Source organism: Lemur catta, chromosome 2, assembly GCF_020740605.2.
Source record: "Lemur catta isolate mLemCat1 chromosome 2, mLemCat1.pri, whole genome shotgun sequence".
Lineage (NCBI taxonomy): Eukaryota > Metazoa > Chordata > Mammalia > Primates > Lemuridae > Lemur > Lemur catta.
Window position 1 is genome coordinate 124,747,840 of NC_059129.1, and position 144,179 is coordinate 124,892,018.

Sequence of the window (144,179 nt, forward strand, 5' to 3'; positions counted from 1 at the left end):
CATGCTACCCTCCCCATTTGGAATGTCTTTCTTCTGCCAGCTGTCCCTGCTGGGTGAAATCCTCCTCACCCACAATGTCTTAGCTCAGGTCCACCACAGCCAATCCCTCCCATCTACCCACTCAGAAGCAACGGCATCTTCCTCTGAGAACATGTCACTTAACTGCAAAGCAAGTGAAAAATGACTTACTCAGTGGGTCTGGCGGTGGACAGCTCATGGCTGGTGCAGTAACTCTGGATGCTGTCAGCAGACCAAGCTCCTTTCTCCTCTGCCACTCATGGCACGTGCCTTTCATCCTCATTGGTGCCTCATAGGTTGTGGGATTATTGTTCCTCCTCCAGCCTCCCACCCATCATAGGGAGAAACAGGAGGAAGGAAGCCACAAGAGGAGGGGATGGCAAGCTTCCCAGAAATTCCAAGACTATGCCCATGTCTCATTGGCCAAAACTGCGTCCATGGCCCTGGTAACCACAAGGAAGCTGAGGGGTACAGTGTTTTGTCTGGTTGTGTTGCCAGCCTGAACAATTTCACCCCTTGGTAGTAGATGCTGAGTGAGGTTCCAACAGGGCTTGCCAGAGCCCAGAGTGCTTTTCCTTTGGGTCTAACCTGATGTTGATACACATTTTGCAGGATAATTGTGTGTCTTTTTCACTAGGTTTAAACCCTTTACTGATAGCTCATCCATGCTCTTCTGTCATAGGACCCCCTCACCCTTACCCAGTAAATACACACAAAGTATTTACTAAAGGACTTTTTTTTTTTTTCCATCACTGAACAATGACTACAGACTGCTCTAGCCCTTGTTGTGTGAATAAAGCTGGCCCCTGTGGAAGGCAGTGTAGAGCAGCTCATTGAGAAAAACTGTGATAGTCACCAAATACCTTATGAAGGAAAATGGACCTCAAGAGTCAGGTCCATGTTTTACTCAAAAGACCCTCCTCTCCCCCCAGCAGTCTCCTCATAGCCACCAAAGTACATGATCCCATTATGCTCTTTTATGATGCAATCTGAGTTATACAAACAATTATTCACGTGGAGGCTGAAAACACTAAGGCAGAACCAAGGAAGCCAATCCAGTGGTTTCCTGTCCTCTCCTCCTAGGACGCCCACAGAGTGGGGGCGCCATCTGCAGGTGGGGATGAGATTGGGACACAGAAATGCCTCCTTTCCTTGCCTTGTCATTGTGATTCTCCAAATGAATATGCTTTCATCCTCACACAAGAAGCAGCAGAATTCAATCAAGATTCTTCAGAAATAGTAGGAGGGCAGAAATCGGACTAAAGTTGAGGCTGTTTCCAACTGACAGCCAAACTGGTCACTTGTTTCTCTCCTAAGTCTTAGAAAAAATAAAGTGGATATAATTTAGTCCTGGGGCTTCTACGATTATCTGCAACTTAAAGTCTTGGGGAGAGCCATCAAGTATGCCCTCATGGAGCTTTTGAACAAGATATAGTCCACAAACAGAAGTGAGCCCCACAGAGGAATCGAGTAGCAAAGGTGAAGATGCAGTATGTTTCAGGGAAAAGTCTAGTTTCTTGTCTCCCTGTATGTCATCCATGCCTGACAAAAGTCCTCACATCTCTCCACACGTCACATCTGAATGGCCAGCCAATACATTATTTGTATTTTATTCTAAAGTCCATAGGACATTATTCAGTTGTCTTTCCATGGGTCCTTTTAAATGGCACCAACCAGTGTCTGTGATGTTCTCTCTCCTCTCTGTTGGGTGCCCACCTCCCACAGGGACCTTCTGGTCTCACTGCTGTTGTTCTGCTAGCATCAAGCAAAGCACTCAACAATTCTGCACAAGATGACCTATCTCATTAGCCAAAAAACACATGTACAAACAAAAAGAAATACGTTTCAAATATTTACTTTAAAATTGTTTTATTCAAAGCAAATTTAAAACCTAATAGTTTTCTTTAAGAATGGGAATTTTTAAATAGTTTTATAATTAGTTTTGATGTTGCTTATCTTACCTTCAAATAAAAGATTTTTATATTAAGTTAAAGACTTCTGATAGCCATGTCCATTCTAATCTTTTTTAGGTAGCTACGAGATTTCATAATCAAAAGCCAACACCACTTTCCTAAAATTTAGAAGAAACGATCCTTATGCCAATGTAGTAGACAATCACTCCAAATGTCAGGTCTTGATTTCCGGTTGTGTGAAAAGAAGTGTTTTGTTTTCTTCAGAGAAGGTAAAGAGTCTTAATTCTTTAGGTTTGTTTTTGCCTCAAAGACATGTCTAAAATAGGTACCTAAAGTTTTATTTTATAAGCCGCATGATGACTTGACCTGTGCAGTCCAACTGTTAGATGATATTTTCATACCGGAAAAAAATTGGCCATTTGGTAACTACACTGGATTTAAACCAAGAATCTCAGCATTGTCATCCTAGGTCCTTCCAATGAAGAAGACAAGACTCTGGCTTATTTAACTAACAAATAAGGGAGCCAAAGCACACAGAAGTTGGGAGGGAGCGAGGGAGGGAGGGAAGGAGGGAGGGTAGGGTCACAAGAATATTACATTAAAATAAAGACTTTACATACTTTTCTCCTACATCTAAGTTTTGAAATTCTGATTGGAGAAGATTAGAAGGTAATTAGCAACTCAATTATTTAAAAACAAATTTAAAAATGCACAAAACAACTGATGCAAAAAAAAAAAAAACCCTTTTTAATCTAAAAACTCATTTCCCAGGGCTAAGTAATAGCCAAGCCCTACCAATTTTTATCAGTTTATTTGACTAACAAGAGCTATTCGGCATTTTCTTCAAAGTAAGATAATATATATATCATAGATTTTGATAAACCTTTCTAAATTAGGACATGATACTGCAGGCAGTTCAAGGAAAGAAAAATAGCCGAAACTTTTTCTTTGGTATAACCAAAAGGATATCCAAAAGTTAGCAAATGTTGACATTTCAAGTGATAGGAAATTGCCAAATGGAAGTTTAAACTCTGATAAAAAACTGTTGTAAAAGGAAAAGCTCCACCCACAGTTCGGTAGTGCAAGTTTTCAAATTTAATTCTGCAAAATAGTTTTATTTATTAGGCAGGAAACCAATTCCAGCAGTGTATCACCTACCCCTCTCCCCCTCTCCTCTCTCTCCCTGTCTATATGTCCGCAGGTCACTTCAGTTCTCAAAGGCCTCAGCTGCTACTCAAGAAGGAAATGCATTTAAAAATTCCCCACACTTCTAAAAATCAGGCTAAAAGTTGTGTGTATGTGGCTGCACAGCAGCAGGCACCAAGTTACAGCGTTGACACTTTCACGTTTGTCATGTTTACAAAAAAAGAAACAAAGCCTATTTCCCCCAGAAAAAAAGTACCTAAACCAGTTAGTCACTTAGCCCTTTCCTAGCTTCTCTGCGCTCATCGGGACACGCCTCACCCCGCAGCACACATGTGCATACATCCACGCGTTCTGTGCATTAAGAACCAGCAAATCTACCGCCTCTTTCGTAGAAGCAACGTCTTCTCCCTTCTCATGGAACTCACAGGTTTCCATAAACAGAATGCTTTGAAAGCGGTTACCATCTAGTCCGGAAGACTCCCAGCTTACTCTACCGAGCCTAACTCTGGCTTGCTTTCTCCCATTTCTGTACATACTGCTTGTGTGTGTGTATTTTTTAAAAATAAAAAGTGTTCAAAATGCACACACACCCCCATACACCCTTGACACACCCCAAGTATTTAGGAAAAAAAAAAATCTTCCCCAGGAAGCACTTTCAGAAGTTTAAGCTTCTACTTGCTTTTAAGCCACAGGGCAAGTGCCAGGTGAGTTCTAAATAACCCTCCGCTCACACTGCAGGGCTGGCGACGCTGGGGCCACAGCACACACGGTGAGTGGGATCCCCGGGCAAGCCGGGCAAGGGCACCTAGCAGGCTTCCTAGAGCGATGCATTGCTCATCCCTCCCCCATCACCCGGGAGAGCCGCGTTCTTGTCCCTAACTCTCCTCCCTCGGAGAGCCTCCGCGCTGCTCTGACGGATCCCTGTCCTCTGCACTGGCTGCCCCATCTGCGGTGCCAGGGGCCTGTGGCCGCAGGGAGGCGGCAGGCTCCTCCGTGCAGAACGCACTGCCCTCGTCCATCTCACCCCCCGCCAGCCCGGCCAGGGAACACCCCTTGGCAGCGCCCAGGGCCCCGCGCGCTCTGCCGTCCACAGGCTCCGTGGCTTCCCCCTCGCCCTCCGAGATGACCGTCATGGGGCTGCTCTGGATCCGGTTCCGCATGCTGTACCTGCTGCTGGCTGCCGACGGCGGCGTCCGACTGCGGCCGTACCTGGGGCCGGAAAAGGACAGACTCCGAGGCATCAACCCTTCGTTCTTGGCCCACTCTTCCTGGGCCCTTCTGTTCTTGCTCGGGGAGCAGCTTGACGGGCTCTCGGGGGTGTCGGGCGACGGCTCCGACCTCGATCTCTGGAATCGAGGATCTGTGTTCTTGAGCATCTCCGCCGCCGACATGCGGGCGCTGGTGTCTGAACGACTCCCCTTTTTGAGCAGCAGAGCTTTGAAGTTGTCGCTGCTGGTGCTGCTCTTTCGGACACTTCTCTGAATGGATCCCACTTGCTTTGGCGAGGCCAGGCTCGGGGCAGCGCCGGTGGGTGTCACTGGCGGGGAGGGAGAATGGTTTCGGGAGTGCTCATCATCTGAATCTTTACGGCCAAGGACTTTCCTTTTGGATCTGAGATTTGGTAACATTAAGATAAAGGTTAATTCCCAGTAGGCCACAACCATCCTGCTTCCCTTATCACGTCCTCAGGTTACCACTGACTGAATATTGACTTTAAAAGACTTATTTTACGTGTGTTTTCTCTATGATCAATACAGTAAAAAGCACAAGTAAAAAAAAAACAAAAACAAAACAAACTTATTTTAACTACAGAAAACTTGAAACACCTATGCAAAAAAAGACAGTACATTCTTTGACCACATGAACCCATAACTCATCAACGATAATCATTAACTACGCCATCCTTCTTTTATATCCACCCTCACTGGATTATTTTGAAACAAATCTTAAACATCATATTAACTTACTTCAGATAGGACCCATTTCCAATGTTTTAAATAATTGCTAGTATTCATTTAACTCTCGTAGATGGGCAATCCTGAGTGAATCTCACTTGCTGACCATCCTTCTTTCTACTCTTCCCTTTTGTATTTGGTGCCAGTCCTTGAACAGACCTAATAGATAAGCAATGCCCAGAATATCCCCTATACTAAGATGTGCCCCAGCCCAGGTCCCAAAACAATGCTGCAACTTTATATTCTCAGTCATTCTAGAATGTGACGAAAAACCAGTCCTCCTCAGCTTTTATAGGACCCTATGCCAACTTCTAGAAGTTCAGTTTTCCAGAAAACAAGAGTGAAACTTCTCGCTGGATCTGTTTCATGATCAAGTTCAGAGAGCCTCATGCTGACCCAGAAACATGAGGGACGGGAGTGGAGAGGGGAAGAGGAGAGGCCAATCAGGGGAAGTAAATGTTTCCTGCAGGTACTTCTTGTCCTCAGTCTCTAATGACCTCACCATTCAGTGTTTTCTACTGCTAGTGACACGGAGATGGCACAGCTGATGAGCCAAGTGGTCCCTTGCCAGTCTCTTCATGACAACTCGGTGTGTGTGCGCCTCTCAGCTAAGTGCAGGTGGACTTGCTTTAAGAAACCTCGACACAGTTAATGAATTAAAGATGTGGATATCTCTCTTTTCCTGCTATATAATTCTAGGATATGCAGCAGGGAAAGGTTGAGAGTATGGTATCTGTACGTGCAGATGAAGAGCTGAAACCGAGTGCCACCCACTTCTAGCTGTGTAGCCCAGGACAAGTTGCCCGTTCATGCCGCACCTCAGTTTCCACACTTTTTATGAAATGGGGGTGTGATAATACCCACCTCACAGGTGTGTGAAGACTAAATCAGCTAAAGAACCTCTGGGGTTATATACATCCCACTGCTAAAATGTCCTTATTCTGTCACTTTGTGCAAGTTAAAATTTCTGATGGTGTTTCCTATCTGAAAAGGGGGGGTAACAGTGTATAGGCCACAGTTTGTCAATAAAGATAAATGCAGTAACAGCCATGAAGTATCAGGCATATAGCAGGTGTTTAAAAAAACTCTGAATATGATATAGGGAAGAGAATTCTTCCTTCTTACCACCAGGATAGGCTTTGGTTTTTACATAGCCCAGACAGCGAGGCAGGGGGGAGGATGGGTCTGTGTTGGCTGCCCTGGGCTTGGTGCTCCCGGGGTGATCTCCATGATTCTGGCCAAAAACAAGCCACTAAAGCATAGGGCAGAAAGTGGTAAAGACCCAATACAGAGTCTGAAGGGTGGCCAGAGCTGCTGGGGTACCAGCCCCTTTGGGACTATAGAATGTGGCCTGTGATATCTTGGTTCCATAGTCATGCTCGGTGGTCAATGAGAGCAGTGTCCTAATACAGGTAATGACTGACTGACAAAATCACAGAATAATAGCATCTCCAAACTGTACAACTGGAAAAGACTTTAGAAAATGGTCTAGTCCAACCACTTTGGGTTTCAGAGACGGTAACTGAAGACTGAGGAGTGAAGTCACACAACTTGTTAGTATGACAATTAGGACTTAATGGGATATCTTCCCACATACAGCACACAGCCTCACCCCTCATACTGGTCACTCCCCCAAAGCAGCTCTGCTCATCTCATTCTTTTAGGTATTGGCTTGTGGTGTGATTTTTTGTTTGGTTTTTAAATAGTGAGGGTGTGCTGAGATCCACAAAACAAGCCACAACTAAACATGATTAAAGCTTTAATCAAGTTAAAGTTAAATGGCCTTTAACTGTAGGTTTAGAATTAAGAAAGAAGATGGGATTTTATTGTTGTTTCTGAAGAGCAGCTGCCCCCTAAAATGAGAATTAAATCTAAACATATGAATTCTTTGCATATATATATACATATATATGTATGTATGTATGTATTTTTAAAGAAGATGGCTATAAAAAGTACTTAAATAGTTAATACTGGCTTAAAAACTAATTACTTCAATAAATATAAAAACTTCACACCTCAACTGGTGTTCTACATTTTCCATCTGGCTTTAAATCTGAAGTGAATTAATTTGCATTATAAAATTTGAAAGCTGTGTTTCAACTTAGATATTCTTTATTTTAAATTATGAGCTTAAGTGCTAAAGGATATAAAAACAAAGCCTTAAAAAACGCAGACATTAGATGGAGCTTTACTATGTCTGCTAATATATTCTCAACGCTACAGCAGAAATTGGCATGTGTCCTCGCTTTCTCTTTGCAATCCACTCCCGAGGCCTACTTGGCCTTATTTCTCTCATGCATGCACAGAATAATACAAACTGACCAATTTCTACATCTGCAGTAGGAAAAACCACAAACTTTTCAGTGCCTTAAGAAGGCTGCCAAAACAAAATATAGTGTAGACCTTTAGCATATTTTTAGGAAAGGGATGCAGTAATTTGGCCCCACAACAGTTGGGTTTTCTCATTGGAACCAAGTATGGAATACACAGAGCAACCAGGCAACACAAATCTCTAAGGATTGCTATTATAAATATGCATATGCCTGTATATTTAGCAACCCAATGCATTCCATATTAAATGAAATACTTTGAGTCTTGGAAGGATCTCCTCACAGTTAGATTCCAAATGGTTTTATTTAATTCAGAAAATATTTATTGAGTGCTTATTATGTGTCTAGTACGGTTAAAGTTAGAAACATCTGTGTAAACTTCTAGAAATGCCACTAAAATTTCTTTCAAAGGATGTATATTTTTCATTTCCCTGTTTTGAGAAATAATTGGGTAATTAGCTACCTTTTTATTTCTAAAGAGATCAAAGAAACCCATCAGTGCTAAAGGGGGCAGTCTTTTTCTCACGCCAGTAGATGGCACTAATAGTATACAGTAACAAGCAAATTTAATTCCTTTTGCTCCTGCTTAAAAAAAAAAGATGTACTCTTTTACAGAAACATTTAAGCAGCCAAAGAAATTGTACTATAAAATCCTGGATTTTGTGAAAAACGAAAAAAAAAAAAAAAAAAAAGAAAAGAAAAAAAAAAGACTAAAACAGCCTTAGGAAAGGAGTCCTGTAGAGCTAGTCTGTGCATCCTAAGTCCACAGAACATTCCTAGGCCTGCACTGAACCACAGCTGCTTTAACCCAAGTCTTCTTAATGCTCTTACGACTGACACATTGTATTCCTTGCCAGCAAGAGCAGCGCCTAGGCATCACGTTCATGTCATAAAAATCAGTGGTACAAAGTAAAACAGAAATTGGAGTCAGAGGAAATAAAACTATAGAAACCCACTAAAAAAAATCAATAAAGTTAATGAGTCATGACTGAGAGACAGAAGAACCCTTAAGAAAGAAAAAGAAATTGAGAAATCATTTGTAGAGAAGGAATTATAAAGTAGATTAAAGTAAGAGGAAGGCGTTTTGGATACCTGTGAATAGCTGCAAAAAGGTCTTCTGTGGTCCTGGGTCTACTGGGGGTCATCACCTCATCACTCCCGTCTTCCCTGGGGAAGTCACAGGCCTCCGAGGAGGACGCGGCCGTGTCGGTCTGCGGCACCCCGGCTATAGAGAAGCAAGCCAGCAGGCACAGAAGATGCACAGTGACTAGAATTTCAGTCCTCAGCCAAGCTTGCAAACACGCTGCTTCCCTGCTATTCCTGACAATGTGAGGGCCACGGAGAGATGCGGTGGGGTCTGTAGTTTGATAGTTTACAAAGATGGGGGAAATGACGCCAGCCCCACAGCCAGAGCTCATTCTTCTCTGTTAAGGTATAGAACTCCCGCTGAATCTCTCTCCAGTTTTGTTGCAGCATTTCTTTGCAGCTCTTCAGGAGGGTGATTACTCACTGCTATTTAACACCCAGCCTGCCACAGATCATCCCCATTCCCCTATTTTCTGCCATTCCTTTAGGTCTAGATTTTTTTTTTTTTTAAATTCATAACATGCAAAGTTGGTAACTTACCCCGTGCAGTAGCACAGGAAGCCCACACAGTGCTGGCTTTAACGTGAATCTAATCGGATCTACCTGGGTTCCACGTGGGAGCACTGGACAGCCCCACTTGGCTCAGCTGCATATGGTCAGAGGGCACAGGAGAGAGAAGCCAGACTCACCCCCTCCGTCCTGTCCAGACAGGCAGCTCTCCACGTCGCCCCCACCATCCGCGCTGTTCTCGGCTGGCTCTTCCTGCTGGGGGACAAGCGAGGTATCAGGCTGTACCATGAGGACATTGGCTTCCACTCTGCCGGGGGACACGGATCCTGCAGCTCCTCCCTCAACAACCAAGCTGCTGGGGTGCGTCGCATGAGAGCCAGCTCGGGCTGCGGAAGTCTCCCTCGTCTCTTTGCTGTGTGCAGAGCCCTCCTCTCCCCTCGTGGGGCTAGGCACAGCTCGGAGGGCTTCGCTCACGTTCTCTGCGGGCTCCGCTGCAAAATCTCTCTGCGGAGGTGGCACCACCAGGAACAGTTTGGGCTTCTTGGAAATAGGGGGTGGTGGCTTCCTGCTGGGTGAAGAGTCGGGGAGCAGGCCGGTCCTGGGGCCGGGCCGAGCCTCTGCCTCCCCGGCGTTCGGCGGGGCGCCGTGCTCGGCTGCACTGCCATGGTCACCCTGACTCGAGCTCTTGGCAGGCGTCAGGAGCGAGCCTGTCACGGAGACAGGCTGGCTTTCACTCTCCATTTCATGTGTGCTATTTCGGGATTTCAGGAAGGCAGATGGCTTTAAGTGGTACTGTGGAGCGACTGGAGTTCGTTTTTCCTGAGCTGTCGGTTCAGACGGCAGTGGCGCCCCGGCGCTCGAGTTCTTCCTCACCGGCCTCAGCTGCACCGTCTGCAGTGCCTCCGCGGTTATGAGGGGCATCGGGGGTCTGCTGCTCTCCTCCTTGGCGGAAGGCGGCCTGAAGGCCTCCCGGCAGGAGTCAGGCTGGCTGGAGTTGGGGAAAGAAGGCCTGGGGTCTCTCATGAACCTGGGGTCGAGGGGCGGGGCGGGCGGGGGCTCTGAGGAGGGTGGAAAAGGCGGAGGTGATGGCAAGGGCGCAGAAGAATCTGGAAGCAGGGGGCTCAGTGACGTGGGGGCAGGAGGAAGGCACCCATCAGCCGGGGGGCAGAAGGGAGTGAGAGCTTCTGGTGGCGGAGGTGGGAACCCGGGGGAGGGGGGCAGCGCAGAGCCCTCGGGACAGTCAGCCCGAGGCGGGGGAGGCGGGAGGACGGGAGCTGGCGGAGGAGGGGGGTGTCCCTGGGGACAGGCCGAGGCTGCTTCCAGCTTCTTCATAGTGCCGCTTCCTTCCGTGGAAGTGTTAGAGGACAGAGAAGTGGACGATGAGGAAATGGACACTGAGGATATCAGAGAGGACTTCCTTTCTGGTACCTTGGGCTTGGGCTTCCCCTTCCCATTTGCTGGTGACATTGATTTTAAAAACACAGGCACGGGGGTGAGTGCTGTGGGTGTATTCGACTGGCTGGAATACCCACTGGAGGGAGAAGTGACTCTGTGTGACTTCTCCGGCGACGTGATCTTTGGTTTGACGGAAGCGCCAGGCACTTGGGGCAAGGCGGCCCCGGGCCCTTCCCGGACCTGGCGGACTGGCCCGCTGCCAGGGGGTGCCCCGCTGCCGGCCGGGCAGGCGGCTCCCGGGGCGCCCGGGTCTCCCTGCAGGCCCGTGTAGTCGACGTAGTAGCCCCACGGGTCTGTGTACTCCGACCTGACGCTGCTGGTGTCGCTCTGCGCCGGCGTGACCCCGCAGAGGGAGTAGACGTTGGGGGCGGTGGCGGAGGTCATGCTGCTGCCGGCGCTGACCGTGCTCTGGCTCCGCGACCGGGGCAGCCAGGGCTCCTCCAGGTCGCTGCAGGGGCTCTGGGAGGGCGAGCTGCCCCCCTTGCCCGGGAGGCTCAGCTGCAGCGAGTGCTGGAGCGAGGCGATCAGGCTCTCGTTGAGCACCTGCCCGTTAGAGTGGCCGATCTTCTTGGGAAGCCTGCGGAGGGAGTCTGTCCGGGAGGGTGGCAGGGGAGGCTTCTTTGCTTTCTTCAGAGAGATGTTTCTCGAAAGCGATTTATCGTGGCAATTTGACCGGTCCCCTTGGTTTTTCTGAGCGCTTCCATCAAACACATTGACCACGCTGTGCCTGGGGTTCCCAAAGCCATCGCTGCTGTTGCACAGATTCCCAGATCCACGTCCAGAGTCGGTGTGCAGGGACGCGCAGCAGCCATCGTGGTCCTCGGAATACAGCGACCCCGCATCCTCTCTGTTGGACGTTTGGTCCAAACTGCAGCTGCTCATGTTACTTGCCGGAGTGGAGTACCCAGGAGTGGCCACATGTGGCTTCAGTGGGGACGCCCGCCCATTACCTGAGGCTTGGTATTCCCAGGGCTCCGAGCTGCCCTGCCCTCCGCCCCCTGAATAACTAGACTCGCTCTTGCCATCCACATCCTGTGTGTGGGCTGGTAAGCGCAGACTGTTTCTACAGTGATATGGCACAGCTTGGGACCCATTCTCCCTGTTTGCTGGGGCATTTAGACAGACTGCGGAATCACAGAGGGACAACAGTGTGGTCGCACCGGGGGAATGGGTGTCTAAGGCTTGAGAAAGAATGGAGGCTTGACCCTCATTCCAGTAACAGCCGGGAGGCTGACGGTCATCTTTCCCAGCGTGCCTGGGGATGAGGTGGTCTCTGGATTTTATCTTTGCATACGAGGATGAGCTGGTAATTTTACTGTCCAACAGCCCTAAATTCTGAGCAGGGTGAATAACAATGATCTCTGAAGAGGAAGACAGTGTAGCATTTGGGATGATGCTGGTGGAATACGTCGCATGAGGAGAAACCACACAGGCTGGGGTTGTTACATTTTCACTCTCAAAGTGCCTCAGCTCCTGGGATTTGGGCCTCAAAAGGGTTCCAGTCCTTGAGGCACCTCCTAAATGTCCTAAGTGTTCATCTACTTGTGGGTTACTCCCCTCGTAGGGGAAACTGACAACCATGTCTCCTGCAGGGCCCAGGGCACCCAGCCGTGGCTCAAGGGACTGAATGTTCGCCCTTGCTCCAGAACGTGGCAGACTATGGAAACCAGCATCGCTGTTGAGGCGAGAAGGGAACACGATGCCTGCAGAATCGCTCTGCACGGACATGTTGCCAGAGGAGCCTGAGAAGTGGCTCATTTGGGCAGCAATGCCTTGCCCCTTCTGTGCCCTGATTCTTCTCATTGATGGTGGCACGATTTTCATGTCCTCTGTCTGACAGCTGGAGTCCCTGGTTTCTGAGCGCTGCCCAGCAGACCGATAGCTATCAAGCCTTCCTAGTGTAGAGTAGTGGTCTGGGGTGAGCACGGAATGACCACCACCATCATCTTGACCGGTGCCGGATGCTGGAGATAAAGCAGAAAGAGGCTTGTTATCTGCAAATAAAAATCCATAATTCATTACTTGTTCCCTCACCCCCCCTGACTATTGTGATTTTTAAAAGAAATCTTTTCTATTTGATTTAGTTTCTTTTCTCCTATAGGTACCTAAGTGCATTTAAATAGTTACTGATAGCTCTAAAATAAAAATCCTTATCATGAATTTCATGTACTTCTCTTAATCTGTACTTTAGATCCCCCTATAGCTTGAGTGCTGCATATGGAATTCTCAGGTAATCCCTTAGAGATCAAGGCTGGTGAGTGCTCTATGGAGTATTTACTTTTCCAATAAGCATCTTTCAGTAAAATCTTCAAGGTAGCCTTTCCCCTACCAGGTAAGTGCACAGAGCATCTACCCGGCTATGATGCATCTTTCCAAAAGACAGATGCATGTAGTAACTGAACAACAGGGTCACAGAGAGACCATGTACGAGGTATACTAGTATAAAACAGTGTTAATTACATTAATCTTTATGTCACAAGGAAATCCTAAGAAAAAGAAAATTGATTTACAGGCCCATCTGCGTTTCAAACATTTCATTATCCATCTTAAGCCATTATCATCTGTCTGTTGGTGACATTCAAAACTCAACAGCAATCTGTTGTGTTCTGATGAGGGAAAACCAGCAGGAACTGATCCAGCGAACATTTCCTCAAATTAGGGTTATTCATTTGTTGGAGCTTTACAACCAAACAGAGAGTAGTATGTTAAAGAAAGAAACCCAAGGATGAGCAGAGAGGGTAGTGGATGGGGGAAAACCCTACTTGTAGATAAACAGATTTCAACCTCCCCACGAAAGGATGGAGCTTTAAAAGAAAAAAAAAAAAAAATCACAAAGCCAGGAAGTTACCCAAGTGTACTAAGAAAAAATAAGTCAATCCTTGGGGCAACTCAAATCTTTAAAAATAGTAGTAAAACCACAGTTCTTGCTATATTGTCTTCATCCAACAAGGACCTGAAAGTACCTCAAGGCTGGGCTTTGCTGAGCAATGCCAGTCCAGCACCAACACCTAGATGTGACACTGGTATGATGGGATTCCTGACTTCCCGCCACCCCCACGTAACTTAACCATTGCACAGATTGGATATGCAAAGCCTTTTGCTCATCTGGATAGCAAAGGCTATTACTAAAATGGCAGCAATGTGCTTGTTTCAACCTCAGAGATGTCACCCTGCAAGGAGGGCTCCCAAGCAGAAAGCCTTTTCCTTCACTGTGATGATGGAGAGACGTTTTTATACTTGTATCTTTAGCAAAGAGATCTATTTCCTGTCTTTATCCTCTGCCAAGTAAGCACTCACTGAACGCAGATAGACAGACACAGAGGAGGCTGTCTCTTAGAAAGAGGGGAAATAAGCAAAAGGGCAGAAACAGAAGAAAAATCCACCTTGAGGAAAGAAAAACAAGAGGTGCAAGTTTTTGCCATTTGGCAATTAAGAAGATGAGAGGTTGAATTGTATTGGTGTATCAGTTTATATGAGTTTAACTCCAAACATTCAAACTACTTCATTCCATTCAACAATGCGTTTTAATATCTTTTACTTTCAAAATTGTAGTAGTTCTTGCATAGGGTTAGTGGTAGATATTTAGCTATCTTTAAATGTCATAAACAAAATCCTGATACTTTTGGGCAATGATTTTGAATGTGAAACCATTCTATTCTTCTGAAATAGAAATGTAGCCAATTCTTCACCATCTACAGCTGAGTATAACATTCTTATTAAAATAACAATGTTTCATAAAGACTTTAAAGATATATGAGAAACTAATATATAATTTTTATCACAAGGACCACCAAAATTCTATTCCCAAAACAGACCTTCCAATATTTTCGCAGTTTAAAAAGTTTCATAATATTATAGGAGACAGATGAATGCTATACAGGCATACCTCATTTTATTGCACTTCACTTTATTGTACTTCGCAGATAATTGTTTTTTGTTTTTTTTTTTTACAAATTGATGGTTTGTGGCAACTCTGTGTGGGACAAGTCTATTGGCACCAATTCTCCAACAGCATGTGCTTACATGTCTTCATGTGACTCTATGTCACATTTTAGTAATTTGTGCAACATTTTAAACTTTTTCATTTATCTGTTATAGTCATTTGTGAGCACTGATTTTTTTTTTTTTTTTGACACAGAGTCTTGCTCTGTTGCTCTGGCTAGAGTGCAGTGGCATCACCACAGATCACTGCCACCTCAAACTCCTGGGTTTAAGCAATCCTCTTGCCTCAGCCTCCCGAGTAACTGGGAAGACAGGTGCATACCATCATGCCTGGCTAACTTTTCTATTTTTTGTAGAGACAGGATCTCACTCTTGCTCAGGCTGTTCTCACTCCTGAGCTCAAGCAATCCTCCTGCCTCAGCCTCCCAGAGTGCTAGGATTACAGGCGTGAGCCACCAGGCCCAGCCAGTGGTCTTTGAGGTTACCACTGTAATTGTTTTGGTGTGCCACAAGCCACATTCATGTAAGACGGCAAACTTAATGGATAAATGTTGTGTGTTCTGTCTGTTCCTCCTATCAGCTGTTCCCCCATCTCCCTCTCCTCAAGCTTCCCTATTCCCTGAGACACAACAATAAAATTAGGCCAATTAATAACCTTACAGTGGCCTCTAAGTGTTCAAGTGAAAGGGAGAGTCACATGTCTCTCACTTTAAATCAAAAGCTAGAAATGATTAAGCTTAGTGAAGAAGGCATGTCAAAAGCTAAGACCAGCTGAAAGCTAGACTTCTTGCACCAAATAGTTAGCCAAGTTGTGAATGCAAAGGAAAAGCTCTTAACGGAAATTAAAAGTGCTGCACTAGAGAACACATGAATGATAAGAAAGCAAACAGCCTTATTGCTGATATGGAGAAAGTTGTAGTCATCTGAATAGAAGATAAAACAGCCACATTCCCTAAAGCCTAATCTAGAACAAGGCTGTAACTCTCTTCAATTCTATGAAGTCTGAGAGAGGTGAGGAAGCAGCAGAAGGAAAGGTGGAAGCTAACAGAGGTTGGTTCATGAGGTTTAACGAAAGAAGCCTTCTCCAGAACATAAAAGTACAAGGTGAAGCAGCAAGTTATCCAGAAGATCTAGCTACAATAATTGATGATGGTGGCTACACTGAACAACAGATTTTCAATGTAGATGAAACAGCCTTCTATTAGAAGAAGATGGCATCTAGGACTTTCATAGCTAGAGAGGAGAAGCCAATACTTCAAAGCTTCAAAGGACAGACTGACACTTTTGTTAGGGGCTAATACAACTGGTGGCTTTAAGTTGAAGCCAATGCTCATTTACTATTTTGAAAATCCTGGGGCTCTTAAGAATTATGCTAATTCTACTCTGCCCGTGCTCTATAAAGGGAACAATAAAGCCTAGATGTTTACAGCATGACGTACTGAATATCTTAAACCCACTCTTGAGACTTACTGCTCAGAAAAAAAGATTCCTTTCATTGACAATGTGCTCTGTCACCCAAGAGTTCTGATGGAGATGTACAAAGAGAATAATGTTGTTTTCATGCCTGTTAACACAACATCCATTCTGCAGCCTTGGATCAAGGAATAATTTTGATTTTCAAGTCTTATTATTTAAGACATACATTTTGAAAGGCTTTAGCTGCCACAGATAGTGGTTCCTCTGATGAATCTGAACAAAGTAAATTGAAAACCTTCTGGAAAGGATTAACCATTCTGGATACCATTAAGAAAGAACATGTGTGATTCGTGGGAGGTCAAAATATCAACATTAACAGGAGTTTGGAAGAAGTTGATTCCAACCTTCATGGATGACTTTGAGCAATTTAAGACTTCAGTGGAGGAAGAAACTGCAGATGTGGTATAAAGAGCAAGAGAACTGGAATTAGAAGTGGAGCCTGCAGATGTGACCGAATTGCTGCAATCTCATTATCAAACTTGAACAGATGAACTGTTGCTTCTTATGGATGAGCAAAAAAAGCCGTTTCTTGAGATAGAATCTACTTCTGGTAAAGATGCTATGAATATTGTTGAAATGACAACAAAGGATTTAGAATATTATATAAACTTGCTTGATAAAGCAGTGGCAGGATTTGAGAGGACTGACTCCAATTTTGAAAGAAGTTCCCCTGTGGGTAAAATGCAATCAGACAGCATTGCATGCTACAGAGGAATCTCTCGGGAAAGGAAGAGTCCATTGTGTGGCAAACCTCGTTGTCCTATTTTAAGAAATTAGCACAGTCACCCCAACCTTTAGCAATCACCACCCTGATCAGTCAACAGCCATCAACATCAAGGCAAGACCCTCCGCCAGCAAAAACATTACAATCTCTGAAGGCTCAGATGATCGTTAGCATTTTTTTTTTAGCAATAAAGTATTTTTATAGTAAGGTATATGCATTGGTTTTTTTTTTAAGATAATGCTATTACATACTTAATAGACTACAGTATAGTATAAACATAACTTTTATATGCACTGGGAAGCCAAGTAATTCATGTGACTTGCTGTGTTGTGACAGCTGCATTATTGTAGTAGTCTGAAATCAAATCTGCAGTATCTCTGAGGTATGTCTGTATTGGTTAAGGAAGAAAACAAACTACAAACAAATGTAGACCACTTAGGTGTCGCTCAAAAGCTTGGTGGGATTTAACTGATTTTAAGACATAATCTAGAGGCCAAGACAGGCGGATCGTTTGAGCTCAGGAGTTTGAGACCAGCCTGAGCAAGAGCGAGACACCGGCTCTATTAAAAAAAAATAGAAAGAAATTAGCTGGACAACTAAAAATATATAGAAAAATTAGCCGGGCATGGTGGTGCATGCCTGTAGTCTCAGCTACTCGGGAGGCTGAGGCAGTAGGATCGCTTAAGCCCAGGAGTTTGAGGTTGCTGTGAGCTAGGCTGACGCCACGGCACTGTAGCCCGGGCAACAGAGTGAGACTCTGTCTCAAAAAAAAAAAAAAAAAAAGACATAATCTAAAGAAATAATTAAGTATAATTTGTCTGTTTCTTGTTAATAATACTATAAGAGATCTCCAATTTCTAAAAAGTAAATATAATTAAGGATAAGAATCTACAGGTTAATGTATTTAAGGTTTAGTACATGAAGTTTTAAAAAGTCTTGTCAGGTCTTCAGTAATGTTCCTAGTACAAACTATCAAAAATTATTTATAAAAGGATTCCTTTAAATGAGGGTTTTTCTCCTTAGGGAATCTACATGGGGAGAAGTTCAGTAGTCAAATATAATTATAAACCAATAAAATAATCCTACCTGCTGCTGAAAGATGAAATCTTATAACATGATGTTCAGATAAGTTTCTGTGTAGTTTTAAGATTCAAGAAAAAAACTGAAATGTCTAATTCATTTAAATGGAAGACAACAAATTATAAGTCATCAGATACACTTTGGAGGTAAACAGTAAATATCATACCTTGATTTTAAAGGGTTATATAGCTACAGGGTTAATATACTAGTATTGGCATACATACATATACAACAGTAAGAGTCCACTACTTACAGACTTTCAAGTAAAAACTGCATATAATTAAATATAACTTTCTAATTCATGGAAGCACCTCTGTATGGTTAGATATTTTTAAAATCCAAAGCCCCTGGCAACTTGGACAATCTCTAGTGGAGAGGGTGCATCTTTCCTAGCGTACGCCTTTCCTTCAGTAATCATTTTCTTTTTTGTCTAATTTGTTTGACTGTGCCATACACCCCCATACACCCCCTTATATTTTATAACTAGAGGAGGACTAATTTTAAAGAAAATAGGGGCCGGGCATGGTGGTTCACGCCTATAATCCTAGCACTCTGGGAGGCCAAGGTGGGTGGATTGTTAGAGGTCAGGAGTTCGAGGCCAGCCTCAGCAAGAGCGAAACCCCATCTCTACTTAAAAAATAGAAAGAAATTATCTGGACAACTAAAAAAAATATAGAAAAAAAAATTAGCTGGGCATGGTGGTGCATGCCTGTAGCACCAGCTACTCGGGAGGCTGAGGCTGCTACTTGGGAGGCTGAGGCAGGAGGATTGCTTGAGCCCAGGAGTTCAAGGTTGCTGTGAGCTAGGTTGATGCCACGGCACTATAGCCCAGGCAACAGAGTGAGACTCTGTCTCAAGAGAAAAAAAAAAAAGAACAAATAAATATATGATCTGATTTTTTTGCTAAATAAAACTGTATTCAAATGTTATCCCCTCATTTTATCCACCAATCCTTCAACTAGCCTACCTAGAAAACTGGAGTCCTTATCTAATTATCTTTTGTTTGTTTGTTTGTTTGTTTAAACTGGCTCTAACTTAGAAACAGTTGTCTCAGTTGACCTCCAGCTGTGATCCGGGTCATGTCACTGACTGCAATGTCATCGAAAGTCTCATGTCTGGCAACAGCCACAACACAGATGATGTGGGGAAAGCTATTTTCCTTCCTTCAGCATTTGTGTAGTTCCATGTACTCAATCATTGATTTTAAAAATACTAAATTTACAGAAGATATGATTTACCTCGCTGGCCAGATCATTCCAGTAAGGTAAAAGAAGTAACTGAGTTATTGGCTCCATACTGGTTGTTTCAGTAATAAAGGTGATAAAAATGTTTACCTTTCTCATTCTAGGTTTCATATTACATATGTATATAGACAATTCATATTGAATATTTATGTGTATGTGCATCTTTATCTGAGCCAAACTATCCTTACACTCTTTGCACAAGGTCATCCTATTTTGGTTGGAAAGCCACTTACAACATGGCTTACCTCAAGACATCAAGTTTCTAACCTTACAAGGGGCCTAACTATCTGTCCTTAAAGTCATTCCTTTGTGGCACATCTCCTAAAAAGACCAAAGTATAAATGTTACCAGAGTGCTTTAGGAAATTAGCCTGTTAAATAACTACAGAACATGTGAGTACAGACAACTTCTTAAATTAGTCAGCTGTCACCTCAAGAATTAAAAAAGAAAGAGTCTGAAAGAATAAGACACAGACAAGTTGAGAGGAGAGGGAGAAAGCACTATGCGTCAGTGAGGCGCAGGTTGAAGGACGGTGCCTGGAGGCCTTGGGTGGTACCTGGAAAACCGGCCCCCGAAAAGCAGCAGATTGTGGGCCATGAACCAGACAGACCTCACAAATCCCACGGGCAGTTGCAATCTTGCCTTTGCTTCTATTGAACCCTTCCATTACGCAATAAGACAAGCACCTGTATACCATCCGGGTCACTGGAGCTACCGGGAGCAGAGGCAGAGCCCTGCTCCTCTTTTCCGATGGCTGCTACAGTCTAGGCTACAGTCTAGAAGGCAGAGCACATATACTGTAGGATTGGACTGCAGTAAAAGAGAAAATGCCAGGGAAAGACGAGTGAGCCTGCCCTCCCTAATACAAGGCATTCAAGCAGGGCTGCTGGGGAAAAAAATACAGAAGCACAATGTCTGTAGCAGCCAGAAGCTGAAATACCACCTCAAGGTGCTGGAACAGATATATTATTATTGCTAAGATAAACTCATTTTTACTGAAAGACTAATGGGCAATTTCAGAAATAATGACTCTGAGTTTGTAGAGTATAACCTTTGATAGTAAATAAAACTAAATAAAAATGTCAGGTGAAAGTAACTATTAGGAAATAAGTCCATAGGATGGCCAAGGAGAAAGAAGCAAATTTCAACATAGGTGGTAGTAACTTCCCTATAATAATGACCATAGGAGCTATTAATATTATTAATACAATTATAGTACTGCCAGGTACTAAGTGCTTCACATGTATAAATTCATTTAGTCCCCAAACAACCCTATGAAGTAGGTTCTATTAACATCACCAACACCCATTTGTTGAGGGAGGAAGTAGACTCAGAGAGGCAAAGTAACCAAGGTCACCCAGGGGGAGTGGCAGGGTTAGGGTGCAGCTCCAAGCAGCCTGGCACCAGTGCTACTCCTGACCCAGGAGCTGTGCTACGCCTGCTCTGCAGACACTCCTGCTGGGACCCATAAAATAACAGGGAGAGGAAGTTAATAGAGAAAGAAGAAAACGAAAGGATTACCCCACACATATAAAGATAAGCAGAAACAAAGTGGATAGATGAATAATGAACTAAACAACCTTTTCCATCAGCCAAAATTTTCTTGTGTGTTTCCTGCTTTTATCATAGGTTGAAAATACTAAATAAAAAAAGCTATGAAATTGTTTCACTGAGAGCAATGAAGGCATTATCCAACAAAAATGACTATTTTCTATCATATTGACATTTACTAATAATCCCAGACTGCTGTTTCTGATGACAAAATACCACTGGTATTGTCAGGATAACCAGCGAAGTCCATATTCATCATTCGAAGTCCTAGAATGAGTTTTCAGTTTCACGAAAACTTAAGATCTAAATGAAAGGTAAATTTAATTGCAGAAATAACCCATGTTCAAGGTACACAGAGATGATGATGTAACGATCAATTTCTATCATCCTAGTTAATAGTTTTCATACAAGCTCTTCTCCCTGTACCTTCTCCTCCAAATCCAGTAAACCATGTCTGCATGGGATGTTAAGATTTGCACCTAATGCCTCATTCAGGAAAGCAGCTGGCCCTTTGGGCACCAAGGGCTATCAGAATGTATCGATTGTATAAGCATCACAAATGCTGAGCAGCACTCGGGGGCAAGAGAACACAGTTCTGCTGAGCCATACCTAGCTCCTTCTGTATGTTGTCAGGGACTCCTGTAATAGTCTTTCTCCTTTTGACTTTCTTCGGTCGTCTTACCAGAGTGTCTGTGTAAATTAGAGACCGCCGAAGGCTGGCCTGGCGGTCGAAATTCTCCCCTAATGCAGAGTAGTAGAACAAGCAAAGCAATGTTATTTTCAAGCAAGCTGACACCATGCACTTTCTTCCAGAAGCTTGTTGTAAAATGATAAGAAGGGATTAATAATGATGTTAGCTAGTCATATGATGATGAATGCTGAAAGGCAAAAAAGGAAGAAAAGCACATTATCATCATAAGGCTGTTTTCCAATTTGTGTGTCCTTCCAAAGCAAGCACCTTGCTCTCCTCATCAAATGAGATGGAGCAGCACATGCGAGTTTGTTAATAATGCACTGGAAAAGTGATTGTGTTATTTAAAAAATGGAGCATTTTGGAAGTGTTTCATATATATCCTCTGGTCACCAAAACCACTCTACATCAGCATGTATGTGGTGATGGCAATGAATGTATTTTATTTATCTGGTCATCCCCCGAGACAAACATAACATCTTGTCTTGGGTGATGAAACAAGTAACTTAATCAAGTTGAATGGAGAACTTTTTCTTCAATCAAAGAGTCTGACAACTCTAGCGAAAAATGAAACGCCTTATAATGATAAAGCACTTTCGCCACAATGACACCCAGTAGCACTGCTGTTGTTAAAGCTGAACTGCTTCTCTCTGTTTCATAATTACTTTTTAAAGTTGGTCTTAATTCAGACATTTCAGGTGATGTTGCAATCAAACCTGGAATGCCAAATCCACAGGACCCTTTTTCCTTCTAGAGTGTAAGCTTATGTGAGTAATATACCATGAGAAACGATAAAATAATAAAGTGTGTAACAGTATCGGTTATTGATGGGTCTCCTTTAAATTACTTGCCAGTTTAATTAAAGAAAGTTTTACAGCACTGACCTTTTTGTATGGTTATTCTCCTCAAAAAAGTGATTTTAAAAATACACAAACACAAATTACAAACTTCCATCATTTCATACATAAGAAGAATATAAAAACATTCACTCTTTCTAGCAATATTGACACAGATTCAAAGTGGGTGTGTTGTGGGCAATGTAACTTCTATTTTGATAATACTAAATTGTGAATTTTAACCAAAACAGGACAAAAATGTGAACTATCAAAACACATTTAATGTACTGAGGAACCAACTTAAGTAAATGCTTGCAAACTTTACAAATGCTTGCTACTCTGTTGCTAATGAGGAAAAATATAAACGATTGAGACAAGACCCTGAAATATCAGAAGGTACCACTGCTGTGAAAAATGGGTCACTACGTGCAATAGCATAAATGCTTGTACGGGGCAAGTCATGACTTCAGTAGTTCACTGGTTCCCTGCAGCAGAGGAAAAAAACTTCCTTGTAGCAAGACATTAATGGAAAAAACAGCATGTGCCCATAATCCCAGCTACTTGGGAGGCTGAGGCGAGAGGATTGCTTGAGCCCAGGAGTTCCAGACCAGCCTGGACAATATAGCAAGACCCTGTCTCAAAAAAAAAAAAGAAGAAGAAGAAGAATAGACAAAACATTAATAGAAAGTTGCATTTATTCTGTTTTGCCTCTTAGACAAAAACAGAAGATAAAAACACCCAAGCTCCAAGAAAATTAAGAAACAAGCCATATGATGAGGATGAACATCTAAGTCATACCCCATATTAAAGGCACCAAACTCTTCATCTTGCACTGTGACCTAAAAAGACTGTCTCCTCTACTGGATTATACATTTTTTGAGGGTAGGGACTATGATGCATGTACTTTAGCTTCCCCTATGGCACTCAGCTAATGCCTGGCACAAAGTAGTTATTCAATAAGTATTGAATTTAATCCCTCCCTTTCACTGAAAAATGGTATTAGTCATGGTTATTATTTAGAAATAAATTTAGGTAACTCAAACATCAGTACAAAGCCAGTTTATAAAAATCGTTTGTTTATGTACTATATTTATCATCCAGGTGGAAGAGCTGTTATCCCACATGGCAGATTATGCAATACACTTATATGTACATTTTAACTTAAACATTGTTTTCCTCCTCACCTCTTATAACACACCAAGTGCCCACAGGATTATAACTAAAGAGATTAAATCAATTTTCACTGCGCTAATGTTCTACCTCTACGCCTGTTGGGCTGCGCTCCAGATTTGAAATATTATATTTATTAGCGTTTTTTTTCCTGCTAAGCCTTACTAAAAAATCAAACTAGAGGTTCAGTGTTCACCCTAATTAATGAGCACATGACAATTCCCTACAGGAAGATAGATACATTTTTATCTTAATTTATCTTCTTGTATCTTACATTTTATCTTCTTTATTACCAGATTAGAAAAACTAATCATTTAAGAAATATATGTGTGTACATAAACACACAGATCTAGCAAATGGATCAATAAATATGTAATTAGGTATTACATTTAATTTTGACATTTCAACAAAATGTTCCTCACTCAATTAAAAGTAAATTGCATTCTGACATTAATTCATATTGCTCTTTCTTTATTGTCATTCACCTCTCCTGTGTGGCATTTTAAAGGCCGCCTTCGCCTTTTCAGCTCTATTTAATTCTTATCTACTTAGTCATCAAACAGGAGAGAATTAAAGCTCAAAGATGTGACACTGTCTTCTGTTGTGACAATTTAATTCACTGCAAATAATTCTTTATTCCTGAAATTAAAATCTCCTAATATCAAGATAATGTATTTCACCCTAATTCCATTAAGGATTGTCATATTTCATAGCACAATCTTCTTATCTTGTAATATTATTTCATAGGCATTTAATCATATGTAATTACATTTCTCCTGAATTTAATCTATCAAATAATTCATTTTCTTATAGAAAATATGTACCTATGTATTTCATCAAGCAATAAACACTACCCTTTGTCCTGAAACATAGCTACTTTTAAAAATAATCTTTAAAAAAATGTGATATAGGAGTAAAAACTTACCTATCAGGTACAATGAACACTATTCTGGGAATGGGTACACTAAAAGTCCCCATTTAAGCTTTAAACAAGGTAACAAAGACATTTGTACTCCATTAATATTTTTAAATTAAAAAAAATTTTTAAATGTGATCTAGGTAAGTAAGAAATACATTCAGAAAGATCAACAATATTTTTTGGAAAAAAAAAAAGAATTAAAATGCCCTGCTATTCTTTTAAGGTTTTAGTAAAATAAGTGTGGAAAAATGTATGTTGAATTAAAAATCATTCACATACTTGTTTATTAAATTTCTTTTTTTTTTTATTTTAGTATTAGGCAATGCAATTCTTTTTTTTTTTTTTTTCTGCAGGGAACAGGGAGGAAATCCTTTCTGGTCTGTTTATTAAATTTCTATGGAATTCAAAACAAGTGCTAAATGTAATTTCTAAACATCCTATAAGGTTTTAAAACAATCTTTAGTAACTATCAAAATGTTATTAGCCCCTCACAAACTTACCAATGCTAAGGCAAAAAGCAGTAGCCTCAGAAGCACCGCCAGAATACTATGGGTTTTCATCCCAGTTTTTTATGAAAACTCATCCTTTTTCGCCACCTGATTTTTTTAGGTTCTGGCCCTATGGCCCCTGCTTTGTATGGACTGATTATCAATGATGACTATTAGTCATCTCTTTACATTGAGTACACAGTCGAATGATTGAAGCTATTAACTCTGAACCTGTCTTTTTTGCACTTCGTACCTTCCCCATGCTTGTCATGGGCTACGGGGGTGATAAAGCAGGAAAATTCTGATATCTTTTTAATAGCTTTTCTAATTTCATGAAAGATCATCTTTGAGCTTTATGTACTTTGTTAATTAATATCCCTAATTCCAGAGAGTATAACACATTCTAAACATGTTATATTCAGAAGAAATGAATTTTTGTTTGAAGATTATGAAATTCAAATTATGAAAATCAAAATATAATTTCATTACCCTATTAAGTTTCTAAAAAATACTTTTATAGTCCTTATTAATTCACTTGGCATTTTTGGGTAATTTTTCCCTTTTTCCACTTAAGAAAATAAGAAGAAAATCTATCATTCACAAACATCACTAAATGATTATTTCATTTCTATATATATTACTTAAAGTAACCTTTTAGGAGGAAAATATATAATTTTTTTCTTAACCAGAACCACATCTAGAAGATGTTTCTATATAATCAAAAGCTTATTAAAAAGCAATTTAATTTAAAAAACACTCTTTAGATGAATACTTGGACCATTGAGTTTTTTGACACCAACATTTGGTGACACAGTCTTCTAATCTAATGAGTAATAATAGATATTTTATATGTACACACATATGTAGTTTTAGTATTCCCTTCCTTAAACAAAGAGCGGGAAGCCAGACTTCAGCTATTCACCTTTGACGTACAAATGAAATTCTAAGGACATATAACGAACAAAAACCTTGCCATTCTCCCAAGTACATTCTGAACCTGTCTGCCTAGCAGAGCGTACCGGTTATGTTAATAGGAACCACATCAGCCTGGACTGTCTGGGCCTGCTGTCGCATCTTCTCTTCTGGTGTTGGCAGTGGAAGTGACTTGGTCCAGTTCGTCTGAATATTAAGGTCAGAGAAGTCACTTGAGGTCGGTGTTTTAGGTCTCCTGATGGAAATAAATCTTTCTTCTTCTGACGAGGAGAGAGAACACTGCAGAGAAAAAAAGAGGTAGCAGCCACAACATATAAATAGCTGGCAGAAACATTCAAATAAATATTTCTTATTTAAAAAAATTAGATTGATTTAATGGAAGCTGAAAAAAAATATTGGAGTCATTTAGGAACAGAAGCGATGGTTTGCTCCTCCTCTAGGACATGACCCATAATATATGTGATTCGCACTGGCCTGAGTCTGAAAACGTGAGGACAGCAAAAGGTTTTGCTGACCCACAAGATCTTTGAAGTTCTTCCTGCTTTTCTCTGTGTGCTGTGGTCACAAGGCTTATGGATTTAGTTTAACATTAGAAACCTAGAGAAACATCATGGCTGTGGCCATCAGTTTCCATTTTTATCAAAATTTAGTTCTGCTCAAAGTAATTTCTAGCTTCAATCTCATTAATATTTCCTTTAGGCTCTGATTCAAGGGACATTTCAAAAATGATAGAGCTATTGTTGTTCAGCTATCTGGGCTCTTCTGAAACCATTTACATGGGGAAAAAATCAGTGTGAAATTATTAAATTATAAGAAGCTGACGAAAGCTCTGCTCTCAGCCTTAGCAGAATTTCATGAAAACATTTCTACCAGTGTCTGTTTTGATACAGATTAACATCCTGATGGAAGAGCTCTTCTTCAATATCTTTCTTCCCATAACACCTTAACATACTGCCACACTAGAAAGAGAAAATTTTTTTTCCTTGGGGACACAGTGTTTTATTATGAAAATAGAATAAAAACTTCGAAAACAAAGTGATCCTTTCTAATTTAATGAAAAATTTGTTATTTTTTATTGTTTTCTGTGCGTGAGTTATATGCAACTTGAAAAATAGTTCTTAAGGCTCCCAAGGTGTATGAGTTACATGTGCTTCATGAGGCCCTGGGCTCAAAATTAGTGTGAGTTAAATGCAACCCACACGGCAGTTAATGTGTTAAAAAAGTGTAAGCAAGAAAGTTGTGTTGGCAAGCATTTTATGATGGACTTCACCACGGCTCTGTGGCAGTTGGTTCTGTGACAAGGAAGCTCCAAGAACTCAAAATAAACGCAATGTGCTTGGGAGCAACAACAGAAAAGTATGATTGACTTTTGTGGGGAAATGGTAGTTTATAATATACAATAAAGGTATAAGAACTGCTCTTCAAGTCTAAAGCTTTTAAACTACCACTTATGAAAATAAGGCTTTTAGAAAGAATTTTACTGAAGAATAAAAAGTCAGTGAATCTTCCCAAAAAGAAAACCTGTGCAACTAGCACCCAGATCAATACAATATCCCATCCCCTTCACCAAACACCCCAAACCAGGGTAACTGCTCTCTGAGCCTCTAACACCACAGCTGTGTTTTGCCTGTAATTGAACTTTCTATTCATATAAAGGGAATTACAATGTTTTCTTTTGTGGCGTGTTTCTTTAACATTACATCTGTAAGGATTTACCTATCTTTACAAATCATGGTTTGATGCCTTTCCAGATTTAATGCAAGTTCCTAAGAAGACACAGGTAACAAATATACAGAAATGCACTGTCTGGAAATCTCAAACACAAGAACACTGCCCTCATTGCTTATTGCCACTTGAATTCATCTTGCTGCAAAATATCTGTAATTATTCTACAACTACTAGAGCTCCCCAAATCTGAAAAAGATTACACAAGAGCCAATGAAAATAGTCTGGTGTTGGGCATAGAGCCCTAGACTAAGAATCCAAACCTGAGTTTGTTTCTAAACCTTGATGTTTTCTTGGCTGTAACAAGGGGCTATATTGCCTACCTTCTGCATCCACAGAGTTATTCTTAGGACCTAAGGAGCTGCTAAATGTGGAAGTGTCTATGACTGTTAAATATCATGGATATGAAGGTGGTGCTCATATGACTTTAAAACAGCAAAATCATAAATTAACAAGTACCCATTTTTTTCTTCTATTGCAAGGACAGTAACAATAATAAAGATATTATGGAAATAAAAATATAAAATAAATCATAACTAGATATCTCAATATATTTACTTTATGTTCCTTTTTCTTTTTTAGAGGCGGGGTCTCGCTCTTGCTCAGACTGATCTTGAGCTCCTGAGCTCAAGCAATCCTCCTGCCTCAGCCTCCCAGAGTGCTAGGATTACAGGCGTGAGCCACTGCACCTGGCCCATACTTTATGTTCTTAATATATAAAATATATAAAATGATCATTTGGCTTCTTTTCCACCTAAGCAAAATTGATATGTTTGCAATTAAATTGACAAATATACTCCATTTATAAACTGAGCCTATGTTACTGACATCTTATGATACTAAATTGTACTATATCCATTCATATTTGATCTAATCCTGGTTAAAATGGTTACAACTCACACAGATCCATGAAAGACAGTCAAAGGAAATTTTGAGTCAACAGCAGCAGCTAAGCCATACTAATGTAAACCATTTACTTCCAGCCTTTTTGCAGTTCACACTTGTTAAGTTTGATTTATAACACATATTTTCTACTCTTAAGGTACACATACACATACACACAAGTAAATTAAAATTAGTTTTATTTAAGAATTTCATGGCAGTTTGTGTAAAGTTCACATAGCTGAGTTTGAATCTTTTTAAAAAATATTTAATTGGTATGTTGATATATTTTTAAAATTTTTATTATTTTATTTTTTTAGAAATGAGGTCACAGGCTAGAGTGAAGTGGCCCCATCATAGCTCACTGCAACCTCGAATTCCTGGGCTCAAGCGATCCTTCAGCCTCAGCCTCCTGAGTAGCTAGGACTATAGGCGTGTGCCACCACACCGAGCTAATTTCTTACTTTTAAAATTTTTTGTAGAGATAGGGTCTCACATGCTGTCCAGGCTGGCCTCGAACTCCTGGCCTCAAGCGATCCTCCCACCTTGGCCTCCCAAAATGCTGAGATTACAGGTGTGATCCACGCCCAGCTTGAATCTCAATTTAGTAAGTTAGAAGATGACTCCAATTTCCTGATGTATACACATAGATATAACTTTTCAGGCAAACTTGAATTACAGTATAAATTTTTAAGACAGTAAGAAACAAATCCTAAGCAAAAAGGTTTCAATGAAAGACAAGTAAAGCTTTCAGGCTGATGGAGAACAGCTGTCTATCTTCTGTAGCGAGGGCTCCCCTTTCCATGTGACGTCCGCCAAGGGAGCAGAGTGCAGCTCTGACCTACCATGTGTGAGCATCTCAATGGTGCTCATCAGCCCCACTAACCTACTTTTCTTGTAGTTGACTGACAGTGTCAGAATCGATCACTCTCCCAATGAAACAGCATCCCCCAGAGGCTGGGTTGCCACAGGATGATCACCAGGGACCACTCCAGTATGACAACTGACAGAGAGTCCATTTCATAAAGTGCTCCCTTCCCTTGCAAGAAAATTTCCCAGACAAGCAGGGCACCGATGAAGTTGTATGCAAATGGCACCATTCTATAGTACCACAATCTATTAATACTAAAGAAAAATAAAACACCGGGAGGGATGACTCTCAGAATGGCATGACTGCAGTTCCTCCCAGTGTTTATAAACACAGCAGGAGCACAGGGAAAACCTCCTGCATCTTGATAGCAGAATACATCATAATTACTCCATCAAGATGGATAAGGTAACACTCTGCATTATTACATTAGCCTCTGAACTGATCTCCCTGCTTCTGCCTTATGGACCACACTCCCCGACTCCCCTTCCAACAGTCTATTCTCAACACAGCAGTCAAAGGCATCCTTTTAAAATATAAGTCAATGTTGCTCCTCTGATCAAACCCTTCCAAGTTTGTACTAGGATCTACAAGAACCTACAAGATCTACCAAGTGGCCCACTGTTCTCTGATGGCATTTCCTACTATTCTAGCCCTCATTGACTCTACTCCAGCCACAGCATGCTCCGTGTTGTACTTTGTACATTCCATGCAGGCTCCTGCCTCGGGGCCTTTGCACTTGCCATTCCCCCCACCTGAAATGCTCTTCTTTTAGACATCCACACAGGCAGCACCTTCTTTTTCTTTAGGTGTTCACTCAAGAGTCCCCTTTTTGTTTGGGTCTTACCTGTTCATGCTATTCAATTTCAGCTTCTCTCCAATATTTTATATACCCCTTCCCTGGTTTCTTTTTCCTGTTTAGTACACGTAACTAGTGTACATATATATTTTTTATGTATCTTGCTTGTCTCTCCCACAAGAATGTAAGTTCCTTGAGGCTTTAAATCAGAATTACATGCAAAACTATTTCAGAATTTTAGCTTAAAGAGGGTCATGGTTTAGTAACTGATTGCTATATGCCTTGCCCTGGCAATTGTTATCTCATTTAATCTTTACAGTGTTAGCCTTGTTAGATAAATAAGGAAACAGAGACTCAGAGAGTAAAGCAACTTTAGTTTTGGAAAGTTCACAAGTGGACAGCTGGGATTAGCAGCCAGATCTGCCCCCAAAGTCTTTGCTGTGAAACTGTAGAATAACAACTTGGTGATATTTATGATAAATTATTAGTCTAAAATAAAATCTCTGGTCTAAAAATAAAATCTCTTTTAATATCTGTAAATAAGAACAACATCTTTTGAAAATCTATAAAAGCCAGCAGTGTGGTGTAATAGATGGAGTAAAAACAGAGTGGCATCCTGGCCCTGTCATTTACTAGCTGTACATTTTGATCAACTTGATCTCCCGGTGTAGAGAAAAGAATGACCCATGGAGCACTGAAATGCTTCATGTTAACGGAATCCCTCATTATAGAGTGACTTACTTTAAAAAAAAAACAAATATATATATATATGGAGAGAGAGAGAGAGAGAGAGAGACAGAGAGAGTTTAAAATTGCCTTGCTTTCAGAATTTAAGTGCAATGTTTCGATCTGTCAATTGGTCAATAATGTTCATCAATACCCCATTATCCTGGTCCTGGCAGGGATGGAGAGACACAAATGAAACATAGGAAACTGTAATTCCTTGTGTCAAATTGCTTCATTTAGAAAGGGAGATCACCTGCAACACCCGCTGTTGCTTTGTGGCTTTTGGATGCTGTCAGATGTACATTTTAGAGACTACTAGGTCTTGCCTGGAAAACAGACAAACTCCCACCAGATGGGCAATAGGGCTTGAAATGTGATCTCTTTCTTATACGGGCTCATATGAAATATGGTCTCTTTCTCAGAACAGCCCAGTGATAGGAAAGTGGGCTTAACTACGAAACAACAGATCAGCCCAGTCTCGTTTGTTTTAATTTGCTTTGTTTTTCTTAAAAAAAAATAGAAAACTGAATTATAACCAGAGCTAAACTTAGCATTCATTTAGCAATTATTACATGAAAACAGATGGGAAACAGATAAAACTACATAGAGCACTATTTAAGAAGACACCAACATACATTTCACTCCTTTTGGGGGGACACCTAGTCTCTGGTGTTTTTCCTCCTAGAATTAAATAAATCTCCCTTGTGTTGACTCTTGGATTTCAAGATCCTTAACAGTTCAGGAAAGATTTTAGAATTCCAGAGGTAAAAAAAAATAAAAATCTTTAATAGTTTTACAAGGTGCCAAAGCTTTGCAGTCTCTTTTGGCTATACGCTTCTTCTGCCTTCAGTATACTTAGACACAAGAGAATCTGACTTATTTCTGTTCTCTATGTGTTCCTTTTTCTTTCCCCCCTGGAGCCAATGACAACAGGAAAAGTGTGGATAGTGGAAATGAATCCATACAGAAGTACAGTTCACGGCCCATCGGCAACTCTGTGCTGGTGAAGAGATGATTTCCTCATCCACATGTTTAAGTAACTTTAATTGTTCATTCTTTCCTGTTCAGTCCCTCTATAACAAACCTATTCCCTTTATCAAGAGCTCTAAACTTTGTCACATATGGAATTAAAATTAAACATTTTAGATTTTAACTATCCCATATTAAGTGATTCCTCAAATTAATGAAAATAGTTCATTAGAACATAAAAATTTAAACTGATGAAGTAATTTCTTATTTTTAATCTTTTTTAGAATAACTAGTTATATATACAAAATATATATAACATAATGAGTATATAACAAAATATATATAACATAATGAATATTCAGGAACTTACTGCCCACCCCATGACCTCATATATTACTAATAACCTGCATCTACTTCCATGCCCTCCCAATCCTATCTCCCCACTTCCCTCGAGGTAACCAGTAGCCTGAATTTTATGTTCATCGTCACTTTACTTCTTGTTATATATATGTGTGTACATACAAATATGTCTAAATTATATGTTTCGATTTGCTTTGACTTTTACAAAAATAGTATCATTATCTTTGTAGTGTTTCTGACTTACCATTACCTTCCTAAGACACATCCACATAGTTCTGTGAGCCTATAATTCATTCATTTTACTGGGGTGTACATCCACCCCAGTACCACATTTATTTATCGATTCTTTTATTGATGGACAAGTGGGTTGTCAAAGATGTTCTTTGTATTATCTCAACAATTCAAAACTCCCCGTAAGAGAGTGATCAAGAGGAAAGGGCTGTAGCAAAGGATCTATTCCCCATATACTTATTACTGGAGCAAAAACATGGGCTTTGGAGCCATAGATCTGGATTTAAATCTTGGTTTCACTTTGGGGGGTGATGGATATATTCACTGTCTTGATTGTGGTGATGATCTCATGTGTATACATATGTCACAACTTATTAAGTTGCATACTTTAAATATGTATAAGTTATTTTATGTAAATTACACCTTAATAAAGCTGTTTTAATAGAGAAAGAGAGAGAGAGAGAGAGAGAGAGAGAGAGAGATCTTTTTCAGTATTTAAAAGCTATGTGATCTTAAGCAAGTGACCTAATCTCTCCAAGATACAGTTTCCTCATCCATGATATGGGCATCATCAAAGCTACCTTGCATGGTTGCAATGAATATTGAATATATTTACACAGAGCACTGAACACAGTCTCTGGCGCCTCAGCCTTTCCATGTGCCAGGTTGCTTGGCTCCAGGTTGGGAACACAGAGATCAACAAGATAGGGATGCTGTCTTCTAATGTAGAAGAGAAGGCAGACATGAATAGAACCTGATTACAGTGTAGTGGGATGTGTACAGCAAGAGAAACGGGAACACATCACCGGAGACACCCTACTGGTTTGCATGCATAAGGCCTGGGAATGACAGACCCCAGTTTTCTCATCCTTGCCTTCAACGGTACAGAGTAACATGGTGCCATAACTGCAGAGCAGTGAGCACACAGAGCGTGCACTGACTCCATTGTGTTTCTTTTGTATCCTGAAATTACTCACACAGAGAGACTCAGTAACATATGAGTGGATGTGGAGTCATCATTTCTAGACTATAAGCTGCCTTAGGCCAGGGACTGTGTCCATATACTGAGACCAAGCAGCACTTAAATGTTGTTTGGAAAACTAAAATGAGTGAATAAATGTCAGACAAACCAAAGATGGAATAAGAGGCATAGTGAGAAGGAATTGGGGCATTGAGTAATCTTGCCCTTTTATTTATTTAACCAACATGGTGCAAAGAAAAGAACTCCAAGAAGCCCTGCATTCGTATCCTCCCTGATGCTTTCTAGCTATGTGATCTTGAGAAAGTAATTTCCTATTTCTGAGCTTCTGTTTCTGGATCATTAAAATGATAGCAATAGCTATTATAATACCGATTTCATGGGGGTTCTTGTGGAAAACAAGATATAATTTGTGAAAAAGTTCTATTTTCTAAAGTGTTCCATGATTATTATCAAGTTAGCAACAGCATGACCACTGGTCGCTCGACATACAGATAACCTGAAAAGCCATGACGATCAGAATTTTTTAGTAGCTGCTGAAACCTCTCAAATTCATTGCTTTCAGACAGGAAATTCTATGTGGGTGGAATAAAAGACAGGATGAATGGGAGAGTGGCCAAATTTTCATAAAATCAGACATTGTCTATTGAGTCATTTTCTTTGAAGTCTGGTTTGAAAAACCAAGGCAGTTTAATAACACTCATCATCATCATTCGAGCCTACACTACGTGTCAAGCACTGTGCTAGGGGTTTCACAAACACTAATTTACTTCAACCTCACAACAACTCTCCAAGGGAGGTAGGAGAACTGTGTAATTTATTATCAAAACCAGACACCTTTGAGAGTGAATGGGGGTGCGATTAATAATTACACAGAACAGCAGCTGTCAACCAGGGCTGAACTGAGCAAACCAGACGTGTGGCTGATATCCCTTTACAGTTGAGGAAAGCGAAGCCCATGGAGGAAAGCAACTTAGCCCAAGGCCACTCAGCTTCGGACAGGTGAAAAGCTGCCCCCAACCTGTGCTCTCCAGCATCATGTTAAATAAGCCTCCTGTGTTTACAGTTACCAGAGCAAGCCCATGGCCCTTTTCTTTTCTTCACAGTCCTCCTTCGATTTAAATATTTCCTATCAACAAGGCCTAAAACAAAACCCAAGGTGCCAGTGCAAAGAATAACAGGAAATAGAAAGGAAAATTTCAGAGGTGAATTTTATACAAGAGATTGAGTAACTCATGACCGACATCCTTTCTGCTAAGACAATGGGGCCTCTGTGAACATCTCCCAGATGCAGTGAGCATGCCATCAAATGTGACCCTCGTCGATGGCAGTTAAAGAAACTCCCTATCAACTCACAGGAAGTATTTTGGCACCTATAACTGACCTCTCTTCATCTGCAAGAGCTTCTTTGGTAGTACCTGGTATACACTGAAAACTGAAGGAAAAAGAAGTCAAGACTAGAACAAAAAGCAATAACTTACTCTTTGATGTCACAGTTGAATAGAAAGGTTATTTTCTGGAATTTCTAAATCCCTTGGCTAACAGCATTTTTCCATGTATCATGCTTACTAGTTAGATGATATATACAACATACATACAATTAGAAATACTTTAAATAATTTTTTTCTTGCTATATCACCACTTCGAACATCAAAGATGTGTGTGGATATCATTAGCAAAAGACCTTTCTTCATATCATAAACACATTGCAGAGTCCTACCTGGTAAGTGTTCTGCATTAAGATAATTAGAATAATTATCCTAGAACAATTAGCCACAATAAATAACCATAATAGATGTCCCCTTTTCTAATTTATGTGTCCTTAACCTTTACCTTATTAGCAATTCTCATTTTAGGAAAGTGTTTCTATCCTAAGCATATAGTGGATGTTTAATATTTGTTGAATGCAAATTAGATGCTTTTCACTGTAAACACTTCTTTTGATGTCAGATCATTCATAGCCTAAGCATTTATTAACTCATGTGTCCTCTCTTCTACATAGTCACTGCTCTCCAATCTACACCCCTCCTGCTCAATATCTACTTAGGAAATATAAAAGAAAAGAATTCTCCCAAGAGAATTTTCCCTCCAAACTGACTTCTACATACTCTAAATTTAAAATGATCCCAACTGTTAGGGTAACTTTAAGAATATGAATTGCAGTTAGGGGTCTTGGTTTTAACACAGAGGACCACAAGCTGCTGGCTTGCAGCCCCTTTTAACAGTCACTGGGATTTCCACCTGATTTCAAATGCCAACACCATGATATACTAAATCTCATGAAGATTTAGGTCTATTTCTTGACTTTATATTCTCTTTTTGATGTTCTGTTCTACCGGTCTGTACATTCAGGTGCCACACTGGAGGAATTCCTGACTCTTATATTTTCATACCGGGTAAAGGCAGTTCTTCCTTATTGCTCTTCTGTTTTAGAGTCTTCCTCGCTACGAATTTTGGGTCCAGATTTCCCAGTCTGCTCCCTCCTCCCTTCACCCCCGAAAGTAACTGCAAACCAAGACAAAAGAGAGATCTATAATACTTGCCTTTTTATTGGTATTGTGTTAATTTTATAAATTAACATAAGCAGAATTGATAGCTTTTTGATATTGAGTCCTCTAATCTCAGAACCTATGTCTTTTCATTTATTTAAATCTTGTCTTCTATATTATCTTAAAGTTTTTTTCATAAGGATTTTGTACTTTTCTTACTAAATTTATCCCTGTTGCTTTGCCTGCTATAACTATTTTAAATAGATTTTTTCTATCTTCTAACTTGACTTTGTAGATATACAAGTTATTGATTTCTATGTATTAATTTTATATCTTACTGTATCATTGAACTCTATTATTTACAGAACTTGTAACAATTTCATTTTCTTGGATTTACCAAGTATACAAACTATGTACAGTGATAAAATAACCTCAATCTTTCCCATTTTTGCATTTCTTGTTCTACAGCTTTCCTAATTATGCTGGCTTGTTCTTCCCATACAATGTCATCAATGTAATAATTATAGTGAATGACCCTGTTGTATACCTCATTCTAGTGAGCATAGGCCATTAAAAATTATGCTGGATTTAGGAACAAGGCAGATAAACTTTGTTAAGTTATGGGAGTACCCACCTGTTCTGATATTATTGAGTGTTTTTATCAAGAATGGTTCTGAAATTGTACCAAATACCTTGTCAACATCTATAGTTTTGATTATATGATTTTTCTCGCCAGATCAAATATGATTAATATATAATTAGATTACCTAATATCGAACATTCTTACATTACTATTGGAATAAACTCCAGTTGATTTTGGAGTATTTGTCTTTTAGTGAGCTGGCAGATTATGTTTCTTAATGTTTTATTTCTGATTTCTAATGCCAATATTCATGAGTGAGTCTGTCCAGTTAATTTTCTGCTTTGTGTAGTCTTTGTCAGGATTTGGCATCAATGCTAAGCTAATTCATTAGAAAGAACTGCACCTTTTCCTTTTCCCCCCTTTGTTCTGGAACGGTTTCAAGCACTGGATTTACCTACCCTTTAAAATCTTCGGTAGAAACACCCCCTCCCACCCCCCCACCATGAAACCATCTGGGCTTGGTGTTTTTTCCAATTTGGTGCGAATCTTTAATAAAATTTTCTTTTTTTCATGGTAATTACTCTGGTAAAATACTTCCTCTCTTCTAGGGTTAGGTTTGATACACTATATAAATTAGAAAATCAGTTTCAAAATTATTTATATATCTTCCATCTAGCAAAAGATGATACAGAGTTGCCCCTCTGTATCTATGGGTTTCACACCCACGAATTCAACCGACCGTGGATTGAAAATATTTGAAAAAAAAATAGAAGGATGGTTGTATCTGTTACTGAACAAGTACAGATTGTTTTCTTCTCATTATTCCCTAAGCAATACAGAATAACAAGTATTTATATAGCATTTACATTGCATTAGGTATTATAAGTAACCTAGAGGCAACAAAGTGTAAGGGTATATTTTAAAGTAAAGGATGTGCATAGGTTATATACAAATACTACATACCATTTTATACCAGGGACTTGAGCATCCATGGATTTTAATACCTGTGAGGAGTCCTAGAATCAATCTCCCATGGATACCAAGGGATGACGGCATACAATTTGCATTCCTAATCATAAAATGCTCTGCTTAAAAAATGTTATTAGTGATTTCCTATTGGCTATGCAATAAAGCAAACTTCCTTCCTTAGCATCACCCCTCTGCGATTCTATGTCAGCCTCCCTTCACCACCGCTCCTGTCATCACTCCTGCTGGACTCAATAGCCACAGGGCTGGTCCATCTAACACTGCTCGGCTCCTTCACAGCCTCCCTTCCAACCTGCCTCGGCCACCTACCCTCAGGGACGTACACCCTGACCTAATCATGGCAGGATGCTGAATGGAGGTTTGGGGAGTGGTTCACAAATTGGTGCTCCTTCAGGATTTGCTGAAGGTGTGAGAAAAAGAAAAGAAACAAGAATGTGCCCAATGTTTTTGACTTAAGTAACTGGTAGAACGGAGTTATGGGGACTGCGAAAGGAACAGGTATTTTTTTGGAAGAGGGATGTTAGAATCACATATTTGGATTTGGACACATTTGAGATACCTGTAAGACATTTAAGTGGAGATGGACAGTAACCAGATAAATGCATGAGTCTGGACTAGAGAGATAAATTTAGGAAATGTCAGTGCATGGGTTTTAAAACCATGGGACTCGACGAAATCACCCAAGGAGTGAGTCTGTTACAGAGGAGCAGAGGTGGAGCCCCTGGGTTGAACCAACTTTTAGATATTTGGAAGAAAAGGAGCATACAACAAATGACTGAGAGGCAATGGGTAGTGAGGGAAGGGGGAAACCAGGAGTGTAAAGTATCATGAAGGCCAGGTAATGGAAGTATTCTTAGAAGAAAAGAATCATAAACAATGTCAAATGCTGCTGAGAGGTTGAATAAGATGAGGCCTGAGAATTAACTATTAGATCTGGCAACGTGGAGGTGACTGGTAGACTTAACAAGAACAGTTTCAGTCGTGTGCTGGGGATAAAAGTTTGGAGGGGCTTCAAAAGAGATTGTGAGGAAAGGCAATGGAGACAGCAAGTCTAGACATTTCTTTGGAGAAGTCTTATTATAAAGGGAAACCGATAAATGTGGTACAAATTGGAGGGCCATTAAAGGTCAAAGGAGGTTTTCCTCAAGATGAAAGAAAACACAGCACGTTTGTATAATGATGGTTGTGATGCAATTGAGAGACAGAATTGATTAGGCCAAAGACAGAGGGATAAATTGTGAGTATGAAGCCCTTGAGTGGTTGGCCTTATTCATCCCAGTTGAAAAATACTGAGTGCCTACTGCGTGCCAGGCCCTGATCTGGGATGCGACAGAGCAGAAAAGGACTGTTCACCCACTGCAGTGGCAGGAAAGGGTGAGAACACAAAGGAAGAGATGCAAACAGTTTGAAAACATAAGACCTCTGATTGCTTTCTTTTTCCCAGTGTAGTAAATGTCAAGGATAGTGTCTGAGTCCATTTTGTGTCGCTATAAGGAATACCTAAGACTGGGTAATTTATAAAGAAAAGAGGTTTATTTAGCTCATGGTTCTGCAGGCTGAGAAGTTTAAGGGCATGGCCCGGTTTCTGGTGAGGATTTTCGTGCCGTGACACAACACAGTGGAAAAAATCAAAAGGGAAGCAGATACTTGCAAAGAGAAGAAAACCTGAGGGGCTCTGGCTTTCTATCAGCCTACTCTCATCACAGGAACTGATCGATACTTGTAAGAACCAATCTCATCTCTGGAGAGTGAGAACTCACTCCCTGTGGCACATCCAGGCTATTCATGAGAGATCTGCCCCATAATGCAAACACCTCCCGCTGGGAACTACCTCCCCACACCGCCACACTGGGGATCAAATTTCCGCATGAGTTTGGGTGGGGACAAACAAACCACATCCAAACCATAGCAGACAGGATCTGTAAGTAAAGCAGAGAAAGTTGCATTTGGAGATTTGAGAAGGCGTGAAATATAACTCAGGAGAGGAAAGAATGAACTGATGATGAGTTAATACAGCAGGATTCCTGGGCAGCACATTAGACTTGAGGTCATACACTTACAGCGAGACTAGCAAACATAACCTGGTGTTTTTCTCTAGCCTCATTTAGCTAATCAGGCTTTAGCGCAAAGCAGGGGGAGAGCTGGATTAAACTGGAGTTGGGACTTTGCCAGGAAAGTGGCAGAAGGCGTGGAGCTAGCAGAGTTGAATGTGCGTGCAAAGAAGTGAATGCAATGGTGGCCCGTGTAATATCAGCTGGGGAAGGATGAGCATGGACAGGAAGAGGGTAGAGTTAAATAATTTCTGTAATGGGATGCTAGAGGGACCATGCCGGGAAAATAGCAGATGGAGTCATCCTCAACTCTTTTCTTTGTCACACAATTTCAGCAAATTCCATAGGACCCACTTTCAAAATAAACCTAGAATCTCCCACTGCCACCCTGGTCCAGTCACCATGGCCTGTCTCTTGCCCGGATGACTGCCATAGCCTTCTCTGTGTGTCTATCTTCCACTCTGGGGGTCTAATCTTCATACGGTGGCCAGACAAATCACATGAAATAGTAAATCAGATCATGTTACTTCCCTGCTCTACTCTGCCAGCAACTCCCCATTTCACCCAGGAGCAACAAATCCAAAATCCTTACCATGGCTGATTAGGTCCTATGTGACCTGGCCCTTGGTTATCTCCCCCAAAGGCAGTGTTACCTCTCTCCCCTTTGCTCAGTGCCCACCCGCTCTGCTTTCTGGCTATTCCTCGCACAGGATAACCACATTGCAGTCTTCAGGCCTTGCACATGTGGCGTTCTTACACTTCACCTTGAAGTCTGCTCTAATGATGACCCTCAGAGAGTCCTTCTTGGACACTCAATCTAAAATGGCAGTCCTGTCACTCTAGAACTCTCCCCACTGTTGTTTGATTCATCCTCGTACACTTAGCACTACCTGGTGTAATACTATGCTTGTTTGTTCAACCATCCCTTTGATGGCAGGGACTTTGTCTTGTTCACTTGACAGCTTCTCAGGACCTAGAACAATGCTTGGCATATTGGAGGTGCTGAATAAATATTTACTGAGCAAACGAATGAATGAAGGGCTTGTGCAAAAGATTGCAGACAGCAATTTTATTCCACTCCCACTTTCTACATAAGGAAATTAATGCCCTGAAGGGCCTATGATACATCCAAAGAAACACAACAAGCTTGAAATAGGTCCCCTAACTCCTACATGCCACCCCTCTTAACTACTCCCTTCCTTAGTATTCACACAGCTACTCTTTTGCTCTAGGTCTTTAGTTACCTTTTGCCTATTGTAAGTCCTATACCTAGTCTCCTTATGTACTTGAGTCTCCTAAGCCGGGCCCCATTTCCTGACTGCCCAAGTCAGAAGAGGTTTTTTTCCCTATATTACTATATACTAAACACTTACTGCGGCAGGTCATACATAAAACTTTTTATTCTACTTAGTTCTCCCTACCGCTGAGAGCTGTAAATTCCTTAAGGCAAGTATAGATATCTTATTAATCTTGCATTTTGTAGTATCTGATATATAACATATATCCCTAAAAACATTTATTGCAGTGGTTGCATCGTCTTTCTGGAATATTCTTCCAGAAATGCATCGTTTTTGCATGGCTCACTCTTTCAATTCCATTCACCTCCTTGCGTAGTAAAGCCTATCCTTTTAATTTAAAATTGTAACCGCCCTTCCCTCTGATTTATTTTGCTTCACAGCACATGCCACTTTCTAACATAGCAAGATTATGCAGTCATGTGCTGCATAATGATGTTTCAGTCAACAACAGACCACATATACGATGGTGGTCCCAATGGAGCTGAAAAATTTCTATTGCCTAGTGATGTTGTAGCTGTCATAACACCAAGGACAACACATTACTCCCATGTTTGTGGTGATGCTAGTGTAAACACACCTACTGCTGCCAGTCATATAACACTCTAGCACATACAATTACATATAGCATATAATACTTGATAAAGATAACAAATGACTATGTTACTCTTCATGTATTTACTATACTATACTTTATCATTATTTTAGAGTTCATTCCTCCTACTTGTAAAGCAGCGTCAGGCATACCCTTCAGGAGGTATTCCAGAAAAAGGCACTGTTCTCATCAGAGATGACAACTTTGTGCATGTTACTGTCCCTGAAGACTTTCCAGTAGGACAAGATGTGGGGGTGGAAGACAGTGATACTGGTGATTCTGATCCTTTGTACGCTTAGGTTAATGTGTGCATTTGTGCCTTAGTTTTTTTTTTGGTTTTTTTTTTTGACATTTAGCAACACATTTATTAAGCACCTACTATGTGGCTGGCTTTCTGCATTTGGTGGTGACCAAAACAAGTAAGGCTCCCACTTGTGCCTATCTAATAATCTACAATTACAACCTAAGGGTATATGCTCTTTAATTTATACAGCTGAATAATGTATTAGTTTCCTGGAGCTGCCATAATAAATTACCACTTAGTGAGCAGCTTATAACAGCAGACTTTATTTTCTCACAGTTTTGGAGGAAGGAGTTCAAAATTGAGGTGCCAGTAGAGCTGTATTCCCACTGAATGCTCTAAGGGCAATCCCTCCTTGCCCCTTTCAGCCTCTGGAGGTTCCAGGCTTTCCTTAGTTTGTGGCTGCCTAACTCCAACCTCTGACTCTATCTTGGTCTTTTCTTCTCCTCTGTGTCTCTCTTATAAGGACACTTGACACTGGATTTATGACCCACCTTATTTATATCCTTCTTCTATAAGCTCTTCTCTATTTTTGGAAATTTAAATTTTTTTTTTACTTTTCAATCTTTTTTGTCATGTCTTAGTTTTTAAACAAAAAAGATTAAAAAGTAAAAAATAAATTTAAATTTTAAAAACTAGGGAAGAGCTTATAGAAAAAGGATATAAAGAAAGCACATATTTTTATACAGCTCTACGATGGGCGTTTTTGTAAGAGTCATTATAAATAACAGTAACTAAGTGTTATTGTAAGAGTCAAAAAGTTAAACAATTTAAAAAGTTTATAAAATAAAAAAGTTACAGTAAGCTAAGGTTAATTTATTAATGAAGAAAGAAAACCTATTCATACATTTAGCACACCCTAAGTGTACAGTGTTTATGAAGTCTACAGTAGCACACGGTAATGTCGCACGCTTCACGTTCACTCACCACTCACTTGCTGACTCGCCCAGAGCAACTGGCAGCCCTGAAAGCTTCATTCATGGTAAGTGCCCTATTCAGGTGTGCCATTTTTTTTTATCTTTTATACCATATTTTTATCATACCTTTTCTATATTTAGATACATAAATACTTGCCATTGTGTTTCAGTTGCTGACAGTATGGTAACCTGCTACAGAGGTTTGTAGCCCAGGAGCACTGGGTTGCACCATCTAGCCCAGGCATGGAGCAGGCTGCGCTATCTAGATCTGTGCAAGCGCGCTCCATGATATTCGCACAATGATGAAATCGCCTAACGGTGCACTTCTCAGAGCGCACCCCTGGCGTTAAGCAGTGCATGACTGCCTTTGTTCTTGGTGTCTCCCCATGAAATCAAAGCTCCGTTGAGGGCAGGGATGTCTTTTGTTTGGGTCACTGTTACATCTCTAACACCTAGAATAGTCCCTGGCACACAGGAGGTGCTCAGTAAGCACTTATTTTGCAAACGAATAACAATTCAGTGCTTAAAGGAGCTCTTTTTTGTAACACATTGAGGAGGGTTAAGGAATGTTTCTGGGTCCCAAATGACAGCCACTGGTGGCTGTGCAGCCTGGGTGCATCAGTGCATGAGCATGATCTAGAGAAGGGCGGTGGTAAGGGTCACAAACACTAATAAAGACTCTCATTCAGGGCCAATATTTGCTTAGCCGTAATTATTCAATAAACTGTTGAATGGATGAGCCCACAGAGTACAATGTCATGGTAAGTAAAGAGTTATGTGAGAATTTGGAAACTATTTTTCCATCTTCCAGAAGATTTTAGGATGCTGTCACGATAATGCCAATTTACCAGGGACTCTATACTCGGATACTCACAACTTGTACAATCATGCTACACACAGAAATCATCTTTGTCTTACTGGGCCCCACTATAAACTTTTCTTCCTTCTTTGAGCATTAGTGTAAGGCTGAGGTCTATCTGGATAAACAAAAGTCTCACTATACAATTCATCTTCTGGTTTTCATTTTCCTTACCCATGCCAACAAGAGAAAATAAAAGTTTTCAAAATTAACGATCAGACCAATTTTGAAACAGCTGCTTTTCCCATGATAGTAAGATATTGTCTGTGTATATTTTCAAGTCTAAAGGGTAAATCTAATATATAAAAATACCTTTAAAGAAATAAGAAACACATTCTGTAATAAAAATGTGGGTGGGGAGGAAAGGAATGTGGAGTTGTTGATCAAAGGATGCAAAGTTAAAGATAGACGGGAGGAATAAGATTTCAGATCGACTACACAGCAGGATAACTATGTCAATAATAATGTATCGTATGTTTCAAAGTAACTGAGAGTAGCCAGGCACGGTGGCTCACCCCTGTAATCCTAGCACTCTGGGAGGCCGAGGCGGGAGGATCGCTCAAGGTCAGGAGTTCAAGACCAGCCTGAGCAAGAGCGAGACCTTATCTCTACTAAAAAATAGAAAGAAATTATCTGGACAACTAAAAATATATAGAAAGAATTAGCCGGACATGGTGGCGCATGCCTATAGTCCCAGCTACTCGGGAGGCTGAGGCAGTAGGATTGGTCGAGCCCAGGAGTTTGAGGTTGCTGTGAGCTAGGCTGACGCCACGGCACTCTAGCCAGGGCAAAAGAGTGAGACTCTGTCTCCAAAAAAAATAAATAAATAAAAAATAAAATAAAATAAAATGTAGACTTTATTCTAATTTCACCAGTTTTTCCATGTATGACCTTTCTGTATTCTGGCATCTATCCAGGATCCCACGTTGAACTTAGAAGCCTTACCTTTTGATCTGTTTCTTCATCCTCATCTTGATAATCATCGCAGAGCGGGCTGGAGTTGGCTGCAAAGGTGGGTCCCTGAGAATAGTACTGAGAACTTCGGTAGCCATCCCGCCGCAACTTATCACATTCTGCAGAGGTACAGGTGGGAAGGGGAGAAGGGGCATTAAAAACCAGAATTTTTACCTTTCTTCACTTAGTATTTTAAGTAATACTTTCCTAGGCATAATAGGATTAAAAATAATATTAATAATGAAAATGATGATAAGAACAACTAAGAATTATTAAAGCACCTACTATATACCTTAATACACTTTAATGGATTATCTTTAGAGTTCACAACAACCCAGTGAGGTAGATACCATCATTAACTGCACTTTACTCACAGGAAATTGAAGCTAAGAGTAAATATATTATTCATTCTATAATGTTATGCAAGTAAGCAGTGGGCTCAGAATATTAACCCAGGGCCTTAATTACTATACTATAATTTCTGACACAAAATAATTGATTATGTTATTCCATATTTAAAAAAAAAATACAGGCCAGGTGTGGTGGCTCATGGCTGTAATACCAGTGCTTTGGGAGGCCAAAGCAGGAGGAATGTTTGAGGCCAGAAGCTTGAGATCAGCCTGGGCAACATAGCAAGACCCTGTCTCTACAAAAAATATCCCTAGTTACCCAGGACGCTGAGGCAGGAGGACTACTTGAGCCCAGAAGTTCGAAGTTACATTGAGCTACGATTGCATCATCGCTGCACTCTAGCCTGGGCAACAGAGCGAGACCCAAGCAATTTTCATGCCATGATTTTTGCCTAGACTCATCAGCTGGAGGTGACACAAGAGATCATGGATTATAATGCTCTCATTTTATTTTTAGTTCTCAACTTAATTTTGATGCCAAATAGCCTATAAACGCTGTGTGGAAATTAATATGAAGCCAGGTGCCAACCCGAGATGTCTGCCAGTCCACAGAAGAATCCCTGGCACAATCAAGTGAAAGGTACCCAGGGGCCATGGTACCCTGGATCGCAGGGGACCAGCGCCACAGGCTGTGTGGAGACTAGGATTCTCTTCAAGGGGAACCACTGCACTGGGGACCCTCATCAGTGGGAAACAGCGCTCTAAGAAAAGTTCTAATGGCTTTTTAAAGCCAGACACACAAAGGGGCATTTGCCTCGCCAAAGGATTTGCCACAGAGTTCCTTTAACTATCCAGCTTTTTGTGTTTGGTTTTGGAAGTTTTTCTCTTTGCACAGCTTTACAAAACCATTCACCTACAGGCACAGAACTAAACTAGGGCATCTTCAGAGTTCTTTTCTAACATTAGGATCTATGATTCTTCCTCAAAGAGGAGATAGCTCACTTCAGTGGAGGGATAAAAATATTAGACTAATTTTAAATAAACCAGGGAATAAAAAAATCCTCATTCTCCTGTGGGAGTGGATACAGAAAGTTTCCAATTCAGAACTGCAAATCAGATAAAAATTAGGATCTAGTAGAATGCCAAGCTAACTAAAAAATGCATAGGTAATCATAAAATAGTTAAATGATACCATTTCAGTTATTTACAGGTTAAAAAACGTGTGGTCTGGGCTGGCAACTACTTGTAATGTTGATTAAAATAGATTTTTTTTTTTTTTTAATTTCTGAAACTTCCAGAACATAACACATTTTAAAATGAGAATTTACTCATACTAATCTAACCCTTTATAATGTGAAATATTTTCACATTTTCTCTAACATTTGACAATTTTTCTAAAATAAATAAATAGTACGCTCAGAATCTCTACTCTCATGCTATAGAGACAATGTTTCAAAAAGTATGATTAGCAGTTTTTAAACAGTGTTTTCTGCAGAGTTCTGGGATTCTGTAAATATTAGATCTGATTTTCTTTGAACAACTAGCTATTTTAAAAAAAATAATGCTCAAGATCCACAGTTTTGCACACCAGATTTTAACACAATGCAGGGAATTAATTCATTAACTTGTGTAGCTAAATTTAACTTTCCTGTGGTAAAGCTATTCTTGCTATCTCTGTAGAACTGACCTCTCCTAAGGTTTAGGGTGAACCTTGCAAAATAAACCAATATAAACTGTTAACACTTGCAGCTACTTATCTATGTAATTCAAGGTTTTGAAATACTTTACAAATAAAACAAAATAAGGTGGAGGCCAAGGCCCTTTCAAACTAAATCCTTTTGTTATTCAAATGGTCTTTTTTGCTTCATTAATTAACCCTATAAGAAGTTTAAGTTATAAAACAACACTATTCGAACATTACTTTAAAAAATCCGTTTTATGTATTAGATACCATTTAAGATTGTATTTGGAAAAGAGATCTTTTCTCCTAGGAAATAAGACAAGTCTGCTAGGTGAGATTGTTTCTAAGGGTGATTATTAGTTTGATATTCTTGGCAATAATATTAAAAATAGCCAACATGACTTGACATCTATGAAATTTTAAAAGACCAAATATCACAAAATCAGTATCCATGTGTTAAAAGCATGAAAGGCTGGTGATTGTTATTACTTTCAGTGTGTGTCACCTTTTTGAGCCCAGTTAAAAAGACAATGCATCTCTTTTCCACCATGAAGTTTATGTCACAGAAATGTTTGAATAGTAATATAACAAATAGTAGTATAGCAAATGAAATATGATACTGGGTCTATGATTAAACCAGGCAGTATAAACCTATGGTAGATGACCAATTTTTTTTCACTTATTAAATTTCTGAAATCTAGTAAACTTATCAAATTCCATTGTCACTTATTCCAACTCTAAAGGAGACCTAGGAAAATTTCCTCTTGTCAAGTTGCAACAGATCTCAGTTTCTAGAACCAGGGCTTTGTTCATTAAAAACTGAGTTTATTGTCTACGGAGTGAGACAGAGTGAGACGTAAGTAAGCGCGAGCCATCGTGAATAAACAAAGACTTTTCAAACACTAAACTCAGAGAGAAACTACAAGGCAGAGCATAATTTAAAGCCAGGTTATGCCAGCAACTACAGGCTAGAAACAAGATACTAAATGTAATAGAAGAGCTATCTTTAACACATACTCTTTTTGCAAAGAAATTCAGAGTAAAACCGTGTTATTGTTCTCACTGTACTGCCTGGATAAAGGTATTACTGTTTGTCCTGTCCTCTGCTTTCCAAATCACCAATTTCCTCCTTCTTCCTTTCATGTCAAACCATTTTCTTTAGCACAAGGACAATGGGCAAACATTTCTCGGTAGATCAAAGTTTTAAATATACAAGAAAAAAAATAATGTCATAGAGCTAGATGGTCATTTGACAATCACATGAATTTAGTACTGCTTTGGCCCCCAAACCTTTAGGCATTAAGCTATTCTTCAGATGTTCAATTTTTTAATACAGTTTTTCCCCCTTATCCTTGGGGGATACATTCCAAGACTCAGAGTGCGTGCCCTGAAACTACAGACAGTACTGAACACTATATACACTATGGTTTTTCCTATGCATCCATACCTATGATAAAGTTTGAGGTGAGACAGCAAAACTAGCACGAGTTTCTTTTTCTGTCATCATTTCATGAATAGAAGATTTGTTCTTACCATAGACATGGGCAACCTTAGCATATATTTTTGGGTTTTTTTCTGTCCTTATTAAGTCGAGAACTTTCACCTTTTCACTTAAAAGAAGCACTTGACTACTTCTCTTTGGCATATCCAAATGGCCAGCGTCACTACTCTTGTCGTTGGGGGCCCTTATTAAGTAAGGGTGACTTGAACATAAGCACTGCAATTCCGTTACCATCAATCTGGTCACCTGTCCGATCACCGAGAAGACTCACGAGTGGGTGGCCCATGAACACACTGAACACAGTGATGATTCACATTCCAGGCAGGATGGACCAGGACAATGCGAGATTTCATCACACTACTGAGAATGGCACACAATTTAAAACTTATGAATTCCGGCTGGGCATGGTGGCTCATGCCTTAACCCCAGCACTTTAGGAGGCTGAGGAGGGAGGATCAATTGAAGCCAGGAGTTTGAGACCAGCCTTGGAAACACAGTAAGACTCCATCGCTACAGAAAAATTTTTTTCTAAATTAGCCAGGCGTGGTGGCATGCACCCGCAGTCCTAGCTACTTGTGAGGCTGAGGCAGGAGGATCACTTGAGCCTAGGAGTTTGAGGCAACAATAACCTGTGATTGTGTCACTGCACTCTAGCCTGGGTGACAGAGCAAGACCCTCTCTCTAAAAAAAAATAAAAAATAAAACATACAAATTGCTTATTTCTGGAATTTTCCATTTAATATTTTTGGACCATAGTTAACCATGGGTAACTGAAACTGTGGAAAGTAAAACCTAGGATAAGGGGGGATTACTTCAAACTACTTTATACATATTATCTGTATGAGGAAAAAGCAAGTCACTTAGTGATGCTAATAAAAACACATGGGCATTTTTACCATTGATTTGTATAATTTGTCATGACTGATATTTTTCATATGTATAATTCTGTGAAAGAAAGCATACTATGCAGTGAAATTTCCTGAGTTTATTATACAGATTCTGAAACATACTGTGAGGGGAAATAGTAACCATCTATTTAAGTCAAGAACTAAGTATGACCTGCTTAAATGAGAGGGGGAGGGGGGGGAGGGGGAGGGGGAGGAGGAGGAGAAGAGACAGAAATTGATTGCAAAGTGGGAATAAAATGAGATTTGCTTTTCCATTCCCCAAGGAAATGACATGGGAAGATGAGTGGATGCTGAAAGAAAAAAAGTGAGAAGTTTGCTGATGTTTTAGATTGTGTGAGAAAGAAGAGAAAGGAATGATGAAAAAAGTACAGTCATTCTTTGGTATTTGAGGGCCATTGGTTCTAGGACCCCCGCGCACACTGAAATCCGAGCATACTGGAGTCCGGCAGTCACCCCTCAGAACCCGCGCACAGGCAACGCTGCCCTCCATATGCTCAGGTGCCGAATCCCACCAATACTGTATTTTCCATCCGCATTCGGTTCGGGACGCGGAACCCGCTGATAGAAAGGGCTACTAATGTCGAAAAAATCCGAGTATAAGTGGGCCCGTTAAGTTCAAACCCACATTGTTCAAGGGTCAACTGTATTTGAAACAAGTACTGCTGCGTGAAAAGCCGGAAGGACCGGTTCAGTAGGTTAGTTTGTCATTTTTCAGGTTGTATGGGCAGCGCTGGTGTGCATGAGCATGAACTCCTAGGACAGTTTTGAAACATTCAAGTTAAAAGCACAATTTTGGTATTTCACAACAGCACAGTATTCTAGACATACCATGTTTTAAAAGCTGAATGTGGTTTATTTTTAACAGTATTAAATCTTTTATAATCTTCTTCCTATAATTCAGGGTCATTAAACACTGGGAGGACTCCAGTTCTAAAGTTAATTGTAAGAATAATGGTCATGACGTGCTGCTTCAGTGAGAATGTCCTACGATGAGCCAGAGTCTAAACAGTCCTTTTTTCAGATCACTGATTTTTAAAGCTAGTACTACTGACACTTTCCTAAACTGAAAGCCCTTTGCCATCATTATTTGATTTATGTTTAAAACAATTCTGATAGAATTGAAGGAAAGCAGATATTATATCTGTCTTGTGGACTATGAAACCCATGTGGCAAGTTTCTGGTAGGTCCAGGTTTCTATACTTCTATCCTGGTTAATAATCCATCGGATTATTAACAACAGGGTAAAAGACCAGTTCTATAGTATAGCTTCATCTAAGTTCAGGAGGACTGAGAATACATAAGACTTCAAACATTTACGTTGAGAAGAAAATCAATTCTAGTCCAAAGCTGTCTCGGGTATCATACAGCTAAAGAATCTAGTTTGAGCTTTCAAGTAAGCACATAGAAAAAACTGACTGCACTTAAATACTACACTTTGTAAACATCAGAGAACTTATTTCCTTAATGAAAATCAAACCAAAATGCATTTTAAAATAGAAGGAATTTACCTACCACTTCATTAATTTATTGGGTTTGGTAATACTGGAAAAGAGAAAGAAATCATGCTGACACCGTAGCTAAGATTCTGCCTTGTGACTCATGTACAATACGTTTTCCAAAAATACATTTGGATTTTCCATAAATTCTTCAAAGCAGTTGAACCTCAATTTATTTAAATTGTCTTCAAGATAAACAAACTAGAACATTATTAATAATTAAGAGACTATACATGTTCAAACATTTAAGTTACTTAGTTATTTGTAGCATATCAAGCGAGTTGAAAAGCTGTGTTAAATCTTAAAGACACTGTGGATTTAGCACAGACCTTTTCCTAGATAATTTCCTAGATAATTTGATAGCAATTTTAAATGATAGGTTTCAAAAAATTATGCCCTTTGGGATGGACACGCTTGAAGCTCTGACTTGGGTGGGGCAAAGGCAACAATATGTAACGTAAACATTTGTACCCTCATAATACGCTGAAATAATTTTTTTTTACAAATTATGCCCTTTGGCTTATTATTAGACTAATTTTTCATCCTTTCCCCCCTTTCCCTCCTTTCATAAGAGTTATTATATAGCTATACAAGAATACTTACAATGGCATAAAAGCATACTATTACATATCAAGTGTTAAACTCAAATTTATCTCTTAATAAATACATCACATCTTGACCAATCATAGCTTCAATGACATGTAGCATTCAAACTAATATAAAACATGGATAAAGAGAAATTACATAGCTCTAACAATTAAGCCCAAGCCATTCTAAAGGTTCTAAGAGTAAATATCTCTTAATGACACATATAAAGACGAAATGTTCCAGAGTACAATTTGCTTAACTGCAGGTGACTCAAGAAAAAGAGGGCCAATCGGAAAACATGCCAACTATCATCCTGGTGTCAAGGAAAAGGGAAGTGTCCTGAAGGGAATGAGTCTTACCTTGCCTTAAGAAGGGAGAAAATGTTATCCAGACTTTTATTCCGGCAGAAAGTTGGAAAAAGGGAAATCACACTGGTGACAATCGTGTTTTCTTCCCAACCTACAGGTTCTATGATTCTCCTGACGGGCTTTAGCCAAGCATTTCTTTCTAAACCTCTGAATACTCTTCAGATAGTGCTAACTTGGAGACAACACAGAATGAATAGGCAGGGGCATCAAATCCGAGTTTCTCGAGTCACCTGCTGCTACCCACCAGAGAGAGGAGCAACAGCAGTTAAGAGCTCAAACTCTGAAATTGAATGGTTGTGTGTTAGAACCCTAGCTTGTCATGAATGGTGGGGTTGAAGGGTTAGTTCCACCTTTTAAAGTGCTTACAATTTAGCTGCCTGATTAAACATGTTCACATGCCAATTTACAGAGTGGTGGTTTTCCAAATTAAGGTGAATGGGAATTCCTTGGAGGGCTTGTTAAAAATCTTGCAGGGTACACGCCCATGTCTGAGTCAGCAGGTCATGGGGCGGGGCCCAAGAACTTGCATTTCTAACAAGTCCCTAAGTCATTGCTGACGCTGCTGGCCTGCAAGCCACACTATGAGAAAACTGTATCAGAGTAAGGCAAATACCCATGGAGAGGCAGAAACAAAATCCAAGAGGGTTGACATGCTACCCGTCTGGGTGGAGGTGAAGGCAGAAGAGAAGTCTTCTCTGCTCAGAGGAGGTGCGGGCAGGGGCTCCTGAAAAGGGCAATAGAATTTTGGTATTTGTAGACTTCCTATCTATTCCTCATGAGAAATGACAAAAGGCCCAAAGAGGAAAGAGAGTTCGTTTGTTTCTTTTATTTTGTCGCAAATGATCCACACTCTTCAATAATAACCTAACGGGAAACCCAGAATGAAGAATTCAGCTGATACGGTACAGACCAATTGGGGGTTGGGGGAGATGCTATATCTGGCATCTACTTTTAGCCCTTAAAGAATACTGTTTTGTTTCAGGAAAAGCTTTAATTTTGCTACTGTAGAAGCACCTTACATGTGACAAGATTTCCTTAAAATGCTTGGAGGCTTCTTGTATTTATTTTAACGACCCACTTCAGCTCCAGTTGCAGGGGAAGCTTCCTGATCAGGCCACCACCATTCTCACCTGCTTAGTGTCCTATTCCCGCACCCGGTCCTTCTTACTGTGAACTTTTAACATGGATCCAAGTTGATCAACTTTAAAATGGTCAGATTATGTCACTCCTTAGCTCAAATCTCTCCAATGACTTCCCATGCCCTAAAAGTGAAAGCCAAAGTCTCCCTAATGGTTTCTAAGCCCTATGTGACCTGGCTTGGTGTGGGTGGCTGGCAGGTGCTCAGTGAGTTCATTAAATGAATGAATGATCTGTATTTGTGCAGCAGTGTACCTGAAAGGGTGCTGTGATTATATGAGAGAGGTGCTGGCCCCATCCCTCACCCAGGTGGATTTTATCCTTAGCCACACTTTCCTCCTTAATTAACCCAAGCCATATGTCCTGCCTATTTATCTGGTAGTCCCTGTCTTCAGGGTTTATTACGCATAATTTCAGAGGCATGGGCTGGGACCAGCATCAACACAGAATTTAATGCCCTCCCATTCAATAGGCTCCTTCTCCCATCCACACTTATATATTTAAGAAATAAGAGGATGGGGGTGTGAGTGGGCCAGGATGAGACAGGGAAAATGATGTTCAGTGCTTGATAGGGGTTATTATCTACCCAAGTCTTAGCAGAATTTCAGGGAAACTGACCAAATCCAGAACAAAAAGCTAACTGCTTCATGAGTAACTCCCAAAAGCTTTCTGGCCAGGCAGAACAGACGCCACAGGAAAGCTGCACTTTCAGAGAAAGCTCCCAGACAAGTTTAGGGGAGGAGCAAGAGGGAAGAGAGATGGTGACGGAATGCCACCTTTGAAATGAATGGATGGGTTTCTTAGCAGGGGGAGAAGAAAAATGAATGACAGGCAGACTGCCTAAAAATTATTTTAGCACAATTCCAAGTAACTTCTTGTTTCAATCTACATAGTGTATTTGGCAAAATAAAAGGACCAGGATGGGGAAGGTGGAGAAACAGAGGGAATACACTACTGATTGTGGTCATCAGCTCAACAGTCAAACTAGAAACCAGTTTGCTGACTAGTATTAACACATGCTGGAAAAAGGGCCCTCCCCCCCATTTAATGTCAATGAGGAGACCAACATCTCATTGACATTGAACACCCTAGGCAATCTCATTCTACATAGAAGGGTTAAAAAAAAAAGGCCATTTTGATTAACATTCTCCCTCTACGGTTAATTTCTATCAGAGGGAAACAAAAACTTCTCCCCAAAACTTAGGAATTAAATATTAAAACTTAAGCCGTTGGAAAAACTGTTAGCCTTGTTTTTCATTGCACACCATGGCAAGAATTCCTATTAAGATGCCATTTGCCATTGCAGAAAGCCAGTTTTTAACATTTCTTCTCTTCACATGCCCAAATTAATTTAAGAAGCCTTGAAGAACTAAATCTGATTTAAATTAAGGTGAAAGCTTTCTGATACCCACGATTAATGCGAGTGTGCTAAGAGTCTGCAAGTTCTAGCTGAGCACCACCAGAGTGCGGCCAAATTGGAGGTGATCTCATTTCACTTTAGAATTAAAACGCCCTATCTCTGGCAGGCAAGGAGCATCACCAAGGTTACTCGATATCAAATCGCCTGCAAAGATTCTAAGCCAACACCAGAGCCTTCAGTTGTACCATCAACGACAGATAACAAACCTTCTCCACAGTGCCTTCAATGTACCATTTTCATGCTGCATTGAGTGAAATACAGAGGCCACTCAAGTTACTTACTTTATCAAGAGTTAAAATAGAATTGCTGAAACAGCAGACTGGCTACAGGACACAAAAACAAAACAAAAAGCCTTTTGTTGAAATAATCCATAGTGCTTTGTGAAGACCTGGATCATTTAAATGACTGTCTTTGCCATTCTATCTTTTGTGTGTTGCTTGCCATTAAAAAAAAAAAAGGGCAACATGTCTCTTTAACTATCTGAAAAAGCAGTGATTGTTCATTTTTCCTTTGCTCTTGCATCTGATTTCCCTCTCCCAGGTTAACCATGCTGAGGAAAGCACTTCTTTCAGGGTTAGCATACTCAGAGCAGTAGCTAGCAGTATAGAAAACTTTGTGAGCCATCAAATCTGACATGAGAAATTAAACAGCCCCTTTTGTATAGAATTTCCATTCTGTTTAATCCCGTATTTTTTGCTCTTTGCTCTTCTCTTTTCTCAGCAGGGAATTTAATCCACTGTTTCACCAGGTTGGGCAACTTTCCCTCAGGACAAAAATTCCAAGTGTCTAATGAAATACCAAAAATATGTCTTTAAAAAGCCTTTTAAAATTATCATGTGTCTTTGAAAAGTCAACCTACTTAAATTCACAAGAACTGAGTGACAGAGCACCAACTAAAATCATCCTTTTCGCCAAAGAACTAACAACATGGTGGGGCCATGTCTCTGTCAGGGCTCCCACACCACCTAAAAAGAACAGCCTCAACATTCCCTGGCCCCGTCTCAAACACGCTGTCCCCCTTCGCTCTCTGGGAGACAGAAGCTGCAACCTCCGACCCTGCACCTTGCCTGAGTTCTCTGCCTCCTGCCTCCTCGGGGAACATGCTCCCATTCTCTTTTCTTATCTGCAATCTTTTCCCCTCCAATTGGTTCCTTTTGTCTACAACCAAGTTTTAGAAGGCTCTAGTTTTTAAAACAATAATATTAGCTCTACCCAGTCACCATCTCAAGATACTGTCTCTTCTCTGTCTGCTTTTGTTGGCATCCTTCATTCACCTTTATTTCTTTTCTTTTCTTTTTTTTGAGACAGAGTCTCACTCTGTCGCCCGGGCTAGAGTGCAGTGGCATCATCATAGTTCACTGCAACCTCAAAGTCCTGGGCTCAAGCCATCCTCCTGCCTCAGCCTCCCGAGTAGCTGGGACTACAGGCATGTACCACCATGCCCAGCTAATTTTTTTTATTTTTTGTAGAGTCGGGGTCTCACTGTTGCTCAGAATGATCTTGAACTCCTGGCCTCAAGTGATCCTCGCGCCTTGGTCTCCCAGAGTGCTAGGATTACAGGCGTGAGCCACCACGCTTTCCCTATTCATCTTTATTTCTTAAAAAAAATACTTTCATTCTTTTTATGCTTATAAAAATAATCCTTATTTTTATCCTTATCATGAAATCTGGCTTCTTAATTTAAAGGCTTCCTTGAAACTGCTCTAAGGTCACCAATGGCCAATTCAATGGCCCCTGCTTCTGATGACTTGCTCCCTGTCCCCGAGCACCCTGACCAGTGCCTCATTCTGATTGACTTTCTTCTTTCCCAGGTACTTTTTATCAACTCTCCTTCCCAGCCCCCTAAAATAAAGCCTTCCTCGCCCCTTGCTTTCTTCATCCCCAATCTCGTCACCCCCATATTATCTCCAATTCTGGCTTTGATTCTGATCTCTCTCCTGAGTTCTAGACCTTTCCAAACATTTTACAGGACGGACCTCCACAAATGCAACAGAATTTACAGTGCCACACACTGGACTGTGTGCTGGGGACACACAAGTGAAAAGACAAGGTCCTGCTCCCAAGGGTCTTGCTGTCAGGAGGGGACATAAATGTGCAAACACAATTACGCAGTGTATCATAAGCAGTTTAATGGAGGAGTGCAAGGTTCCGTGGGGACGTGTGGAAAAGTTAAGGGCTGCCTGGTGTTGCCCAGGGGAGGCTAGGAAAGCTTTGTGGGGGCTCCGGCCCCACAGGATGACTCTCAAAGGAGAAATACGAGCTAGCCAGGTGTGAGAGGTGGTTCAGAGGGGAAAAGGTACGGCTTGGGACATGTGGTGGAGAGAAAAGAAGGCAAGGCAAGCTAGCATTCCAGATGAAGGACTTTATCCTTCCATGTGAAGGCAGAAGGCAGAGAACGCGACTGGAGGGTAGGAATGCCTGGAGAGAAAGGGTGATTTTGCAGATAAGGAGAGAAAAACGGGTCAGTTCATGAAGGCTCTTGCACGATAAAGAGCTTAGGTGTCACCCTGTCTGCGATGGGGAGCTGGTGAAGGATTTCTAACCAGGGAGAGGCATGACATTAAAACAATTATGATTTAAGGATAACATGAGTTAAAAGAGTTTATGTTTAAAAGACAACGCCCAGGGGCAGGGCAGGGTGAGGTTCCATGATACCACCACCATCAACCTTGGACATGAGTTAGTCACACATACACCTTATCTCTGTGGCTAGCTCTAAGCTTCGAGGAAAACACCAGCGTCATCAGCTTTGACTGCAATATCCAGCCCAGTGCCTCACTTGCGGTATGCGCTGAGAAAATTTTTATGTCAATACAAACTTGATTTTACACAACCCTGCTTGTTAGGACTTATTGCTCAGCAGCCAGTTATATCCTTGTGTCAATAAATTTCATACATATCAGCCTTTAAACAGTTAGGTACTGAGAGGCCAATAAGAATTTTAGAGCTTAGATGGGAACACAGAGATCATAAATTGTCTAGTCTCCATCCTGAAAGCATGATTCAGGAAGTCTCTGGAGTTTGGGTCATGTTCAATTTTTTGACCTATGTACTTGTTTGTGTTATATGTCATTTTTTTTAAGTGACAGAAAAAGAAAAAAAGATGAAGAATTCAATGTGGTTAGCACAAGGTGGACAAATGCATCATTTCAGGGAAGAGAGCTCTCAATCCATGTCCACAAGGCCCTACCTATAAAGTCATCTCCCAGACAGTCCTGTGAAAAGTGCCACAGGACTCCCAAGAGGATAATCTATAACCAAAGACAGAGGGCATCTGTGATATCCTAGGGACACATGTCTCCCAGGCAGATAAGACAGCCAAGGTTCCTCACCACGTCCAGGGAGAAACCCACAACGTCTCCCAAGACAAACCTATTTGTCTAGGCCACAAGGGAACCAGAAGGCTTCATGACAATGAAAGGTACATGAGTCACCCTCATACAAAGTTGGGTGTCAGGAACTGTCAGAGAAACCTGGCTGGAAATACTTGGAAACCTAGTCCATAATTTTAGGAAAGCTATCCCATTCTTTAATGCTAACAGGTTGGTGTGGTGCACGCGCGCACACACACACACACACACACACTTCTTTTTAGTCACTTGGTAAACGTTGTCATTTCTTCACACTGCAAATCCTCAACTCCTCTCTTTCCAGATATAATAAATGCCACCCTCTGGCTGTGAACGAACACAGGCCAGATTCAGCATTCCTCCCTGCACCCAACTCCTAATTCTAGAGCCCAGAGCAAGCCGACCTGCTAAAATGTATTTCTTGAAAAAAGAGCTGTGACTAGAGAACATTTCTGACACCAACAACAGATGCTCTGTGAACTAATCCATGCAGGAGTATACACAGAGACAGTAACTAAACTGCCTGTTAAACACACTGTGAGAAATTATGCTGTTCTCTCTCTCAAGTTGGGCTTTTTGGAGATGAAGTCTTACAAATGATGTGTCTTTATTTCAGTCTTTAACATGCTCATAATTGTCAAATGGGGTCTACAGGTTATAAAGAAACAAAACCTGAGCCTCTCTTTGCACCTACCCTACCCTTTGATTCTCCCCCTTCCACTTAACTGTGGGCCTTTCAGCAAAGCCAAAAACTATGCAGATAAAAATTCAGTTAGATATGAGTTACTTATATCACAGTTATCTCCAATGAAGTTCATGAAGGGTTCAAACAATTATGGACATAAAAAGAATAAAATTCTCCTGCAAATTCAGTAAGAAGCTGAGTGAATTCTTCACAGATAGTGAGATCCATCTTACACAATTCACTATTCATTGCTACTCAGATGTCTTATTGAACTAAATATCAAAATACTATTTTTAAATCTAGGCACAGGTTGAGAATCTCTTATCCAAAATGCTTGGGACCAGAAGTGTTTGCGATTTTTTCAGATTTTGGAATATTTACATTATACTTACTGGTTGAGCATCCCTAATCCAAAAATCTGAAATTTCCTTTGTGCATCATGTTGGTGCTCAAAATGTTTCACATTATAGAGCATTTTGGATTTTGGGTTCTCAGATTAGGGTTGTTCAATTTGTACATGTTTGTATCTTCACTAGCAGTAAATCACTACTATTAATGTTACCTTACACAACAAATTAACAAAACCAAGACATTTGACTGCCAAATTTTATCAAATTCTTCAGAGACTACAACAGTAAATATTAATACAAAAGATTTCTACTGTGTTTGGACCAGAGTAGAGTGAAATTGCACATGGTAGACAGCTTGCTCCATGTGTCATTTTGCACATCTTACAAGACCATCTCCTGTTCCATGTAGTGGCAGGTGAATGGGACAGTGGAATGGGGGCACACACATCTCCCAATAATCTTCTTTTCCCACTGACTAAGCCTCTCTCCTTGTGTGTCCCTTGCACCTCATGCACACCTGCCATACACTACTGCCTGTTTACTTCTGTCTTGATGCAGGACAGCAAGCTTGACTCTTTAAAGTTGGGCACCCATGAACTTTTATCAGTTCATTTTAAAACTCCTGGCAGAGTACAGAATTGATGCTCAAACATTGGTTAAATTGTATCTATTATCTGCCTTTCTTTACTAACTCAAACTTAGCTTTTTCTTAAAACATTTTCCAGTAAACCCATGCCTTCCTCAGTCACTCTGCTGACTGCTAAGCATTTCTACATTACTTTAAAAAGTATATACTTACAACATTTAGTTATTAATTAGTACTCACTGTATCATTTCCCTCCACATTTTATGGTTCTCAAGAGTAGAGCCTAGCTCCCCATAAAAACTGATAGAATAATTCACACAATGAGCATTTAATGACAATGAAAAAGTAACAATCTGTTTAAGTTTAAAGAATGGTATTTCTTCCTTAAAATTATGGACAAGGTCATAGTACATAAAAGAAGGTACAAAATAGATTACTTACTGTGAATAATTAGCTACCTTTCATATTTCTAAGTAGAGAATATTGGGATCTAATTAACTTAGATAAACTATATCACATCAAACCTTAATAGTGCCACATAGTTAGGACTGGTTTGTTTTTTTTTTTAATCTTCACTGATAATGAGGCAAGAAATCCTCTGTAGTCATGTTGTGTTTATCTCAGGTTGCTAAGATGATATAGGGGAAGTGGTATGTGAAGTTCTGTTCGTGTGATTAAAAGAACTCAGACGCTTTTACTCATTTCATCTTTCCCAACCACTGTTCATAAATTCATTACTTATCTAAAAATCTCCTAAGGAGTTTTAAAATCCAGACTTCAAAAGTTGAGCTCCAAGAATTTTCCAAAGTTATTAATTTTATTAATAATAAATCCCTTTGATGAACCATCTTAGGGCATTAAAGCAATTACAAAAGCATTTATCTTATCCAAATAAAATTCAAGTTTGGGCAAAACCAATGGGGATGATATTTCACAGGGATGTACTACGTAGTCAAAAAGAAAATAAAAGCAGAAGAGTCTCTATATATGTTCAATTTTTTAGGGGAAGAAAAGTCCTGATTTGTAACCTGAAAATACATGAAATAGGTAGTGAAGCACAATTTCCTGGAGAGTGATCAAAAAGCACTTGAGCCTGAATATTCAAACTCACAAACACCTTCACAAAAGCATTTTCTACAAGCCAGACCATGCAGTGCTCTGTTGCTCAGGAGCTGGGCAGAGAAATGCTAACAAGGCACTGCCTCGGGGATTTGTCCTGGGAACAGTGCCATTTAACATTCTTACTATTTGGTGGAGGAAGGTGAGCTAAAGGTAGAGAAGATCCTTGTTGAAATTTACTAAAGGTAAATCACCAGTAACTAAAGGGATCTAGAAGATATTTTGGTTGGGTTTAGGTATACTGGGGGACTCATATGAAGGCAACAAAGCTCAAAGCACAACTCTAAGGCCACACAAATGAGCCCAAATTATGTCATCCTTCTCATTTAAGATTATAATCACTAAGCATGTAGGTTACTTAGGCTAAATGAAAATGGGAACCCAGGAATACCCTCATTTATGGACAGTCCAATGCACAGACTATAAGATACAAGAAGATAATGTAAGATACAGGAGATATTTTAATAATATAACCATAACCATAACCACCACAAAAGATTAAAGAAAGAAAAATAGGGCCATGATCTGAAATGTTTGAATAGTTTTGTTCAGAATACCAAATCTATGGTAAATCTATTGATACCTATTCCTTCTCTCCAAACAGAAATTACCTGTTCTTGTAAATTCCCATATAGCAATTTTTAGCATATCCCCTATTTTTCATATTGTGATTTGCACTTTAGATATAAGTATAAATTCCTTGAGAGGTAAGACCTGTTTTGTATTCTGCACTTCTGCCAGAATAACAGATTTCCAACAAATAGTTCTTAAAGGCAATATAGTGCAGCAATTAAGAATATGAGTTCCACAGCCTCAGACTGTCCAAGTTTAAATCCTGGTCCTATTGCTAACTACCATGGAGATCTTGGGCAAGTTTCTAATCTTTGTTCCTCTGTTTGGTTACCTGGACATAGAAATAGTAAACAGTAGGATTATTGTATTAAGTGAGGTAATACATTTAGTGGGTTCAAAACAGTACCTGACATTAAGTGTTTAATAAATGTTAGCTAGTAATCATAGGGATCATAGTAGTAGTAGTACATTATAGAATCAATCACTTAATAAATGACTGATGTGCAAGTAAAAATTACCATAAAAACTAGAGGTGTCCTCATGCTAGGTTTTCCTTGAGTCAGTGACAGAATTTCTCCCAGATTTAAGTCTTCCACAATTAGATAAAATATAGGATGCCCAGTCAAATTAAATTTCAGATCAATAACAAATACTTCTTTTGTATACTTATGTCCAAAATATTACATGGTTGGAGAAATCTGATAGGAGCGGCATCTGTTAGAATAAGAACTTCATTTTGTTGTTCTAAGAATTAGTCTCAGAATTTCACAAGTCATTCCTTGCTCTTTGAAGAAATCCCTCCCTTATCACCTTTGGGAAGTCCTTTTTGGCACACAATAAGTTGAAGTAAAAACGAGAATTTTAAACTAGGTATAGGAATATACTCTTTCTATATTTTCTACCGACCATAGTGTACCTTGCCCAACTGCAGACAGAACCTATGCTCAGAGGAGGCTAGGTGGGTAGCACCCAAGTTCCCACAAGTCAAACCATTTAGCAATTCTTCAAGGTCTCTACATAAGTCCTCCTTCCACCCAGCTTGAACTAAATAGAACAAACAAATTTGTTCAGAAAAACAAATTTGCTTTGAATATTTACAAGGGTTTTTAAAAGATAGTGGCAAAATATCCCATATGTTGCAGGGGTTTATTTGGATCAAATTAGTACTGGTGGTTTAAACATGCTAAAGTGTTTCTAAGCAGGAGTGAACTCTTTGAAAATAGATTTGCATATCTGTAAACCGGCAGGTTTCTGCAAAGACCAGAACATTAAGGCATATATATGAGGTTGTATTTATGATATCTTATAAAGGCATGGCATACTATACATTCAATATAAATGCATCTTTTACAGATAGAGATCAGATTTATACTCTCAATTCTAACAGTCAGTAATCCCAGAAAACAAGTTCACAGGATGCTATCTTACCCCTCAATACTGATTTGAGGTTGAGCTTGGCTTGGCGGTGCAGGTCCTCAACGCAGGGGGGCCTTGTGGTGGGAAGGAACACATTCTCCTGCTGGTGCCATGGGGCAGTGTAGTGGACTGTCCAGCGGCTCTCCTCATCGAGGTTGGAAACCGCTAGAGAAAGAAAGAATAAATGCAAGTGTTAAATTAAGCTTCAGTGGCTCCAAATATTTACATCAAGATGGCGTTTTGGTGCCTAACACTTCAATGGGTAAGGGCCAGTCAGGGGAAAATGGAGCAAATTCTACATGAGATTTAGCACTTTTTGCTCTCCCTTTGCTGTGACAATGGGTCCTGCCTGCTGTCATCTGTGGCATATGAGTCTCGCCCTATAAACCTCTATGTCACTCTTTTCTCCTCAATAAACCTCATTTTCATGCTAGCCTTAAAAAAAAAAAAAATGAGCTTTAATCTTACACTCCAGGGGTTTTGCCCACAATGTTTTAAAAGTCTGTGAAGGAAAAGCTGAAACTGTCCATCTTCCATACCATGTTTTCATAGCATTATTTGCTCAGTTAATTTCTTTCCAGAATTTTAGGTCCTCCCTCTACTCTAATGTCAGAAAGGGACTGACAAAATTGATAGAGACGTCCAATTCCTACTGAATCCCACCACAGCAATATCGGTTATTCAGTTACGTAATAATGCCATTGCATCAGTAAATGTTAGATCGTCCCAACAGAAACAAATTTCCTATCAGGAGGTTGACGCCAAATTTTTCCCCTCTAATGTATTATTTAAAAAGCATCACTGGTATAAACTCAATTACATTTTTTAAAAAATTAAGCATAAACATTCTATTGAATACATTTAAACGGCATATCTAATAGATGCGGAGATCTATTTGAGCCATAAAATTTTCTCTGCAGTTTTGCTTTCAAGGAATACTTTTATATTAAAATATTTTTTTTAAAAAATTACAGTGTGATTGACTTTTCCCAACACAATCCAATTCAACTGAATTCTCCCAACACAAAAGATACCAAAACATTAGAGGAGAAAATGATAGGCAATCCTGACACTAAGATAAATCTCTATAATAATTTTCCTTTAATCCCCCTAAGGCCTAGGACCTCTTTATTTCATTGTTCTGACCACACAACCTAAGTTGGGCCATCAGTAGAGCCCAAAATGAAGCCGACAGCACCAAAACAAATTCATCAGCAATTTTTTAATACTTTCTATATATCTGCCATGTAACCCAGGCATGGGAGAGACTAGAGAAGTATAGGAGAAAGTCGCTGTGCTGAGGCATTTACTTCAAGGGACAAGTCTAACTCCTGTAAAACCAGCAGACACTCGAATTGTAAGGGGCAAATCTGCCCTGAGTCTGACCTATGCTATAGAGTCCACACTGGGCATACCCATTTCTACAACATAACATTTACCAGGAAACTAGGACACAAGCCAGATTCTCAAAGTAAAGTGGAAAAGCGTGCATGAACTATTGAATCTATTTGAACATATTTTAAATTAACTAAACATACTCCACAGCACAGTTATTAGGGCTGTTATAAAGATGAAATGAACTAACATGCATAAAACTCTCAGCTCAAGAAATAATTCATGGAAAGCATGGTGGTGGCAGGAAGAGTGAAAATTACTGTAAAGGAGCCCAAACTTCAGAACTGTCACTGAGGAGGAACTGTGCCTTTCCCAGCCCCCGGAAATCTGGGCCCCAGGCTAGCTCTCACCCCATATACAAGTGGTCCCAACCTTTTTGGCACCAGGGGCCATCTTCATGAAAGACAATTTTTCCATGGACCGGGGAGGAGGAGAATGGTTTTAGGATGATTCAAGTGCATTACATTTATTGTGCACTTTATTTCTATTATTATTACATTGTAATATATAATGAAATCAGTATACAACTCACTATAGGCTGGGGACTCCTGCCACATACCATCTTTTCTACAGTTACTAAATTTTACAATGCTATGAATCTGAAAAGAATAATTCATTTTTTAAAGGATCTTACCTGTTCCATAAATTGCTAACTAAGAAAATAAACATTGAGAACTAGATATCAAGTTAAAACCAGAAATGTCCTGTGTGCTTTCTGCACATGATGTTTGACAAAAGAAGCATGTTAGGCACCCGGCATTTCACACAACCTCTTGTTGAACAAATGCTTTGCATGGCGCATATAACTATCAGTCTTAACACATAAAATTCACAAAGCCCTGACTTAACTCTCATTTGTGTTCCAGAGACTCTAGCACAGGGGCCACACTTGCCGTATGTCCCCTAAAATGTATCCTGAGTTCATTACCGTGTTTTATGCTGGCGTCCATTTATTTTAAAGATTGAGTTACCATATTTCACAGTTAAAAAATATTGAAAATTGAAATTTTTCCTATTTGCCAATTAACAATCAAATCTAAGTAATGGCATCCGTGACTGTAATAATCACACTATTAGCCCCATTGCACAGCTACCAACTGGCTTCTGTGAAAGAGCAGTGGTGTACCTCACTGTCGCCAGGGCAGACTTTAATCTGTCCGTCCAAAAACAGCCTTCAAGCAAGGGAGCTGCAGAAAATGAGTCGAGAGTGCTGTTCTTTGTTGCTTTCTCCAAAGCTTCTCTTACCAATGTCCCTACTCAAAATGCACATGTATCCAGTTTAAGTCATTGGTCAAAAAATTAAACTAAACTAAAATAAACCACCAACTACATAAAAGCAAAATCATATAGTTATAAAAATTGTATTTTCAGAGAATGAAGAAACACCTGCATTAAAGAAATTTAAACCAACACTAAGTACACAATGAAGCCACACCACAAAAGCTTTGTACTTTACAACAATCACTGATCAGTCTAGACAGTTTGTCCGCGAGCTCTTAAATGCATAACAGAGAGTGCCAGGGAGTTTTAGGGGATTATCTCCACCAAAAATATGTGATACATTACACAGAGGCTCCCTTGCCTCAGCTGCACATTTGGCCAAAGAATCAAAAAACCACACATTGTGTACCAAGGGAAACATAAGTTAAATATGAGAGTTTTCCTCCTTCTTCAAAGAACTTCTTTTGAGAAGCACAAAAGAAGTGAATTCACTTAAAACCCCAACCATAAATAAATCAGACATACTAAGATCCCATAATACTGTCCTGGAGTTACAAAAGTCTGAGGTATTTAAACAGCCTGGTATAGAACGGAGTTTAACTCATGCCAATTATGCTGTTTCATACTCTAATTTCAACACACGAAAGGATGAAGTAGGACATAAAACACACACACACACACCCCTCACATGGACACATACACACAGACACAACAGGTAGTGTGGAGAAAAGGAGCTACTTACTTTTCTTCTTAAAAAGTTTAATGAAAGACTTAATCTTTGTGTTAATGAAGACCACCATTTCCAAGACGCCTAAATAGGGCTTAGAAATTTAAATCACATTAAAAGCTCAGTCCAGCAGGCAGGTGGCAAGCTGCGTCCTTCTGCTCCAGATTGTAACTTTTCTTCCCCGGGTCTCATATCCTCAGACATCTGCCCAGGCTGATGTAACTTTGAGGTTGAGCTTATTGTCAGGCAGTTACAAACCATTAACAGTCCTTGAACCTGAAAAACTCCCACTGAAACCTAATCTTTAAGGCTGAGAGCAGCCAGTGACATCGTGCCACAGAAAGAAAGGGAAAGCCAATCACGGTTCTTATTTGCATGACAGCCACATCAGGCTTTGTGCCTTGGTGCCCATTCATTCGGTTTCTCTCCGACAGATCAGAAGTTTCTCCTCTTTAGAGTCTACAAAAATAGTGCAGATTTTCCTCGACAGAAGTCAAGATGAAACAAACGTGTTCCCTATTTCACTAGGCCACTAGGAACTTCCAGATCTTTTTATAGGAGCCGACAGCCTGAGAGCAATTCCAGTTAATTCAGGGTGCATGGGATTTAAACTGATTTGGGGGGGGGGGAAAGCAAAACTATTGTTTCCCAACCACGCCCCTAGGCTCTGCCTCCTGTAACAAAGGAACATGTACAAGCAGTAAAACTTTAGAATAGAATCTCCCAGGAGCTGCAAATGATGACTTGGTTGCATTTTTGTGCAAATTGGGATGCCTTGCCTTCCCACCCTTCATTGCCCGTGATTGAGAATCATCATTGTATGTTCCAAAGTGTGAGCATATTTACATCTAGCTGCAACAACTCTCAAAAAAAAAAAAGAAAAAAAAAAAAAAAAACCCAAAAAATATAACTCCCCCTTCCAAATGAGAAATTAAAATACTCTAATCATTTTAATCTTTATTTTAAATGTAATTCTCACCTTAGCACCCAGTTTTTAGAATTCCACAATCATCCTCCCCTCGTAGTAGTCTCAAACAAACATTACTTGAGTTACTCTTTAACTTGAATATACTGTGTGGAGTTACCAAGTTCTAGTACTTTTGCCCATTTGCAATTAACCACAGAGTACTGGGAAAACACAGATAGAGACAGAGAAATCAGAAATGGGGTATAAACAGGCTTTAGAGGCATATACTCCAGTAGCAAAGGGATAGGAACAAAAAGAAGAACACAGACCAGGAAATCCCATGAAGAGGGACAAAGGAAAAAATGCTTCTCACATCTCACCCCAGTTCCACTTCATGGCCAGACAGTTTTGAAACAATTTAGACAACCTCTTATTTCATAGCTTTGGGCCAGACTTACAACTGAACGGAAAAATGTAATAATCCACTAATTCAAAACATTTAGTTTGTAACAAAGGCTCTTAGTCAAAGAATAAAATTTATATAAGGGGCTCTCTCTAGGGAAAGCTTTGGAATGATTCCTTCTCAAAGCTTTTTATCCCTTTAATGTTATTTTTTGAACAACAACAAAAGCACAGCAAAAAATAAAGAAAATAGAAATATTACCATATTACCATGCATATTATCACAGATTTCCAATTTGGCTTCTTTCATCCTATGCATAGCTTTAAAGCAATTAATTTGCCAGGTGGCAAATGAGAAACAACTGAGAGTGTATGTCAGCTTCTAGAACTGCCTTAAATTGGTGGGCAAAGTTCCCCTTTGGAAAACAAATTTATCTGCAAGAGTAATCTCGCTCTGCTCACTGCATCAGAGACAGGTAGAGTTCTGGGCAGAAACACTCCTATTCATAATCCACAAGTGTTTCAGGTTAAGTGTCACCATGAACACTTCCAGTTGAAAACAGAAACTGTTCTTTCAAGGAAACAGACCCTAACTATGCTCAATCCTCCACAGCATGTAGCTTTTCATGTACTGACTCAACAATGGCATCTGAACATAGACTCATTCATCAAAAGATAAATATTGAGCACCTATACTATTAATAAGTGCCATTCTTTCATTCAGGTGGGATACACCATTGGACAGAACAGGTGAGATCCAGCCCTCATGGAGCTTACATTATTTGACAATAAGTACAATTGCACGGTATATCAGAAGGTGATAAGTGCAATAGACAAAAGAAAAAAGTTGAACAAGATAAAAGAGGGTTTGAGGGTAGTAGGGTGGCCATGTTGTAGCATTATAGGAGCCAGGGTGGTCCTCATTGAAAAGGTGAGATTCGAGTAAAACCTTGAAGGAGGTGATGGCAAGAAAACAAAACTCACAACGAATCCTACTAACTCTTGTTTTAAAGAGGGAGAGTTATTCTTCAGGTTGTGAGACACATTTCCAATCCACCAGGACTAGAGAAGTGCTCTTCCCCCTCTTAGAAAATGAACTGTAATAAGAGTCACATGTGGAGTTATTTCCTTTCTCACTCAATATTATGTCTGACAATAAGTGGTCACAGTTGTGGAAAGACAATGCCACTACAGTTGGCCCTTGGAATCCATTCTAGGACCCCCACCTTGGATACCAAAATCCATGGATGCTCAAGTCCCTAATATAAAATGGTGTAGTATTTGCATATAACCTACACACATCCTCCCATATACCTTAAGTCATCTCTGGATTACTCCTAATACCTAATACAATGTAAATGTCATGTTATATTGTATTGGTTTTAAAATGTTTTATTTTTTAGTAATGTATTGTTATTCATTTCTTTTCAAATATTTTCAATCCGTGGTTGGTTGAATCCATGCATGCAGAACCCTCGGAACAGAGGGCTGGCTGTATTGATACACACCAGTCAGTGGGAAACCTATGGGCAGGAAGTAGCTTCCGTCCCAGTATTGTAGGGCGCCTCATGCTCTATGCACTATTCCATGCTGACTTATAACTCCATAAATCCAGATTTTCAGGTAATAAACCAAAATAAATTATCACATTTATTGTGTTACATATTCAGTTGTATTTTATAAGAGCTTATTCATTATAAAGTTTTCCCCAATAACACTGTCATCTCTTTATAACCTTCGTATAAGCATGAGAACAGGGAAGTATCTCCATCATATAATTTGCATGCCTTAATGTCATGGATTTTGAAGAGCCATGTCTTTATGGAAGTGGCTAGTATTTTAAAATTGTTCAATCTAGCCCAGGAAAGGTGGCTCATGCCTGTAATCCCAGCAATTTGGGAGGCTGAGGTGGGATGATCACTTGAGGCCAGAAGTTCAAGACCAGCCTGAGCAACATAGCGAGAACCCATCTTAAAAAAAGAAAAAAAAAAATTAAAAAGTTATCAACCATGCAGACTCCACAGCTGTCTTCCTTCTTGTCTCAGAGTTAATCTGCCATCCCCTGAATGCCTGCTCTAAACCTCCTGCTTCCCGTTTTTATCCACATATTTATCTTTTCTATCTCCTAACATTCTATCTCTAAGAGTTTTTAAAAAAATTCTTAGTGGTCATCAGTGGACTTCTAACTAGTTACCGATGGTATTTTTCTTTCTCTTAATTTGTCTAATTATCTTCATAATCATACACTGCTAACCACCCACCCCTTGAACTCTTCTTCATTGACACCATAGCATGTTAGTTCCTTTCCTACACCTGATTGCTCCTTCTCTGGGTTCTGACACCTCCAAACAAGCTTCAGAAATCTAGTCCTTAAACCTCTGTCCTAGGCTATTTACTTATTCCCCCTCGAAACTTGAATGATTTTGTTGGCATAAGGCAGAAGTCAGCAAACTATGGCCCTTAGGCCAAACCTAGCCAGCCCATTTTAAAGGGCTGAAAAAAAATTAAAAGAAGAAGGGTATTTCATAACATGTGAAAATTATACAAAATTCAAATTTCAGTGTCCAATGATAAAGTTGTAATGGGTCACCACCACACTCATCTCTTTAAATATTGTCCAAGGCTGCTCTTGGGCTATAACAGCAGAGTTGAGTAGCTACAGCTAAGACCATATGGCCCTCAAGGCTGAAAATGTTTACAATCTAGACCTTTAGAGAAAAAGACTGCTGGCTCATGGCTTAAGCTACTGCCTTTAAACATCCTGTTCAATCTTCATTTCTATTTTCATTCACCTGTCCTTTAGTTCCATTTGCGAATCTCTACTCAAATTTCACATTATCTCAAGTTCAACATATCTAATTTAGGGCAATCTGCTCCCCCACCCAAATTGCTTCTCAGAAACTTTCTTACTTCTGGTATAGCTATAGTTATGTTTTTCAATGGAGCAGACAGGTAAATTTAATCCTCAATTAAAAATGAGAAAACTGAGATTGAGAAGCTAATGCAAATGAGAGCTAAAACAAGAACCTAGGTTTCCTGATTGCTCTCTCATTAGCACTTAACAACTTTTGAAAAGACTTCTTTAGTTGGTACATTTCAAGTTAATATAGCTTACACAAGAGTCCTTGTTAAGACACACAAATAATAAAAATATTTAAGAGTAAATCGTTGTTCTTCAACAGTATTGTCAAATGTTCCAGAGAAAAATATGCTGTGACATCACCTGAATAATTCTGGTGGCTTATCCTGGTCCAGGATTTTGGGATTCTATTACCACCACTATTGCGTAATATTTGTATCCTTACTCATAAGGTTTCAGCTCTTCTGCTTAATCTTTCAATGAAATGAAATCTTAATTCTAATCAACACTTTACATTTTTTTCCAGGCACCACCTGATCACTTCTACAGTTATCTGATTACTTCCCAGGAGTAAGTATATAAAAGTATAACAACACACTAGTAAAGAGACAGAGGAATGTTGTGCAAAGTAAAAATTTTAACCGTAACTATGCATTTATTTATGTTTGATTGTTAAACAGTTTTATACGGAATATTTACTGGCTGCCTTGTGTTAGGCATCCAGGGTAAAAGTGAATCAAACTCAGCTGTGCGCTGACCTTAGGAAATTCGGGGGGTTGGGGGGCAGGGAGACACACCCAAACAGATAAAAGTAATAACGTAATGACTAAGTCTAGGGAGAGGGATATGACCACGAAGTTCCCAGGAAAATGATAAAGTGTACCTTCCTCATTTAGAAGAGGACCAGCTATTAGAGAACATAGCACAAGAGAGGACTCTTAGGTAATGCACAGGACAGTGCACAGGGAGGTCTCCCAACACTCTGGTGAAGGTCAAGGGGAGATCGCCATGGGGAAAGGCAGAGAGAGAGAGGCGGAGCAGACCCCAGGGCCTTGCTGCCACATGGGGTGGGCTGTAGGTGGTGGGCAAGGGAATGCTCGCAGGGGTTTAAAAATGAAAGCTGTAGGGCTAGTGTCCAATTTTAATAGATCCCTGGTGCTAAATGGAAAGCCAATGGGCAGGGAGGCAGGGACAGGCTGGGAAAATGGTGCCACAATCCACACAAAAGTTGGGAAGGTCAGAATTCATTCTCAGCTAGGTTTCTCTTTCTATAACTCCTTGGTTTTATTAGCCAATGTGTGACAGTCTGTGGTGCATTTCAAGAGCCAAATATACCTGAGGTACAAAGTTTAAAAATTTAAATCCTAGCCATTTAATAAATGACTCTGTTATCACCCATGCTTTCATCTTAAGTACAACCTTAACATACACCCTCACTATTTTTATGAGGGACAAAGATTATATCTTTAAACCTAAAAGCTTCTTAAGAGCAGAGCTGTCTAAGGCTCCAGAATTCATGGATCTAGCCGTGCCCATCCCCCACAACTCCCCCGCCCTAGTCCCAGTCCCCACTGACACAAAACCACAGGCCCTCCTCGGGGCACTAAATGTCTTGATTTTGAATCCAAACACTTTCACAAACATTGTTAAGCAATATTGGTTAAAAGAGAATACTTTCAAATGTTGTTAACAGGAGTTATATGCAGAAATAAGGCATACTTATATCATATGTATACATCTTTTAAACTGCACAAAATTTGAGTCCTTGAGCAATTGAAAATGAAACATACAGTCAATAAAGATCACTGTTCTTCCAAGTTGAAGAGGAGGGAAGGGAAAGAAAAATCAAACAGAACAGAGTTCTGGTCAGGGCCATGCACTAAATGATCACCAGAAGCACTTCTCAAAGGAGTTTTAGCTCTTCAAATAGAAAATTTCTCAGCCCAAACTTATCTATAAATGGTGCTTTTACTGCTTGTTAATTAGTTCTAGGTCATTTTCTAAAATACAGTTTAACATCTAAAGTGGAAGACTATACATGACTAAGTTAATTTAGATGTACTCATCTTTATACAAGTTTAAGATACTTGAAATATAATTTTGAAATCCACAGACACACCCATTCATTCTTTTGCTTTTCAGACTCATAGGAGCACTGGAAAACACCACCACAGAGAGTACAACACAAACCTCGGGGCAAATAAAATAAAATGTACAACACCTTAGTAGTAAGGGATTTTAGAAATTCTAAAAATTAACATCATCTACTTAATAAATATTCATAAAAATGTCTTAGAGATAGCTTAGTCCTATTCTGTTTATCAAGGCACAAAATCTTCCCATTACTTTAACTTTTGGAGTTAAGAATCATGTTTCATGTTTTTATGAACACTTTCACACTGAGAGCAATTATGTATAGTCTATAGTTCTTATCTATAAAAATAACAATTTTTTTTTTTTTTTTTGAGACAGAGTCTCACTCTGTTGCCCGGGCTAGAGTGAGTCCCATGGCGTCAGCCTAGCTCACAGCAACCTCAAACTCCTGGGCTCAAGCAATCCTCCTGCCTCAGCCTCCCAAGTAGCTAGGACTACAAGCATGCGCCACCATGCCCGGCTAATTTTTTCTATAATTTTTAGTTGGCCAGATAATTTCTTTGTATTTTTAGTAGAGACGGGGTCTCGCTCTTGCTCAGGCTGGTCTCGAACTCCTGAGCTCAAATGATCCACCCGCCTTGGCCTCCAGGAGTGCTAGGATTACAGGCGTGAGCCACTGCACCTGGCCTAAAATAACAATTATTAAAGCTCAAAAAAAATTAATAACACAGGCAGATAAATTAACACAATCAATAAATACGTAAATAAAGGAGTAAATTTTGAAAATAGGGATGCCAGATAAAATCCAAGATGCCTAAAGTTGAATTTCAGAAAGATAAAAAATGATTTTTTATATACCATATCCCAAATATTGAATGGGATACGCTTACATTTAAATTTAACTGGGCATCTTGTATTTGCTGAATCTGGCAACCCTATTTTTAAGTACAACTTTTAAAATTTATTTAAGGTTATAGGACAGTAAGAGTTTGAATGGAGTAGTTTGAAGAAAAATCATTGGTTGCATTAAAGATTTATTTTTAAAAAGGTGACATGATTAAAGGAATTTTTAAAATCTACAGTAAAAGTCATCTGTGAATACAATTGTAATTTATGATATTAAAAAAATATCTTTAAGAATTTGACAAAACAGAAGTAAAAACCATATTATTCAAGACAAACTGAATGGACTGTAGGTTCCTGCTGTTTGGCATTTAATTGATTAGAAACAAACCAAAAGATGAGTTTGGTCACTTGTGACTTAAGAACCAATCTCTTAATTTTTGCATCAGCCATTTTTCTTACAAATTACTCCTATTCATCTCTTAGTATTCTAAGATCTTAAGTATTTAAACCTTCTACCTTTCTTTGATTTACTTAGCAGGTTTAAGTCATTACTGAAGAGCTGCCACGTAAAGGAATATTAGAGCAAACACACAGTGGAAGGACCAGCCTGGCATCACCCTCACCCAGCAGACACTAATAGTGGGCAATTGATAGTATGAGCCCACCGATGTGATGAAATACCAAGTATAAGCATCACCTATGGTAAATTTAAGTTGACCATTTTTGACAAGTTAAACTTTCCCAGTTTACAGGAAAGAAAAGAGCTAGAAAAAAATGGAAAACAATCAGTCTAACTTAAAGTGAGACATGATGCTGTTCTGGACTCTCCAATAAGTCAAGACTAAATAATTAGTAATAATAATGATAATGGGAATGTACCAGATTAGAAGGGATTTAAGGAACATTACAACGAGATACCTGATCCTGGATAGGATACCAGTTTTGAATAACTCAGCAATAAAGCCTTTTTCAGACAAGTGGGAAAATTTGAATATACACGGGTATGATCTCACGCTTATGTGTTCAGTTTTTACAGTTGCATGATGAGGTAAACACACACATGTTTAAAAGGTAATGCTGCGGAGATACTGTCCAGAGAATGAAAATATGTATGTGATAACAGATACTCAAGAAGAATTATTTTAACTGTCCCATGAATCATGCTATTTTACAGAAGTACATTAAAAATCACCAATATTCTAGAACTTCATTGGTACAATGATCTTTCCTTTCTTCTGCTTATGAATTAATCTTTAATGATGAATCATATGACATATGGGAAAAAAGACAAATGGAAATCTCTCTCTTCATCAATATGGGGTGGGAGGAATGGTTGGGTGCCCAAAGGGAAACCTTAATAGATGATAATGTATCAGTTCTTTAGAAGGAACTTGATCTGGCATCCATTTTGCCAGTTCATTTTGATGCTAGGAAACACTCTTCACTCTGCATGTGTTGAAGCTAAAGGCTTCTGCTGTGGATCCTAGTTAATAATTTAATCCAATACCATTGCTACCATCTGCTCGGTCAATTTCAAAACGTCTGCTATCACTGTGACTAGTTTAGTCAAGCCACAATATTCATGTGACAAATGTTGAACAAATGAAAGGCGAGGCAGACAGAAAACATGCTATGAAAAAAAGAAACCCAAACCAAAAGTCCAAAACACAAAGGGAGCCCCGCTGACACAGCATTCGAAGCGCAGCCATGCCTGCGGGGATGAAAGGTACACAGTCCCCCTAGTGCAGGGCTGGGATCGTCCAGAGACTGTCCTGAGATGACAGAAATGAAGTGGGACAGACAGGGGAGAGCTTTATGAAGGGGATCGGGCCTGAAGTTGGAATTAATGGTGAGTACTGATATAATACGGGGAAGTCAAAGAGGGGAGATTTCATAGGCCCCAGAAAGTTAGAGCTGAAGAAAGTCATAAGGAACATTGAATCCACTCCCTTTATTTGACAAATAAGTGACCTGCAGTAGATCACAGAGCTACCCAGCATCTGAGCTAATTCTCCATCTTGCAATGCAGCTTTCAACACACCATGCTACCTGCTGCCTTCACTGGGCAAGGGCCCGTGAGACGGGGGATCCAACCATCCAAAACTCATTTCTGCCTCTGTGTCTTTGCACACGCTATCAATCCATCGGGGAGGCTTGGTCCCAAACTGATCTACTCAGCATGCCTCTATCCATGTTTCAAGTTATAACTCAAACGTTAACCTTTATAAAGAAGCATTCCTTGACAGGATTTTATTAACTCTATATTTCAAAAATATGTCATTTTATTTCAAGGATAGCTTCTCCCAAAGTGAACTATGTCTGTCTTGCAGAAAGAGCATAATTTCATTAACTGTATCCTTTTATACTTGAACCAATTATTCTTCGTGGCATGTTGTATAGCCCTAATCCATCTGCCCAAGTAGTACTGATTCATCTAATTCATTCTCAAAGGCTACATTAGGTAAATAAAGGCTCATTTCAGGAGAGGAAAATACATATGAGCAGAGCCACATATTGATGGGCTCAAATGTAAAGTTAACTCACTTTACCTTTCCTGATTCAGTCATTCAAAACACATTTTGTGAATGAATATAAAGGGTCTAGCACATATTAGAGAAGAGAATAATTTTAAATCACTTGGAAATTAAAATATATTTTCTGTGCTATTTAAATTTAACATAATTATATACTCTTTCAATAAAAATAACTTAAAAGAAAATGAATCTTTGAAAAGAAAAAAAAATTGATACAACCTTTCTTCTAAAATCTTCAGGGAAGAAAAAGAAAATCTCATTTTGGAATGAAAAGCCCAAGTATAATATGATCCTAAAGTGCTTTATACTCTGAGCTCTCTTATATTTTTAAAATTGGATATTATCAAGGACCTGCTTGATTAATGGTGTTATAAAACCTACAAGGAATCTATACTTAAGAGGAATTTTCTACTCAGAAAAAAATTGAGGGCAAAGGAAGACTTTCTAATAAATACCAGAGGAAACTGACAAAATAAAGTAGAAGGTCGCCACCTACAGGAGACACCATGACACTCAATGAAATACTGGTATGTGAAAATGATTCCGGAGCTGTCACTTTCAGAAAGCCCTCTGGTTTGGCAGGTTCTCATTTGTGGTCTCATCTCAAAAGAATATCCTTGTTTGCTTCCACCTTAGAAAGACCATATTTTATAACCTGTGTGCCCCTTTGAACCTCACTTGGACAAAGTTGATAGTATACCTCCAGAAAGATTATGAATATTCATAAACTACCTAGTGTCTGTAACAAACTCAGATTAAGGAGTTATACAAAACATTTCTGAAACAATAATAGGGCAGCAACATTAAACTGAAAAACTAGGGCTAAGAGAAAATTCACATCAATTTATAACTAAAATGTAAAACCTTACAACAAAGGAATCCAAAAAAGAGTGTTTTCATTTGGAGAGAGGATGACCCTGAAATCACACTATCCAAGAATACAAAACATAATTAATTTAATATGACCAAAGGCAAATCACATTTACCTTTGCCTAATTTCTTCCCAATTAATGATCAATAAGTATAAATATTTATATTTAGAGAAAAAGGACAACTAGGCTCATCTTGTTTCCTGTGATTTCTTGTGTTGTTTCACATATGGTTAAGATGAATGCTACAGTTAATAGGCTGGTATGCTCCACTGCTTTTGTGGGGAGACAGCTGGTTCACAGGCAAAATGAAAATGAGACAAATTAAGATGGACCACTGTGGTTTGCTGAAGAACTGACAGCAATACCTATAGTTCAAAGTCTCTAGCCGTATTCGGTTTTCTAGTATGGGAAAGGGTTAGTCTAGGTGAGTATATTTTATTTGATTAGTGTTGGTTTTTTTCAAAAAAAATTTTTTACATTGTCCTTAACTACTGAATACACAGCAGCAGAATTCTTCAAACAGCAAAACCATAGTTCCTTATTAAGCATGAATGCTACCAAGGTTTTGTAATTAGGTTGGAGGAGAAGCATAAAAGCAAAGAAAGCTTGGCATAAAATGCTATCTGGAATTCATCTAGAAAGTACAGAACTTTCATTAAAGTCAGTCAAAGACTTTTTATGTAAATAAAACCTTTCCTCTAACCTCAATTTTTCATATTCTTTCACTGATTTTTCTTTTCAATTCAGAAAGATAAGACTATTTTTAATCAACGACAAATGAGAGCAAACAACAAGAAGAAAAACGATCAATTACTGTATGAAGATAGATTGCTCAGTATCTCTAAATTCTAGTAGTACCCTAATATTTCTAAAGCCAGGATTTCACAATGTAGCTTTCTAGACTGACACCACAGAAGCACTTCTGGGCTCCCTGGCATTCCCTGTTACTAGAGGGCAATACAATTAGGACACAGCTGGAGGGGAAGGGAGGCATGTTGATTGCAGAGCCTACATAATTAGACCCACATAGAATTTGAGAAAAATCAAATGGTAATCAAAACAATAATGCTAATAGTGCATAATGGCCACCGACTTTGTAAAAATGACAAGCTTAACTCTTCCCCACCAGCAACGTAGAGGCTCGAAACAGGAAAGAGAAAACACAACAGAAGAATTCTTCACATCTCAGCAAATAAAATAACATCAAGAGGATTAAGATCAACAGTTTTCCTCATGTACCTAACAATGTTTTTAACCTGCAGCCAAAATTTCAAAACTTGGAATTGTAAAGACAGGCGTAGATGTTTCATAATTCGATCCATTGTTTGTTTTTTACTAAAGAAAAAAGGCGAGGTAGGTAAAAATCACTCTATGAATTTGACCGACAACGAAGACAGAAGCAATCAATGTCTTCCTGAACCAAGATAAAAAAAAAAGTAAGATATTTAGAGAGAAAGTAAAAGAGATATTATTTTACAATGCCAAACAGTTTTTCTGGACCTCTATAGCAGCTCTCAGAAGACTCGGATCGATCCACTTTTATCACTTATCTGAAATACCCATCTCTTTGTGTGCTGCAATCCATATAAATCATTACATGATAAAAAAGTTTAACTGAAGCTGCCACAATCAATTTTCATTAGCAAACCATATTTAATTAAGTATATGTTTAGGCTATTGGAGACGGTTTTAAAATGCCTGCCCTCTCCCATACTTGTCTTGATGTTTACACACATTCATTTTTAATCTGACTGGAATTTAATTATCTTATTACAACTGATTTCTGAAGAGAAATACTCACCAACTGCACCCCATGGGATAGAGGAATCAGCCGCAGACTCCAGACAATATATTACATTCATTATCAAAATAAATCCCAGAGCATCTATGGAGAACTTGGTCTGGCAGGGTGTCCCATGTTGAAATAGGATAAAATTCACGTCTGTGTTCAGTTACCTCCCTTTTCCTCTTCCTCAGGGCAATGATAACTGCTCATCAGAAGGATAACTCTATATTCTGAACTTTCTAGCTTCATTTGAACTGTGTTTAACACCCCCTCCCCCAAAAAACGGCCTCTTCTATCTGCAGCTGCTGAATGCCACAAATAGCTTCTTGTGTCATTTGACTTAGAATGCACACCAAACTAGACGTGTTGAATGGCAACGTGAATGCTTCATTCAGAGAGAACCAAAATGTGTAGAATGTCCTAAACACATCACAGTGGCAAAGGAGATCATTAAGAAGTCTTGGGGCAGATGACTGCTTTCAGCAGTCGCCTGCAAATTCTTCTCAGGTCTATGCAAATGGCGAGAGAAAGGTTTCAGAAGATTCCCACAGTGATCAAAGGAGGACTAGCAAATTCCCCTCAGCCTGCCCTGTGTCTACATGGGGGTTTCCCTAACATTGCCTCTCTTCTCTACAACAAATGTGTTTTCCTCCTGCTTTCCTCATAAAATGTGCTTATCCTCAATCTATTTATGCGCTGGCCTCAATTATCCAGTCCAAAATTAAAACACTTTTTAATTTAATGTGCTATGTATTCTATATATGGCAGACCCGCCCCCCACCCCTTGGATATTTCTGTGAGCTCCTGGAGGGCTGGAGCCAAATCCATGCCCTTCACTTTGCACAAGGCCAGCCTTGGTGTCACGCAAAATCAGGTGCTCTGGAGATCGACGGCATGGCACAACACCTAGCATTCACAGAAATGGTGGGGGAGGGAGGGCCTGGAGAATTTAAAAGCATTTGTCTTATAGTGCCATAGTTTTCTAACTTCTACAAAATTTTTCCTTAAGAAATGCCTTGCAAATACTAAACAAAAATATCCACACAGATATTGGCTATCTTCACCAAAAGTGTATTTGTGAATATAAGTAACTTCTTGAAAAGTTTCCCTGTGTGTTGAAATTGGAATTTATTTTCTTGAATACCAGGCATGCTGGCAATCAAATGATTACAGGGGCTGGTGGGCTAAGGGAGAAGCTAAGAGTGAGAAGAAAAAACTCTTCTCTTGGTTGCTATGTAAAGATGCAGACAGAGAAACCCATGGATTGGCCTCTTACTCTCTTCCCATCATCCTTTGGGGCTCAGATGAATGTGCCATTTCTTCAGGAGAGCAAACCTCTCCTGACCCTCTGATTCTGTTTAGACCTCCTATTGTTCACTCTCATTAAAACCTGTACTTTTCTTTCATGGTACTACTTGATTTGTGTAGTGACTTAATGACTACATCTCCCACCAGGCACTTGATCTGGGCTGTAACACAGAGGCCATGTCTAGCTGAATCCACACCATGGAGGGGCCCAGTGCCGGGTTTGTAGACATGTGATTAATATTATTTTATTAAATGAATGAATTACAGCAAGAAAAGGAACAGTTTAAAGAAGATAATAATCAACTCCATAAAATTTATTCTTATGGTATTAAAAAAATACAGTCATCCCCCCTTATCCATGTGGGACATGTTCCAAGACCCCCAATGGATGCCTGAAACCACAGATGGTACCAAATGCTACATATTCTATGTTTCTACTTATATATACATTTATTAAAATGATAAAGTTTAATTTATAAATTAGACACAGTAAGAGATTAACAATAATAAAACAGAACTGTAACAAATACTGTAATAAAAGTTGTGTGATTGTGCGCTTTCTCTCTCTCAAAATATCTTATTGTACTGTATTCATCCTTCTTTTCATGGTGATGTGAGATGATAAAATGTCTACGTGATGAGACACTGCAACAGTCGACCTAATCACAGCAAGGGCTCCTATGGTACTGACCAGCGGGCCTCATCTACAGCATGGACCTTCTGGACAAATGGATGATTCATGTCCCAGGTGGAATGGAGCGGGAGGGCAAGAGATTTCCTCACAGTACTCAGAACAGTGCACAATTCAAAACTTGTGAATTGTCTATTTCTGGAATTTTCCATTTATTATTTTTGGATCACAGTTGGCTGCGGGTAACTGAAACTGTGAGAAGCGAAACTGCAGATAAGGGGAGACTACTGTAATGTTTAAGAATCCACAGCTTCTCAGACAGGTAGAGAGCTTTTAACTAGAGACAAAAGTATATTTCAAACAAATCATTTCATTGATCTCCAGCCGTGCCTCATTCATTAAAGACTCAACACACCAAACACTGCTCCAGGCATTGGAGATACCAGGATGAAAACAATCTTCTCTTATAAAGACTTCCTTGACCTTTTCATCTCCTATGCCATCTCCGCAGGAGAGTGGACTGTCCACTTCCATGTGGCTCATCCAATCCCTAATTGTCTCATCTGTCTCCCCTGCTAGGACCTGCACTCCTGGAGGACAGAAACTGGGCCTCATTGGCTTTGGAGACGTAACAAATGATACAATGAAAGAATAAACAATCTATTTCTTGTCCATAATGCATTCCATTGGATGGAAGAAGAGAGATACAATAAAATGGTAATAAGGCACATTTTAAATTAGAGGGTGCTTTCCTCTAATGGCTAGAAGAAAATAATATCAAGGAAAACTTGATATAGAACATGACATGTGAGCTAGACCCTGATGGGTGAATAAAGGCCTGCTCGGGGGAGAAGGATACGAAACACATTCCAAATTGACAAAAGAGCAAAGGCACAAAGAAGAAAGTGTGTGATCTGTGTACCGGAATACCAAGTCATGTGTGTAATGATGCTGTGTGGCACCTCTCACAGCTCCCAGTCGAGCCATCTTGTCGAGCACACAGCATGTGAGTGGCTAGAAGCTGGAGACCACATTTCCCAAACTCTTACACCTGGGCCTCAGCAGCTGGCCTAGCATTTGCCAAGCAGGTGCATGTGGTGAACTTACCTGACCACGTGAATCCTCACTTCCATGCTCCTGATGCTTCAGCTGTTTCTGTTGGTAAGTCTGACTGCTAAGGTAACTGCGAGCTCAGTGTCCAGTCCCTACTTTCGAGGAGGTGGGAGGCAGGGCATGTGGCACTCATTTTGCTACAAAGGTACACAGTAGAGGCAGTGTGGTCTGGGATTCAGAAAGCGGATGCCAGCTTTGCTTGCAGCAGAGATAATGAACAGCTCCCTTGACCAGCCACTCCTGGGTGTTCAGCTTGGGCCTGCTTCCCAGGCTTTTCCAGTGATCGTGTCAGTATATGCTCTATTTTAAATCCCCTTCTGCTTACATTGCTGTCTGCAACTGAACCTGCCTGAGCCAATCTGCTGGCCTGATGGGATGACAAAGAGGGGTTCATGGTGATGGCTATGGGAGCTATGGCAGGAAAAGTTAAGGCAGGATGAGTGGTGAGGAATCTTGCCTGTCAAGCTGAAAATGTTACTCTTCATTCAGTTAGTAAGGGTTGAACAAAGTTTCCATGCAAGATAGTGATCTGTGTTTTTTTTTAAATTTTAGAAACAGGGAAAACTGAATTGAGAAAATGACCAACTGTTTAAATCCAAGGTGTAGGGCTAGTTACATGGGAGGCTGAGGCAAGAGGATCACTTGAGCCCAGGAGTTTGAGACTAGCCAACACAACATAGCAAAACACCATCTCTAATTAATTAAATTAATTGGAGGGGAAAAAAACAGAAATGGAGTTAAACAGTCTGTCCTCCATATTTGGTGATTTCCTCCATGCCTAATCTTTGTTTCATAATACTTTCTGCCACTCTTAAATGCTTTGTCTATTCCAGGTAGGGCACCAACAGTGCCAGGAGTAGGAAGCTGTCACCTACTGACTCTGGTTAACCTCTGGACTCACCAGTCTCTCTTTTGATTTCATATTGTTGGAAAATGTGGGATGAATATTTTAGTTCCTGATTATTACCTGGTTTGTCAGACTGATTTTTTTCAAAGAGTGGGGGGTGCAGAAACTGTATAGTCATGATCAAAGCCCATGAATGAAAAAGAATAACATAAAACGCTTTCTCTGTATTCATTTTTAAAATGCTGAGTTTTCCCCAATCTGTTACATATGACTCTAAAGTACTGCATAAATTCTGACAAAGAACACGTAAGAAGATCTAACCACTATCAGCATTTAGGGAAAGAACATCACAAATTGAAACAAGACAGCCAGCGCCAGGTTAAAGCAGATATGAAGGAATACCAGAGCACTTAGAGGCAAACAACAGAATTACTATCATATTAAACAAAATTTATTTATTAAGGGATATTAAGAAGTTCTCAGAATCTCTGGGAGGGCCAGAGGGTAAGTTTACCTACCACACAGCCAGGACTGTGACAGTGAAACACTGCTGCTGCTGCCACCTACTGGTCATCACTAATCATGCACAAGTGTGGATGCCAAGTGTCCACTGAAGCCACTCCCAGAAGAGCAAGAGGGCAGTGCTGCCTGGGTTGCCAGTAGATCCAAACAAAGTACTTGGCTACTGCCTAACATTTCTCAGTTTGGCATCCAAATTCAATCAGTGAGTCAGGCTGGCAGAGTCTAAGTTACCTGCACTCTAGCTGCAAGGGAGTCTGAGTAGTGAAAGCATTAACTTTCAGACAGGGGTGGGGGAGGGCGTGGGGGGCAGGGGGCAGTGGGGGGGGTTGGGGATGGGGGATGGCAGTTGAGTGAGAACCTGCTGCAGGATTTCTGGCCAAGTTCTTTAGTAAGAACTATTACTAATATGTTCCCTAATTGATTGGGATTTATAGTCTCTTATTGTAGTTTTGATTCAAATCTAGAAATATGGTTATTTACAACAGAACTTTCTGAGTCAGAAGCTGATAAAGTTAGAAAAATCTTTTACTCAAATTGGATGAGTAGCCCCTAAGAATTCACCTGGTAGTATTTAACAGTGTCACCTGCTAACTATATAAACTCAACACAGTCCAGGATTTGTTTCTTTCCAAGGACCCTCTTTCTTGAGACCTTAAAAAAAAAAAAATACTACATCAGATTTTTTTTAAAAAGACATGCTAAAATTCACATAAGACAAATAACAGAAGGAAGGGTAAAAAGTTTGCAAGAATGATTTTTTAGAAAAACCAGAGCATTTCATGGGTTGTTGCAATCTCACTTCACAAATTAAAAGAGCAAGTTCAATAAACTCATTCTTCCAGTCATCCCATGTAATTAAAGTTGGAAAAAAATAAAAACAAAACTAGAAAAACTTATGTTTGGCCTTAATTCTTCACTACATAATATCTTCTCACAGGGAATACAGTAAACAATCCAAGTAATGACATAGTAACTTCAATATTCTCACATTCTAAAATGCCACTGAAGAGTAAAACAATTGATAGCTAAGCATTTAGTGAGAAAATGTAAATGAACTTTTCTGAGCACCCCTGCATAAATGAATGAGGCAGAAAAAAATGCTTTACCAAGTCTATAGTAACATCTTCAATAGCATTTTTTCAAAGCACAATTTGGTAGTAGTAATTTAAAGGAAAGTGAATCTTGAGAAAAAAAAAATTCTACTCTGCCACCTAATTTTCCTTTGGATAAAGTGATGACCTTAAAAAAGTTTTATCAAAAAGCAATGGATTTTTAATGTATCTCATAACTCAAAAATATTTATTTCTTCATAAATACCCAAATATTACAATAATAAAAGCATCAAATATTAATATTCTTATCCAGTTTTTAAAGCCAGAGAAATATCATCTTGGATGAAGAAAGTAATTTGCTGCCATCACAATACATGAATAATTTAATTTGCCAGGCTAGCATGACATTTGCACAAGATGTTTTTGCAATTGTCCGTGATATATATACCCTGTCAGAAGATCAGCAGAGGAATAGGGCAAACCCTGTGAACAATCTTTACAAAGAAGCACAGCAGATTGTTGTCTGGTGCTAGTTTTTCTCGTACTTCAAAAAGGACATTTATTCACACACAGCTAGGAGTTTCTAACAAGGAGAAAGGTCCAGAACACATATATTGACAATATTTCTTATTCCCTCCATTTCAGTACTCGGAGTTGATCGTCAACTCTTTGCTTCACTTTTATATTGCTGAAATACTCTATCTTTAAAAAATATATAGGCCGGGCACAGTGGCTCACGCCTGTAATCCTAGCACTCTGGGAGGCCGAGGCAGGTGGATTGTTTGAGCTCAGGAGTTTGAGACCAGCCTGAGCAAGAATGAGACCCTGTCTCTACTAAAAATAGAAAGAAATTAGCTGGACAACTAAAAATATATATAGAAAAAAATTAGCCTGGCATGGTGGCACATGCCTGTAGTCCCAGCTACTCGGGAGGCTGAGGCAGGAGGATTGCTTGAGCCCAGGAGTTTGAGGTTGCTGTGAGCTGGGCTGATGCCACAGCACTCTAGCCCCAGGCAACAAAGTGAGATTCTGTCTCAAAAAAAAATTTTTTTTATATATTTCAGAACCATCCTCTAAAAAGTTGATAAAGAAGACGACTAGTTGATCAAAAATTTGCCTACTCCCTCTTAACTTTTTTTACGTTTCATATTTTTCCAGCTGCCTTAAATCCTTTCTGAAACAAGGTGAATACCCAAAGTTGGATTTTTTTCCCATAAACTTTGACATTCAGTATATAATTCATTATTGCCCCAAATTCAATTATGTTGTATGCGTATGCTCTTTAAGGTTAGTGACAACAAATAATGACAACAATAACAAGGCAAAATTTACTTGTTTAAAAAAAAGAAAGTAACATATAAGCATACAGAATGTTGGCATACAAAATCATACCAAAATAAATAAACATAAATCTTGAGAACTAACCAATAAAATTTCAAAATTGGGCACAACTTGCCCAACACTGTGTGCTGGGGCAGGCTGCCTGGTTTAATTGTAGCTCTACCCTTGGATGTAACCTTGACCAAGTTACTTAACAAATTCACTAAACCTTAAACCAAACCATTTACCATTAAGCAACAGTATAGGAGATAGAAATTCCACTTGGCGCTATAGATAAAGTACCGTAAGGGAAAGATGAAAGAACAGTTAAAAGTAAATAAAAGCAAAGCTTACCACTTGTACCTTTTGCATAATGACTTAACTAGAACAACTTGACAAAAAGAATTTTAGTCAACAACCCCGAAACCAGACGAGCTATTCACAAACAGTTATATAAGAACACACTCATCTATGTAGCAAAATAGTGAGAAGATTTGTGATTAGAGGTGAAAAGCCTATCAAGCCTGGTGATAGCTGGTTGTCCGGGAAAGAATTTTAGTTCAACTTTAAATTTACCCAACGTATTTAAAACCTAATGTAATTTTAAATTTTAATCTAAAGAGGGACAGCTCTTTAGAACAGGCTACAACCTTTGGTAGAGAGTAAAAAAACTTAACCCCATAGTTGGCCCAAAAGCAGCCATCAATTAAGAAAGCGTTCAAGCTCAACATACCAAACCAAATCAATACCAAACTCTCATAATAATCTCCTACCAGCTAACCGGACTAATCTATTATTAAATAGAAGCACTACTGTTAATATAAGTAACAAGAATTATTATTCTCCTCGCATAAACCTATATCAGATCGGATGCCCACTGATAATTAACCAAAAAACTAAAAATCAGTCATAACCTAAATAATATTTACCTAAACAACTGTTAACCCAACACAGGTTGGGTAACAGTAAAAATGGGGATGGTAATTCTCAAAAATCTTTTCCAAATATTTTGCCACAGATACTGCCAATGACAGAGCCTAAATGGACAGTTGGCCATTTCTACCTTGAGTTCTACTTTTTGCAACAAATACATGGGCTTCAATCAGATCTCATTGTCCACTGTGTGGAGAATAGATTGAGTATGGGCACATAGAAGTAGGAAGCTATTGTCACAAACTAGACAAGAAATGATGGTGGCTTGAACTACTGTTGAAAATGTGACAAATGGGTATATTCAAGATATATTTTGGAGGTAGACTAGTATGAAAATTATCAGTATCAAAACAAAATCACTAATGTCAAACCCTAACAAAATGGAGCTAGGAGGCCATGAAGGAGGGGCCCTCACATACCTATGCCTATGACAAGAACGATGCAAGGAATTCCTCAAAACCACCGTTTTCCAGATAAGCCCCTTGTACAAGGACATGCCTAACAACAGCTGTCTCCACCAAGGAGCTAACACCAACTCTTACAAGTCGTCCCTGTAACCAATGATCTTTGTTTCAACACAGCTTACATGGACTTCTCCTTTTTATCTTTCAAAGCTTCTCCTTGCTCCAACCCCCTGGGATGTGCCTCTGGTTTGCCATCGTGGGAGTATTCCAGACTGCCATCCCCGGCTATTCCTGAACAAACTGTTTGCTTTGGGGAGTTGGTTTCTCTGCCGCTCATTTTAGGTTGGCACCAGAAAGGATGAGATGTGAGACAGAAAGAAAGGGAGGAATCAAGGATGAGCTGAGTCTTTTGCTGAAGGTGCCTGGTGGAGGCTGGTGGTGCTATTTATTGAGAAAGAGTGGCTGGAGGGGAAAGAAATCAGTACATTTAGACATGCCAGTGAAAACTCTCACTTGGGCACAAGTGTCTGAGTCATAAGAGAGGCCAGAGCAGGAGATACAAAACTTTGAAATTAGCATATAGAAGGTACTCAAAACCACTACAAGAGAGATCAAGGGGAAGAGGGCAGGAAGAGAAGAGAAAAGAGGACTGAACCACTGGGGAAGTGTGGCCAATGACTTTAGGAAATCCAAGAGAGGAAACTGTTTCAAACGTAGAAGTCAACTCCCCAGAATATGCTGAAAGTAAGGTGAAGCCAGAAGAGTGAGCATTGATTGCATCTGGCCAGCTGAGTGTCCTGGAGGAGAATCGTGTTGTGAAGAACCAGAAATCCAGGGTCAGAGGCCCTGAGCAGTGAAGGGATGTGAGAAAGCAGGGAGACCCAGTGTGGGCTACTTTTTTATTATTAAATTTTGCTCTGAAGATAAACAGAAAAATGGATGGGCACTGAAGGATATGTGAGGTCAAGAGAGGGATTTCAGAAATTGAAATACATCATTATAACTTCCTTGTTCAAAAAATGTTTGGTTTCCCTTCATGCTCTCTTAATTTGTTTCTGAGTCCACGGTGCACTGAAAATGAAAAGCCTTTTTAGATTCACATAACAGAACAAGATTCAAAAATCTGGGTTAATGAATGATAATAATCTTCAGGAAGAAAGGCTGGGAGTTATTTTCTGAATTAATGAGTTTTCATTAATTTCCCCCCTGCCAAAAAAAAGGGGGGGAGGTCTCCATCTCCCGCCACCTCCACCCTTTCGTGATCTTTCTGTACATCATTTACAGTCTCTGAGCAAGTAACTGGCTGTTTGCAGGTTCCAGAACATTCCTGAGAAGATTCCCTCATTTGGGCAGAGGGTACCCATTAAGGCCATTGGTGGAAGTCAGGCCCACACCATTTTTGCAGCTCCCCCAGCACTGTCTGTATTTATGAAGAAAAAATTAAGCGGGGGAGGAGGGGTATTGAGTTAAGGAGAAGTTTTAAAGATAAAAAGCTGCAGCAGAAAGCTCCAGGAAGAGAAGACAAGGACTGGGACAGGAGCATTCTTTACTGACAGGAATCATCAGGAATGCGAAGTACTGAGCAGATGAGTCACTTAGGACATGAAATCTCCTTTGAGGATTTAAGAATGAGAAAGCCCGGAGATTTCAAGAATGAGAAAGCCAGAACCCTATGCCACGGGTCTATGCTGTAGGTCTAGCCTGGGGCCAAATGGCAAGAATACTTGTATTTTAAAAGCACAGACTAGTGTTTAGGGAAACAAAATAAAAATAATAGCTAAAAGTTAATCAGCTTGCTCGAGTTGAGCATTTTATGTGCATTATCCCATTGAACTCACATTACAGCCCTGAGCTGTGTGAGCTGTTATTGTCCCCATTTTTGGAGTTGAGGAAATAGAGACTAAGAAAGAAGCTAAGTAATTTTCAAAGGCCTTAAGCTTGCCAAGTGGTGGGGCAAGAATTCAAACCAGGCCTGGGACCCTGGGGGCTCCCTGCCAACTATTTACATCTGGGGAATACCTATGGCAGGAATGTGTACTTACCTAAGCAAACAGCAGAGCCTCACACAGGCTCACAAAAAGCAGGAGCATTGAAAGCTAAGATTAAGCCTGGATTTTAAGTAAACTTTTTATTGGGTACAGAAAAGTACACAAATTACACAGGCCGCTCAGTGAATTGCCACAAGATGAACACCTACCAGTGTAACCAGCAGCCAGCTCATTACCAGCTCCCAGAAACCCCTGTTCATGCCCTGGCAGTCACTAGTCCCATCCCCGAACATAACCACTACCCTGAGAGAATCACTTGTTTTTGAACTTAAATGATTGGAATCACACTCTTCTGTGTTTGTGGGATTCATCTACGCGGTTGCATGTAGCAGCAGTATGTTGATTCTCGTCGTATGGTAGGAGAATTATTTAGCCATTGTATTACTAATGGACATTTGGGTTTTTTCTAGTTTGGGGCATTTAGAAATAATGCACTATGAACATTCTCATACATATCATTTGGCGAACACACATATACCCTTATGGTGGGTATATCCCTTAGAAGGGGAATTTGCTGGGTCAGAGGGTGTGCATATACTCAGCTTTAGGAGATATTGCCAAAAAGTTTTCCAAAAAGGAAACACTAGTAGAGTGATTTAAAGGTTTTCTTCCATAGCAAATGGGCACACAAGTAAAAGTAAAATTTTAAAACATTGCAGGATATCATAAAAATTATCAGGCCATTCTTAAATATCAGATGTTAATGAAAAAATACTTCAAAATCATCTGAATGATGAAAGCTCTGCTTACAAAATCTTCATGTTATAAAGGCTAAAGACAAATTTGGATGAAAGAGTCTTGAAAGGGTTTGTGTAAGCAGCAACTGGGCTGGCCACAGACTAATGGAGACAAGAGCAGCCTTTGGCCAAGCAGCAAAATGTCTAGTTCTCACCTTGCTATGTGAGACCTGGAACCTTCATGATGTCTCTGGGCCTTGGTTTTATTCACCTCTGTAATGATAGGGTCACAATAATTGAGCTCTAAGTTCTATTTTGGGCACAATATTGTGTGATACAGATAAAAGAGAGAATGTTTCTGGCTGGTCAGAAGTAGCAAGGATTCAGTCTGATACACTTACTATATAACACAACTAAAGCTAGGATTAAAAAAAATCAGGGATATACTTTGTTACCAAATAAAAAACAAACAAAATAAAAATGAAGGTTGGCTAGGCTGCTAACTGTGGATAGGGGAGTTTAAAGGACAACCTAAGTGTTGGAGAAATACTGTGGGACTTGATAAGGAAGACTTTTAGGAAAAAGAATAATTTGAAAATATTTGGCCAAAATGATCATGAGCATAAAAATAAAATTTTAAATGTGCTCCTGAGTTCCCGTCATAATGCTAAAACATCCGGTTTTGCCACACACAATCCCTACTTTTCTTCCTTATATATATGCCATGTCCTCTTTACTTTTACCCAGAACACCTGTAAATATACAAAACAAATTCCAGTGGGCTTGCCATGTTTCTCCTATTTTCATTATAAGTTTTTCCAGTAACTATGTTCCTTTATGCTTTTCCTTGAGTTGGGAGCTTAATTTGTATTCTTTTCTGTTTAAAAATTAAAACATTTAAGTTCACGAATTTTCCTCTGCAAAGAATTCTGGCCACATCCTATTAGTTTTGAAATTTAACTTTGTCTATATCATTACTCTCTAAAGATTCTGCTTTTATATTTAAATATCCTCTTTTCCTTGTATTTTTAACTGCTATACTAATGACTTTTAAAATAAACGGCCACGTGATCTTTAAGTTGAACAAACTCTACTTCTTGACAGTATCAACAAAAAGTTTGTCATTCTTGGTCGTTTTTGAAATTCTGCCAGCATCTAGCCTGCTTCTTTATACTTAAAGATATGTTTTAAAAAGGTACTCCACCCTGTCATGTGTCTGACATTAGTGTCTTTGTCTTTGCTTTGCAGTGTTTAAACGAGAAAGCAAATTGCGCCAGCTGTATAAGCAGCACACAAATCTGAGCCATCACTCTGCAACCTCCTCCTCTTTACCCTTTTGACACATGAGGTCAAGACCAGCACTGTGAGGCTGCACTGGACTTTGTGCACACAAGGATTCCTTTCATAGTTACATATTTTGGAAACTGAGATTAAATACAGAAGGAAAAAAAAATACTATGAACTGCCCCCCTAAATCATACAGACATTTAGATAATCATTCTGAGTTTGCTCATAAATGGCAGTCTGGGAATCTGAAACAGGGATGGCACAAGTGCAAAAAAGAAAAAAAAAAAGTTCCTTTTTTTTAATCTGAAGTGACAAAAGAGTAATAAGGCTTATGAGGGTTGCGGCACCATGAAAACAAATCCCTTCATTTACATCCATGAATAGCGGCTGAATTTATAGCCCAAGATAAATGGCAAGTCAGAGTGCAGCAGATTACCAGTGTCCAGGCATTTGTTGAAAGCATTTACATATGAACAGTGGAAAGAAGTGGGTACATACTATGCCCCTTACCAATCCACTTAGGAAGCTGACAACCCAAAGTGAAAAGATCCTCTTTGACACTGTAGCGTGACAAATACCAGTTAGATTTTTCAGACGCTATGTAGCATTCAACACACATGTATGACAGAAAGAAAAATAGTAGTTAACAGTTATTAGGTCTAGCCAGGCTCCAGGCAAGCTTTGCATGCATTACCCCATTTAAAGTTCATGAAGTTCTTATGAGCTAGGGAATTACCAGCTGTATTTTAGACATGAAAGAGCTGGGACCCGGGGAAGTTAAGTGACTTGCCCCACTGCCACATACTTCCACAGGCTGAGCCAAAGTCATTAGTGATTTGAAAGCCTCAAACGAGAGCCTGACAACTGGATGCCAGATCTTGCTCCTTGTTTGTTTCTCCTCTGAGGTGGGCCATGTTCCAATTCATATTTGTAATCTACTGGAAACTGGCAAATGATACATATAAGACTCAGATGGGATGATTATGGCGAGAAAGCAAGTTATTTCATATGAGAATTATAAGGCTGTATAAGTAAAGTTAATTCCAGACAATTACATGATAACCCTAAAATACCAACATATTATTTCTTGTATTATTATTACTTAAAAAAATATTCCTAATACTCAAAGAATAGTTGGAGTAATAGAGAAGTAAAGGAGGGTGGAAGAATAGAGAGAGAGAGAGAGAAAGAGCGAAAGGTTTCCATTCAGAAGGAAGGGGTGAGATCATCCTTAGATGAAAAGTCAAAGCAGATCTGGGTGGACAATTGTGCCAAGTCTCAGCATCAAGGAAGAAAGGAAACGGACAATGACAATTTACCTGCCAACATAGCCTGTCTTTTACATGTTCATTCTTTGACTAGCTGTTCAAAGAGTTATCTATAATCTTGTTATTTGGTGTTTTGAGAGGAATAAATGTATAATTCACGATTTGTTCTCTAGACAAATGCAGGCAGTAGCCACTTAATTTCCACAAAGGTGAAGTAGGATTATCAACTCTGTTAATTCCTAGCTCTGCTATTTTACTATGCAGACATAATCATTCACTATTTTGATACCAAGTCAACTGATTTAATATTTAATATGGACAAATTTACCACATGAGCAAAAAAAAAAAAAACAGACTTAAGTCTTTGCCCTGTATACAACAACTAAAATGAGTAGCTTTTAGAATTGCAATAAGAGAGTACAATATTTCTGAAATGAAGTCAAAATCAAATCCTCTCTTTTGATTGGCAAGATGAGAATGTTTCAAGTATTTGAGGGGGCCCTTACCAAAGAGCGTGGCTCTCATAAAGGCAACATTAGAAAAACAGTGCCGAGAAGAAGTAAACATCTCAAATGTTCTCCTTTCACAAAACACTTGGAAAAATTGAGAATGAGCCTTTGATATTCTACTACCAAAAACAATCTGCATTCCTTTGATTTATTATTGTTAACCTTTCCGCTACAAAGTCAGCTTCTTAATAGTGTAAGATCCCCTTGGTTGATTTTTCCACTCGGGCCCTTAGACGTCTGAGACACACTCAGGAGCACGCCTTGAGTCAACTGTGATGTTCCCGAGGTCAGGGAAAGATCTTGCATCAGACAAAAACAAAGATCTCTTATAGGTGTCAGAAAGGGCATTCGATTTTAGTGTCTGTCAGACACAGTCAACTCAATATTAAGGTCTACTGGAAATCAAATCTTCCTAACAGACAAGACATTGTCCCTTCGCTCCATTTTTCTTGTGTTTTGTTGGTGTAGTAGTTTTCTATAGCCTTTCTAAAGGCTCATTCTCAATGAATGTTGCCTGTATGAGAGCCCTGCTCCATGCTGTTATAACAAATTGCCATGAATTTAGCAACTTAAAATAGTACCCATTTATCATCTCACAGTTCTGTAGGTTAGCAGTCCAGCAGGCTTGGCTGGGACCCTTGCTTAGGGTCTCACGGGGCCAAAATCTAGGCGTCAGCTGGCCTGGGCTGTGAAGAAGAATCTGCTTCCAAGCTCACTGTTGGCAGAATTCAGGTCCCTCTCACAGTGTCCTGCTGCCCCTTCCATCTTCAAGCCAGCAACAGCACAGGGACTCCTTCTCACACTTAGAATTTCTCAACTTCCTCCCTGCCATCAGCCAGGAGAGAGCTCTGCTTCTAAATGCTCCCGTGATTACACTAGGCCCACTTGGATAATCCAGGCTAAGCTCCCTTTGGTAAGGTCACTAATTAGTAACCTTAATTACATCTGCAAAGTCCCTATTGCCATGCGGTGTAGCCTATTGACAGGCATGACACCAAGGGATAAAGGTCACAGGGATGACATTTTTGCCTATCACAGTCAGTACAGTGGAGAAGGAGTTTTCTATTATTCGGATTCCTCAATTCCAGGAGACTCAAACAGACCCCTTTACCTTAATATTATAATCAATTATGGATTGCAATGGACTGAATATGTCTCTCCCAAAATTCTTATGTTGAAATCCTCGGCCCCAATGTGATGGGATTAGGAGGGAGGGCCTTTGGGAAGAGATTAAGTCATTCGGGTGGGGCCCTCATGAATGGAATTAGTGCCTTATAAAAGAGGCCCCAGAGAGCTCTCTCACTGTCTTTTGCCATGTAGATGGTAGTCAGTAACCTGAAAGAGGAACCTCAGCAGAGCCTGTGCTGGGACCCTGATCTCAGACTTCCAGCCTACAGAACTGGGAGAAATAAATTCTATTGTTTACAAGTCACCCAGTCTATGATACTTTGTTATAGCAGCCTGAACTACATGAATCAATCCTTACATTGTTTATCTGTACTTTTCTTGAATAGGTTCATATTGTTAGTTTTCACTATCATTCCAAGGTATAAATACTACCACCCCTAGTTCTGAATACCTGGCTTCGGTTGACAGCACCTATGTTTGAGTACTTGTATATTAATAGAATATTGTGGTATCATATATCAAACACAATTTTCCAGGTAAAATCCTAGTAATTTTAAGATTTCTTGGCATAGTCACTTCTCCTTTCCAGCTAACTAATCTTACTTGAAATTCTTTGTGCATTTCAATTCCACAGAAATTATCTAGACAGAATAGCTGGAGCAAGCCATGGTAGTCCACATATGAACAATTTATAACTTCACAAAAGGGGGCAGGGCATTGCTGTCTAATACTAAGCCAGATGACACACCAGAATGGGCCTTCATATTTTTAGAATTTTTCAATTATTAATGAGTTGATTCAGCCAATACTCATGTGATTCTTGGCATCAAGGATAATGAATAATACACATTCCCTGCCTTCTAGGTTCTTAGTGCCTAGCACAAGAAAACAGATAGATGTATAACAATGTGATCGGCACCAGGGAGGCAGTTAATAACTGGCTTTGATTATTACAGAGAGCTTCCAAGAGAAGTTAACAATTGAACTGAGTCCTGCAAGTCCAATCCATACATCAGGCCTAAGCAATGGGGCAGAAACAGATATTCCTCGTAGGCAGAGGGTCCTGGCACCTGCAGAGAGAGGTGAACAAAAGTGCGGCACATGCGTGGGGGAAAAGGCCAATGACAATTGAGGCTGCAGAGGAAAATGGGGAGGTTTCCTTTCACAAAGGGCTCTTCTATGTCATGGTAAGGAATTTACACTTCATTCTGAAGGCAATCGGATGGTGGTGATAAGATTTGAAGCATTTTTAAGTAAAGAAGAAAATAGTTGTGGTCTGCTATTCCCATTCCGGATAGAGTTTGGAGAAGGGGTGCTAGGTAATTAGCCTAAAATCTGAGAATTATGAACCTGATAACACAACAAAGGCATGAGATGCTGTCACCTCATTAAGGTGGTGTTGATCCAGGGGATGGAGAGGAGAGATGGGTTCCAGGCATATTAAAGAATTCACAAGAAGTGTAAGAGAATGGGAGAGGAGGAAGCAAAGAGGACTTCTAGTCTCTGGCTTCATTCTGGGCACCTTATCTCATTTCATCCCCGCCCCCCAAATCACCCATCAAGTAAGCAGGGCAATCATTTCTATTTATTTGATGGGAAAAATGGCTCAGAGTGGTTAAGCGGCTTACTCAGAGACAATAAATGCTAGACCCAGGATCAGAAACTCTCTCCAATTCCTAGGGAAAGGCTCTTTTTGCTTCACATGCAGGAATTTTACTCATGGTTAATGGCATCATGGAAGATTTCAGGCTCATCATGAATGTGTGATCTAGTAAGGTCTCAACTGGGCATTAAAATGATGGATCTACTTACAAGACAGAAGCTGAAAAGATAACCTGTCAGAGGTCAAAGTTCCCATAAGTTTTAATAACCATAACAGTTCATGGAGATAAAAGGGAGGGAATAAAGTCCCTAATGCAGCTAAGCATTCAATCACTCAAGAGATACTAATAAAGCACCTCTAGGTACGTTCTGACATAAGGTCTTGCGTAATAATCTGCTTGCTCAAATAGTACCTAATACAGACAGAAATACACAGTAATCAGATCATAAACATATTTAGAGACAATGGGGAATAACTGTTGTAATGGCAATAGAATGAAATGCACACAGGGGAGCCCTAGAAAATAATCCAGTGGACCTAAAAATTTAGAATAAGGGGTAGAAAGATTCAATGAAATAAAATTTCAGTGTATATTAAAAATAGATATATGAAAAAAATCACATAAATGATGATTTGCTAAGAGAAAATAATCCCATATTTCTAAAAATAATTTTTTTTGGTCTATGATCAATTGCCCATTCATGGGACTATGCATTGGAGTGTTTTTAAAAAAAACTGAAAACCCAAGAGGGAGGCGAGTGTTTAGATTAAGGGTGTGTTTCTCCTTGGTGAGTAAATCCTCAATCGTTTAGTCAAAAGACATGTAACCACTTCAGAGTGGTGCTTGAGAGGAGCCAGCAGGGAACTGGCCATTTCCCAGACGGTGACCTGCCACTTCTAAGACCCAGAAGGGACAAGGAACACATACCTCCCTCGTTGTCACCACAGAGCCCAGACTCATTTGTTCTGAATGTTTGAATTTCTAGAAACACATCAACTTTTCTCCTCTCTACGACCAGCTTACCCCTCTTATAAGGCATTAATGATTGAAATCACTTCATTAGATTTTTCTCCAAAATAAAACTCAGGATTAAAAATGTTTCTGGCACTGTTTATTGCCTGTGTATTTGCAGTTCTATTGAAAGCAGTAAAATCTTTTATATTTTCAGCTATCTGCAAAAGAGTCCATTTAATTTCACAGTGATGGTCAAAGTCCTTTTCACATGAACTAGATTACATATTTCATTCCTTTAGTCAACAATTATCTATTGGAATCCTCGAACAAGTTAATGGGCTAAACCCTCAAGGAGCTTACAATCTGGTAAAGGAGCCAAAGCACTTCAGCACATCTCTGGCACACAACAGAAAGGGGTTCTTGTCCCCAAGAACATGCAAAGCCCATCCAATGAGTTGGGTTGGAACCTTCATTTTAAAATGCTATGAAAGAAAAAGAATACTTTGAAAGAGTATAATATCCTGCTCTTATTGTCAGAGGAGTTTTTTTTTTTTTTTTTTTTTTTTTGAGACAGAGTCTCGCTCTGTTGCCCGGGCTAGAGTGAGTGCTGTGGCGTCAGCCTAGCTCACAGCAACCTCAAACTCCTGGGCTTCAGCAATCCTACTGCCTCAGCCTCCCAAGTAGCTGGGACTACAGGCATGCACCACCATGCCTGGCCAATTTTTTCTATGCATATATTTTAGTTGGCCAGATAATTTCTTTCTATTTTTAGTAGAGACGGGGTCTCACTCTTGCTCAGGCTGGTCTCGAACTCCTGACCTCGAGCAATCCTCCCGCCTCGGCCTCCTGGAGTGCTAGGATTACAAGGCGTGAGCCACCGCGCCGGCCTCAGAGGAGTTTTTGATATACATTATTATACACCAATTTTAGCACAACAGCTAATATACATAAGAAAAAAGCTGAACTGCTTAAACATTTAAGTTAGCTTTCTAATTTGGATAGCCTCCCTACTGTTGTGTTCTAACTTAAACCCGATCAATAAAGCCATGGGAATCAATTTTCAAAATTCCAACAGAAACTCTATCAAACTTACTTAATAAAGCCCAAACGTAAATCTCTGTAGCTATGTTGAGTACACAGATTGCTACTTTTAAAGATAAAATGAGACAGGGTGGAACAATCCTCACTCGCATTACGGAAAGATGAAGGAGTCTTATTAAAGACCATTCCTTCTCCAGGCATCAAACAAGAACACGACTCACCTGGGACTGTAGGTCCAGCAGGGAAACCTTTTTCTTTTCCGCCAGACGAAAGATTTGACACAGCTGCAGGTTCTGTAGCTTAAAAAAACCACCTTTCCCCTCCAATGGTTTAGTTTTGGCCTGTGATTGAAACTCTCAAAGAGAAATTGCCAAGACAAGCTTTTACTCTGAATAAAATGAGGTTTTATGCAAAGGAATGGCACGATCGTGCTTATGTCTTTAAAGATTTACTCTGGCTACTGGGTTGAAAATAGGCTGTAAAGGGAAGCTAGTATCATAGTCCAGGTGAGACTCATGCCAGGCAGGTAGCAGTGTCGGTGGTGAGAGGTAGTCAGATTATGGAACACATTTTAGAAATAAAGTCAATAAAATTTTCTGGCAAATTGAATGTGGGGTATGAGAGGAAAAGGAGTCATAAATGACTTCAAGGTTTTTGGCCTAAGCAACTGGAAGGATGAGTTTGCCACTGAAATGAGGAGGTCTGTGGTGGAATGATGGGGGTGGGGAGGAGTTCTGCTCTGTTCATAAAGCCAGTTAGACATCCGGGTGGCAATGTGGAGTAAGCAGCTGGATGTTCACATTTGAAGATTAGGGGAGAGGGCGAGGCTAAAGATAGAAATGTGGGAGTTAGCAGCATACATCAAATATGAGATTGCTTTCCTGGAAAGCAGCAAAGGACTCTTGACATTGACTAGAGAATTATCTTAGTGTTGAAATGAGAATTCTCATTGCACAGTGAGGAAGGTTCCACTCTGGCAGAGAGAGCCTGTGCTCTCACTTCCCTCCAAGGTACCCATACGGTCTAATCTCACACGGAGTTCGTTGCTGGAGGCCAATGTCAAGCAAGAGACAAAGGAAGGTAGCTAATAATGCACAGAGCTCGTCTGTGCATTTTCCAAAGTTGTAAAGAGGGAAAGGGAAAATTAGAGTAAAGGAAAATCTGGTCAAACACAGTCCAAAATAGCAGTCTGGGAGAACCCTGTGGTATGTCACGTGCCAAGGAATCTCATCTATTTTAGGGGCTGCAGTTTTCCCCCAGCTCACAGACACTTTGTCTTTTGCAGATAACGTGCTAACAATGGATCCAGTCTATGATTTCACAAAGGTGAGCGAGGGTTGACAGCAACTAAGACAAATTCATTTTCAACCAAATGAGTTGTCATGAATCAAAAAGCATACAAACGAAGATTTATATTTGCCACACCAACCAACACTAACTTTCTGTGGCAAGGAGAAAAGGCACTGGAGGTTCGGTGTTAGATGTTTTCTCTGGGTGATTCAACAGAAGCTGTCTCTATAGGAACAGTCTTACAAACTCAAACCTAAAAACGATGGCAAATATCAAACTAATGTTTTATATTTAAGTCATGCTTAAGAGCGTCACAGATTTACTCGTCTGTATTCAATCCTTTCAGCATTTATGAACTCTGCATTTTTGGAGGGATGGACATATAATGTCATCTCTCCAGTATGGTCCTTGTTTTTAAACTTCCATTGTAACTTACTGTTGATTCAGTCGGACAACTCTTAACACTCTGTTCTCCCTGAGGTGAAAACCAGGCTGCCAATTCCTGATAGAAGAATAAATGCAAGGAGAAGAGAAATAACCCAATGATTAAGAGGAGCTCAGTACCAATTCCTCAGCCCAGCAGTCACCCTAAAATAAGGACATTTCCACCTATGTAAGGAAAAAAACTATCCATCTTAGATTTCTCTCATCTAGATGTGGAGAGATTTTGTAAAAATAAAACAATTTTATAAAAGCCACCCTCTGAGCAGTCCAAATCTTGTTTTAAGTTTTTTTTTTTTTCTTCAAGTATTTGTTCTGCCAGGAAGCGGTTCCAAAAAGCAAAGGTTTTGTCTCCACTGCCGTGGCAGCAAACACTTCCGCTGGAGCTGTTAGAACGGTATCAGGATACTCTCGCTGGCTCACAGAGCTTTCAAAATATTTGTGTTGCTACAATGCTCCTTTGCCAGTACGTGTGACTTGTAATACTTTTTATTCATCTGGATGTATTTAAACAACTGTGTAAGTCCAGGGGACTTTTTAAAAGTTGGCGTAAATATGCTGCGATGAAAAATGAGAAATACATCTGCCTTTCTCACTATATAGTAACACCATGTTTGCAAATTGTGGTACAAATTAGTCTTTACTTTCAGTAGCCCAAGTTAAGTCTAATCAGTAACTTTTTGTAAGCACTTACAGAGATCAAATGTAAATAACATTACTATATATTTGTGAGAAAATGCCCAGCATTGTAGGCAAGTTATTATTTAATCCTCAGTGTTTTATGAGGTAGATTCCATTCTCAGAGCTAAGGAGATCTTTACTCAAGGGGTAAGCTGATATAATTAATGCATAGAGCTGGGATTTCTTGACTCTTTTCCACTAACCTATGTTAATTATTTTTATTATTTGGGTCATGATTAGCAAGGAAACGCTTTAAAAAGTCTCTGGCTTTGCTCTGTTCCCAAAGTCAATCTTGGGAAAAGAGGAACCCTCAAAAGTGGGCCAACCAGTTGTACCTTTAGAGTAGACAGGAAAGCAGCCAGAAGTCTTGAGGGCTGCAGAAACCCAAGCCTGGGAGAGAAGTCCCAAGCATCACAGGTGGGAAGGGTAGGGATGGTGCCCGGCACATGGTAAGTGCCTGTCACTATGCAGTGAATTGACCCTTATGGTCCCAATTCTATTGAAACGTTTTGGTCAGATATGATGAACTTCAGAGGTATTTCAAAATATCAACAAATGGTAGATAAATTTAGATATGTAAGTTAGTTACCTTCAGATAATATTGGCCTTTGTCACATAAAATACTGGGTATTCTGTTACAGCAATACTTTTGCAGGAAAACAAAAGGGACTAGAGCTTCCTTTGTCTCCTTAAAATTAGGAAAGGGTGTGAACCAAGAGAAAATGCAAATGTGCAGGAGATGAGAAAGAGGAAGGGTGCAGTACCAAGGGGTGCTAGGTGCTTCCACCAATACCCAAGCATCTCCTGAGACCCCTTTTTTCATTTGCTCAGGAACCTTTTCTGTTTAAAAACAAAAAATCCACCACTCTCAATTTCTGGTGCAACTCGATCGTCTACCAATTCAGGACTCTCCTGGGCACCTGCCTGGCCCAGCAGCCAGGCCCCTCTATCCCCATCTGCCTTCCCTTTCTTACAAAGACCCCTTGTCAAGTCACTGTTCATCCTCCTCTGGCTCCTGCTCCCAACAGCAGTTGGGACAGCAGAGGCATCTCTCCCAACTTTTATTCTGAAAGTTTCAGCAACAATGAAGCTTGCACAGTTCACTCAGTGAAACAAAAACACTGAAGAACATAGGTGGCCCCTGTGGTCATCAAAGCAGAGATTTTCTCTTTTGTTTTCAAATGCTATCTGGCAAATTTTCCAAGTACAAACATATGACATATAATCTGACCCTTTGAAAACTATTCCTCGTGTAAATATAAATTCACTTAAATTATATTGCAACTTGTGGTTCCTAAGGCTCACTTTATGCTATTTATATCTTTTTGTTACGAGAAGACATTCCAAAGACAAAGTGGTGATGGGAGCTTACATTTCTCTTATCATACACCCCCTCCTTCAATTAAACCCACAGTGGGGTCAGCATGGCCTTTTGTTTCAATGGCTCTCAGGATTAACCACATTTTGACAGTCACAAGAACAAATTCTAAACCTAATTTAACAAAAACTGGTAAATGTCACATAATTACCAGATGGAAGATAAACGCTGCTGCCATTATACCAAATAGTTTGTCGTTATATTGCCTGTCGAATTAAGATCTCTTAATTTTAAATTCTATTGCTGTGTATTATTTTATAAAAATAATTTACATTCTCAATTTAAGAATATCCATCTTCCACCCTGCATCCCCAAGATCACATCTTGCCAAGCTGCTTAAATCATGCAAAAGCCATTAATTGCTTAAAGACCCTGAGGTTGTTTTCAGCAGTATTTTCTCCTGATGTTTAAAATAGAAAAATACATACCCCTGCATACCTTTGTGCCTGGTTAATGGTGGTGACATGATGTCCTGAGTGGTAAATTGCCTTTATCACACTGATCCATCTGCCTTCGTCTGTTAACTATCACCTTTACTAACGCGTGTGCAGACTACTGATGACATCTTCGTAACTGGAGGGAGTTCGATATGGCTTAGGTATGATACAGCTCCCCCAATGGGCAATCACAGAAGAGGATAGCTTGGGGGTTGGGGGGAACTACAAGACAGAGATGTGAAAAGCAGCAAATAAAGGAAACAAGAATAGGTAAAAATGGAGCAGGAAATATTGAAAGGGAGAATTGAACTGAAATCTTTGCCAGTGCTTTCAGTAATTCAAGTCATTTGATTCAGTTGCACCAAATTACTAAGAGCATTATCCTTGTACAGAGCATGCTCCAGAAACAAGCAGTCCAAGTTCACCTTGCTTCAGGCAGCAAAACTCTGTTAACTGCTCTTTCAGTCCTTAAGGATCATCTCCTAGTTTATAATATTACACAACTTATTCAGCATGGTGATCTGGCTTCTATTGCAACATATTTAAACACCAGATTTTAACTGTTAGTGAAATGAAAGGAGAACTAAAAAGCATGATAAAGTTTTCAAGAGAAAGACAAAAGAAATAAAGGGCTAGCTTTGTTTGGCTTATTAAATTTCAAGGGTTTTCCCAACCACTTTGAAAAATGCATATTATCACCAGTGTGTTTATTAAAAGTGCTACTTTAAATTGCAGATTGAGCAAATGTGAATTCCTCTTGCTAGCTGTAGATTATTGGCTAATAATTACATGCAATTTTTAAATGAAAGGAAGGGGAAGAATAGGGAAGACATGTAGCATGGTTCTAAAAGCCACGACTAATTTATATCAAACTCCAAATCTGGATGTATGACAGTAAAATATCCAGAGTCGCACAGATGCAACATTCCCAGGGCCGCTTTGTGTTTTCATTTTTAAAAGTCTTTCAAAATGATGCACAGAACCAAATAGCAAAAATAGCATAAACTTTGCTCACTGATTATCTGACAGCTTATTACGGGATTTAAGAAGGGGTGAGGGACCTTCCAGAGCAAATGGTTGCTGGAGAGCTCACTTGAAAAATGCACTTGTTCCAGCACAGAAATAACAAATCTGTTTCTGATTCCAGACATTATTTCCCAAATGCTGCCAAGAAAAGAATCTAAGGAATTCTTTTACATACACAACATACACAAGACAACTGGAAAGAGGCCTGTGATCGGTTCCAGAGTGCATGATGAGGAAGAAGAGAGTTGAATTTCTAACATGAACTGCCCTTGTGGGAGCAGAAGCACATGCCTGGGATTGTTCATAGCGGTAATCTCCAACATAACTCTTTGCTATTATTAGACAACCTAAAGGCTTTCCTAAATCTGTAACTTGTGAAGCAGAAAAGGGTACAGACAAGACCCTACACGCGAAGCATGCAGGCAGCTGGGAGACACCCAACTCCACAGAATTCACCGCTTTTCTGCTCCATGAAACTAAATTTCTAGATTTTGAAACACACACAGAAGCTGAGAAAGGAAAGTCCAAGACCAAACCCAAGTTTAAAATCCCTAGAGAGAATACAGAATCAAGTAAGATAAAATCTAATATTAAATTCAGAAACTTAAGGTCCATGATGTTCATAAAACATACTGAAATTCTTAGAGCATAAAAGGATATATATATATTAATCCTGTCCATACTAAGAGCAACATCATTTTAAAAAATATCACCTTATTTTTATAACTCGACAGCAGAGATAGACTACTTAACATGACTTCAGAAGTACATAATTTGGCATGCATCATTTCTGTTATATTAACAAGGGGGACTTAGCAACAGACTCCACTCTGGAGAGAAAGAGAATAAGCAGGAGAATTTTAAAAGACTGAGTCATCCAACAGACTGTGCTATCTAATGCAACCGTTTAAAATTTTGGCTCACACTGAGTTGAATGCAGTGAACTAAGTTCAATTTTGTTTTTTGTTTTCCCCCTTCTCAGCAGGATAAGAGTTCATGAAAGAAACTGAATCGCTTCAAGGAAATAAAGAGGCAACATTTTCTTTTGCCTGGCTAATCATAATGGGTACCTATATTTTCAACTCTTCTACCTAGACATACAAACTTGTCTTAAACTTGCATTGCCATAGTTTCAGACACATCATTAAAACAGCTATGTTGGCAATTCTTACAGCTTTCCATTAAACACACCTCCTATTAAGCTGCCCTCAATTTATATGATTTTACGCATGGCCCACTGGACTGGGTTAAATAGTATCCCCTCAAAATCCATGCCCACGCACAACCTCAGAATGTGACCTTATTTGGAAGTTGCAGACGTAATTAAGGTGAAGTCATATACTGAATTGGGGTGGGTCTTAAATCCAATGACTGGTGTCCTTATACGAAAGCCATCTGACAGAAGACACAGAGACACAGAGAGACACACTGGAAAGGCGGCCATGGGAAGACAGAGGCAGAGATTGGAGTGTCGCTGCCACAAGTCAAGGAACACCTGTAGCCACCAGAAACTGGAGGAGGCAAGGAAAGATTCTTCCCTAGAACCGTCAGAGGGAGCATGGCCCTGCCAGCCCCTTGATTTCAGACGTCTAGCCTCTAGAACCGTGAGAGAATCAATTTCTGCTGTGAGCCACTCACTCAGTGGTAATTTGTTATGGCAGCTCTAGGGAACTAATACAGATTTGTCTACTAACCAATGCCAGTAGGACAATGCTTTGTTACCAGTTCACAACAAGCTTAGTACAGGAAATGAGATTAAATGTTTAAGGACTTTTATAGCTGTCTTACATTGTGGTGATATCACACAAACACACGATTTTATGTTTTACAAAATAAAAGTCTGTAATGGATTGGAAATTAAAAAAAAAAAGGCTTCCCCACAGTTAGAGAAGTTCTGCAAAGATAATATTTATAAAGATGCAGCTGATATACTATAATCAAGAAATCTCATTCTGAAGCATCTCAGAGAAAATTATGTTCCATGTAGCTCTAGCGGTAAAAATATTTTATTCTAATTTTTTAAATAAAGTAATTTGTGAATGGTGTACTACATACACATGGTAGTTTGCTTGCTGTTAATCACATTATTTGATGAGCCAGGAACTCACTTCCCAGATCATGATGGATCACTGATTACATAGTGAAGGAGTAATATACCATGCCGTTGTTAACCACAGGGACTTTGGCAGAACTTTAGAGAACATCTTCCCAGAGACAGGGCACTCAAGTGTTGCTCATACAAATCACATTTGGGTGGGGCTGCTGTATCTGAGATTATTCAATGGCAATAGCAAAGAGTGAGTGTGACTATATGAGTTACTATAGTGACAATAATGACAAAGATGACATCCTTCTTCCAGGAAGGCCAAATTGACAAAAAGTTAACTAGACCTAACTTCAGAAAAAAATAGTCTACGTGGAGAAAAAGAAACCTTGCACCAATGTGAGAAGCTATCTAATTTGAATGTTCTCTTCCAGTGGTTACAAGAAACACACAGGAACAGGAACGGGATTTAAACCAAAAGAAGAGCAATCGTGTTTCCTTTAAAGTCAATGTTCATCACAACCACATATCCATAGCCCCTAGGACCTCGGCCAGCCATAGAAACAGGTCAATTAATGAAAGCCTCTTTTCCAAAGTGAGAACACAAAGCATCAGCAAATCGCTTTTAATATTTTTGTGTGTTTTTTTTTTCCCTTTTTAAATTTCACTTCATTCTTAGGCAATATTGTGTTTAATCTCACTCACCATAATTTCATCATGGCTTTGCCTCAACACGGAGCACAAAGGACAACCTAGAAATCATTATTGTACATCAAGAGGCTATAAATCACAGGAAGAGAGCAACATGTCAACTGCCTGTCCTGGCTGCTGGGAGATCAGAAAGCAAGCTTTAAGGGGTGCTATTGTGGATCCCTGATTATAACACACACTTCAGCATAAAAGCACTCTGTTGTCATCACATGCCATACACTAGAGTTCTCAGAATTTTCTAAGTTACCACAGAAACTAAGAGTCCATGAAATTGATAGATTCTCTAATAAAATGAAATTGCTGCTATGGGAATGGGTGGAGAAAAATATGTTGAAGCTGCAGAAGTCATACCCAGTAACAATTCCACACCTGCATTCAATTAAAAATCCTAAACCTTAAACTATCGTTGGATCATAATGATTTCAACTGCATTGGGGAAATTACACTAGATTAGCATGTACCTTCATCCAGTAATACTGTTCATTCTTCATAGCTCAACTTTTTTTTGCGGGGCGGGGGGAGGCAAGGAATTTTGTTTAAAAACAGTCTCATGAGAGCTCATAAACTCCTTTCATCTGAAATTATTTTCCAGAAATATTCAAATTCATTTCAGTCTATGCCTCCTTAGAAGTCCACTGCAACTAGATACTCTCTATAGTGGAATTAATTGAGTGCTTAGGGAGAGAAAATGTGATGTTCCTTTTTGTCCCTACTCCTAAATTTGAAACTTTTATATAAACAAATATCCCAAACTCAAAGTTTCATAGTAAAGACTGGGTTTTAAGGTGTCAAATTAGTGTTAAAACTGCAAAAGCTAAGAATACAAAATCTATGTCTATACCTCATTAACAGACTTTGAGGACAAAGGAGCAATCTGCAAAACAAGCAGCCAAGACCACTTTCTTTCCAAAAACTGAAAACTTGTCAAGAATTTCCCATCAACAGAATGACATACACTGAAAGATATGAACAAAATAGTCTACTTCAGTTCCAAGGAAATTCATCTTAAACCACCCCCCCATTTCAACAATCTCATAGACAAACACACTCTCACATGCCTAAATTAATTACATTATGACAAGAGCTGAAAGAAAAATAGAGCTGAAGGAAAAAATAATTGCCTAAAAAGAGAAAAACTCTTCAACTAATCAGGGAATCACTACATATATTCATATATTCACCATCTTATAGTAGTTAGAAGTACTGCAATCCACATGTAGCTAGAACAAGAAGTATGTTCCACAGTAAAATTAATTTCATTCCTGAATTCACACATTAAAGCTTAAAGCAATGGAATCCTTTTCCCATTTCTACCTATTTTAACCCTTTACACAACACATTATATGAAAACTTCTCTAATAGGACTCATACTACAACTGCAAACGATTCCCACATTTACTGTGCTCATTAAAAAACCTTCTTTTATTCGAAACTTTTAACTACTTTTGTCTATGACAAAACACATTCAAATGGAGAAATACCCTGTCTGTCTAAAAGAGAATTCCATCTCCCCAGCAGGAGGTCTTTCTTCCTGTTTGCAACAAAAAAGAACAATGACTTTTTCACTTTCATACTTACAAAACTCCCCTCAAACTTTGATTTTACTGGAACCAACCCTGTGATTTGGACTCCGATGCTAAATGACAACCTTCCCTAACTATCACTTTCCACCCAAGTGGGCCCGAAGCCCCCTCACCTTTCAGGCAGAACATTCTGCAGCAGTTCCATGGAGGGGCCGAGCTCTGCAGTCCGCTGGAGGCTGCAGTGCTAGGCACAGCTGTCTCCCAGCCCACCTCCTCGGCGTTCACTGCCAGCGAGCGGGGCAGCCGGCCAGCGCCTGTTACTACAGCAAGCCACTGCCCAATCCCCAGCTTTCTGGGCTGCGCTGCGGACACCTCCCTATCTCTCTAGGTTATTTCACACCATGGAATCAGCCCAGGATCATCCTGAGAGGGGAGGGGAGCCAGGGGGTTGGCGGTCACCGTTCACAGGGTCCGGTGCAGAGCAGCACAAGGGCGAGCCCATTTGTTTGTGCTTATCTCTCGGCATTTTCCATCGCAGCAGATGTGGCTCTTCACGCAGTCAAAACAACACAAAAAAGAAATCACTCGATTCAGTTTAACTGTTTGCTATTAATGATGACTTATTATGCATTGACTTCATTACTCCTTTTCTGTTCAACCGCTTCCTTTTTTTATTGTGATATGGAACAACCCGTATTATAATTAACACTAGACATTATGATATGTAACTCTGCACAAAGTTGTCTGAGTCTATATAAATGAGCGAATATATGTGAAATGCTCATAGTAGTGCCGGACGAACAGTAAGCACTAAGTGTTGACTATCATTATTACTATTACCATACACTGCTGTTAATAAACTTCAGTGTTAGGATACGGGTGTGAAGCATGTTACATTCCTATGGCATTGTCATTTTTTTCAGAGGAGTAAACAGAGCCAGCATTGGAGTATGCAAATTTCCATAATAACTCCACTATAGCCATAATCAATTAAGTTTCTTCCCCTCTTCTGGAAAGCTAAATTTACTCTGGCAAGCTTGGGGCTACTTGACCGCGAACTCTTGAACACAGGTTAAAAGTGAAAGAGGGAATCTTGTGACGGATCTGAAGAGAAAGAGTCTACAAATACTGCCTCAGGAGCACCCTGCTTGAGAAGCGCCGTCCGAACCCTGAGTGGCCCCGTGGTCCTTCCCCAAGTAGGCTGCACAGTCTCCTGGCACAGGAAGCGGCCATTGTTCACAGCACTCATGGCTGGTTGCAGGTCTTCCTTTTGACTCCACAGGATGCAGGAAACTGACTCACAGAACCAGTCTCTCTATCTGTCTGTGTCCTGGCGTGCTCGCCGCAGCCCCTGCTACACAGTATGCGTGTTCTATGTTCTTCTGGCCTTCAATTCACGGTTCAGCATATCCTAGTTGGGTTTCTGCTCCTTGTCATCCTGTATCGCCAACAGCACCTGGTTAATAAGTTGTCTACCATGAGGAAGGCATTGTACAAGGATACATAAGAAGAGGTCCCCAGCCAGAAGCTAGTTAGGATGGAAAAACCTGCATTTGGAATGATAAACATTGGTATTAACTCTTAGAACAGCACTGGAAGGAACCTCATAGCTCATCTCATTTGGTAAACCATGAGCTCATCTCACCCACCTAACTAGCAGTACACCAAGATCACAACCAGACCAGCTGACTCAGCCTTTTCCATATGACCATGCAACACTCTCCATGGCTAGTTAGTGTCATTCCCTGTCCTCTCCTATTTTAAGTGGTCTTTCCACATAATTTATGAATTGCAATGGTATTCCTGAAAATATTCTTGTGGGTGAGATGCAACTTTTCAAATTGCACAGAGACAGGAATTCCTACCTTGGAGAGTTAAGATTTTTGAACATAGGCTAGTACACAGGCTGTAGGTGGTTTAGTGTATTTAACAGCATTCTGAATACTCACAGTTTAAATCTTTTTTAATAGAGGTGACTTTGTATGCTGGAAAGAACACTGGATTGAAAAGTAAAGAGACCTAATTCTACTCATCTATGTCACTACCTAGCTGGTCTCCGGCAGCTTATTACCTGTAAATGTGGAGACTGAATGGAATGTGAGAACTAAATTAACTCTAAGATGCCATCCTATTCCCTTAATTTTGTATGAACATATGTATATACATACATACACACACACACACATTCTGTTAGGTGCATTATGTCAGGTCTGAGGCAAAGAGAAAGTCTTTGCCTTCTTGTGGTTGATTGCAAGAGATGAGTGGAATAACTAACTCAACATGATGTTATATGATAGAGGCATACACAAAATTAATAATGAGCAAGCACAGTGTCATGCCTACTACCATCTAATTAAGCTACCCTTACGAACCAGGTTAAAACATCTATAATTTAATGTCGTGGGCTGAATAGTGTTCACCCAAAATTCATGTCCACCCTCAGAATGAGACCTTATTTGGAAATAGGGTCTTTCCAGATATAAATAACTAAGGTAAAAATCAAGACGAGATGATAGTGCATTGGGGTGGACCCTAAATCCAGTGGGAGTGTCCTAATAAGAGAGAAAAGACAGGGACACAGAAGAGGTCACAGAAAGAAGGGGCAAAGACTGGTGTGATGCTGCCACAGGAAGGGAACACCCAGAGCCAGCAGAAGCTGCAAGAGGCGAGGAAAGATTTCTCCCTAGAGCCTTTGGAGAGAGCATGGCCCTGCGACACCTTGCTTTCAAATTCTGGCCTCCTGGACTGTGAGAGAATAAACTTCTGTTATTTTAAGGCACGGCATTTGTGGTAATTTGTTACAATAGCCCTTCTTAACTAACACATTTAAGGTAAGTATTATGGTGAAGGGGAGCGTGATTTTTTTTTCTTTTTAAATGACCTTCAATCTATGCTTACAGGAGCTTAAAATCAATTTTTTCCATACTCCTGTACTATCGTGACTAAATTTCACTTGAAAAAAAAATCTTCCTATAATATAGCACTCTCAAGCAGCACAAATACCATCTTCTATTAGATGAGTGGAATTACAGGTATGGCCACCTGAAAACGTCACAGCATTAATCACAAGCAATGAAAATGGAATGGGCCAGGTGTGGTGGCTCACGCCTATAATCCTAGCACTTTGGGAGGCCGAGGGAGGATTGCTTGAGACCAGGAGATCAAGACCAGCCTGAGGAAGAGCTGTCACTATGAAAAATAGAAAAATTAGCCGGGCATGGTGGCACACACCTACAGTGCCAGCTACTCCAGAGGCTGAGGCAGGATGGTCACTTGAGCCGAGGAGTTTGAGGTTGCTGTGAGCTATGATGACAGCACTGCACTCTAGCCCGGACAACAGAATAAGACCCTGTCTCAAAAAAAAAAAAAAAAAAAGAAAGAAAGAAAAAGAAAAGAAAAGAAAAAAAGAAAATGGAATGGGCTTTTATTAATGTCCAATATTAAGATTATCATTTTTTAAAATCCCTTGTTTTTGACTATAGAACCACTGTGAATGTTTGAGAAGTAAAACATGAAAAGGCATATTGCTCAAACTCCGAAAAAAACTAAGAACTGTCCATTAAAATTATTATTATCTGCCACCCCTCATCGTTGCTACCGAGATTGAAAAATAAATACCTAGGAAGCCTGGATGACAGGGAGTAGGCCCAGAATGAGGTACACTCACAGCATTTACAGCCTTCTGGACAGGACAAAGGTCTTGCCTTTGCCAGCGATGACCTTAGGGCGGCAACCACTTTTCTCCCTTGTAGGATTACAACATCTAGCATCATGTTAAAGTTTAACATTATCATCTCTAAAAGAGGGAGTGGTAGCCACACATACAGCTAAAAATTTTCAGATAATTATGTCTTCCAAACCCCTCTGTGAGATTTCATTTGTGTGCTAAAATTTTATTCTGATTTCAATAACATAATGGGGATGAGAATAAATTAGGAATTAATTTGCAGAACATGTAGAATTAGTGAGCCTAGGGCAGCTCAAAATTCTGCTGCATTCCTGGGAAAACACAACACAAAAGCATACAAGAAAAATAGGCAAACCATATCGTCTCCCTATGCATCCTGACTCTTAATCTTACCAAAAAAGCCAGACAAAGAAGGAAAATCCTTTCTCCATACTCATTCGTGGTGGGTTTGTTTGGCATCTATTAGAAAGTACAGTAGATCCCCCTTGTTGGAGATTTCACCTTCCATGGTCTGTTATGCCCAGTCAACCACGGTCCGAAAATATTAAAATAGAGAATGATGTTAAGACACAGAGAGAGAGAGAGAGAGGCCACATTCACATAAGTTTTATTACAGTATATTGTTATAATTGTTTTATTTTATTGTTGGTTATTGTTAATCTCTTACTGTGCCTAATTTATAAATTAATCTTTATCATAGGCATGTATGTAGAGGAAAAGCACAGTATATACAAGGTTTGGTACTATTGTGGATTTAGGCAACCACTGGGGGTCTTAGAACATATCCCCCGAGGGTAAGGGGGAACTACTGTATACACACAGGCAACACCTGTTTTCCTATCTGTAACTCTAGACATGCTTTTGAAGCACAAGGAGCTTCTGAAGTCAGGAGACTGAAGACATGTTTGCAATCACTAGTGCTTTCCATTTTCCCCTACATTGCAAGGGACTGAAGATGCTGAAACCCTCTGGTAGTTTCAAGATGAGAACGACCAGGGTAAGCCAGTTCCCTGGAGAAGAATCCACTCTGGTGGCACCTGTGACCTTCACGGCTGACACCATCTTACCCACGTTTTAGTCATTCCCAGCTCCCAGTATTCTGGAATACTTCTGGATTCTGAATGTCTCTGTCAAGAGAGAGATTCAGTCTAGGTTTTTCTACCTATTTATTATTACCACGGGCACAACAGAAAGAAGGAAAAAATTGTAGCATTATAACTATCAATTGGCTAATTTCACTTTTTTCCTGGTTAGTTAAAAAGTACTCCCCCATTCTTGTGCCCCAGTCTGGCCACCTCTACAGGCAGGGAAATCTGGAACACAGGGCTTTGTTCTGCACACTTCCTCCTCCTAACACCATCTGAGCCTGTATCCTGTTTGATTTTTGTGCACCCTGGAACAAGGCCTGACCTCCTTGGTCCCAAGGGCAACTGTCATCCTCTCTGCAGCCACTTTTCTCTTAGGAAATATCTGAATCCTGGATTATTTCGTGCTGGACACAAACCAACTGTGGAACTACACAGCAACCAGGCAAATCCAGTAGCGTCTGGGCGCAAGTAGACTCATTCACATCACTATATTTCCTCCTTGAATTCATGGGAGTTCTGTTCTAATTAGCCATTTTAAAATATATTCTCCTGCACCAATTCTTAGGATTATTTCAATTTTTTTTTTTCCTGCACAGCCAAGTCTAGACTTCTTGACATCACAACCAAGAAAGCAGCCCTCATTTGGCTCTTCTCATGAATTTGTGTCTACCCTTATTCGTGGCACCCTAGCTAGCTGTCCTCACACCCAAAGGGCTTGATTAAAAAACAAACGAACAAACAAACAAACAAAAAAAAAACAGAACTTTTGGGTTCCTCTGGTTCCATCTTCCCAGGAAAGGTAATAATGAGTTTCTAAGTTGACCTGGCTGGGCTCTAAGCTTAGGTAACCAATCTCCAGCCTCTCCTGACTACCCGTAGATGTGGAGAACTGCCTGGACCCCTGTCCTGTCCCCTGGACTCTAGTCTATAACTCCACCCATTTCCTTGGGAGCACAGTGACATCTATTAAGCAAGAGCAGCGGAAAGAGTCTTTGCTATGGAACCTTGTGCCATAACCCAGCCCCGATGTGGCTTCAAAGTGTAGTGCCTATGGCTGAGTTGTTTCTTTGAGCTAGAACACTCTTGGTACCTTTGTAGTCAATTGTTTTTTTCTTTCTAAATCTGACCTCTTAAAATCCACCTTCATACAGCTTTCCAAAAGAACTCCAATTATTCCATTCTCTCCCTTGGAGGAAAAAAAAAAAAGTCATGTTTCCACTTATGTAAACAACACAAGATAAGGATAAATGGCAAACACCTCATCTAGCAATAAAGGCCCTTCTGGACTTGGACTCAATTCTTTTTCCAAAGTATTCTAGAGATGTCCCCTTAAGTGGCTCCCTCAGTGGGCTCTGTGCTGAGTTCCACGGGGTCTTGCACTGCCACACTCTGCTTTTCACTTCTCTGAAGCCTCCTTTAACGCAGCTCCTTCCCGCAGCAGAATCAATCTCAGCCTTGCACAGTGTCACCATGGCTTTTTAGTCATGCAGCTGTCATGGGGTTACAATTCTGCCCATCTAAAATGAGAGTCTCCTAAAGCAGGGACTTGCTCATTTACACTTAACTTCCAGTGCTGTGCAGGGTACATGAAACATGATAGGCAATCAGTGTTTGTACCATAAACATATAAAGCCAGAATTATTATTACTTCACCATTTCATCCAAAAGCAAATGGTCAGTGGAAAGTATATAAAGCCTGGAGGAGACACATCAACAACATATTGATTCCTATGAAAAGTCATAACATATCTAATATGTTCCCTAAAATTAAATAAATGGACACTATTTTCCCTATACACAACTGTATTAAAGCTCATTATTAAATGAAAGTGTCTAATCATTAATAGTTAAGCTTTCTGGTGGAGTACTTATAAGTCATCATTTCTTTAAAGGTTAATAGTCTAAAGAGTCTGATTTCCACACACAGATACCATTCTCTCCCAAGGCAGGTTTACCAGAGCAAACTCGGAAAGCAGTTTTTCCTATTCTCATTCTGCCTGAATTAAATATTTGAAGGATGAAGGAAGTTGAAAACAAAAAGAGAGAATTTTTCTGGAAGTATCTATTACAAGAATATTGATGTAATATGTCCAGCTGGAGGGAGGGTACCAAGGGATGTCATAATAATGACCCCAAATCCCCTTTATCAGTGTGCTCACAATGAAATGTATTATAGGAGAGAAAAACAAAACCACTAGAGCGTAAATTTCATTCGCTTAAAGCTTGGTCATTATGCCTAATATATGTACATTATATTTTGGAGGGTCAAGGTTAAAGTACATAAAAATAATCTCACAGGAAAGATACAGTATCATGTCCTTTCATGCTATATATTTCGTCAGTGTGCTCCTGGACAGACAGACTCCCACAATACACAGACCAAAGGGAACCTCCCCCCACCCCCCTGGCCTCGCAAAAGAGTAATCTATAATAAAGAGGCCATTTCTGTCATTTTCTCTTAAGCATCTGAGTAATCTGAGGAAGTGAAAAAATATAACCAACCTTCAACTATAGAAACAGGTACAACACTTCTACCCACAAAATCACCATCCCTAAATCATTCATTCTTTTTTTTTTTTTTTTTTTTTGAGACTGAGTCTTGCTCTGTTGCCCAGGCTAGAGTACCACGACGTCATCATAGCTCACTGCAACCTCAAACTCCTGGGCTCAAGTGATCCTCCTGCCTCAGCCTCCTGAATAGCTGGGACTACAGGTGCACACTACCAGGCCCAGCTAATTTTTCCTATTTTTTGTAGAGACAGGCTCTAGCTCTTGCTCAGGCTGGTCTCTAACTCCTGAGCTCAAGTGATCCTACCACCGCAGCCTCCCAGAGTGCTAGGATTACAGGCGTGAGCCACCTCGCCCAGCCCTAAACCATTCTTAAGAGAAGACAGTCTGCAAATCAGAATTATTCAAGTTCATGTACCTGCCAACCAGAAGGACCACAAATTCTGCCACAATTTATATCTTAATAAAACATAAGCCCATAATCAGGGAGAGTAACTGGACTATAATTGCTTTTAATCATTAAGCAAAAAGATAAAATCCCATTAGATATACTAAGATATTAAAAGGAAGATATCCCAAGTTTAATGTCCAGCCTCCTGATGATTTCTGCATAGATAACTGAATACATTACTCTAATATTTATATTATTTAAGACACATAAATTTAGTTGGCTTTGTTTTGAAGCCAAATAGATTATTTGAAAAAACCTCAAAGCTCTGTAAAAGAAGTACAGAGTTTCTATAAGAAAGGTAGCTTGAAATCACCACCTTCACCAACTTTTGACCCACTTTAATCTCAGTGACAACACTTCGAGGAAGGAGCTAATCATTTCCTTTTCAACTGCCAAGTCTTCTGAGTAGTAAGGCAGTTTGAAACTTCAGGAATAGTGAGTTATTTCAGGACCCACAGGATTTATAAAGATAATGGCTTGAGGAAACCACAGCATTTAGGTTCTTTCAGTCTTTTTCCCTGTCCTTAGGAGTTTAAAAATAAGCAAGAAAAGGATTCTTTAAATTGGCAGACCAATTTCAGGGGTGGAGTCGTGCCACAGTGCATGAAAATCACAGAGTTACAAGATCCACAGAGTACAGTGCATCCCACAAAAACTGCTCTCTTCTGACGCCCCTCTTTGATCATGCCAAACATAATCTGAGCCTTTTCCTTTCCTTTTTTATTTTTGTTCTTTCTCTCTCTTGCTCGCTTAATGTCAATAAAGTTCTAATAGAAGTAACTTACAATTCTGTTGTAATAGCTAAGCTTTACTTTGTGTTCCATTTTTATTTAATGCATCTCTGTAAATTCAGCCATTAACTATAATAAATCTATGGTCACTCAAGAGGAAAAAAGGTACATGTCAACAATGGAATACTAAGTTTTAAAATGCATTTATTGCTTCTGAGGCAGGTGCACTTCTGACAGCTCTGTGAAGTTATTCAACTGTCTCTAGGGACTTCAGTTCACACAAAAGACGGGCGGAAGCCTGGGGCCCTTTGGGTTGTTGGTATGTTTTTGTTTCTGTTTTTGTTTTCCTCTTTCATTCTTTGAAAACTGAATGAATTTTGTTCTTGGGGTGGAATAAAAGTGGTACCAGACACCCTGTTTTCAGGGCTGATATTCCTGCCCTTTTGCCTTCGCTATTGCTAGTAAGTTGCTTGTCTTCTGCACATCTGCTTAGAAAACTTTCTGCGTGACACAGAGTGAATAAAAAGCTTCCAAACCTGCTCTGTAAGGTCAGCAAAGGAATCTATCACTTGACCTTCGCAGGGCAGTCAGGAATGTCAAAATTAAAGAAACTAATAGAAAGGAACACATGCTCAATACCATTTAAGAGGGAGAAAGGAATGTAAGGATGTAAGCCTGCAGGTAATACAGTCTTGAGTAAGCTAACTCACCTCTCTGGATCCTTCCTTTTTATTTGTCAAACAACAGATCAGACAGGGTTATCTTTGAGGTTCCTTCCAGCCCTAACATGTTAGCCCTGTTAAGGTAACTCTACTTGGATCCTTTCCTACCTTCAATTTAGAAACTATATATAAATATTTACTAAAATGCTATCAAATGGCACTGACAGGAAAATATTCGGTCAATGCTCCAATGAGATCTCTCTCTAAATAATTATTAAAGTTGGTTTCTCCAATTAGGTAATCACGAAACAGTCAGGTTCTTTGGATTTTCATTTCATGAGAAAAGAAAGACATCTTTAAAATTGTCACTGTCTCTCAGATTTTACAACCAAAACACAGAGTACCATGTTGGGTACCAAAAGCTTTTCTTATGAGGAGTGAGCATCTTTTGCCATTCCTCAATGTTTGGAGAATAGGAGAAAGGACAACAATGCTTTTTAAAATTGTGACTTTTCTCTGAGCTTCATTTCTTGAATCACAGAATTTTTTTTTAAATCTTTACTTTCAACTAATTTGAATTGCATTCAAACATTTTTGTGTGCCTCCTCTGTGTAAATCATTGAGCACCACCGTGGGCCTAGAATGCAAAGGGGGATTATAGCATTTCAACATAAACTACTAAAAGGTCACATGAGTTCTGCATGCTAGGACATTAGTTGTTTATTAAAAAATTCACAGAAAAACAGAGACTCAGGTCAGCTTTTTCAGTATCATTTTATATAATTTCCATTTGTAGTAATGACAATCAAATGGCATTTAAAGTATTTGGCCAAAAATGTTTAGTGGAGTAGAATAGTTTTACATGATAGAAATGTCTTATCTTCACCATTTCTTGACTTCCTAAAAGCAGGGAGTGTGAAGAAAGATATGAAATAGAAATTCTGGTGAGGCAATTTCAACTATATGAAAAATGAGTAAATATATTTGGTGTACAAATAATCAGAGGGAGAGAAGAAAGGGGGTGAGAATCAACATGTTAATAGAGAAAGTGGTTAATGGCAAAACCAAAGCTTAAAAGCCATGCTTGCTTACTAAGTGAAATAATGCAGTAGATGGTTATCCTATTTGAAAACTCGGAGTGATTTTTACAGAGTGTTTAAAATCTAATGTTTACAAAAAGAACTGGGATGCCCAAATACAGTCACAAGTCCGTAACAGTAACACAAACATGTACTTGATTCAACTGTGCCAAAAAGAAAAGCCAACATAAGATAAGCATGTAAAAAAAAAAAAGCACATTTACATATTACAGTAACATCCACTTACTGAGAGATCCCTTTTCTGACAAACTTAACCACTCAAAATACAGCAAAGAAGCCATTAGTCAAAATGGCCTCTGACCAGACAGCATCACTCACAGGATTGCAGCTCAGGATCTCCTTCATCTTCTAGTCGATACTCTTGCAGTAAATGGGGTTGCCCAGACCCTCTGCACAAGGTCACAAACTATAACACCAAACCTTAGAGTGGTGAGGAAGACAGGAGGCAGGCCCAAGAACACTAGAGAGAAGAGAAAGCCTTACAGTAAAAGTAGAATACAACACAGTCACTAGAAGTTAAAGGACATGGTAGTGGAGACCCACCTTGTGCCAACGCAGAGACCCTTGCAAACCTCAACAGCCACCAGGGCATCACCAGATTAGCACAAGGTTCAATGACTATTCGAAATGACACCAAGGCATCAAAATAAAATTAAACTGTATTCTGCAATTGAGCAGAGTTGTTGCACAGTGTCGTGGAAAGAGTGTGGGACTAAGTCACAAGCAGTGGATTCAAATCCAGTCTATATCAAGTATCTATATGGCTTCAGGCAAGTCACTTAATCTTTCAAGAACTGCTTTCTCACCACAAAAAGGGAAAATGTCACCTGTCCCGCCCATCTCACAGGACTGTAATCATGGTGAAAAATAAGACCGTATGTGAGTACTGTGCAAACCAGGACCTATAAACAGGCTCTGTAATATAGAATATATTTTAGAAAAATACTCATAAAAGGTATTTTGAATTGTTTGAGAATTCTGAAAGATGAATGATTAGTCAAGCTTCTGTTACATGGAAATACAAATAAGTAAAAGGCATAGTCCTCTAACATTATATACAAGCTAACATCTAGTTTATATGATCACAATGTAGAAAAGTATCTCTAACCAATCACTAGTTTTTTACAACAATAACTTTATGTTTCAAGGAAAACACTGCTTTTTTTTTCCAGTTCAGACATAGGACCTCCGATACAGGCTAGAGTCCAACAATTCAAAAGTAATGTTAAAGGGACTAAACTTCACAACTCATTTTCCCCTGTGGGGAACGGACAGTGGGCCAGCAAACACAATGACAGAGAAATCTAGAGAAACTAGGCAGACACTGGTCAGACGCTGCTGTTCATGAGCTTTCCCTGGGCCAGCGAGCAGGTGCAAGGAAGCAGCCTGCGTGCGCAGCAGCGCCCCCACGCTGGGCTGCAGCAGGCAACAGGCTCGCATTGGAAATCGCTCAGTCCCGCTGCCAGTTTTCAGGCATTGCCCCTTACACACTGCCTGTCCTGGACTAGGGGCTCAGAGGTTCACCCACAAAAGGACTTACTATGGTGGAGGAATGCTTAGGCGCTCAGAGTCATAAGTTGGTTTTTGGACCAGATGGTTTTTTGAGATGCACCACTAATTTGCAGTGTATCTCAAGGTACTCCTGCAGTGTGCCAGGCCTTTCTACCACACCAAGACAACAGTGGTCTATCCACAGAAACTCCGTCATAGCTTGTAATATCTAAATATTGGGGAAAAGCTATCTGGCACACAAGCATAATAAAACGCTACTGAAAGAAGTGAAGTCTACTAAAAGCACTATCTTGCTAATTGAAGGCTGTGACCTAATGGAGAGTCATAAAATCAGGTTTGTAAGTGAGGAATGACATTTTCTGCTTAATAGAATAAAATAAAACAGAAGAGAAAACAGAGTATCACATGTAGACATGCAGCAAAGGTAAGTAATTTCACAGAGCTATTGTGTGTGTGTGTGTGTGTGTGTGTGTGTGTGTGTGTGTGTGTATGTGTGCACGCACCAAGGGTGGATTGAGAACCAATGCAAAGTATATTTATTACTCTGGACACAAGCAAAACTTTTAAGTTTCTGACTTATAAAACAAACTGAAAGTAGATTTTTTGAGCACTGGAAAACCCAAAACATTCACATCATAGTTCCTTGTAGAAGATTCTTTTCCCCATTTGAAACAAACATTTATTGTGGAGAAAACTAGCTCCATTTCCTCAGAAACTAGAGAAAAATGTACTAATTGGATTTTTGTTGAGACCTTTATTAGCTGAACTTGGAACATAACCTTCAGGATTTTTAAAGTCAGTGGCATAACCTTTCCCTGGCTACAGTGACATAAGAACATAGATCAACTGAATAAACCAACATATACTCCAGAGTATGGGAGGTAACCAAAGTCTGATGATCCCAAGGAATGTGGAAGGAGAGAAATCCAACCTCCTCAGCTCACAAAGCATCAATAGCACACAAATGAGACAAGGTGGCTCAAATTTGCTTATAAATGAAACAGAACTAAGATCCCTAGGACAGAACAACATTCAGGCATGCATACTTAAAGACAAACAAGTGGACTTGGGAAGCTAGCAAGGAGAAAATTATTAAAAACATCTTTTTACAGTAGGAATGGAGTATGTTGATTAACTCAGCAATAAAACTGTTAATGCTTTAAGGTAAAAATCAAAGTTCTTTTTCCAGGAAGTCGAAAGCACTCTGTGTACTTTCTGTTGGTGAAAAAAAATTATGTAAATAAATAACTGCCAGGCAAGATGATCACAGCAACCGAACCAAGCACCAGCCACAACCACCCACCAAGGTAAATTCACAAGCTGCCTATTGTATGCTTTGTAAAGGAATCCCCAACCAATCAAGACTCAAGCAGTACACACCTGTGTTCAGGTAAGAATTCTGGTTTATCTCAAAATGTAATCCAGAAACACCAGATACCAGTTTCTACTTTAGCTGAGACGTTTCTAGTTACAGAGTGAAAGAGAACCTTAGAGGCAAGGGAACTGTACCGACAATCAAATGTAATTGATTTTCATTTTCTTTTTTCATGTTTATAGAAAAGACAAAAAGCAAGTGATACAGTTTATTGAAGTCTCAACTGCTCATGGATTTTACTTACAAATGAGTTTTCCTTCAAGGAAGGTAAACATATATTGAACCCAAACCTGACAATAATTTACTTGTACCACCTAAAATGACTTTAACCAGTGAATAGGTTAGCCGTTCCCCTTGTTCCACACCTTTTTCCAATGATGTACAGAAACTTTATTAAGCTATGTCTTAAAAACAAACAGACCTACAATACTGTAAGCACACAGTCAGTCATGCTAGCAGCATATTCAGAAACCTGACTGAGTGTCCAGAGACCATCATTTTACTGACTTAGGAATGAGATCAAAATACTCTTAGCAAAGGGGAGCAGGACAGAGAAGGATGGACACTCACTATCTCTTCTTTCCTCTTCCCTCCCATTTATTGCCATCTTCTTCATGATCTTCCATTCAAGAGGGCGTGAAAATGGCAGGATGGAGTCCCTCTTCATCCCACCCTAATGAGTGCCTGCGCTAGGAAAGGCCCATAGGCCTGGTCGCTTCAGACAACCTCACAATTCAAGCCGTTTTCACACTGAATGGAGGAGAGACTAGCTCCTCAGTGTGGCTTTCTCAAAAAATTGCTTTATATCAAGTCTACGAGGCAATAGGAGCTCTCAAAACATGAGAACCCACAATGTGCCACCCACAGGACGCACACACCCAAACATGCACCCAGACACTAGGACTGAGTTTAGCAAAGGGTGGTACTGGCAGAGGAAGCACCAGCTGGGAAACCTGCTCACAAATCCTCCTCCCAAAACCCCCTAGTGGGGGGACTGGTCTCAGACAACCACTTGGCTGGGCAAACACTCACCATTTATCATATATGTTTAAATATCTGAAGTGTGATGCAGTCAGTGCAGTGATGGGTTTTAGCAAGAACTAAGTGTTAGTTTAATAGCTATGACAACTAGTCAGTCATCAAACATCAGCCATGAAATGATAGTAAACGCTCAGAGATGCTGAAATTTAATGGTATAGAGAAGAGGTGTGTTACGGGCTACAGAGGGCTGGACCGTAGACATCACTGCAACCAGCTTCAAGCTCCCCCAGCCTTGTACCATGCACACGGTGTAGATGAACAGCATGTACGTTGATTATATATAAGTTTTCCAATCACATTTATTAAGACAGTGGTCATCATAAACATCATCTTTAATTAGGCAGATTAGAAATATAAGCTGAGGACTACCCATATTTCATAAAGCTAGAAATAGTGCAACTATACCTTTGAAAATCACAGATGCTGTTGCTACAGGACCAAGTATTAAAACCTGTGACTTCCTCAGTAAGGATAAGCCTAACATAAAAATTGGTAGTTTCAGAACAGCTTTTCCTCATGTGCCTGTATAATCACTTCAACCAGCACTTTGTTCTCAACTCCTACAGCTCCTAGATGACCTGGTTCTCATCCCTAATGTTCCAATCCATTCTGCACACCATGACCAGAGAAGTTCTCCTTCAACATTGCTTTGACTGTGTATTCATGCAATGGATATTTGCTTACTATCTGCAAAGTACAAGACACTGGATAAGACACAGGCTAAACTTCAAAGAGTTTCAAACGCAGGAGCGGTATGGAGCACATACTCAAATACTCTCAAAGCAGAGTATTTGCCCTTAAACCGAAAGTGAGTAAGTCTGTGACTCCAAAACACCCTAGGTATTTTCAACGCCATTTCTCCTGAAGAATTGTACTTGGTTCCCTATTTCGCCACATCTAAGTTTCTCTGCCCAGTTTTCAGTTCCAATGATCTGATCCTTCTTTGCTTATCTAACAAACTATTATTTTTATTGGACACATATATATGATAGCCAGACTACATTTATTAGGCAAGTTAATTCACATAAAGTGTTAATAATAGTGTCTAGCCATGGTAAGCACTCACTAAATATTAGCTATTGTTAATACTTACAGGTGGGTTGACTGAGTCAGATATAACTTTTCAATTTAGTATTTTAATCATGTCAGGATTTGACATAAACACTCAGGTAAAAATTCCTCCAAGGATTATGTAAAGGAAGCGATAGCTTCCACTGGAGTTGCCTGGGTTATACAAGTACTCCAAAGACATTTATTTCTACACTAAAAATTCAACATACCAGTTAGTATATTCTACACTAAGATAAAGACTTTTTTGAACAATTATAATAACTATAGATAGTGAAGAGATTGCCAACTCAATGGCCAATATCATTAAATACAACCAGATCCAATTTAAGGCTGACAGTGTGTCTATAAAACAAACACTCATTCATTCAACAAAGAAACTGTACTTGCTACTGATATGCATGATGAATAGGCATTACCCCATTTTGTAGAAATGAAAACTAGAGCATAAAGAGATCATGTGACTTAGTCCAGGTCATACAATTAGCAAGTGACAGAGCAAAACATTCAGATGTCCTGACCTAGCGCTCTTCACACAACTCACTCATTCCTTCAACTATGATTTATTGATCACCTATTATGTGCCAGACAAAAATCTCTCCCATTAGCCTATGCAAATAGCACTGTTAACAGAGTCCCAGATAAGTTGTGTTCACCCATTCAGCAAGCATTTACTGAGCACTTAGCCTTGGAGATAAAAAAAGATATATGACTAGTCTCTATCCTAAGAGAGTTCACAGTCTAGTTCAAGGCACAGACAAGTAAACAAGTAAGTATAATCCAGTGTGTGATAAATGCAATTACACAGGGATGATGAAGGTAGAGAAGTAACAGAGAAGGGAGTAATTAGTTTTGCCCTAAGGGGCTCAGGGAAGACTTCACAGAGTTTTTTTAAGGTTAAGTAGGAAGTCACCAGGCAGAGGAGGGGACTGGAGACAGCAAGAGAGGATAGACAACCATTCAGAATGGAGAATGGCATTAACTGAAGTATTTGATAGGGTACATTGTAGCTTTTTTTAAAACTCTAATTTGATAGAAAATATTATAGTTAAACCAAAAACACCCTGAAATTACATGGAAATAAAACACATTCTTTAACAATTGCAAGAGACTTATAAAAATTAACCCTAATTAATATGCAGGGTCATTTAAAATTATTTTTAAAATAACGATTTGTAAAGATCAATTGCAAAAAAAGTTTCTGCAACTCAGCAATTATATTTCAATGGAAAAGAACACAGGTTACTCACTTCCAAACCCAAACCCTGACAATAAGTTACTTTTATCACTCTATTTCTAGTAATCTAACTAAGTGTCTAAATCTCAAAACAAACCCACAAATTTTTTAAAGTAATAAAAGAAGGATATTAGATAAAATCATTTCAATAGAACTTCAACAATTTAATTACCAAATAAAGACATTTTTGCAATAAAACAAGGCAATGAGATAATAAAGGTTCCCAAGTTCGGAAGAAAAAAATAATCAAAGGTCAGGAAAGGGCAGTCTCAATGGACCAAATAAAATATTAAGTGGCACTCGCTGTCTGTCTCTTTCACAGAATGTCAACTTCAGAAGGAAGTAATTGGGAAAACATTACATTCACTGGTCTCTTTTGTTAAGACAACAGGATAAACACCATTTAGCTATTTTTCTGATGTACGGAGTAACGCTCAGAATAAAGAAAACTTATTTATCTAGTTTTACTCATAAATTTGGGATGCTACTTTGACAATATTTGCCAAATATTTAGGCTGCCTTGATGCCATAAAGAAGTGATTCTTAAGTCCCACAATTTTAAAGATTTTATTATCAAAAATAAATCACAGCTATTTACATGGAAACAGGATCTTGACTCTTGACCTTGCTCCTTTTAGAATTCCATACCATTTTTCTCCATTGTAATATCTGAAATACTGCTAACCTAATTATACACAAGCATCCTATTCTCTGCAACTATTTTATTAGGGGGGAAATTGGGATGAAATTACTTTACATACAGCCAACTCCCACACTCAAGATTGATTATCTGGTGTATGGATTATTCATTACCCTTGACACCTAGTAAGGCTATTCTCTGGCCATTTTTGTAGTGGCTGGGAAGGAAGGGCTCTGACATTCAAGTGATTCAAATCTGGTAATGTTAGAGTCCATGAATGATAAAGTCCAGAAGGAAATGATGAAACATTGTTTTAAACAAGGCTTTGCATGTCAATGAGCCTCTCTATCCTCCGATCTGCCAATACCAGGATCATCAATCATGACTCTGTCTAGCTAAATGGAGAGAGAACTGGGGCCACAACAAAACATGCTCCGCTCAGTGAGAGGACGCCCCATTGTTATTCCACCTCTTTGGTTTGATTTGAGTGAGGAAGAAAAGGAAGCACAGAATAAACACTACCAGTCATTAGTTTTCCTTGAGAACTTTCCACAGTGAGCACTGCAAATGAAGCAGGTACTTGTTAAACCGTGTTTAATTAAATGGTAGCAGCCATAAAGCCATGCAAAACACAAAAATGTTCCAGATAAAGTACCTTTATCTGGACCTTCTCATCTAGGTCATTCCTGTTACACTTTTTCACAATTATCTTACATTTTCTCTTTAATTCCCCTTTAAACTTCTTATCTGCTTCTCCATTTAAGTATGAACTCCCTGACTTCAGTGCCTGTGTGCTATCTTTCTTTGCATCCTGCACACAGTACTCAGTAATAATTCCTCCAGTAAATGCTCTCACACTCCACATGGAAAGCTACTTATTGTCTCATCTACAATTGCATTCCACTTTTTAACTGTGCAGAAGATACTGACTCAAACCCTTGATTTTATGGCTAATTAAATCAAAGCATCATCTACTATTGTGGTAGGTCATATCACACTAGGAATATAAGAATAATTGCTGTTACCCAATTCGTTCTTATCTCCCTGAGTACAAATGTCAATACAGAGAGTTTTGAAACTTGTCATGTGGTGTAACAAAAGAAAACATGCAGGTGCTTACGAGTGATTGCTTCTTACATATGAATGTGTATCTTCTTTTTTTTTTTATTTTTATTTTGAGACAGGGTCTTACTCTGTCACCCAGGCTAGAGTACACTGGCATGATCATAGCTCACTGAAGCCTCAAACTCCTGGACTCCATTGATTCTCCAGCCTCAACCTCCCAAGTAGGGAGGCCGAATAGACACGCATCACCCTGCCCGGGTAATTTTCATTTTTATTTTTAGAGATAGAGTCTTGCTATATTGCCCAGGCTGGTCTGTAACTCCTGGCCTCAAGCAATCCTCCCATCTTAGCCTCCCAAAGCACTGGGATTACAGTCATGAGCCATCACACCTGGCCACAATATGTATCTTCTAATTGCTTTTTCAGCTCAGGAATAGTAGCCTAAGTAGAAAGATCCATATTAGTAGCTGCTAACCTTATAAAAAGATACTCCCAAAGAAATCTCAAGCATTGTAATTTTATTTTTAGTTTCTTGACTATAAGGGACAACACTGAATCGTAAAGCTACTGACTTGCTGTACTGATAGAAATCCACAGGGTAATCACTTTAAAACTTTACTTTGATGTTCCTGATAAGCAATCCAGCATAGAAATTCCCTATTAAAAGACCTTCTGTCTTAGAAAATGAATGTGTGTTTTTTACAACATACTATCCACACTGATAGTGGGAAGTCAGCGGGCTAATGGTGCAAAGCAATGATACCTGGAGACAGTGGGCAGGGAACAGGCAAGCAGTGTGGCCTTGCAGCAGCTGCTGGAGAGGGAGAAGGCCAGGAGGCTGTGGAACCAGACTCCCGCCAACCAGAGATCCCATGGGGGGACAGCTGATGTGAGGCCGGCTTCTTAAGTTAAAGCTGCCCTACCTCTGGCTATCACTGCTTGACGGCAGGGAGGGGAGGAGGGAGAGTAGGGTTCTAGAAATCTGTATGAATCAAAAAATGTTAACATAAGGGAGGAGGGTTGGGGAATAAACTGAAAGGAAGGTGGATTAGGATGCACATGATGTGGGCAGACAGATATAAAAGATGCCATACATTCCCAGCACACCGATGTGTCTTCCAATGTATATTTATTCACAAACAAATCCTAATGTGGTCACTCTTAGTACTGACTGATATAATCTTTGCTAGGGTTTCAGCTTATCTGATGCACTTAAGAAAGAACTTCAATCTGTATAATTTTTCTTACAGAATTTTCCTCCTATGATCTGTTAGTGTAAACAAATGTCACTTCTGCATTTCTCCAAAGGAAAGAATTATATGGAATAAAGATCAACTGTTATGCCCCTGAGACAATATGTTTAAGTTGGAAGCCAATTTTCTTTTGTAAGTCAAATGTGAACATAAAACATAACATTGAATTTTTTACCTACAGGGAGCTTTTTAAGGATTCCAACTCCATATGTCAAGAATGATAATATTATTCATGCCCAATTATTTCTAAAAACTATAGAAACTTACAAACTGTATTATGCCCCTATTTATCTTCATGAGGCTACTGTATGCCCTATTACATTAAGGGATAAAGGGTACAATATTTGGTATTGTTATCTTAGCAAGTCCTTCCTTCGCTTCACAAGTCACCCTGTCCTTTACAATGACTTCATTTTCCATGAGTCAAGTGTACAGTATTTGCCTTATTTCCCAACTAAAACTAATACATGCGAATTCAGTCACTTTCTTTTAATGTTAATTTAGATGAAGCATCTACAATAGAAATCCTAAAGCCACATGCCCACATGTACACAGTCTTTAACAGAAACTTGACAGCAGTTGACTTAAAGTAAAACAAGTCCTAAAAAGCAAACCTTCAACAAAGACCAAAGGAATCAAAACTACACCCTCTAGCAACCACAGTACTACTGTATCCACCCTTCAAACATTTTTGCTTCAAACATTACAACCCAACCATTTACCAAAACCACTGCTTATTCCTGATTTAGAAACGTAAAGTTCACAGACTTACTAAACTACACAAATCCAGCCAGAAAGCACAAATGCCTTTTCTAAGCCTGGCAATTATACAGCACCTGAACTAAAAACCCACATTTTACAGCTTGGAATGAGTAGATCACTGTTGACCACCTTCTTGACATAATAAACAACTCACATCTTCAAAAAGTATTAACTAGTCCCTCTAGTGCCACAGTTTAATAGACAAGAACAAATGGTTTAACACACATTATCCCTGAAGAAGGGTTGCATTTAATTCTCAGTCTGTGCGATATAATTACTGTACTCATAAGCACATATTTAACTTAGTTGATTGTCTCACATTTCAGCAGTTTTGCTTCCCAAAAGAGGGGGAAGAACAGGTCTCTGAAAGAGTCCAGCAAGGTTTCTCTTGGCACAAGGAAGAATGTGATAAACAGGGAAAACACAATCACGCGGAATGTCTGGACTAGGTCCCTTTGTAATACTTAAATAGCGCTCCCCTACTGGGCTTTGCCACGGCACATGGAGAAACCATTTTAAAGCTTAAACAATTCAGTCTCTACACACTTTAACAGGAAGAACTCGGCAATTCTAAATACAAAATAGGGGTGTGTTAAGAAATATGGAAACATTTCCCTCTCTCCCAGGAGGACTGGTATTTTTCTTCACCTTGAGCGAGGCAAAACATGCTAATCCTGAGAACAGAGACCAACACTGGTCTGTAAAGAAACTTGACAGAAATCCAGTAACTCCTTTTGGCCGAGATATCAAGGGTAAGCACCTGGGTGTGTTCATTTTCCCCAATGTCACAGCCCAACACCTGTTTAATTCAGGTGTTCGTGTAATTCATCAATCTTCTTAGAAGAAAGATGCAAGAAGATTATCCGTGATTCCCAAGGTCTCTCAGTGTCAGTGTTCGTGTTCTAACCCCATCCTTGTGAGAGCAGAAGATTCTCTGTCTGATGGTGGTTTACCATTGAACTTTTCACAAGTCACATGAGCATGTGGATCTGATGAAGGAAGCGAGTGTGCTCGAGCACAAATAACAGCTATTTTATCCTTCTTAGAAGGATACGATCTCAAGCTGCCTCTAGCTGGAAGAGCATTTTTATTTTAGACACGTAAACAAATGAATGGCGCTGATCTCCAATACAAAAACAAACAAAAAAGAAAATCCTAACGGGGGGGCAAAAATCACGAAGGGAAATCAGTGATAGAAACAAAGACTTCTACATAACAAACTTTTGAAAATGTTTGAATTAAAAAAAAAAATCGAGTCACCTTTTCTGGGCTGGGTTCTGTATATCCAGTTCTCATCGTCCGCGTCCACCTGCCGCCCGCAGACGGCGAGCTCTCCATCGCTGCGAAACAGCCTCTTTGTCTGCCCGGACAAGGAGGAGAAATTTATCCAACTCACAGCACGTGAGAGAGAGCCTGCATGTGGCTTGAGTCTGAAGGAACCCGAAGAGCGTTCCTTTTTCATCTTCTTTCACATCAAAATCGCCTAGAGACAAAGGACGGCCCCACAAACAAAAAGCTCCGGGTTTGAAACTGGTCCGGGTCCTTCCCGGGGGCCTGTCGCTTCCCACCCGCTCAGACAGTGCTGAGCGTCGGGCACAGCATCATGCAAAAAGATTGCTTCTGTGTCGCCCAATTAGAAAGAGAAGGAAAATAAGGGGTTAAGAAGTGGGGGGGGGGGGAATGTTTTACCCTAGGCACACTGTGGTAATCGGTTTCTAGATCAGCGATATCCACAGCCACAACATCAACATAAATAAAAGTACAATCTCAAAAATGAGGCGGGGTGTTCATTTCAGGAGCACTTGTCAGGACTTTGCGAAGAACAGAGCCAAGGCACTCCGACTCTTTGGTGTGTCCCCAGCATCCCAAACTGTAGTCCTACTCCGCTCCCGGGCATCCTTCCCCGCCGGGGCAGAGAGCTAGCCGGCTGTTGCAGAAGGAAGGAAGTCCTCGCCCTGGAGAGAAAGACAGATCGCGAAGCCTGGCCCGCAGTCTAAAGTTCACCCGCACAGGTTACTCGGGAGAAACCCGAGCGCGGCTCACTCGCCCCGCGCAGCGCAGAATCACAAACCGCCCCCTCGCCTCCTGCCCGCTCGCCGGGAGCCGCAGGACTCCGCAAACAATAAACCAGGCGGCGTGGCCAGTGCTTGGATCCCAGAGCCAGCGCTCCCGCGAAAGAGGATAGGCCTTCGCGACACCAAAGGCACCTCATTGGAGACAGAAGACTCCGCCTCTCCACAGTCAATACTTCAGTGGCAGTTCAAACTTCCGAACTCCTGCAAAGCTGTGGATATGCAAGTCTGTGCGGAATACAGACTTCCGGGGATAAAAAGAAAGAACTTGCTTATTAATTATCAGACCATCCTTCTGCAAGTGCGATTTTGAGAAGGGGTTTAATACAGGATATAGTTATATACATATCCAGCATTTCTAACTGGATGTCGGAATGCCATCATCGGAGGAAGTCTACTTCCAAAGAGAATACCACCCACCCAGCTATCACTTCACTCCCAGCTTTCAGCAAAGGTGAAATGCAGCCATTATGCACCTGTAATCGCCTCTCCTGCCTGTCACCAGCAGCCAGAGTGTGGGGCTAAGGACTCTCCTCTGCTCCCTCACTGGCAACTCCTGGGGGTCATTCTTCTCCAGCCTTGAGTGATCATCCTATCACAGAGAATCATCATCTCAGAGCTATGATAGTGGCAATTAGCTGCAGGCTCTTGCCCTAAGCCTCCTCGGCAAACTATCTAGAGACACATCTTGCAATGCATTTGGGTGTAGCATTTCACCCAAGGCCAACATACTGTAATTCCAAGGCCCTAGGAATGTTTAAAGTCCCTACAACTTTCCATCATGCAGACTTCAGTCAACATTCCCTTCCCCAAAGTGTGATGTGGAATAAGGCAGGTAAGTAGAGAACTAGGTCCATCACACTTTGCTTGACTCAGCATTGATCAAAAATATTAAAATAACAAAGTGCCATCATAAATAAACTCTTATTAAAAATTATAAAAGTAAGAATTTGCATCATACATCCACTCCAATTCACTGAGATTTTTAAAAAAAGGCTCTCCAAGCTTACTGGGACTAGGCCATTTGTAGAAGAAAATCAGAACTTCTTGGAAGTGCTCCAAGGGTGGGCAGTTCATACTACACCATGGATACGACAACAGAGAACAGGTACTACTAAGGGTGAAGCCACAAAACAGCCCAGGTGGCACAGATACAGACTCAGTTTAAAAGCTAAATGGGCCCTTAAGAGATCGTGTAGTTTAAACCCTTCAATTTACAGCTAGAGAAACTTGGGCCTAGAGGAAGTATGTCACACCCAATGTCACACAGAGGAGTCAGTAACTGGGACCAGACTGTGTCAGACATCACTGGGATCAGAGCTTCACTCTAACCAGGGATGCTTGCTACACTGCCAACTGCTCTGGGCCTGTTTCAGTTAATAATTGGAATGATAATTCTACTTTGACCACTATTGTAAGGGCAAAAATGATATAATTATGCATAACACCAGTGGCTAACATCAAAGTTCAAGCATCTGGTATATCCTTTCTGAATGAAAGACACTTTTTGAAAATCGCAAAATATAAAATGAAAAGTAAAAAACAAAAAAGAATACCTCACCAGAAAATCCATAAAAACCCGACAAATGCTATTTACCATTTCAGAGATTTGTAGGACCCCCAACACACATCTATGCACACTCAAAGGGTCCATGGTGCCCAAACAATGAATGCAATTCTCTCTTCCTAGTTGTCTACATGCTGCAGCTGTATTTTTAATTTGGAAATATCTAAGCTCTGTAATAAACCTTATGCTGTTCTTTATATACCAGAAGTGCTGTTCAGCACCTTTTCTCAACTCCCCCTCCTTAGGGTGTGCATACATTACAAGAGCATGGATGTAACCAGTGAGCTTTCCTCTGGTACCCCATCCCTGCACACAGCAAAGAGCTAATGGGAGGGGCTAAAGGAATACTTACTGCCAAGCAACCAAAACTGATAAGTGATCCATTCAGGGACTAGATTCATGACTCTTCCCTCAGAGTGTGTCCACTTATGCTGGATTTCCACAAACTGTGTTGCCACAAACCCCAAGACCTAGGGATACACTTGCATGATAACCGATTCTCTGTCTACTAGCTAGTCCATGTTTCTGTTATATTGGGCCTTGATTATTAAATCTTCATTTATGTAAAAGAATGTCAAATAAATTAACTTCTTTTACAAGTGGATCAGAGTTCCTATTGGCCAAGAGAGAATGTAATGGTTTAAATCAGCTTTGTGGGAAATATTTAGATTTTAACTATTCATGCTGGATACGTACTACAATTAGCTTAGAAAACCCTAAATCAGCTTCTTAAGAAGCTATTACATACATTCAAACTACATTTATTTAGCAACTACGATGAAGCATACATTTTAATTACAAGGACTATCAACCCAAGAGCCATAGAAATCCTCCCAGCAGCAGGGCCATAGCTACTTTGTGCCACGAGGTGCATGTATATTATTGCTAATCTTCACAATAACCCTGCTATGGAAGATCTCTACTTTTAGAGTATAATTGTTTCTTTCAAATAACTTCAGCTATAATCTTCAAAGTAATAAAAACATCTTAATTTAACCATTTTTCCCCATGAAAATCTACAACAGAACACACTCTCAGTAGACCCAGCATAGAGACATGCTGAACAGATTTGATCCACTCTCACACTGTGCTGCGCTTCCCCACGCCCCTCTCACTGTCAGGCTGTCAAACTGAAACTCCTGCTGTCACCACATGTGCCAATAACTGCTCCCTGCCTACCACTTTGCTATGGCTGAGCTTCAGGCATTGGGAATCAGATAAACAAGATTGCTTAAATTACATGTTTAGTGAGAGTCAATGAGGACTCGCAGAATAAATGCATGGCCTTCGCAGAATGGCTTTGTCACAGCTGCCTCCTGGGCCAGCATCCTTGTCCTTTACCACCAGGATGGAAGCCCAAGGGTTGAAGTGGCTGAAGGAGCAGCCCCTGGATAATGACCCTCGGGTGAATCTATACCAGGTTTATGATTGATTGCCTCTTTTATATCAATTTCTCGGCACTTGAGGCTCACTAACCCATCATTACTGACAAAAAGATGAGAAATTACTCTATATTATCTCAGAAATGATTTAAGTAATACATTAAGGAAAAGTTAACTATAAGAACTAGGAGTACCAGAACATATTACTAGAGGAAGTTCTAGCGTCCTCTCCCTTGGGAATTCCTAAATCAAATACCCATTAATTTGGAAAGATTTATTTATGTTTCTACCAAGAGTCAAAGGGATAGACTAAATAAGTTCAGAAGGTCCTTGCCAAAAGACACAGTATTTCATGTTTCAATATATACCGGCATCCTTAAAAATGAGCTTAGTTCAAATGAAAGTCTTTGATTTAATAAAAACTGTTACACAGGACAGGAGATAGGATTAGACAAACCCCTCAACCTGATCGGGCATGTGATTGTTCTACTCGCCATCTGTGGAAAATGCCAGCCAAAGTAGCAACTAATTTCAAGTGCCATCAGCTTTTTGGCCTCAAAGGCCACAAATGAGCACTGTGACTTCTAATTTCCGTGTGTAGCTCGTCTGCCCTGTCCAACCTAATGGGAAGATCAAGAGAGGCAGGACTCTGAAGTTAGAAATCCATGAGACAGTGCCGGCTGGCTGGACCCACTGGGGTTGGCCGGTGTGGCAGGGAGCGGGGCACACATGGAAGGCGCCCGGACAGGGACAGTGGAAAAAACCACGTACAGCCGTGAGCAGAACTGCTCCACACTGCGCCCTGCTCTAAAGCCAGGAGCAGTGAAGTGTGCCCCTCATCGGATTACCACGTGAATCACCCAGACAACCCACAGGGACCTTTAGCTTCTAGGACAGGGCACGGTAGGTTTTCCAACTGTCATCTCCTGTGAATAATTTAAGAGTAGATTTAAATGGAAATCTTTCTATGAGGTAATTTGTACACACTAATTATGAAAGCTTATCTCAACATCAAAAGTAAACAGTTTGAGCCAGATATTTATAGCAAAAAAAAAAAAAAAATCCCCAAACCATATTACTCCACAGCAAACAAGCTCCCCATAGTACACGAAATCCTCCCTCCCTTCTCCACCCCCGACCCCCCAAGGAATTAAACAACTGGACTCAAGGAAGAAGTCATGGAAGACAAATCACGGCTAATTACCTGTTCAGAGCCGGTCCTATTTTCAGGTTCTCTCACCTAGCACTGCTTCAGTATTTAAAAGAAAGAAAGCACTGCCCTTTCGTTAAACCCTAGTTTAAAAGTCATAGATGCCTCTCAATGCAATTAATGGTGTTGCTGCCCTCAAACGGCAAACACTTATGCATACAAATCATCACCAGCCCAACTGCCACCTTTCAATGTCTTCGTGTCTGAAAAGGACAGATCTGACATCCTAGGCCTTAGCCACACTGTCCCCGTGGGATCACTTGATACAGGAGCAATATGGCAGATTACGGCCCTCCATCCCCTGAGGTGGAACGCACCGCAAAGGGATGAAGGCTGTTCCTCGTGCAGAAGCCGCCACCGACAGAGTTCGTGGGCTGTCAGAGGCTTGGTGAGCAGTCGATAACCAAGAATGCAAAACCTGCACCAACCTGAACCCAGAAAATGTCCCGATCCAAGGTGTTCAGATGGGATGGAACCCTAAAACTTAGCATCAACTTTGAAATTCTTCTGATACAAGAAGACCAAGGGCAAATCTATTCTGAAATAGAAATAAAATTCCAAACAAAAAATTTTTTTTAAATCATGACTTCCTTTGTTTTTGATACCCTTCCTGTGGCCTTTCCAGTGATCACTGTAGTTATTTGTTTTACCTAGTCAATCAGGTTTTGTTTTTGTTTTTGCAAACTTTTTTGAGCACATAAATCATAGGAGAGCTTACTGAAATGCGGAATAGGATTCAGGCCTAAGGAAGGGGCTGAAATTCTGAACTCCTACAAGCACCCCATGAGGCCAGTCCATGGACCACCTTTAAATTAGCACAGCACTAGAGGGCAGGGAGCTCCTCTTTCATCCTCCTGTCCCTTACAGAACCTTACACACAGCCAGCATTTAACTATCGTGGTCACAGGGTGAGCGATGGAACCATCCATGGTTTCCATGTTACCTCTTTCTTTGGACCTTAACATATTTCCAAGTAAGAAGATAATTAGACCTTTACAGTGATCATTCCTTTATGACTAAATCACAAAAAGCAAAAGCAAAATTTATAAACTGGCAAAAAGTATATAATCCAAATTAAAGAGTTAATAATAAAATCCCATTATTCATATACCTATACTGTTTCACTCTGGGAAGAAAGGTTACTAATGGATAGGCTGTATGCTTTTCTTAATTTGTGAGGTTATCTGCACTGCTTCTATCCACCAAAACTCCAACGATCCTGCCCAGAACCCCCCGGTACAATCAGCAGTGAGCCAAGATCGAAAAAGAGCCACATTCTACCTGATAATCCACACAGACAGGCTGGGACGGCCTGGGTTCCACCAACTGAATGTAATGGCCCTGTGACAGTGGAAAATTTCTTTTACATAAGTTTTTCCTGGTAGATATTTAAGACGATTTTTCAGTCAACCTTAAGTGACCTTCCAAAGAGTTTATTCTAATTAACTCTATATTTAAAACAATATTCACTATGAGTCCATAGTATTACCCTGAATATACATGATTTTTAAGACATTTTATCAATTCCACCTACCTTTATTATGCCACTACTACACGCTAAATGCATGTTATATATTGCTGATACCAGCAGTGATTTCCAGTGAACCAGATACTTCTTACTTCTAACAATATAAGTTAACAGAATTGGGTACAAAGTACCTAAAATTCTTTAATCAGTGGCATTCAGTACACAACGAAAGAGACGGAAATGCAAATACACATATTTAGGATTACTGCAACGCCCCAGGCATCAGTATGTGGGCCATCTCCAGAGATGGGCAAGAAAGAGCCCAGTTAAAAGGATCAGTTCACAAATTGATTGATCTCTTGCAGGGAGATCAGCCAGCCAGGCTGATTCTAAAGCACAAAAGATAGGGCCCTGCCCTAGAGGAGTATAAAAAGTGTTATTGGAGACAGATATGCACAGTTACTTTCAACATAATGCAAAAAAGAAAATACAGGAAACATGCAGGGGGTCTGAGTCCAGCCTCTGAGGGTCTGAGTGGGTTCTTTGGGATGAGAAATGCTCTGTGAGTGGAGTTTTCTAGTATTCATGGGGATTTGGCCAACCAGCGGTATCTTAGTAAACCCACACTCTGGGGTGGGGGCGGGGGACGTGGCAAACCATGATTTGTAGCACCTATTTGCCAATCTCCCTAGTATAAAGACTCCCACCATCACCAATTTTTCAAGCTACCAACAGTTTAACAACCTGCTTGCTAAAATCGTGAAAATTTAAGAACTGCCTCTCACAGCCAGTACATGCTAGTGGCTCCAGTATACTACTGAATTTGGCAAACATAATAATTCGATAAAATCAGTGACTTGGCATAAAATGAACAGTCCCCAAATGAGCAATTTTTTAGCGTTAGAGGGGTGAGAGAGTGAAACTATACGTGTTACCTTATATGGAAAAAAGGTATGTTGTTGTGATTAAGTTGAGAGTCTTGAAATGGGGAGACGACCCTGGATTGTCTGGCTGGGCCCTAAATGCAGAGAAGCAGAAGGAGATTTCGGCCAGAGGAGGAAAAGGCCACAGAGGCTGATACTGGAGCAGAAGAAGCAAGGAACAAAATCTCCCCTAGAACCCCTGGAGGGGGAGCCGCCCTGCACCCTGTGATGCCAGACTTCTGGCCTCCAGAACTATGAGAGAATAAAACTGTCATCGTTTTCAGCCACCAAGTTTGTGGTGTTATTTTACAGCAGCCATAAGAAACTGATGTAGTGGGGTCCCAAGGGCAGTTTTTCGACCTGTTGTAACTTTAACCATTTCTGTTCGTTTTGTAAGAATTTTGAGATTTTTTTTTTTTGTACTCTTACACTTTTCAAAATTTTGAATTGCTTTTCAGCCATTTATTTTGTGCTATTTATAAAAGCAAAAGTTGGGAAAACTTGGCCTAATAGGAGATTAGTTGAAGCAAGATAAATTGCCAAAATTTGATACTTTATAGGTATTTTTGACAGGAAAAAAAATCTAATAAAGGTCCAGAAGTATTTATACCAAGGGTTGTGAGCAGTTGACACTGAGTTGGTGATCTGCAGTGTGATCTTAGGCTCTTATTTTCTGAATCTTGGTCTCTATCATATCAAAGTGCCTTGAAAATTAAAAAAACTTAAAGACTGGAAGTTTTGAGGTTCTACTGTTTAAAAATCCAATTTTAAGCCAATAATGCCTGCTGTGGTTGGTTGTGCAGTTGTTTGAACACATATTGCTGGTTTTGCATGTGTGAGGTAGGTCATGACGCGATGAAAAGTGTGACTTTTGTAGCCAAAGTGGCTTTAATTTGAAGAGCAATTTTTAAATTATTGAAAATATGTACATGAAGTATAATGAGTAATCTTCAATTACTTCACAGTATTCCATTTCCTCAAGCCCAAGTTATCCCGGAATAACTGGGTGAAAATAAATGAGAATATTAAGACATTATTTTTAACAAGGCAGGACAAAGAAAACTGTGAAAAATTCTGAAACCAGTGAGCAAATAGTCACAATGACCCACTTGCTTTCAGCCACACTGTTCCAGACACAGCGCTGCTACCATCTTAATAAGTGCAGACGTATTTTATAGATGAAGACACTGAGGAGAAGGGTGATAAAGTAACTTGCCGATGGTCCCCAAGTTACTAGGTAGTAGAGCTGAGAATTCTGCCCAACCCCCAGTCAGTGGCCTTCCCTCCACAGTGCCGAGGGCCACTGCCTGCAGATGTCTCACCTGGGCTGCTGCAATGCCCAGGAATAGGGTACCCCGCTTTCAGCTGTGCCCCCCAAACTCTGTCCTCCACACTGCCAGTCACACCACGCTCTCTGCCTCCAGCTCCTCCATCTCTGAACATTTCTCATCTTTTCCACCTGCTTAACTTTCACTCACCCTTCAAAACTTCTGCCAAGATCTGTCTCAATTCAAATAAGCAAATGTTTATTGGGCCCTCTATCACTTACCCATTGCTTCATAACAAACTACCCCCAAACTCAGTCGCTTACAACAATCACCATTTATGATTTCTCACAAGTCAGTGCACGGTCTATAGGTCAGGGTGGCTCTGCTCCACGGTGGCTGTCCCCGCGTGCCTAAAACTGAGGAATTTCCTGGGACATGAAACTTCAGTTTTAAAATGGGGAAGAGTCACAGCTACACCAGGATGTTGGTGCACTTAGTGGTGACCTGTAGGTATCTGTCCTCCCCCTCCTAGGACCAGCAGGCGGGTCCTAGCTTATCTTTCCCATGGCCAGGGCACCAGACAGCACAAGCACTGCACAAGCCTCTTCGGCAGGGGGGGGCTGCCGACACTCCACTGGCCAAAGCAGGTCACCTGCCCACGCCCCACAGCATCAGGGCAGGGAAATGTGCTCCACTCGAGCAAGAGAGGGTTGTGGGGTAGGGTGGGTGCATATTTCTGAATCGCATCTACCACAAGCATCTGCTAGGCAAGTTACAAGGGTTAAAGACGCCAAAAACACTATTCCTGACTGCAGGGATTAGACCATGTTAGGTGCCGCTGCTACGAGTTCCCATCACACCCCACGCAGAGAGATGCTGCTCTTAACCTATCACATTTGCAATTATGCATTTGCCACTCAAGACTAAACCAGCCAAGAGGGAGAAGGAAGCTTTTGTCACTGTGTGCACAGTCCCTGGCACACAGTCAGCACTAAATCAATGCTGGTTACACAGAACTGGTCGATTATATGCTCTTTACCATCACGCTCAACTCTCTCCTGGCAAATGTACTCAGTTTTTTTACTGGACTTTGATATTCTCTCACATAAAATGCTGGAGGAGATACAAGAGCCAGACAGTAAATATTTTAAGGCTTTGCCAATTCTATGGTTTCTGTTGCAACTACTCAATCTGTCACTGTAGCAAAAAAGCAGCCAGACCATATGTAAACAAAGGAGGGTAGCTGGGTTTCAATAAAACTTTATTTACAAAAACAAGTGACGGGCTTTATTTGATCTATAGACTATACACTCTGGATTAGAAAAAGTATCAATGGCTCTCAGAGTTGTGTGGACTGCACAGGGCAGGAAAACTTCAAACCAAAGCTTCCCCACGTGTGTTCCTTGGGACCCCTCTACCAGAATCACCTTGAATTGTGGTGGGGAAGTTGGGTCCTATTTAGTAAATAGGTTTCTCTAGGGAGAAACCTAGGAATCTACATTTAAACAAGCATCTAAGATGCATCTTACACACACATTACAGTTTGGGAAAATCATGGATTTTAAACTGTTACATGACAATTACAAGTAAATATGCAGAGTTGAAGTTTCTACTCATAATTTCACTGAAAATGCACAACCATTATACCATAAGGTATACATATAGTACAAAATGAATAAGGGATAGATGAGGATGACATCCTGAAAATATTACCAGTGGATATTATAAGCAGGACATAGTATAATGGGTTGTTTTAATTATTTTTTATTTTAATCTTCTATTTTTCTATCATTTGTATGCTAAACATACACTGTAAATTTTTTAATCATCGAATTTATAATTCTCATTTAGAATTACTTTAGTTTTGTTTTTGTTTTTGAGACTGGGTCTCACTCTTTTGCCTGGGCTGGAGTGCAGTGGTGTCATCATAGCTCACTGCAGCCTCGACCTCCTGGGCTCAAGTGACCCTCCTGCTTCAGCCTCCTGAGGAGCTGGGACTACAGGCGCACACCACCACCCCTGGCTAATTTTTGTATTTTTTTGTAGAGACAGGGTCTCATTATGTCAGAATTATTTTAAACTAGAGAAAAGGAGAGAAATCGGTGCTGATTTAATCATTAATAGTTTGCCATATTGACTTCAGTTTCTTTAAAATGTTACAGATAAACACCCCCCCCCCCCCCCCCCCCGGTCTCCCAGTGGTAACATTATTCCAAATTTGGTATTTTTCCCAAACAGGTTTTCTCACACTTTTTCTATATACCTATGGTTCATCAACAAGATATAGTAGTATTTTGTGTTTAAGCTTCACAAATAATATTATAACTGCCCAAATCATTTTAAAAGCTATTTTTATAAAATAATATTAAAAACTTTCCACTCCCTCTGCCACTAAGGGAACCCTGGACTTGGTACTGTTCTTAAACCGAGTCACCTGGTCCTTTTCCTACACGCCTGTTTGAGTAATTAAAGTAACACTTCGCACCTGAATGTATCTAAAACTTGATCTCCAAGTTTCTATACGCAATATGCAAATCTGCTTAAGGCTGTGGCCTTTCGTCTTTCTCCCACACAAATGTATTAAATTTACATCTGTCAAAATTTCACTCATTGTATAAGAATGTTTTCTTTAAAAACTTAACAAACTTAAGCTTTCTGGGACACATGGAAACATACAAGCAGAATATAAAGACAGCTTTATCTTTATATGTTTTTCTCTTTCACAACAATTTTTACAGCCCTGGGCACTGCCAACACTCTCAACAGCCCTCAAAATCTCCAAGTAAAAAGGCAATTTAGAGAAGGGGAATCCAATTTGATAAGGACTACTTCGTTGTCCCTATGCAATCACATTTGTCAGAGTCTTAAAGGATAAGGAGAAACTTAGAAAACAAAAGGTCTAAGGAACACTTAAGGCACTCAGAAATTTAGGGTTGAAACACTTATTCCCCAGCATCAAAACTGGCTATGTTAAATCAAGATAAACTCTGTTACTATAATACGCTATTCTAAGATATGCCGTCAAAAAGAGCTTCAAAGAAGGATGAAGTGCTTCTGCAAAACAAACACCAGGCCCTTCCCACCGATGGCAGGCTGGAGTGGGCCGACGGAGACTGGCCAGCACAAAGGAAGGTATTCGTTCTACAGTGTCCTTTCCAACTGCCCTCTTCCCCAGCCAGCACACTGGCATCTCCTGGAAACACAGGAGAACTGTGACAGAGCTGCCTCAAAACATACCTCCGTGAGGCAGGACCGCAGGTCCTCGGTTCTCATTGCTATGCTCAAAGCCCTGCATGCCTAAGACACCAGGGGCTTTATTTCTTAGAGTTGTTATGAAAACTAAATGAGAAAATACTGACATTATTAGCACTCAATAATTAGCAGGTTATTTGCTGCAGCAACAGCAGCAGCAAAGATGTAGCAGGTGACCTAGCAGTCCTTGAAAGAGATGTGGCTGGTGGACAGGCAGAGGTGACCGGCTCAGGCCAGGAGCAGTGATTACAATGACATCCGGCAAGTGCAGGGAAAGATGGAGAGTCAGATTCCCATCGGGAAAACATTTTCCCTCAGGGAAATATTTCACTCCTGCCAGAATTGGGAGGGAAAGAAGTGAGCACCCGAGTCTCACCTATAAAAATGCAATTTAAAAAATAACCTCACTTGTGTCATTTTGTCTAGTTGTTGGACACATTTTTCTTCCTAAAATGAGGTGAGGCAATGAGTGATTCAAAGTGTGAAATCTTGACAAGTTAAAAAAAATTACTACAAAAATAGTGTAGGAATAGCTACCTTACCTTATAAGGAATGTCAGTTATTGAAAATAGCTGAAAAATTAAAACAATAGAAAACTCCAAATTATACACATATTCACTCACTCAAAATGTTCCAGGCATTTCTGAAGTTTGCTTTACCAATAATTTTTCTAGGGAAAAAAATGAACACAGAAGAAAACTACCAGGCACTGTACAGTTCCATAAAACACACATTATCATTATAGTTGATAAGAAAATGCTTAGCTAAGAGTAAGTTACACTTCAAAATAAGGGGAAAAAGGTAATGACATCAACAACAGAGTCCAACACCAGTTACTCGGCATGTAGGAAATTATGGTAGGGCATAGCCTGTATTTGAAATACAGAAAGTGTTATCACTTAAGCATTAACTAAATCACTTAATAAGCATACAAGTAATAATATGCCATCTTCAGAAGAAGCATCCTCTGCAAGCTGAGATTACAGGGAGGTCTGAGGAAAGATCAAATTCTAATTTACTTAACTACGATATTGCCTCATAGTAAAATATAACTAAAGAAATCAATAGTCTAATCAAATTTTTGCCAGCAGCCTAATGAAGGTGGCAGGGGCAGGGGGGAGTGGTGAACAGAGGGATGATCGGTAAATATTTGTGGGTGTCCCTGATCCAAAGCCAAGCACAACACCCGGGACACTGAGTCCCATATGTGGATGGCCTCACATCACTCAAAGACAAGAGACACAGGATGGGCCAGGCCCAACCAAAACTGTGTTACTGCTTTGATTCTCAACTGTGGCTGAACATCAGAACCATCCTTTGTAAAAGATTCTTATTCAAAAGGTCAAGGGTAGATTTGGGGGGCTGTTGTTTGGCACTTGTGTTTTAAAAAGCTCGTGGTCTATGTAAGCTACATCTCCTACCCCTCATTTAAGAACCACTGATCTTTGAGAAAGTTTACATTTTGTTTACAGATAGAGCTGCCAAGCAACCATTCTGTGTTTCCGATGTTAATATTTAAGAAACAAAGAAAAAGAAGAAGTCTGCCATTTTTCCAATTCTAATACTTAAAAATGTTTAAATGTGCATCCAATGCAAAGCCTCAAAAACTTCCTGCACAGCACGCCGGGGCCAATGGGTCTCTGAGTCTGAACACCTGGCACCATCGGGAAAGATACAACACGCTGCCTCCCCGGTTACCAGGAAAACTAAGTCATACACTTCATACAAGTTGTTTATTTAAGCGACAGAAGCTTGGGACCAAAGGAGATCTTTGAGATAATCCCGTCATTCACTTTCACCACACAGACGAGGAAGCAGACATTGTGATGCTAGCTCCATGGCAGCAGAGATTTCATCGAAGCAGTTTACCACCTTGTGGCCCAGCACCTAGCAGGTGCTCCACAAACTTTTTAGAAACTAATTGTCAGGGCTAGCTTATTGGCAAAGTTGGGACCCAGAGCCAGGCACAGTTTAAAATCATAATAATAATAACAACTCACTGCAACTACACTGAAACCAAATTGAGCCTAAGAGAAGTAAAGCCACTTTGCAAGATCGCACCTCTCCAACATTACGGAGCTTCAACTCCCTCTGGCTTCCCACTGCCTTGAATCACCAGAATCATCTATCCATGGAATAGACACGCTGCATATAAAAAAAAAAAATCCCTTCTGAGATTAACACAGCAAACTGATCTCTTAAAATGTTGTTACTAAATTTTAACAGCTGAGCTGGAAAAAAAAAGCTCCAGTAGAGGAAATTAACTTTGTCAGATTGCAACATTAACTGTAAAAAGTTTAACTTAGAGCAGATGGCTCTATTAGAAATAAGACTGCTCACCTCCTCCTCGCTCCATTGAAAATCAAAAACACAGTACGGTTTGCCTGCAGTTGACCAGCAGGTGGCAGAGTAGAACAATCCCTCCTTAATAAAGCCACTGGCAGAAGAGAATTGGGTGGATTCACAGGGAAGGTGTATTTATATTCTAACACTGGCCGAGATCTGGGTTAGGAACCAGCAAACGATCCTGCATCCAATGAAACCTGAGGGTAGCTCATAAAATAAAAACAGTCAAGTAGCCATTCACTTCATCAACCTGGAGGTTAAAATTCAGAAGTGTCTTTTGTACTTTCTCTGGACAGCAGGGGTGAGGAGTGAAAAGGAAGAAACAGTACAGAGGGCAGTGTGTTCCAGGCTTTCCAGCATCCGAGGGGCTTATATTAATCAGTGTTTCCCAAATTGGCCTGATCCCCAAATTATGTTGGGGTGCTTATTAGCATACAGACCCCTGGGCCCACCCTAAATGCACAGAATCTTTGGGGAAAGGGCCAGAGAATCATGGGGGGGCTTATTAGACAAGTGTGGGACCTGCTGGCTTGTGTGCTACCTGGAGGGCACGTCCTCCCACATCCTCCACACCCTGTGTGTGGTTGGAAGCTCTGCATTATAATAACCTGCCCACAGGTGAGGAACTGCATCCAAGACTTGCTCAGAGTACATAGTAAGAAAGTGGCTTGGCAGAGACTCACTAAGCCCTCACCACTCAGCACACACAGCCTCTGGTCAGTCCATCGGGGTAAGCAGTCCAGGAGGACTGCTGTAGCCTAGGAGTTTGAGACCAGCCTGGGCAACAGAGGAAGACCTCATCTCCACAAAAAATTTAAAACTTAGCCGGGCATGGTGGCACACACCTGTAGTCCCAGCTTCTCAGGAGGCTGAGGCAGGAGGATCGCTTGAGCCCAGGAGTTTGAGGTGGCAGTGAGCTATGAACATGCCACTGTACTCCAGCCTGGGCAAAAGAATAAGACCTTGTCTATTAGGAAAAAAAAAATTAATGAATAGATAATATAAGAAGCAAGGCTTTAGTACATTCCTCTCCCCTCTCAGAAACATAGTGGAACAACATAGAGAGGCAGAAGCAAAAATATCTGAATCAGGCAGAGCTGGATTCTGATCTTGACTTCAGCGCTTCTACTTATTGACATCAGATCTTGGGAAAGCCTCCCGGAAGCACCTTCCCCAGCAGGAAAAGAACGGCAATACCGCCACCTAGTGGGGTTACGAGTCAAGCACGGAGCACTTTAGAAGGCGCTCAGCACAAAGAATCATCATCATTGTATTGTCAGGCATATCATTTTGAACTTGAGAATCTGCAGGATATAATCAGCAAAAGGAATAGGTAAGGGATTATCGACACCACTTATTTAAGGGGGGGAAACGTTGGCAGCAAATATTATATTGTGGCTTAAGCTGCAGAAAAAAGGGGTAAAATTATAGAAACTTTCAAGTATTATTCAAAGTGACCCCCCCACCCTTATTCATGGTTTCACTTTCCACAGTTTCAATTACTCAAGGTCAACTGTAGTCTGAAAATATTAAATGGAAAATTCCAGAAATAAACAATCCCTAAGATTTAAATTGCACGCTGTTCTGAGTATGGTAATGAAATCCCCTGCCATTGGGAGCCCTCCTGCTCTGGAGGTGGATCGTCCCTTGGTCCAGCGAGCGGGATCCACACTGTGTGCACTACCCGCTCCCGAGTTTCTTAATAGCCTGCTTGGTTACTAGACCTGAAAAACATAGTGTAAGAAGAATTCGGTACTATCTGCCGTTTCAGGCATCCTCTGGTGGTCCTGGAATGTATTCTCAGAGGATAAGGGGAGACTACTGTAACTTGAAAGTTGCCATTTTAAAATATTTGGGAGTCCTTTTTTCTCAATTATTCTACTATGGCAACTAATGTGTTCTCATAGCCCTAATAAAACTACAGCGAATTTAATCATTACCCTCAAGAAAACTGCACTGCCCCCCTACTCCTCAAAACATAAAACTAAACAAAACAGATTATCACTTTTAAAGGACGTTTCAAAGTATCTGTCAGTTTAGCCTGCATGAAAGAATATAACGGAATGAAAATAAAACACAAGATGCTTCTTATACTATAGTGACTCTGTAAAACTATATAGCCAGAGCTCAAAAATGGATGGTGGTTGGTGTTCATTCTCTTAAGGCAAAATGTCTATGGATATATCCTAGTAGGTTACTCTAAATATTTTCTAAAGCATATCAAATAGGGCAACTAGGAGCTATTTTAGCTTTTTAGAAGAAATGCTGATGGAGCAAAACTTTTGCCTGTAGACAATAATTAACTTTTCTCCAAAAAGCATCACATATGCATCACTTTATACGCCAAATGCCACAGCCACAGGAAATCAGTTGCCCACAGCCTTATAAATCAAAATTTACATGCTTCCTCATTTTCTGTTACAGACTTTTGTAGCCAAATGTTGTGATCAAAGTTCACTTCAAATTTTAAAAATAAAGTTTCACTTAATGGAGCCTTGATGAATCCCATGTGAAGGCCATTAAAACATACACACCCACTTCTACACAAACCAGAAAATCAGCAGAATTCAAAGACTTTATTGACTCTCGAAGCTGGAAGGTCCCCGCTCGTGACAAATGATTCACACATCCTACTATGCACAGAAGGTAGACCACTGTCACCAAGGTGGTCAGTAGCACTGTCAGGACTAGAATCCTTGTCTCCTTACCCCAGTTCAGGTTTTGTTTAAGTCTGACTCTGAAATTAGTGATTCCCCCTTGATACTCTCCAAGTACATCAGTGAGTCATGTTTCCGTTTCCTCTCCCTGTTCCAAATAGCCTTTGGTAGCACAGAGTTCATTCATTCACAATAATGCTAATTCACTCTCACAGAGTGCTAATACACTTAGGAATCATGACTTGCCACGCAATCCTCAAATCAGTGAAGCCCAATGGCCAACTCAATCTAAAAAGAAAAAGAAACCTAACCCTTAGCACTTAAAATACTTCCTTTCAACCTACTGTAAAACAACCACCTCACTTTCATTAGGAGATGAAAAGTGAGTCATTTCTTTCATCCAGCAGACGGTCTCCCCAGGCACAAACTCATGCACATTATACTTCATGGGACCTTTTAAATATTTA

General features: G+C 40.0%; 1 protein-coding gene across 3 annotated transcripts; it reads right to left on the bottom strand.

Moving 5' to 3' along the window:
• Positions 1–2,566: 2,566 nt before the first annotated feature.
• On the bottom strand, positions 2,567–105,594 carry NHSL1 (NHS like 1). 3 transcript variants are annotated; one of them, XM_045544453.1, is made up of 8 exons: positions 105,560–105,594; positions 61,578–61,730; positions 44,029–44,156; positions 25,554–25,746; positions 21,040–21,171; positions 9,138–12,377; positions 8,455–8,587; positions 2,567–4,688 (listed from the first exon to the last, which is right to left on the bottom strand). In XM_045544453.1, exons 1-8 carry the CDS (start codon positions 105,573–105,575, stop codon positions 3,953–3,955), a joined length of 4,731 nt encoding a protein of 1,576 aa, XP_045400409.1. In that variant the 5' UTR covers positions 105,576–105,594; the 3' UTR covers positions 2,567–3,952. The 3 variants fall into 3 exon arrangements, with proteins under 3 accessions (XP_045400409.1, XP_045400411.1, XP_045400410.1); XM_045544455.1 differs by lacking the exon at positions 105,560–105,594 and adding an exon at positions 64,924–64,981; XM_045544454.1 differs by lacking the exon at positions 21,040–21,171.
• Between the last annotated feature and the right edge of the window lie 38,585 nt (positions 105,595–144,179).

Coding starts and splice junctions, on each gene's coding strand:
- NHSL1 (XM_045544455.1), bottom strand. CDS start 64,981: ATGGTGGTCTTCATTAACACAAAGATTAAGTCTTTCATTAAACTTTTT. Junction 8,588..9,137: donor GTCTGGACAGGACGGAGGGG/GTGAGTCTGGCT, acceptor GCTTCTCTATAG/CCGGGGTGCCGCAGACCGAC. Junction 4,689..8,454: donor CTTTTTGCAGCTATTCACAG/GTATCCAAAACG, acceptor ACCAAATCTCAG/ATCCAAAAGGAAAGTCCTTG.